Source organism: Lynx canadensis, chromosome C1 (genome assembly GCF_007474595.2).
Source record: "Lynx canadensis isolate LIC74 chromosome C1, mLynCan4.pri.v2, whole genome shotgun sequence".
Classification (NCBI taxonomy): domain Eukaryota; kingdom Metazoa; phylum Chordata; class Mammalia; order Carnivora; family Felidae; genus Lynx; species Lynx canadensis.
This window is the reverse complement of record NC_044310.1, coordinates 43,765,996-43,879,405: the sequence shown is the minus strand read 5'-3', so window position 1 is coordinate 43,879,405 and position 113,410 is coordinate 43,765,996. Positions and strand designations below refer to the sequence as shown.

The 113,410-nt window shown below is 52.5% G+C and overlaps 2 protein-coding genes and 1 long non-coding RNA gene across 4 annotated transcripts; 1 reads left to right on the top strand and 2 right to left on the bottom strand.

The window, feature by feature from the left end:
* Window positions 1–2,056: 2,056 nt before the first annotated feature.
* Window positions 2,057–14,147, top strand: FAM151A (family with sequence similarity 151 member A). Its single transcript, XM_030324437.1, has 8 exons — window positions 2,057–2,320; window positions 3,304–3,450; window positions 8,335–8,487; window positions 9,505–9,664; window positions 11,091–11,315; window positions 12,012–12,151; window positions 12,908–13,051; window positions 13,474–14,147. Exons 1-8 carry the CDS (start codon window positions 2,194–2,196, stop codon window positions 14,145–14,147), a joined length of 1,770 nt encoding a protein of 589 aa, XP_030180297.1. The 5' UTR covers window positions 2,057–2,193.
* Window positions 10,275–11,902, bottom strand: LOC115520245. The gene is made up of 2 exons (XR_003970732.1): window positions 10,727–11,902; window positions 10,275–10,622 (listed from the first exon to the last, which is right to left on the bottom strand). It is a non-coding gene; the product is annotated as an uncharacterized LOC115520245 (long non-coding RNA).
* ACOT11 (acyl-CoA thioesterase 11) lies at window positions 13,743–62,842 on the bottom strand. Of its 2 annotated transcripts, none has more exons than XM_030324434.1 (16): window positions 62,669–62,842; window positions 34,505–34,715; window positions 33,512–33,581; window positions 28,509–28,569; window positions 27,273–27,371; window positions 26,652–26,787; window positions 24,647–24,803; window positions 23,139–23,258; window positions 21,971–22,115; window positions 20,611–20,666; window positions 19,506–19,572; window positions 19,056–19,139; window positions 18,270–18,403; window positions 16,128–16,259; window positions 15,319–15,445; window positions 13,743–14,472 (listed from the first exon to the last, which is right to left on the bottom strand). In XM_030324434.1, exons 1-16 carry the CDS (start codon window positions 62,777–62,779, stop codon window positions 14,317–14,319), a joined length of 1,866 nt encoding a protein of 621 aa, XP_030180294.1. In that variant the 5' UTR covers window positions 62,780–62,842; the 3' UTR covers window positions 13,743–14,316. The 2 variants fall into 2 exon arrangements, with proteins under 2 accessions (XP_030180294.1, XP_030180295.1); XM_030324435.1 differs by lacking the exon at window positions 62,669–62,842 and adding an exon at window positions 56,962–57,156.
* Window positions 62,843–113,410: the final 50,568 nt, after the last annotated feature.

Sequence of the window (113,410 nt, the reverse complement as noted above, 5' to 3'; positions counted from 1 at the left end):
CTCTCAGGGCCAGTGGGTGGAGCCTCCTTCCAAAAGACACCTGCTCCCCATCTGAAATGTTGCTGCTTCCTAACACCCTCTTGTTTCCGGTCTGCAATGTATCAAAGTGACCCAGGTAACAAAGGCTGGGGTTCACACCTTAGTGAGCCTTTTGTCCTTCGGAGTGGTGTAGTGGGGGAAGTCACACCGCTGAGGGAGGCGGTGCTAAAACAGACAGCCCAGGTGTTAGGGATAGTTGGAACTTCCCCCAGCCATTTCTCAATACCAACTTCCAGAATCACCCTCCAAAATGCAAAGCCAAGCAAGTCTCTCCTGCTTTCCCATAGGTGAAGTTTCCCCACCCTGTGCAGGTTGGGGCCAAGCTCTTTATCAGGGTGACCCAGGCCTCTCACCCCCCAGGCCCATCTCCCTGAGCACCCCCACTCCCACCTGGTGATCCAGTCACATTGCACTGCCCGTGTCCCCAAGCAAGGCCTCTCCCACACGACTTTGCGCACTCCCCTTTGTCTGGAACATCCTCCCCTAGTTCCTGTCCCCATGATTCTCCAGGTCAGCTCAGGCCATGCCTCTTCTGAAGGCCACCTGCCCCACCCAAGAGACTGGCTTCCTCCTCTGTGCTCCGAATCCCCCCTGTGCCTCCCTGACCCATCTTGCTCCCCTTGGGGGCCCTGCCATTGGCGCTTGCCGGGTCTGACATCCTTACAGGCTTGAACCCCCCTCCTTCAGCACCAGCCCTAGAATGGCTGCTCTACATACGAGATGCTAGAGCCTCCTGAGACCCCTTGGTTTCTTCTCTCCTACAATATGTCACGGGGGGTTCCCCAGAGCCTGGCACAGTGCTGCACACAGAGCAGGGCTCAGCAACCAATTGGTTATCTGTCTCGTGTGAAGTGTCATAGGGGGGTCCTTTGCAGCCTGGTGTCCATTTCAGAGCTGTTCCGCCTACCAGAAAGCCACAGCTGGATAAGGTCCCTCTTCCTCTGAGATGCAGCCTGCAGAAACCTCAGAGCCAAGAGAGGTAGGGAAGCTCAGAGCTCACTGGCATCTTTCCCAAGAATGACGAGCAACACACAGTGTGCTGGCTGGAAAGACCCTTCTCTCTTTGTGGTTGGGCAGGAAATGATGCTCTCACCTTCATCTTTGGTCCCAAGCCCCAGGCCTCTGTGTCCAGGGTCCTCCTGGGTAGCTCCTCAGAGATGACCCACGACCCCCATGACCCCACGAGATCTGAACCAAACTCCCTCCCGACATGCTCCGCACCACCCGGATTCCCTCCATCGTCCCACCTGGGCATCATTCATCATTCTAGATAGTCTTAACAGGCACACACACACGCGCACACACACACACGCACACGTGCGTGTGCTTCTGAATCAGTCAATCTATCAGTGGCCCTGATAGATTTCTCTGTCAGCCTCTGTAAACCAAAGTCCCTGTGTACCTTACAGGTGATTCTTGGACTCATTTAAATTCCAGGGTCCCTGATGTAGGGACAGTCTCTAACTTACTTCCCACGCCAGGGGCCCCCAGGACACCCTCAGAGCGAGGTGGTGACTCAGCCCCTTCCCTGTGGACTCACTGCCCCAGGAGTGGCTTGTGTAACCTAGGCCAGCACGCCAAGCCTATCAGCTTCAATCTCAGGTAGATAATCTGTCAACCACAATCTGGGATGGAAGGAAAGTTCATATGCCTCAGGCACATCTAATTTGTCCTTGTCATCAACCCTTGCCTGACCTTGGTGACTTCCTGGGGCAGGGCAGAATACGGAAAAGAAGGATCCGGCTGCCACCTTTTGCACAGGGGAAGACTCCTGCTCCGATCTCCAGGAAAGCAAGGTCGAGTGGGCAGTATCCCGACTCCCAGGCAGGAACAGAAAGGCAGGGGACAAGGGGCTTGGTCCAACCTTTTCTGGCCTCTTGAAGGGCTCAAAGTTTGTGGTGGAGGTGTTAGGACTTTCTGCTGGATTCGTTAAGATCCTGAGAGGGTGTGGAAAGAGGAGGAGGGCAGGGAGGGAGGAGGAGCCTCAGGGGCGGTCTCTGCACCTAGATGTTCCTGACCTGCGGGAGCTGGAGTGTCTCCGTGGAGAAGTGGATGCCGCATGGGGCTCCTGCCTCCCCCGGGATCCTAGCTACAGGGAGCCTCTGGGGACTCTGGGCCTGAGGAGCTGGGAGGCATCCCACAGAGAGGATCATCATGGCGTGTAAGAAGTGGTGCTCCAGCCGGCAGACCAAGTGGGCCCTCGTCGGCAGTGCCAGTGTGGTTCTGGTTTTCGCCTTTGGGATGGTCCTGAGCTTCGTGCTACAGCAACGCACCCGGCCAGGTAGGGGCCTCCCTGTCGTGCCACCTGCTTGGCTTCCCCATCGCCCACTCTGACAGCCTCCTCTCCCATCCCACGTCCCCCACTGAGACTCTGTCCCCAGCAGAAGGCCCCATCAACTTTCCCCTCCTCCTCCACCAGGCTCTGGTTGCCCACCCGGCCCAGATCTCCCTCCTGGGCCCCTTAATGGGCCTTCTCATTTGAAGATGATGTGGGCATCCCAGACTCAGAAGACAGAGCTCACTTCGTATTCCCCCCATGCCCATTTCCCCTTCCCTTCCCGCGGAAACTGGGGGGCAGCCTCCACTCCCGCTTCTGCCTCGTGTCTGTAGCCACAGCACCTGGCTTCTACCCTGCGCCCCCTCAACCCTCCCTGCCCACCGGGCACCCCGGCCTCCGGGGTCCTTGACCCCTGCCTCGGCTTGCCTGCAGACGGCCTCTGTCTGCAGCCTGCTCTCTCCAGCCAGCGCTCACTCTGCAGCCCGTGAGATCTTGCTAAATACAACCTCCCTTGCTGCCCTCAGCACACAGCCAACCCCTTTGCTGGCGTTCATGGCCGTTCACAACCTGATCACAATGCCCCTTTCCAATGCTGCCCACACCATGTCCCCTGCAAGCCAGTGGTTATTCCTCTAGGTGACCACCCTCTTTCCTCGGGCCCAGCCTTTGCTTATACTGTTCTCTCTGTCAGGAACAACCAAGTCCCCCTTTCCTATCCCATTTGCACCCATCCTCAAGGCCCCCTTAAAAGTTCCCTCCTCTGTGAACGTCCTGACTGCCTAGGCTGCTTTGGGGTCTCCTTGTGCCCAGGAGCCCACACATTTCTCTCGCGCACAGCGCTGATGGCCCCGAGACCCCCTGTCTCGCTGTCAGATGGAGAGCTGGACACACCCTGGGAGCCCAGGGAGGGTCAGTGGGATGAACGGACAGCAGTCTTGGGCAGAGGCGAGAACCGATGCTAACGGACCCCTTGGGCTTCATGCCAGGCTGTGAGCAGGAAGCTGCCTGCCGCCCGGACGCAGACATGCTGGACTACCTTCAGAGCCTCGGCCAGATCAGCCAACGAGATGGCCTGCTGGTCACCTGGTACCACGCTGCCAACAGCCAGAAGGAGATGGGGGCTGCCCTAAGCAGTAAGTCTGGCTGCCAGGACTGGGGCAGGCCAGGGCGGGGGTGGAGGAGGTGGGGGGAGAGCAGAGGTGGGGATGAGACAGCACCACCTACGAGGCGGCATTATGGTGAGAACCAGATGTGTGATTCCAAAGTCATCATGTCCTGCCCTCCGTCCCAGCTGCCCCCTCCACCACCTGCCAGCTGACAGCTGTCCCTGCCTAGCCTGTGGAAGCCAGAAGATATGTGAGTTTGAGGCCCATTGCTATCAAAAAGAAGCTGTGAAAACCTGAGCGAATTGTGTGATGCCCCTGAGTCTCCAGTTCAGACTGATTATGGCAACGAGTCAGCGGCCCTGGGGTAGCAGACAAGCGATCCGGCCCCACTATAGCAGGACTTTGGCCAAGAAGAAAGTCAATAACTCCAACCAGGCAGTGCCCAATAGCAAGCAGCAGGGAGAGGTACCCCTTAGCATAGCTTCGGGGGTCCGGAGAGAACCCCAGGCCCAGTTTTCTCCCGGAGGGTCCTGCCAGAGCCCCGGAGTAGGCTTCTAGGAGAAGGGTGGTGCCACAGCTGGGGTGGGGACCGAGTGGGACCCAGGGGCAAGGTTAGGCTGGTGAAATCATCTTGGACATGACTTCCATGTGGAGAGGAGGGGCCAGAGCCAAGATCTGGGAGGCAGACGGAACCAGATTCAAGTCTTACCTTGGCCCCCTGCTGGCAGAGTGATTTGGGACAGGTGACGTCACCTGTCCGCAGTTCACTTTTTCCCTCTGCAGAATACGGATTGGTAGAATTTCCGTCTCATTTGTCATCCGAACCAGGGCACTTCCGATAGCGAAAGAAATCATTACCGAAAATTATGCGGAGACAACATGGGGCACCTGGGTGGCACAGCCAGTTAAGCGTCTGACTCTTGATCTCAGCTCAGGTCCCGATTTCACGGTTTGTGAGTCTGAGCCCCACATCAGGCTCTGCACTCATGGCACGGAGTCGCTTGGGGTTCCGTCTCTCCTTCTCTCTGCCTCTCCCCCCACTTGTGCACACACTCTCTCTCTCTCTCTCTCAAAATAAATAATAAAAATAAGCAAAAACCAAAAAGAAAATTGTGCGGGGACAACAGAAATACACCCGACTATCTCAGGCAAAGGGGGAGGTACGGTCATTCTAGTTCCGTGAGCTCCTCCACGTGAATAATGATTAACACTCGGTGAATGCCTAACCAAGGCTATCTCCATTAAATAATAATTCTTGTGAGTGAGGAAAAGGAGGCCCAGAGAAGTCCAGTAACCTGCCAGAGTTAACAGACTGCAAACAGGAGCGCTGGGACCCGTAGGCTGCAATCTGGGTCCAGAGCCTGCCCGCTCGGCCGGGGGGCTGTCCTGCCTGGCTGTGCTGTGTAGAGCCTCCTGGCACGTGGGGTGGAATGAGGGGAGGCCTCGGGAGCTTCCTGTCCCCTCAGGAGACAGCCCTCCCTCCCTCCTCACTTGTCCCTCATACCCCGCCCGAACACGGCGGCCCCCCAGATTCAGCATCTCGAGGGCAAGACAAGACAGAAGGCTTTTTTGAGGAAGAAGCTGGGTCTAGGTGGCAATCCCAAGGAGGCAGGTTAGGTCCAGAATGTACTTTCTGCCGGTCTTCAGTCCAATTCACTGAGTGTGCGGCTGGGCCCTTGCTCTGGGTCGATCTCCAGGGGAAGGTTGAGAAATGAGTAAGATGTGACCTTGTCTCCAACGGGCTCACAGCGCCTTAAGGGAGGCAGCATCAGAAGGTCACCAGGGCTCAGAGATGGCTTTTGATGCACCCTGCCTCCCCGAGACTGGCACCGGCCCCCACTGGATGGGGAAGGAGACAGCTACGCATCCATTCTCATGAGCTACCCTCTTACCTGCACCCCCACCCGGTTCTGGCCTGGCTTCTCTGGGCCTCACCGGGGCCCAAGCCTTTTGGACCCCTCTCTCTGCGTCTTTTTTAAAAAAATTTTTAATGCTTATTTTTGAGAGAGAGACAGAGCGTGAGCAGGGGAGGGGCAGAGAGAGGGGAAGACACAGGATCTGAAGCAGGCTCCAGGCTCTGAGCTGTCAGCACGGAGCCCAACGCGGGGCTCACAAACCACAAGATCATGACCTGAGCTGAAGTAGGACATTTAACCGACTGAGCCACCCAGGCGCCCCCCTGCCCCGCCCCCCTCTCTGCATCTTAACCAAAAGTTAAGATGAGAAAGAAATTTGTGCTCATCAAAATGAAGGCCGCCTTCATAAAGCCCTTTACAGTGTAACAACGTGCTTTAACACCTATGTCCTATTTTCATGGCCTGGGGAGGCTCATCCCCACCTTGCCAACAGGGAGTCCCACACTCTAGAAGTAGGATCTATAACAGGATGAAATGCGATGATGTGAAATGCCCAGCTGGCTGCCAGGGACAGCCTGGCACTCACCTTCCTTCCCCTCCTGGAAATCCAGGCACCTAGATTCTAGAGAAATCTGCAAAAATCCTGACTTTGGCCAAGCTGTTTCTTTAACCTTTCTGGACCTGGGTTTATCGATCTTGACTTTTCTATCATTAATTCACTCCGTTGTTCATCATTCAACAACCATTTGTGAAGCTCTTTGTTGTTGTTTTTTGGTTTTTTTTTTTGTTTTTTTGTTTTTTTTGTTTTGTTTTTGAGGCCTGATACCAACTAGGCACCAGAAATTCAAGTGATGTTCAATTCAGACCTGGACCCTGCTCCCTGGTGCCTACAATCAGGAAAGTTGATGCTAAGTGAGCAATTACATGGGGCCAAACACTCAAAAAAGTAGCACAGAAGCAGGTGACTAAGTCAGACTGGGCATGGGGTTCAGGCACGGCCTCCCTGAGGAAGCGATATTTTAAGCCAACACTAACACATGAGCAGAAGGTGGCCTAGTAAAGCTGCAGAGGAAAGAGTGTTGCCAAGGCAACAACCATGAGCAAGAGCCCAGAGATGGGAGCACACAACAAATTCGAGCCTTAGCACTACTCAAAGTGTGGTCCATGGACCAAGGGCATGGGCATGGCTAGGGAGCTGGTTAGGTATGCAGTATCTCAGTCCCACCCCTGATCCCACTGCTCAGAACTTGAATTTTTTTTTAATATATTTTTTAAATGTTTATTTCTTTAGTCTGAGAGACAGAGAGCACACGCACAGAGGAGGGGCAGAGAGAGAATCTCAAGCAGGCTCCACGCTGTCAGTGAAGAGCCCCATGTGGGGCTCGATCTCACATACTACGGGACCATGATCTGAGCTGAAATCAAGAGTCAGATGCCTAACTGACTGAGCCACCCAGCCTCCCCCAGAACTTGAATTTTAAGCGTGCCTGCGTGATTTGTGTGAACGTTAATGTTGCAGAAGCTGGAGGGGCTGGAACCTAGAGATCAGGGAGAGGGGGACTCAAGGTGAGCTTGGAAATTTTGTCAGGGCCTAAGCCTGGCCATGCAGGACCACAAGGGCTATGGTAAGGAGTTTGGATTTGATCCTAAGGGCAACGGGTGGGGCTGTTGTTTGGTTGTTTTTTATAGGAAGTGACGTGATCAGGTACATACACATTTAGAACACTCACTCTGGTTGCTGTGTGTAGAGAATGCACTTCAAGGGGAGCCAGGCTAGAGGTGAGAGGTCAGGAGGTTGTGAGTGCAAACCAGGAGAAAGGGCTCCTGCTGATGCCAAGTGTCTGTTATGCTGCAGAGCTGAACGTGACCCCTCCCTCCCTCCACTGCACACCTCAAATGCCGAGTGACCCTGGCAGGGTCTTCCCGGTCTGCTTCCGTTGGGAAGGCCTTAACTCTCTCCTAGGTTGAACTCTGGAGGACAGGGTTTTAAAAATTGAAATTGAAAACTGAAAAGAACAATGCTCCGTGCTGTTAAGGGTGCAAGGAGATGGGCAAGCTTACGTATCTCAGGTGGGAATATGAATCAGAACAACTTTTCTAGACAGTGATGTGATAATACGGACTTAGTTTTTTTTAATGTTGACTTATTTACTTTTTAAATTTTTTTTAATGTTTTTATTTTTGAGACAGAGCATGAGCATGAGCAGGGGAGGGGCAGAGGGGGGGGGACACAGAATCCGAAGCAGGCTCCAGGCTCTGAGCTGTCAGCACAGAGCCCGACGCGGGGCTCGAACTCATGGACTGTGAGATCATGACCTGAGCTGAAGTCGGACGCTTAACTGACTGAGCCACCCAGGTGCCCCTACTTATGTACTTTCTGAGAGACAGAGAGAGAGAGAGAGCATGAATAGGGGAGGGGCAGAGAGAGAGGGAGAGAGAAAATCCCAAGCAGGCTCCTCCCCAACAGCATGGAGCCCGATGCGGGGTTCAATGCCACAAACCACGAGATCATGACCTGAGCCAAAATCAAAAGTTGGATGCTTAACCAACTGAGCCACCCAGACACCCCAATAATTTACACTTTAAAAATGACCCTTCATGGCCCTACCTCAAGTTCCACAAGTAGGGATTAGAAATAATTCAAAAGTCAGGATAAAAATAGGCACCATTTGTTAGTAGCAAAGAATTAAAAACTACCAAAATGTCTCAGGAATAAGAGGTGGTTAACTAAATCGTGGTGAGCACCCACAACCAGAGTTTTTGTAGCCATTTTTCTTTTTTAATAAGACATAGAAGGTTGTGAAGATGCCATAATACTGAAAGAAAAAGATCAAGAATTACAAATGTAGTGTGGTCTCAATTGTATAAAGACCATATGTAGGCAAAAATGGAAGAAAATACATCCGAACGTGAACTATGATGGAAATGTGGATGAATTTTTTTCTTCCTGCTTTTCTGTATTTTCCAAATGTTCTTTGATAAACGCATGATGCTTTGGTGATGGGGAAAAAAAAATTTTTTTAAAGGAACTGATCGAGTTGTGCCTCTTGCCCAGGCAACGCCATGGTCCTGGAGGCAGACGTCACCGTAGAAGGACTCAACACGGTCAATGAGACAGGAGTCCCCGTCATGGCGCACCCCCCAGCCGTCTACAGCGACAACACCCTGCAGCAGTGGCTGGAGGCTGTGCTGGCTTCTTCACAGAAGGGTGAGGACTCTCTCAGCCCCTCCCCAGCTCCCCAGCTCTCGGGTCCTCCCCTGGCTCCTTGTCTGAGCTTTCCGGCCCTAGTGGCCCAGAGAATTCCAGGTGAGGTGGGGGGTGGCAAAGTGCCAAACACGTTCAGGTTGTTCCCTCCTGAATCCTCCAAATTAGGTATAGCCTTTCAGAGCCCAACTCTGCCCTTCCCTCCCAGGTCCCTTTGTCAATTGCCATCTGAATCTAGGCATCAAGGCATCCCCCTCACACCTCCCCCCACGTCCTTCACCCCTTCACCACATGCCGTCCCCAAACTCAGCCGCTCTAGTCTTCCCTCCACCGCAGCCACCAGGCACATCTGAGTGAGATTTCCAAAATGCCCATTTTGTCATGCCACTCCCCTCTTTAGCCCTGCATGGCTCCCCACTGTCCTCGGGCAAAGCGTCATCTCCTTGGCCTGGCTTTCCACACCCCTCTCCCAGTTCCCAGCCTCGCCCCTGCAGTTCTCTTCATCGCCAGCCCCTGGCTGCCTGAGTGGACAGGTCTGTGTTCACAGGGGCCCTTCATCTACCTTGATTGCCCTCCTCTACTCAAACACCCCTCCCTGCAGGCTAAGTGACTCCCCGCACAGGCTCAGGTGGCTCAGGACCCTCCAAGCCTGCCCTTTCCAAGAACCATGGTCTCTTTTCATCAGATGCTTGACAACCCCTACACCAGCCCAAGTCCAAGCCTCTGTTTCCTCCCCCTCTCCCCCAGGGGCGGGGGCAGAAGCTCATTCCCCGGAGGCAGGTCCTTCCTCTGGGTTAGCTCTGCCTGTTTGAAAGCCCTCTTTTCACCCAGCTGGAATCTGGTGCCTGGCTTCTCTCCTCCTCCCGCTCCCAGCCCCAAACACACACACACACACACACACACACACACACACACACACACCATACCTGCTCTCGCTGCTCCAGGAAGTCAAGTCTGCCGGTTCCTTCTGCCCTGAGCGCGAGAGGCCATTTCCCCAAGTTCTTGGCTCCCTCCCCACAGGCATCAAACTGGATTTCAAGAGCCTCAAGGCTGTGGGCCCCTCCCTGGCCCTCCTGCGGCGGCTCACAGAGGACGGGAGAGTCCGAAGACCTGTGTGGATCAATGCCGACATCCTGAGGGGCCCCAATGTGCCCATCTCAATCGAGGTCAATGCCACACAGTGAGTGCTCACCTCTCTGCCCCAGCTGCATCCAGCCCGCTTCCTTCAACATCTGGCACAGAAAGTGCTCAGGGCACATTTACTGAGTTTACCTCCAGACACACCCTGTCATCTGACCTCTGAGCCTTTGCACGTGCTGTTCTCTCTGCCTTTTCCCCCATTCCCTGATGAAGCTAGGCCCCGTCATGACCTCCTCCAAAAACGACCCTGACATCCCAGGCTGCTGAGAACCTTCCTCCACACTTCCCTCCTAACACAGCCCTGATTTCATTGGGCTGTCACTACCGATGACAGGGTTACAGCCCCTACTACACTGTGGACTCCTGGAGGGCAGACAGGGCCCAGTCCTCTCTGCATCCCCAGTGACCAAGGCAGGGCTTGGCCTGCTAGAAAAAAGTCTAAAAGTGCTAACTCCTTCCCCAGCCCCCCTGAAATCCCGGCACTGCCACCAGCAGCCGTCACACAGCCCAGATGCCTAGTGCTCCACAGTTTATAGTGAAGGGCCACACAAAAGAAGAGAGTGTGTCCGATTTGACCTTTACATAGCAACACCACGTTAGGAGTATCTCCCTCCATTTTGCAGAAGAGAAAGCTGACCAGTAATCAAGACTCAATTTGTTGAATGTTTATTATGTGCCCAGCCCCTCTTTCAAAAGGCACTTGAGTTATCAAGAGAATGAGGTAGGTGCTATTATTTTCATTTTATTAACAGAAGAACAATCTCGTTGGAGTTACGCGACGGGCCTAACTCTAATGATTGCAAAGCAAAGATTCAAAGCCAGGCCTTTCTGATTCTAACATCCATCTGTCCATCTGTCCAGCCAGCCAACAATCCATCCATCCAGTGTTTATTGTGATTCTCAAACTGAGATGCATTTGGAAAGCAGCAGTTGGGACAATGCAGTCAGTGGCCCCAAGATAAATATGGCTCATCTTCTTGGAGTGTCGATTTCACTCACTAGTTTAGGGAGGAGAGGGTCATGTTATTTCTCTATTAAAATTTCTATCAGGGCAAAGTTTAAATGAAATTTAAAAATACAATCTGAAGCTTCAGAGACTTACAGCTGGCAGAGTCCAAATTCCCACATCAGGGGGCCCTGGCTTGTCTCCCCGGTCCAGATGGGGACGCTTCAGAGGCCCTGCCCTCCCAAAAGGGACGCCATCTTTGAGAATCAAAGAGGTTGAGTGAGCTGCCCAAGGTTACAGAGTCAGGACCTGAACCTGGAACCTAGAACCCCTGACTCCAAAGTCCGTGCCTTATTTATAGGACCTAAATAAGTCACTTATGTTCTTCAGGACTCTGCTTCTGTCCTTATATTCTATATTCACCGGGCCTTGTCACTTCCTAGCACGGTGATGGGATCCCAGGAGATGGGGAAGGGGACAGCAAGGCTCTCAAAGACCAGTGTCTCTGATTTCTCTGCAGGTTTCTGGCCTTGGTCCAGGAGAACTATCCTGAGGCCACCCTGTCTCCGGGTTGGACCACCCTCTATGTGCCCCTGTTCCCGAACAGAACATACACCAGAGCCATGGTGGAAAAGATGCAGGGACTGGTGGGAGCACTGCCACAGAAGGTCACCTTCCCCGTGCGGGCTGTCATGGTGCGGGCTGCCTGGCCCCACTTCAGCTGGCTGCTGGGCCAATCTCAGAGGTGAAAACTCCCAGGCCCCTGCCTTAGCCCCTGACCCACCAAACCCACGCCCAGGCATTGATGCTTCCAGACACTTAAACACATTTGTCTAATACCCGCTGGTGCTCACATCTTCTCCTACGGCCCTGGTTTTGCTTGTATACCTCTGGTGACAGGCTGCTCACTACCATTTGAGGCAGCCAGGCCACTGGTGGATAACATCTACCTAATGAAAAGTCTTCTGCCCATGGGAGCCAGCTGTGCCCTGCACAGCCTGCACCTGCAACTTCTGCCCAAGATGGTCCTGCAGGAATTGAGGGACCCCCATCTGCACTCCTGCAGTCTGCTCCTAGCTGCCCAGCCCCACCTTCCTCAGCCACTTCCCACAGGAGTCTCAAGGCTGTCTCCTTCCCCCTCCACACCTAACTTCTCCCCCACGGCCCTGTATCCACCCCTTTCTGTCCTTGTCCCTTCCCTAAGACAGGACCAGAAATACACATTCCCAGTGAGGAGGCAGGGCGGGCCATCCCCTCCGTCCTTCTCAGTCTCTGCTTTTGCTCTCCATTAGTGAAGCCCTGTGGCTCCTTCTGCCCCTGAGGAGGAGGTAGTTCTCAATGCTCTATTCCTGCCTAGCTAGGGTCCAGTTCTGAGCACAGGAGTGGGGTTGAGGACCTTGCTGGGCCCAGGCAGGTGCTGAGCTGGCTCTCTGGGCCCCAGGTACAGCCTGACGCTGTGGCAGGGCGCCTCGGACCCTGTGTCAGTGGACGATCTCCTCTATGTCCGAGACAACAGTGCCTCTCACCAAGTCTACTATGACCTCTTTGAGCCTGTCCTGTCGCAGTTCAAGCAGCTGGCAGGTAGGGAAGGGTGTGGGCGGGCAGGAAGGGGCGGGGGGGGGGGTGGGCCTGGATTCTGCACAGAGCAGCATTTGGTGGACACTGGAGCAGAGCTGGAGGGGCGAGGCATCGGAAGAGGAAAATTCTGGGTCTAACGGGGTCAAGGAATCCTTTCAAGCACCTATCGTGTGCCAGACCTCGGTATGGTATGCTGGGCAAGCCTCATATCCAGGAAGCTGTGATTCTGTTTTACGGATAGCGAAACTGAGGTTCAGAGCAGTTAAGTAATCTACACAGTCATTTGCTTGTACATAGCACAGCTTAGATTGGAACCCAGCAAATTCCAAACCCCATGTACTTTTCCCTTACAGCATAGTTCCTCAGAGACTGCCCCCCTTCACTGTACCCACTAATCAGTGGCCCAGATGCTACCGGTTCCCTTGTCCAGACCCCTCATTCCCTTGACCCTGAACCTAGGAGAGCCTGCAGTTAAGCCATCCCAAAGGGAACCCATCGGGTTCTCAACATTCCTGCACAGGCGCCATCTAGGGGAGGGGAGGGGGAATTCCAGCTTGGGGCTCCATCAGGTTCCCACCCCAGCAACTCTGCTCGTTGCCTGTGGGACCTTGGGTAAGTCTCTTATAATCTCCAGTGGACTCCACTGGAGCAAGCAAGCCTGGCGGGTTGCTGTGAGGCTTAGAATGCGCGTAGACACAGTGCACAGAAGGCACTCCGTGAATGGTGGCCGCTTCACCTTGGCAATTTGGGGTCCCACAGCGAATGCCACGCGGAAGCGAATTTACTACACGGGAGGCAGCCTGATCCCTCTTCTCCAGCCCCCCGGGGGAGACGGTCTGAGCGTGGAGTGGCTGGTTCCTGACATCCAGGGCAACGGGAGAACAGCAATGGTTAGCCTCCCAGGTAAGGTCTGCCTTTAGCCCTCGTGCTCCCAGATAAACTGTGGGGGGTTCCTGTGCTTGGGGTAGGAACCTAGGGTCTCTTACCGTGGCAACGGGCTGGATGCCGCGGTGGGGGAGTACAGGGCTATCAAGAGCACGGGACTCCTAGCCTTCAGTGCCCTTGAGCCCTGACCTATAGCTGCTGCAGGAGAGGCAGGCACAGGCCCCAGGGCTCAAAGGCCAAGAGCTGAGCTAGCAGCTGATCACGTCATCCTTATGAGCCCCGGGCACATTTGTAAAGCAGCCCTTCCACCCGGAGCCTGGACCAATCAACAGATCTCAGCAGATGGGGCACCAGCTTCTCCTTTATCACCCCTTTCACAAGGGCCTCTGACACCCCACAACCCCAACTCCTGACACCGTTGTCTGCACTGCCTCTTCCAGACAGAGAAGGCATGATCCTGCTGAACGTTAGCCTCCAGGAGCCTGCGGCCAAGGAGCCGGTGCCCATCGTACGTGCCCCGGGAGGCCCCGCCCTGACACTGGAGTCCTGCCTGCTGCAGCTCGCTGGGCGTCCTGGACACTGGGGTGTCCATCTGCACGTAGCAGAGCCCTCAGCCCTCCGGCCAGCCCTGGCCATGCTGGCCCATCTCTCCACACTCGGCCACCTGCCTCGGCCTGTGTGGATCGGGGCCACAGTCTCCCATGGCAGTTTTGCAGTCCCTGGCCACCTGGACGGCCAGGAGTTGCTTACGGCTGTGGCTGAGATCTTCCCCCATGTGACAGTGGCACCGGGTTGGCCCGTGGAGGCGCTGGGCAGCGGCTACAGGGAACAGCTGCTTGAAGATATGCTGGAGCTGTGCCGGGCTCTCTGGCAGCCTGTGTCCTTCCAGCTGCACGCAGGACTGCTGGGCCAGAACACGGCTGGAGTCGTGGCCAGGCTGCTGGCCGCCTCCCCCAGGGCCACTGTCACGGTGGAGCAGAGCCCTCTGGGGGGCAACTACGCATCCGTGCGGGCAGCGCTGCTGGCGGCCAGGGCTATGGACAAGACCCGAATCTACTACAGGCTGCCCCGGAGCTACCGTGAAGACTTGCTGGCGGACGTTGGCAGGAACTGAGCGCCCAGTGGTGCTGGGCAGGTGGACCCCTGGGTGAAGGCTTCCCCCGGGGCGGGGAGGGGGCGGGAAAGAATAAATGCCCCTGCCTTCCTCAATGCATTGCACGTGTGTCCCGTCCCTGGGGACCGGATGGAGTGGGCGTGGGCAGGAGGTGGCCACCGAGGGTTGCCTAGAGGGTCTGGAGGCTGGGGGCCAGATCGCTCCGGTTGTCCAAGAGGAACTGCTCACAAGCCTTGACGGTGGTGTAGAACTCAGAAGAGAGACCAGCCACGTTGGTGGTCACGTAGTTGAGAAAGCCCGGGGTAGCCTGGTTGTAGTAGGACACCTGCAGGACAGGAAGCCACACTCAGGGAGGCTGGGCGGGGGGCCGGGGGGAGCCAGGTGGGCATGAGGCGGGCAGGGAAGGCAGAAAACGCAAGCCAGCATCCCTGGGCCGCAGAAGGTGACACACTGTGACTTCCTCCAGCAGGCTTCCCTGACCTCTGTTGTGGGGACTGACAAACAGGACACTGTCATCATGTGCCTCCTCTGGCAGATGAAGGAGGTTCCGGAGGACAGGGACTGGGTGTCCAGAGCCCAGCGTGGATAAACGGTGATACTCCAGGGTCGTAGAAACAAGTTAGAAATAAGCCCAGGGATCGTGCTGAGATGCTCCTCAGGTTAAGGGTGTTAAGTTAGCGAACACCAGCCTACTCCCTGCCGGGGTGAGTCTTGGGGTCCTAAGGCAGCGGTGCCTCAAGGATGGGGAGCTGCAGTACCCCCTGCCCTCGCTCGCTCTCAGCCTCCTCACCCGCATTTTCAATTAGCACTGGCTGCCCTGCTGAGTTTTATGGGCCCTGAGATCCGTATAAAGCCTTCCCAGACGAGAGAGGTATATAAGTAAATAAATAATGCGCTGAATTTTAGATCAGAACCCAGGCCTCTGCCCTCAGCATCCAGAGCTTTCTCTGAGACCCTGGAGTCTTGTCTCTGCACAGATTAGATCTTAATGAAGGCTTGTTTTCAGCCCCTGACACTCTTAGGCTGCCCCAAGCTGGAAGAAAGCCTTCTGGGGGGGTGGGGGGGCAGGTGGGGCCCAGGTATGGGACTGACTGAGCCTGCAGCACTGAGCTCTGGACACGCATGTGGCTTTGGGGGCACTGTTGGGGGGAGGGGGGACACCGGGCCTCACCTTGGTCAGCTGGTCCCCCTCTCGCCAGAAGCAGAAGCCTGAGCAGAGGGTCTCCCCGCGCCTGTATGCTGGTGTCTCGGGGTGCGTGGGCAGTGTAACGGACCTCAGCGCGATGACATAGGGGTCCCTGGAGCCGACAAAGGGCAGAGAGGGGCACACAAGGAGGTGAGGGCCTGCTCTTCCCAGCTCAGGCTCCAGAGCCCCCTCCACTCAGACATTCTCACCAGAGTCTAAGGCCCATAAACTCTTAAAGGCCCGAGGCCTGGCTCTGGACCAGGCTAGAGAGAGGAGGCACCTGTGGGTCAGCAGCCCTGAATCTGCCAGGAGCCAGCCTGGCTTTACTGTACATCTTCTGGAAACGCCCCTCCACTGCAGCCACTTGAAGGAGTCACATACTTTGGGATTTCATGCTTCATTCTTCTGTGCTTGTCTCTAGCAGAAGTGATGCCGACTATCCTGACGCAGCGGGCAGGCAGCCTTCCCACTTTTCAGCCAACGTGGCGCCCTCAGGGGGTGAGGCCAAGGAGGTGGCCACATGAGCAAGGGCCTGTCCATGACCGGGGCGAGGCAGCCTCACCACCCCAGGGACACAGGCCACCCCGCCTTAGAGCACAAGTGGCCAGAGGGGAGATGTGTCCCCCTCGTCCTCCACTCTACCCACAGCAAGGCCACGGCAGCCCAGAAAAGCCAAGTGGTGCCTGAAGTCCGCAGCGGGCAGAAAGCAGAGCTCTGAGGCTAAGCTGACGCCCCCTCCCGGGCGGGGGTTAACAAGCCCCGCCCGCCTCCTACCTCAGCAGGCGGACACCCACCCGTTGTCGCACGGCTTCCGCCGAGAGGCCAGGATCACAAAGTCCTGGGGCTTGGCGTCACCGCCAAGGGCAGGGCTGATGACATGGTAGATGGCATCATCCTCATCCACCTGCTGCACTAGCTCCACGCTCCTGTAGAGAGGCCCAGAGATCAGGGTTCAAGGGAGTCACACTGGCCCAGGCTTTCCCATGCCGCACCTTCTTGAGCAGATGTCTGGGGGACTTTACCACCTACATTGCTCAGCAGGGACCACAGGAGGGCAGAAAGGCCAGGCCAAGCTGCACATGAACACACACACACACACACACGCACACAGGAGCTCACATAGATGCATCCTCAGCCAAATGCACACGCATACAGACATGGGAACAAAGACATGCACACCTGTGAGCGTACACACATGCACAGACACACAGATACCCACCAATGCACACACACACCACGGTGTCTGTACATGTCTGCAGGTGCACACACCCGCACCGATGTGGGACAGTTTAGTGGTTGTGAGCACCTGCCATGTGTCAGGCATTGCTCTAAGAGCTTTCCATGCACTGTGTCCTTGAATCCACAGCGGCCCATGCAGGAGGTGCTCTCAGTATCCCTACACATGAGGGGCTGACTCAGAAAATAACCTGCCCACAGCCACAAAGCAATTCAGGCTGAGATGTGCTCATACTGGCAGGTGCCAGAGTTCCGCCCCTTGGGCCCGGGCATGCTGCACATATGTGTCCAGGTACACACGCAGAGGCTTACACCAACACACGTGCACACACACAAGGACAACCACACAGAAACACACACGACCATGTCCAAACCCGCCACTCTCTGCCCTGCTCTCTCACTCACCTTCAGAGGCCGTCTCATGAACAGGATGCTATCGGTGGGGTGGGAGGAAGCAGCTAGGGGTTCCCTTTCGCCTTGGGACACTCTCCCCACCAATCCCACCAAGGGTCAAGATCTGACCTGGCCTTCAAGGCCCATGCCAGCCTGCCTCCTCCAAGAAGTCTTCCTATCGTAGGCCCAACACCCCCAACGTCCACCACCAAATCACCTCCCGGCTTTGTAGAATGTCACTGCCAACAGGCCTGGGGTCACCTAGACCAAGGCTTTTTTTTTTTTTTTTTTTTTTTTTTTTTAAACAACAGCCTTTTTTGCACCAAAACCTTAAACAGAAAGCCTGTATAGAAAGAGCCACAAGTAGGCCCACACTGGTGAGTTAGATGGGAGTAGAAAGGGGAAGGCAATTGGTCAAAAATCAATTTGCCAAACCTACAGACCCTCCCTATGGCGATGCTCAGGAATACAGGCTCCTCATAAGCAGCCAATTGGAGAAATGATCAAAGAACTCCCCAAAGTAAGGTGTTGGCACAACAGAAAATGACTTTAAAGGGATTTGAAAAAATACCAGTTTCAACTTTAACATTCTCATATTAAACACTGAAATTTTGGCTATTTTCCTAAGAACAGATTTCTCTTCCTTGGTTAAATTCAGGAAGAAAATATTCGCCTGAAGAATCAGTAAATTCAGGGAACAAATGTATTCACAGGAATAACATTTATATTCAGTAACTCACTACATTCAAAAATAACATATGCATGCACATATCCATAAGAAGAGATGGCAAACTGGGTGAATTCATCAAATCGGCCATTCCTTTAGTTACCCTGAGTCTGGGAAGGGGCCCACCTGCCCCCTCAGCGTTCTACCCCCCACCCCAAGTGGTCCCTGAGCCTTCTTTGGGGACACAGGACCCCACAGAACATGGTTTGAAAATCACTGATCTATCCAGAGTGCAGGTGCATGACCCACACTTCAAGTACCCATTTTAAGAAGAGGGAAACTGAGACCTAGAAAGGAAGTGACTTGCCTGAGGTCACACAGCCAGTTGGGCCAGAAATAGGATTTAAACCCAGGCCTCCAACTCCAATTCCAGGCTCAGTCCCTTCCCTGAGGGCTCAGAACGCCCTTGACTCTGACACCCACCCAACACAAGTCTGTAATTCCCGCCCGCCCGCCCTGACGACGCCCAGGAGGGGCCAAGCATAATGGGGGATGGCTCAACAGAAGGACACCCCTGAAGGCCCACCTTCCCAACAGGCCTGAGAAAAGCACCCTGCCCCACTGGCGCCTTGGCCCTCACCGGTAGTGCTTGTCCCACTCGGGCCTCCGAAGCAGGTCTGAGAGCAGCAGGAAGGCCTGGATTGTTTCCACCTGCACCAGCATCTCCATGTGGAAGGAGAGGAACTTGTCGTCCTCCAGGGTGTACAGGCGGACCTGCATGGGACAGAGGGCGGCCTCGTTCCTGCACCACCTCCCCAGCCTATGCTGGGGGCGGGGGGGGGCGGTGGGGGCTGACTCTGATGCTGGAGGCCAGGGCTAGAAGCTCAAGGCTGCCACTGATTTGCTGTGTGACTGTAAAAAAGTGACTCAACCTCTCTGAACCTCAGTCCCATCCCCATGAAAATGGGCTGTTGATAGAATTCAGGACAGGTAGACAGGAGGGTATCCTACGAAACAATGACTGAGGCAACAATGGAGTAGATCTTTAGAGTCAGGCGCCCACTGAACCCCCTAATGTCACAGGTGGGGAAGTGACTCTCCTGAGCAAAGCTCATGTTTTCCCTCAACCCATGCTTGTCCGCTGTCCCCATCCCTACAGGGAAGAAGGAGCAGAGAGAGGGAGGAAGCAGCAGGGCAGAGAGCAGCAGAGATGAGAGGTTGGGGGCAAGATGGTAGGCAGGCAGCAGAGGAAGATTTGTGGGTTCTCCACTCCAGGTCCTGTGGGAGCAGCGGTGTTTCTATAACTGGGTTGGTTTCACGGTCTCATCCAAATCCTTTTAAGAAATCCCATTATGACATGAGTGCTTTGAGGGAATTTCTATTGCTTGCAATCAGTCGCCTCTGCTGGGTGGATGGGATCGTCTACCTGGTTGATCTCCGAGGACAGCACCCAGTTGTCCTTGGTCACAAGCATCTTCAGGGAGGAGACATTGTTGTAGCTCAGGTATACCTGGACAGAGCACATAGAGAAGCCTCACGCTCTCCCCTTGAGGGGCTCTGTGCTGAGGCGTGCTGGACTGGGGGAAAGCACATCGAACTCTGAAGGCGGGTGGGTGCCAGGCCCTGGGCTTCGGGACAGGAGGCCCAGCCTTGGGCAGACTCACTGTGTGACCGTCTTCTCAGGGCCTCAGCTCCCTCAGCCAAACAGAGGGACAGGGGAAAGCCCTTTGCTAACTGTACCAGTCCTGAGGCACGACATAATATCCTGTCCCCTTCTGGACCACTTCCAAACCCACTCTGACGAGAAGGGAGAGTCAGGGTCCCCCCGCCCCCACCATGGGCCTGAGAACTGTCCAATCAGAGCAGGAAGTCTTACCTGGTTGCTAGGGTCCCAGGGGACAGAGATGGGCATTTCTGTCTGTTTACAGGACACAATGTACTTCCTGGGAGAGGGAAAAAGACAACCATGGTCCCTCGGGAGCCCATGTCTTCCGGAAGACTTCACTCCCTGTGCTCAGCCCAGCAGGCTGGGAGGGACTCCTATCTGGCCAGGCAGACTAGCGAGCGGGGCAACAGAAAAGAGCAGCTGGGACCATCCAGACTTGGTCACAAGTGGAGCTGGACCGGGCAGCGGGGAAGGGTGCCGGGTGCAGGCTCGGTGCCCCCACCCTTACTGAGCAGTCGGCTCTGCCTAAAGCAACTTCACCCTTGCGCCTCTGTGTCCTCCTCTGTACAGGGGACTGGGAGTCACATCTGCCTTACAGGGTCACCATGAGGACACTGGTAGGTGCTCCACAGATGCACCCTTTTCCCATTAACGCAGATGGTGAACCCCAGTACATTTCCAGCACTTTCAGGTCGGTAAAGTGCTCTGACAGCACAGTCATTCACACCTGGCTGTGCATCTTGAGCAACTGTATCTCCTCTCAGGACCTTCCTTTTTAATGTTTATTTATTTATTTTGAGAGAAAGAGAGAGTGAGAGCAAGTGGGGGAGAGGCGGAGAGAGAGGGAGAGAGAGAGATTCCCAAGCTGGGTCCGCACTGTCAGTGCAGAGCACAATGCGGGGCTTGAACTCATGAACCGTGAGATGGTGACCTGAGCTGAAATCAAGAGTCAGACACTTAACTGAGCCACCCAGGTGCCCCAGAACCTTTCTTTCTTCGTCTGCCCGACAGGCATCAGAATCAAAGGAAGGAACACAGGATTCAGAATTGGCCAGACCCGGCCAGGTTCAAGTTCTCACTCTGCCCATCATTCCTATCTGTGTGCCCATGGCCACCTAACCCCTCTGTCCTCAGTGTCCTCGCCTGTACAATGGACCAGGAAGACCGCAGTGCAGTGAGGCTGCGTGGATATAAAGGGCCCAGCCCAGTGCCCAGCACAGGGGCGGCACTGAAGAAATGCGAGTCGCCCGGGGCCTGGGGAACAGGAGGACGGCCCTGAACCCGTGTCCCCTCCCTCCACCCAACCCACACTTGCCTGTCCAGTCGGATCTTCTTCCTGGCACTAGCCTCTCGGTACCGCCGCTCGCCATCCTGGGGAGAGACGCAGGGACGGACTACAATGCGGGCAACACAACCGGCTCGCAACCTCCTCCCCGCTCCCCTTACCCTCTGCCCCCCCACGGGCCCAAGGAGGTCCTTCAGCCCTAAAATGGAGTTCAGGTCTCACGAGGGCAGCCAGAGTCAAGGCAACCTGGACAGCAAAGTGCCAAATCTCTGAGCTCCAGCTCAGTCTGAGCTCAGAGGGTCTCAGGCTCTGAGCGACTTTGGGAACACCACCTGCCCTCGCTGGACCTCGATTTCCTCCTCTGCACCAGGGGATCCCCAAGGGCACTCACAATGCTAGGAAGAAGCCACGTTTACCGAGCACTTGCTGCTACCAGGCCTCTTCTAAAGCACTTCCCAGGCAAAATTTCAAATAAGTCTCACAACAGCTCTCTGAAGTTGGGACTCATGTTATCCCCATTTCACAGAGGAGGAAACTGAGACACAGAAAGGTTGGTGGCTTGCCCAAGGCGGCAGGGGTAAGAAGCGGGGCCAGGAACAGAACCCTGATGGCCTGACCCGGAGCCCACCCTCTCACCCACTGCCTCTAATGTCCCCTCACTCGTGAGCATTAAATGGCACGGTCCCTCATGTGCCGGTTCCTCCCCTCCCCCACCCTACCACTGTCAACTGCCCAGCGCCCAGCTGCGGAGTGGGGGGTTTTTACAGCCAGTGCTCAGCCCTGTGAGGCCGGCGGGCAGGGTGGGGGGCCTTCCCAGCGAGAGGGAGTGCTCCTCCAAGGTCACCCCAGGCCTCCCAGAAGCAAGCCGGGGACTGGCCCACAGGAGGCACAAGATCGCATTTTTTAAGAGACAGCCTTTGAACCCAAGCCCCTGACTCTTGTCCCTGTACTTCTTGCTCTCCTGTCCCCTCCTCATAATGGTCACCATTTACGGAGTGCCTACAGGGCTCAGCCAGGCACAGGGTCAGTGTCCCTCAGCTCCCCCCCAACATCCCTGTGAGGCAGGGGTGTAGATACACCCACTTTACTGGCAGGGACCAGAAACTTGCAGAGGGCACCCAGTAGAACACGGAAGAGGAGAGTTTCAACCCACCTCTGCCCCCAAAGCCCGTGCTTTTCCAACCCTGCAGGCTCACGAATGCCTGTCAACACCTAACCATGAGCTAGGCCAAGGTGCCTGCCTTGCACAAGGGCATCTCCAGGGGCCACAAGGCACTCAGAGCTGGCTGTGCCCCAGCAGAGGGGCAGGGCTGAGCCCATCACTCCCGCACCACCCCCACTCTTGGGCAGAGAGGGAGGGGAGCTGGTGGCGGGGCAGGGTGCCACTCACCCCGGGCTGGGGCCGAATCCAGGGCAGAGTCCGAGGCTGGTCGTCCGCGTCTAGGACCACGAAGGTCATGAAGGCGCTGTTGATGTGCCGCCGTTGGGTCTCAGCACCCTGGCGGTAAGCCTCTACGCACACGCCCACCTCCATGCTGAGAGAGAGGGAGGGCTGCTTCCATGCTGGACAGACTTTCCTGAGCCCACGTCCCCTCCCCAACACACACGTGCGCATACGCACACATGCACCCACACACATGTGCACGCACACCTGTCCACGCCCCCACACCCCCTCACTTAGGAGGCTCTATGATCCCAGAATGTGGTCATTATGCAGAGGGGGAACCGAGGCCCAGAATAGGGCAATCACTGGGCCAAGGTCACACAGCAGTCTGGAAGAGAAGCTGGACTGGAAACGGGGCCTCGCAGCTCCTGGTTCAGGGTTTTTTCCCCTGCACGGCCACAGGATGCGTGCTGGTCAGACTGTGAACAATGACAATGACAGTAGTAATAATCCCTCACTGAACATTCTCTCTGGCACGCCACCAGTAACGCCTCATGGAACCCTCACAGCTAGGATGTAGTTGTGGTGAGCTCCATTTTACAGACAAAAGAACTGAAGCTCAGTGACGGTGAGAAACTTGCCTAAAGTCCAGCCTTTACAGCCAGTAAGGAGCGAGCCAAACTCGAACCCCGGGAGCCTGGCATCCTCACTTTTAACAACTACACGATGATCTTTGAAATCACCAACAAAGACAGATATTTAAAGTAAGCTTTCTTGGAGGTAGCAGGATTCATTCCAAATTAAGGGCTCTGGGACCTAATTGTTGTTTTAGGGAAAAGGTAGGAATGGATTTGACAAATGAGAGAACACTGGCCCTGTGATCTGAGCATGCACAGCATGGCAGGCCCAGAGGCAGGGGCTGGGAAGAGAGACAGAGACAGGGAGCATAGGATGCGATCCCGAGACAGCAGGAGGCACAGGGCTGGGGAATCCAGAGGAGGGAACAGCAGAGCCGAAACGCGGTCATGGTGAAGGGGCCCAGCAGCCGGGCAGGGTTTAGACCTCACAGGCCTCGTCTACAAGGGGAAGCGTCCCTGGCAGCTTTGCAATTGGGCCCCTTCTTGGGTCAGGAAGAACCCTCAGCCCCCGGGGGGGCCCCGGTCCCTCCCCTTACCTATGCTTGAAGGCGTTGTTGACGATGGCCTTGAGCACCAGGCGGTCCCCAACCTGGGAGGGGCCCCGGAAGTGGAACATCTCAATGGTCTTCAGCGTAGGGTGGGCTCGGCACAGCCGGCTGGGTCAGGGAGACAGGACAAAAGCCCCCCCGGTGCTTCAGCCACGGGCTTGGGCCAGACTCTCCCCCTGCCCCCATCCACAGACCCAGCCCAGAATCACATGCACCGCCCTCTGGCCCCCCCACTCCCACCTGGCCCAGGACACTTCTGCCCAGCAGAACTAAAGTCCCCTTTCATAGCTTAGAACAGTCAGGTCTATGTGCACTCAAGCAGCTGAGCTTGAGGGGACAGAAGAAAGAACAGGGCTTGGGGCAAATCCCTTCCCCATTTTCCTTCAACCTCTATGCCCAGCACCTGCTGCTTCTACTACCTAACACCCCCCTCCCGGTTACCCAAAGCTACTTGTCACTCAAGGCCCAGCTGAAGAGCTCTCCTCCAGGAAGCCTGCCGTGACTATCTGCGCTGTGAACTTATTCTGAGATCTTATCACACGTAGCGTAGTCACACGCGTAGATAGGGCTGCCCAAAATGGCATTGCGTATGCGCTGTGTCCCACAGGGTAAACACAGGGGAGGGGCCGTTCGAGCCAGGCTCTTTAGAGGTGAGGGTTAATCCCCCTGGCTGAGGAAGACACTCCCCGCAAATACAAAGTCGTGCAGGTACTAGGGCATCAGTCAGGGAATGTCCATTATAACTATAAAAAAGACCCCAATATTTAGAGAAGAACAAGCCCCAGACAAGTGCAGAGATTATAGAAGAAGGAAGGAATTATTTTCACCCGTAGGGAGAAGGGAACCGTTAAGAGAGGCTTCCTGGATTTGAGCAGACCAAAAGTAGCGAAGTGGCATGGAGGCAGGTTAGAGCAGGAGCAAAGGCAGAGGCTGGGAATTCCGGGAGGGGGTGGGGAAGGGCAAATGGCTTGACGTGCACCTGGGGGCCTAAGATACAAGAAGACAGCAGGCAGGGCCAGGTCAAGGGGAGGCCCTAGCTCCAAGGGGCTTGGCATTTCCAATGTAGGCGGTGGGACTGCGGGGTTGTTTTTTTTTTAATTTTTTCTTTAATGCTTATTTATTTTCGAGAGACAGAGCACGTGCAGGGGAGGGGCAGAGAGAGAGGGAGACGCAGAATCCAAAGCAGGCTCCAGGCTCTCATCTATCAGCACAGAGCTGGATGCGGGGCTCGAACCCACAAACCATGAGATCATGACCTGAGCCGAAGTCAGTGCTTACCCGACTGAGCCACCCGGGTGACCCTGGGTTTTTTTTTTAAGACAAGGAAGGAAAGGCCAGCTCACAGAAAACCACTCCCTAACAGAACAGCCAAGCTCCTGAAGCCTTGAATGCCAATGCCAAGCTGGGGGTTCCCACCCCTCCCGCCCAGAGGGAGCTGGCCAAGGGAAGAAGGGAGAGAAAGGAAGGGAAGCAGAGGCAGCACACTCTCCCCTCACCTGGCTGCGATGGTGGCCACGTTCTCCATCCAGGCCATGATCTGGCCCCCAAAGGTATTGCCTTGGTGATTGGCATGGGGGGGCAGCACCAGCTCCACGCTCTCCACGCGGGTCCTCTCGGCCGGCACCATGCAGCTGCAGTCTCTACTCTCCAGATCTGACCGGGAAGGACAGAGGGAGGGAGGTGGGAAGGGGAGAAGTTCCCAAGGGCAGACCCTCCCACTGGGCAAACGCAGGGGCCCCGCCACCAGCACGATCTCTGTCATCCAGATTCTTTTACTGGCTCAGCACCACGTGCGCTGGCCCTGGGTGAGGAACAGGAGGACATGGGACGGGGGAGAGGAGGCTGTCTCGGGGCAGTGGGCGGGACACCCACTTTGAGAGAAGACACACCTGGGTCTGAACCTCAGGTTCAGGTTGTGTGACCCGGGCCAGCCAAGTAAGCCTCTCTGAACCTGTGTCCTCAGCTGTGAAGGGGCAGATGTCAAACCCAGCCCATCAGGGTCATGCAGATGGAGTATGGTCGTGACCCGAGAGTGCTTGGCACCACAGTCAGGAGACAGACTCTCAAAAGGATAGTTCTTCCCTCCCTCTGCCCCGACAGGCCCTGTCCCTCTGGGGCGATGGCATCAGGAGATCCTCAGCAGGAGAGGCCAGAGAGTGGGCAGGGCCCTGCGGGTCAGAGGAGCAGATACTGATACGATCCCCACCCGCCCAACTCAAAGAGGTGCCAGGGAGAGACTTGTCAGGGAGGGCCCATCAGAGAGGTGGCCTTTTGCTTGGCTTGCAGGCTGCTCCGAGATGCCACAGACAGGGAGGGGAGAGCTTGAGGGGGCCTGAGCCGAGGTCTGGAGACTGGGCAGGTAGGATAGTCCCAGGAAGCAATGAGGCCGTGGCTGGGTTGGAGCTGAGGGCAAGTAGGAGGACAGCACCAGGTGAAGCTGCATGGCCCGCCAAGGGCCCAGATGCCAGGCTAAGGCATCTGGACTAACCTTTGCGTGGAAGGGCTATCAGGACAAGAGGGATTTAGGAGGGCTGCAGTGGATCGGTGGCCCTGGGGAATCTCAATGACAGTAGGAAGAGCTGGGAGCCCCCCGGCCCAAGCCATAGCCCCCAGACCTTGCATACATAAGGCACACAGAACTCAGAGCCCCTCTCACTGCTTGACTGAGGCAGCTGGTTGCACCTGCTCTCTTCCACCCTGGGCGGCTGGACCACTTTGAACTGTCCTATAATTAATTGCCTCCTTTAGGTTTCAAGGAAGACTCCACGTCCTAACGCTCTGGAGACTGGTGAGTGAATCCAAGGTTACCCCTCTGGGCCTTTGCCCAGCCTGTGCTCTCTGTCAGGAAAACCTTTCCCTATCTCTCCATCTGTCAAAATCCTCCTCGTCCACAGGGGATCTTTGTGTGCTGGTATAGAACAATCTCCAACATGTACTTTCAAGGGGAAGGAAGAAAGATACAGAACAGTATGTTCTGTATGTTCCCTTTTGGGTAAAAAGAGAGGGCTAAATAATACACAGCATGCTTAAATATGCAGGGAATCTTCTGGAAAGATCTCCCAAAATGAGTAACTGGAGGGAGCCTGGGTTCTGGGTGGGAGAGAGTCTTGCTTTTTATTCTATATTTATATCTATATGATTTATGTATATATGTGTATATATCTATGTGTGTATATCTATGTGTTCATATATATATGTGCTTTTTAAAAAAAAAAAAAAAAAAACCTACAGTCTTCAAGGCCACGCTCAACAGTACCTTCCCCAACACGTTTTGGATAACAAAGGGTTTTCCTGACGTCCTAATTCTATCTTCACGGCTCCAGGGAGCTGAGCAAGAGGCCCAAAAAGACCCTTCCCTGAAGCAGACTTTGAAGCAAGAGGGCCATCAGGACAGCGAGTGGACGTTCCAAGGAGACTCCCTTCCTCCCTCTGCCCACTGGGGGCCTGGGACAGAGGGGGCATGTAGCATGCCAGCTGCCCTCCCCACCCACGGCCGCTCACCATCCTGAATGACGCAGTTGGCCAGGAGGTCCTTGATGGTGTCCGCGTAGAGCAGCCGCATGCGCCGCCGTTCAGCCGCCACACTGTGCTCGGTCTTCTCCTCCTCCGTCTGCGGCGTGGTCTGCTTCAGCTTCACCTGCGGGCAGGGGTTGGCACGGGGGGTGCTCAGGACGGGTTTCCTGAAACAGCAGGAGTGCCTGTGCCCCAGCATCGTCACACACTTGGGGCGGCTGGATAGCTACAAGTCTTTGTGCCCTCTTTGTCCCCATCTTCCTGTTTCCGTGTTGACTGATATATCACTTTCACCCTCCAAATGCCCCAGTCCCATTTCTTGGGCAAAGGCATCCAGGACTAGGGGCATCTATAGGACGTGTGAGGGAATGATGAGGCCTGAAGAATCCCCGTGTGAGACACACAGGAGTAGGTGGGGAAGAGGAGAGAGGGAAGGTGCCTGGGGTCCGAACACAGGTAGGGGGAGCCGCCTCTGGGGGCTGTGGATTCCCTGAAGCACCCCCACCTGCACCCCTCGGTCAGTCCCCAGCCTCACCACCCTGGTCCTGGCCGGCCTTGACAAGCACCCGGGTGGTCCAGCCGCATTGTGCAGCCGGGGATAGCCCCCACCTTGGAGAGTTCCCGGTGGGCCACAAAGGTGGCGAAGGCCTTGCACACATTCCACTGCTTCTCGGAGCACAGGTCCTCAGAGGCCACCTGGATGCCCACCTGGAGAGGAAGAAAGGGTGGGAGGAGTGAGGAGGAGAGAAACAGAGCTCCCGACCTGAGGTTCCATAGCTCAACGAGACAGGAAGTCCCACCCCAGGCCAGACCTCATATTCTTCTATCACTTACTGAGTCTAGACAGCCAGAAACCTGGGATAGGTTCTGATTCTACCCCTGGATCCCTGGAAAGCCTTGGGCAAGTCACTTCCCTTCTCCGGTCTTTGGCTTCCTCATTTATAAAATGGGAGTGAGCATGGGGACGCCTGGCTGGCTCAGCCGGTAGAGCATGTGACTCTTAATCTCGGGGTCATGAGTTCAAGCCCCACATTGGGCATGGAGCCTGCTTAAAATATGAATGAATGAATGAATTAATGAATGAGGGAGTGAATGAATGCAATGGGAGTGAGCATACCTACCCTGACAGGGTTACAGAGGGAATGAAAATGAGACTGAACCTAGCAAAGGACTTAAAGTAGGTAAAACGTTGGCTACATTGAAAAGACAGACATCTGGGGGGCACCCAGGGCATACCCAGAGGCAGTCAGGACTCTGCTGCCCCAGCCTCAGTGGCCCAGCTGGGGGACATGGCCTGAGCCTGGCGTCCACAGGTGGGAAATACAGTCGCTCCCCCAGAGCTCACAGAGCCCTGTGCATCACTTAAGAACCCTGCAGCATAGGACTCATGTTCCCATTTCACAGATGGGGAGACAGAAGCTACGGGAGGTAAGCTAACGGACTGCAGTTCAGGCTCTCCCTACTCCAGTCCTGCTGCCTCCAGGGTCAGGCATGGCAGCTGCCTTCCCTGCTTTCCCGTGACCACCTGGCTGCTGAAGAGAGTCTTAGGTTAAGGGTGAAGACCAAGGAGACTGGAAGTCAGTCGCACATTGGAATCTACGTGACCTGGTGACCTGGGACAAGCCTCTTCCCCTCCCTGGGCCTCAGTTTCACTTCTGTGCTAGGGGGTGTTGGACAGGAAGACCCTTAGGATCCCCCCAGCCCTGCCAGCTGTTTCAAAACTCTGCTGCCTCGACCAGGGCTCTGTGGGTGTGGGTGTGGCCAGGCTGGGGGCTGAGTAGGGAGAAGAGGTAGAAAACCTACCCACCCACCTACCCACCCCTAGGCAGCACCCACCCCACACACCTCCATGCTAGAGTTGAAGGCCCGGTTCACCTTGGCCTTGATATTCACCACTTGTCCGACACTGGGGAGAGAAGCGCAGGAGGTGAGCCTTCCACTGGGGATAGAGTGAGGGAAGAGGGGCCCCAGATACTTGCAGGGCCTCTGCTGAAGGCAACTGGCAGAGAAATGTCATGGCTTACGGAGCATGGTCACATCGGCAATGTCACCGAGTCCTCAAAGCAAGCTGGCAAGATAGTGTTAGTACCTCGTTGTACAGGTGGGAGAGTGGAGGCTGAGAGAGGGGGCGTGGTTTCACTCATCTCCCCCTTGTCCAGTGAATGCTCAAGCTTCTTTTTGCTTGTGGCTCCACAGTCCCCTCTTCAGGGAACCTGCCCCCACCCAAAGCCCGATATGGTTCATCCTCCCAACACTTCAACAGAGGGGGCCTCTGTCTCCCCCACAATCCTTAAGCTCCACTGGGGCAAGGATCACATCTGCTTTGCTCACCATTGACTTCAAGGCCTAGCACACCTCACAGGGTAGGTCCTCCACAGACAGTGGCCTACTGAATGAACGCATCCCACATCTGCTGAATGCCTACTACGCGCAAGGGACTATAAACAAGGGGTGGGAAGGAAAATGGAAACATTTCAAGAATGCTTATGATGTCCCAAGCATTACCTCATTAGAGTCTCCAAATAAGCTTGACAAGCTTACATTAGAGTGGATTGAACACCCGAGAGGGTAAGCCATTTGCCCAAGGTCACCCAGCTAAAAAGTGACAGAGTCAGGGTTCTAGACTGTTCTGTTGACTACACCGGCCCCACCTTTTCCGGGTGCAGTCTGTCCCTCTGGAATAATTCCCGTGTCCAGATGAACAGTCAGACTCCCTACAGGGGCCACCTCACCTGCTCTGTGTCTAACCGGAGGCACAGAGTGTGCCCAGCTGATAGCCTATGAGGAGGAGGCAGAGGCTGGAGTGACCTTGAGCAAGTCCTTTCACCTCTCTGTGCCTGGGCCACAAACATGGACAGCACAGGGCTTATTTCTTTCCCAAAGGCACAGCCTCTTCCCCAAGGCTAGGAAGGGTCCCTTCCAAGGGGACTGCCTGTCAAGGGGTGGCAGTGGACAAGAGCCACAAAGGCCTGGGCTCCAGCCAAGCTCTACCGTGACTGTCACACTACTGAGTCATGTGACCTGGGATGAGTCACTTTGCCTCTCTGAGCCTATCTCCTTGTCTGTAAAGTACAGAGAAGGTGTGACTACTGAGGGTCAGGCTAGAAGAGGTAAGACAGAGCCGGTGCCGGGAGCTCCGTGAATAACAGGAGCTCACGTGTGCCAAGGACTTGTCCATTTCTGTTCATGTTGTTAGCGGTCCTAACTGGTCCCCGTGGAAGGGACTGTCGTTTTTTGGAGATGCGTGCTGACATATGGAGGGATGAGTGTCATGATGTCTGCAACTTACTTTCAAATAGTTCAGAAAAAAACAGAGAGAAGTCTGTGTATTTACTTATCCATATATAGATAACGCATATGTAGCAAAAAATGTTAATTCTTGAATCTCGCTGGTGGTGATCACTGCACTATGCAACTTTTCTATAACTTTGAAAGTTTTCATTATAAGAAATTGGGAAAAAAATTCCATGATCCTTGAAATAAAAATAACAGTCTATTTTCTGTGGTGCTAAAAAAAAGAGAGAGATTTGTGTCTCTTCTTCATCCCCTTCCTCCTCCTCCCCCTCCTATTCATCCTCCTCCTCTTTCCTCTCTTTCTCCTCCCCCTCCTCCTCATCCCCCAACTACCCCCCTCCTCCCCCCTCCTCCATCTCCAAAGCCAAGCAGACACCCATTTGGACTCCTGAGCTTTTCTTCCTTCCTGACTCTCTTCCATCCCACAGCTCAAGCCAAAACCGGCTCCTTCCCCAGGGTCACTCCTTCCCCAGGGCCACTGCCCAACTTCCTCGGGGGCCACCTTAAGCCTCCAGCCCCCCAACACTCCCTCCAGGTGATCTGCACATCACAGAGGCAGCTCCCACAAACAAGTCTGAGCCCCATTCAAGCCCTTCCCCAGGACCAATTTACTGTCAAGGGACAGAGGAGCATGTTAAATGACACCACAGTGATGCTAACAGCAAAACCCGGATGACGGAGAACTAAGAGGGCAGATGACCAGGAGAGAGATGGTGAGGGGACAGGGTGCTGGGGGGAGGCATAGCACCTATAGATAAAAAAAAAGACTTGAGGGACACAGCAATCAGTTGCAACCTTATTTGTATCTAGGCTTGGACAACAAAAATAACCGTAAAGCAAAACAAAATGAAAACAGGGGCGCCTAGGTGGCTCAGTTGGTTAAGACTTTGACTCTTGATTTCAGCTGAGGTCATGATCTCATGGTTTGTGAGATCAAGCCCCACGTCAGGCTCTGCACGGACAGCACGGAGCCTGCTTGGGATTCTCTGTCTCTGCCCCGGGCTCCCTTGCACTCACTTGCTCTGTCTCTCTCTCTCTCTCAAAATAAATAAAACTTTAAAAAATAGAATAATAGGGGTGCCTGGGTGGCTCAGTTGGTTGAGTGCCTGACTTCAGCTCGGGTCATGATCTGGCAGTTCCTGAGTTCGGGCCCCGCGTCGGGCTCCATGCTGACAGCCGGAGCCTGGGAGCCTGCTTTGGATTCTGTGTCTCCCTCTCTCTCTGCCCCTTCCCTGCTCACACTCTATCTCTCAACAATAAATAAATGTTAAAAGAAAAAAAAATTTTTAACAGAATAATAAATTTTAAAAATGGAAAAAAACAAAAGCAGTTCCTACCACTTAGAGATACATTTTGAAATATTTTTAAATGGCAAAAACAAAAACAAACAAACAAACAAAACAACTTCTCCAGTTTCCTCAGGTGCAGCCAGGCCTCTCCTGACCACCAACCATGCTCCTGACCCCATCCCCAGCTTGCCCTCCTTCCCAGCATCCTCTCTGGCTTGCCCTTCCACCCACATCCTCCTCGGCCCAGACTCACCTTCACTCTCTGAGTCCTGTGGCGGGTCCACCCACCATGCATGCCCACTCCCCACCCCCAGCCCTCTCCTCCCTAGCTCCTCTGGTTGCCAGAACCTGCATTGGCAGCAGAGACCTAGAACTGGCCCAGACACAGAGCTCCCCTTGCCTTCTAAGTGTCCCTACATACAGTATTGATGGTAATGAGCCAGTTCAAACACCTCCTCCAGGAAGCCCCCCTTGACTACCCCCTATGCCATTACACTCGCCCCCAGACATACAGAAAATGCATCCCATTGGTTAAGAATAACAGTTCCAGGGTTCCTGGGTCCTCCACTAGCTACCCGGCCTTAAGCAAGTTATTTTGACTCTCTGTGCCTCAGTTTCCTAACCTGTAAAATGAGGATACTCATAGCCAGAACCGCACAACATTGTTCTGAGGATTAAATAGGTTAATGTATTAAAAAAGCATTACAAATGAAGCATCAATATTAGTTCATTCATAGTGACAAAAGTACAACACCAATTAAAATGTTAATAACAGGGGAACTGGCTGTAGGGTATATAGGAACTTTCTGTATGATCTTCTGAGCTACAACTTTTTTTTGTAAATCAAAAACTACTCTAGGGGCACCTGGGTGGCTCAGTCAGTTGAACAACCAACTCTTGATTTCAGCTCAGGTCATGATCTCATGGTTCATGGGATCAAGCCGCGTGTCAGGGTCTGTGCTGATGGCACGGAGCCTGCTTGGGGTTCTCTCCCTCCCTCCCTCTCACTCTCTGCTCCTCCCCCACTTGTGCACTCGCTCCCACTCTCTCTCAAAATAGATAAATAAGCACTTTTTTTAAAAACTACTCTAAAATAAAAGATATTTAGAGTATGACAAAGCACCCATGTGTCAGAGATCATGATTAGCATGGCACATACCCCTTGAATTCAAATTCTGTTTCTACACCTGCACAAATGGGAGCTCCTGGGGCACAGGGACCATGCTCCAGTTGACTTTGCATACCCGAAACCCAGCGTGGGCCTTGATCTGGAACAGGCGCAGGTAGTGACAAAGGACCGAATAAACGAAGACAGGAATTGGCCAAATTTTCTCCTTAACTCAACGTGCTGGTACCCAGAAAGCCCTGACTCAATCCTTGGCATTTGATGTCCTAGGCACTGATGGTGAGTTTCGGAGCAGGAGTGGAGGCCAAAACACCGTATGCAGCCCCTGCAAGGCTGGGCTGAGGGCTTTGCATCAGTGTAGACAGTTTATTGGGTTTTTTTTAATGTTTATTTATTTTTGAGAGAGAGAAGCAAGTATGAACGGCAGAGGGGCAGAGAGAGACACACACACAGAATCCAAAGCAGGCTCCAGGCTCTGAGCTGTTAGTACAGAGCCTGACGCGGGGCTCAAACCCACGAACTGCAAGATCATGACTTGAGCTAAAGTTGGACACTTAACTGACTGAGCCACCTAGGTGCCCCAGTATAAACATTTTAAAAAGCAACTAGAAAACAAAACAAAACAAACTGCAATGTAGTGAACTCCTCATTCTTGGAGGCATATAAGCGGAAGTTGAATGGCCCAAGTTTCTGACTCAGGCTTTTCCAAGGGACCTTGCCTAGGAAACATTCTACAAGTGACCAATGACCCATAGAGAATGTCCAAGTTCAAAAAGATATGCACCGTTTAAGACTAATGCCTTCCATTCTGCAGATCAGAAAACTGAGGCCCAGAGAAAGAGACTGACCACCCCAAAGTCACACAGCACCCCATGATGCCGCCTCAGCAACGTCCAACTCCAAACCTGGCCGTGGGAACCCACCGCGCAGCACCCAGCAGCAGCCCAGCTCCTAGCCCGTGCCTCTCCCAGAGCCCCTGCAGATGGGCCACTACCTGCTCTGCAAAGGCCCTCGGTCCGTCAAGTCAGGTTCCAGGGCTCTGCATGGCTCACAGGCTGACCAGGTGGGGAGAGGGAGGAGGAGCCCTGCGTTGGTGGTGGGCAGACCAGGGGGACCAAGGAGCAGGAGGGGCCACTTACCTGATGGTGTGCTCAAAATAGATATCGTCCATGGAGGCGGTGACGCAGGGGCAGCCAGCGTGCCTCTCGGCTGGCATCAGAAGAAAGCCGTGGGTTAGCATCATCCCCCTGTCACCAGGCCTCTGATCAAATGTCAGGCGGCCAGAGCTAAGGTTGTGCCTCCTTGCCCACACCCACCCTTCTCTCGTTTTCTTCACCTCGCTTACTGCACCCTGACCCTGCTTATCTATCCAGGTTTTGTCCATCTGGGGTCTCTCCCTTCTGCCAGACTGCAAGTTTCTTGAGGGCAAGGATTTTTGCCTGTCTTGTTCACTGCGGTGCCCCAGCCTGGGAACAGTGCCTGGCTCAGGAGACACTCCATGAGCAGCTGTTGAATGAATGAAAGATCACACTGGGCTATTCTAGTTCTTGGCCTGCTCAGGTGCCGTACCCCGGTCCAGTCACCTTCACCCACCTCTGTTTCCTTGCCCGAGTCATTCTTACTGGCAGGACTGCATTCACTACCTTAGTCCCTCTGGAATCCCTCCCCTGTCCCCAGGGCTGAGTCACGGCTTCTGGTCTGTTCTCCCACAGACCCGATTCTGCCTCTTTCCCAGTGCTGGGGGGCAGGTAGATCACCTATCTGTGCCCCTAATGGACGGTGAGCCCCCTGCGGGTGGGAGAGTACTCAGAGCTCAGTTCAGCTCCACTCAACTCAGCAAGGCGGGCAGCGGTGGCCTTTGCTCAGGGCACTCTCGGGCCAGTCTCGGAGCAGCCACATTTGAAGGTGCAGGGACAGAGCTGTGGAGGTCTGGGGGAGCGAGGGTGGGCCCCAGCTGAGCGTGGAGAAATTGGAGGGGGCATCTCAGGCGGCTGGAACAGTACGAGCAAAGGGCAGGACGAGGAAGGAGCACGGCGCTCAGGAGGGCCAGTGACAGCCTCTGATAATGGAAGCCTCCCCTCTGGGTGGTGGGGCCACCGGTGGGAGGACAGTTGCACCAAGCACGGGCTCACCGGACAGGCAGGCCGTGGTGTCAATCCACTTGAGCAGCTGCCCGACGCTCAGCTCGCCGCGCTGGTTGGTGTGGCAAGGCAGCACGAGCTGGCTCATCTGCACCTCAGTGGGGTTCCGGTACCCCTCGCCGCCCGCCATGGCACCGTCGTCTTTCTCTGCGTGCGAGGCTGACTTCCGGGACAGGCGGCTTGAGAACACGGAGGCGAAGCCCTGGGAAGAGGTGGGGACAGGAGGTCAGCTCACTGCAGGATCTACCGGGTCCACCCGACCTGAGACCCGACTGCCACGGGGAGAGCAGACGGCGCCCCGGGGACACCTCCCGCCAGACCCCAACTCCAAGAGTGGCCACCACTCTCAGACCCCAGGAGGCTCGCTGGATGCCACTTCCACCCAGTTTCCTCTTGGCCAGCACCCCACGTTCACAGGACCTCGGACCTCGGGGAGGGGGAGGGGAATTCAGTCCTTCTCCCTCCAGCTCGTGGGCCAGTTGGTTCAAGGTCTGCCTCAGATTGACCTTCATTCTTGCAAGACTCCCCCTCTCTCTGCAGGGAGGCCTGGTGAGCCCTCTAGTAGTCAAGCCTGGGGATCTGTTGTCAATAAAGTAGTCCAAGAAGCAGCCGCTGTTTCGCCCCCAAAGGGCCCTTCCTCGGGCTCCTTCTTTCTGCAGACGACACCAAAGGCAGCACCCCCGTTGGGTGTCCCCCTGTCCCGAGCACTTGGCTTTATGACTAGGAGCGCTCACGCAGTCCCTGAGCAGCTGTCTGAACCAGGCCAGGGCCGCAGCAGCTTCCAGCTGGAGAAGCAGCCGAGAAAATCCTCAAACTCCTGAACTGAGGTGAAATTTCTGCCCAGGGCCCGGCTTGCCTCATTCCCTGGGCGGAAGGGGTAGACGAGCACCCAGCAGCGGCCTGGATGGGGTGGGCTGGGGAAGGGGGGGCCTCCCGTCTCTCTGGCCCGCTGTCCCTAAGAGGCCGTGAATGAGAGCTGGGGACACCTGCATGTGTGAGAAAAGTGACACAAGTTCCGATTCTCACGGCAATGACAACAGCCGCTGCCAATACTGATGTAGCGCTTACTAAGCGGCAAATACTCTTCTGAGCACTTTGCGTGTCCTGATTCCATTTTATTCATGCAAAAAAAAAAAAAAAAAAAAGCCTGAGGTAGGTTCACTGGTGCCCTCGCCTTACAGGTGATGAAATGGAGGTCCCAGTACGTGGCAAAGTCTGGCTGCGGCACAAGGTCTGGCTGCAAAGCCCGAGGTCCTACCCCCCACACTACACGGTCTGCTCCTGGGGCTGAGAAGAATCCAGGGCCCTGGGCCTGGACTCAGCAGCAACCAGTGCCATGACCCAATGCTGACCCTACCACAGACGCACACAGGGTCAAGGACGGCTCTTGTGCTGGAGTCCGTGCTCCTTGAGTAACCTCCCCCACGAGGCTCCCGTAGCTAATTCAATACGTTCAAAGCACACCAGGGTGACTCGTTCAAGGTCACTGACCCCCAAGGGGCAGAAGTGGGATTCAAACCAGGCCTGTCTGACCCAGAATAGCTTCTGGGTTCCCAGAGAGGCATCTTGTTCCCGAGAGCCCCTGGGTATGACCAACAGTGCCAGACTCTGAGGGGAGAGAGGAGGGCAGCCCCAGCCCCAGCAGCCTGGGAAGAGGCCTGCAGGGTGCCAGGCTGCCAGGTTTGCAGGCTCCTGTCGGCGTCTGGCAGGCCACTGTGGTCCAAGCAGCAGGACCTGTCACCATGGTAACCACTGCCAAGGCATTTCCGGCCTGTTGTGCAGGGGGCGGGGGGGGGGGGCGGCATGATGTGGCTGCCTTTCTGGGTGTGGGAGATGGCAGAGGGAGGAGGCAGACAGATTCCATTTACCCACGCTCTTCCCAAACCCATGCCACAACCAGGGGTTCTGGGCAGAACATTCCAGAAAGAAGTGAAAGAGCAAGTTAGGGAAATGGGGGAGGCAAGACGCAGAGGGTGAGTGGTCAGAAGAAAGGGAGCAGACCATCGGGGGTTTCTGGGCAGTTCCAGGCATACACACGGGGAAGCCCTACACACTATGCCTCTGCTTTACAAACCTGTTTTCACATCTGCCACCTCACTGGATCCTCCCAAGGAAGGCAGAGGGTGAGGACTGCTGACCCCATTTTACAAAAGACGAAAGTGACGGCGGAAAAAGCCCTAGACCAGCGGTCCGGACACCTGAGTTCCAGTCCTCCCTCTGCTTCTCACCTGCTAGGTCTCCACTCCCACCAGCCTCCTATTTCCTACTCTGTGAAAAAGAGTCCCTGCCCTCCCATTGAACTGTACATGCCTGGAGGCAGGATCTTGGCCTTGTTCAATCATTCATTCATTCACCAAGCATTTCTCCTTTACCTTGGACCTAACATTGAGAGAACAAAGATAAACTGGTCCATTCCCTTTGAGAAGCTCCTGCTGAGTGCTTACGCTTAGAAGGTCCCGGCACACAGTAGGCCCTCACCAAAGGTTTGTGGAGGGACGATCAGAGGCAGACTTGAGTTCAAATCCTAGCCCTGTCCCTCTGGTGCTATGTGATTCCGGATTAAGTCCCCTCCCCTTCTGAACCTCATCTGTGACTCACTGGGCAGGCAGAGGCAGGGGAAGATTGCCAATCCCTAAGGTACCCCCAGTTCTGGTTTCAGGATTCTGGACTCTAACCCCGCAGGGTTCTAGCATGTCCAGCTGACATTTCCATTGAAATGGAAGCTGAGAAGTCCTGTCACCCTGTCAGACAGGAAACAGCGTGATCTTCTGAGCAGGGCTGAGCTCCCAGGCAAACTGAGGGCCAAGACCTGCTGTGGCTGTCCCCCTGTCTCTTCAAAGAGAGGGGCCCAGAGCCCCTGGGCTGGAGCACGAGTAGAAGGGACAGAGTAGCACTGGCGGGCCCAGGCACAGCCTCTCAGACTCCAACTCCTTCTTTGGCTCTAAGGCAGTCTGCCCACACCATGGCAGGCCAGGCTGGCCCTCCTCCTATCCCAAGGTGGGCAGGCAGCCAGCCTGGGTGACAGGGGCGTGTGCAGCCCAGACAAGCTCTGGCCAATGGGGCCCCAGAGCCAGGCCACTCCTCCCAGGGCCAGTCACGGGAGAGCAGAGGCCCTGGATGGAGTCAGGGACTGCAGCAGCCAGGCAGGCTGAGCCAAGACAGCTGACAGGGAGGGCAGAGCCTGCTACGAAGGTGGAGAGGGCACCCGGGGGTCAGAGATGTACCCTCTCAGATGGCAGATGTGCCTGCGGCTGGCCCAGACCACAGCAGACCTGGCCAGATTTGGTCATCCCAGACTAGGTCTCAGCTGGCTACACCATGGGCTCTGCGTCCCTCCTCCCGGGCCACAGGAGGCATCCTGTGCCACAGACCTGCTGCGTCAGAGCAGGAGAGGCCACTTTGCCCAATCCCTTCGCAGCTGAGGAGACTGACACACACAGAGGGACAGGCTGGTCCAGGGTCATAGAGCTGAGGAGCCAGGATGAGCCCCCCTGGGCCAGGGCTCCTTCTAGACAATTTGACAACAACCCCACACAAACAGACGACCTCGATGTCCTCTCTCTCCTAAGTACCAAGTCCCAGTGACCTGCCTTCCCTAAACTCTCAGGCTCCCCCTCTGCCCTGACAGCTCAGGCCCTGGCTAGGCACTGCCCGCTCACTAGACTGTCTCCACAGCCTGTCCCCAGGCCTCCAGTCTCTCCACCTCCTTCTAGCTTCCACAAGCACCAGAAGGATCTTCCCAAACAGCAAATCCACCAACATGACAACCATAATTTTCTGTACCCTGTCTTGCAGGACCACTAGGTCTGGCCTTTACAGCCCCACCCACCCATGCACCCACCCCCATCCCCCACATACTGTGGGACTTCATTCTGTCCCTTAGGACCACACAGACCTCTCTGAAGAGCAAGCCAGACCAGACACCTCCCCTGCTCAAGACTCCTCAATGGCTCCCTACTGCTCTCAGGATAAAGCTCCTGCCAGGGCCCCCAGCAGCTGCTCTCCCAAGGTCTAGACCACATGCCATTCCTCAGAGCACCACTCTTACCCAGTTCCTTTCCCCACCATGTGGGTGTTGCTTCTGCCTAGGATCCCTTTATCTGCCCTGTGTGCTGGGTAAGCTCTTCCTCCTCCCTCTTCAAGCCCCCACCACCTCTTCCACAAAGAAAGTTGGGGCCTCCCTGGCCCCACAGCCTCGTCTGTCTCCATCACAGCCCCAACCAAACTGTGTAGTCACTGTTTTGACAGCCACCCCCCTCATCAGATAGGCATTCCCTTGGGACAGGGACAGACTCAGTCCTACCACAGAGCAGGTGCCGAATAAAACCTACAGAAGAGGAAAAGGAAGGAAAATGCTGGTGACAGAGCGGTCCCAGAGCTGAGATGTGAAGACAGGATGGTTTAAGGGGCAGAAAGGACACGAAGCGGGAACAGAACAACAGTGGCACAGGGGATGGGACCAGGAGGGCAAAAAGAAGCAGGTAGGAAAGTACTAGGTACCTGTGTGGGTGGAGTCAGAGGGAGAGGGGCCAAGGAGTCTCTGGAAACCGGGGAAAAACTCCCAGAGAAGGTTGTGACTTACAGTGATGAGGCAGGAAACAAGACCAGTGAGGGAGATCTTAGTGCCTTCAGGAACCATCCGGAACAGGCCTAGAGCAGAGGAGACCCACCTATCCTGGCAGGGAAGAGCAGGCTTGTGTGACCTCTCAACCGACCCACCATGACACGAGACTGTACACAGGCCACCGGGGTCCGTCTGGCCTGAGTTCAAGTCTGATTCCACAACTAACTCATGTGACCTTGGGCAAGCTGCCCAACCTCCGTGGGCCTCAGTTTCCTCGGCTGGAAGAATGGGATTATAACATGCACTTCATTGGTACGTATGTCATTGTGAGGAAATGAAACGAGATTAAGTGTTTAAGGCTGTACGTACCACACCCCCACCCCCGCCCCCGCCCCCGTTATGACCAACATTTATTGAGCACTTACTGTTAGCATTATAAAGCTGAGTTGGGGCTTTCCACAGAAATATAGCTGGGAGAGACCCAAACATAGTTCACACTGACTGTTTACCTAGTACTCTCTCATCTGAGTTCACCAGAACATCAGGGCAACCCTGTGAGGGGTTGTTGGCCCCTTTGAGAGGTTTGGTGAGAATTCAAAAAGCCAGTGACAGCGGAACAGACATTCAGGCCTGTGTAGGAGACTGCAAAGCCCATGTTCCTCCCTCTCCACTTCCTGAGGGGGTGGGGACCAGAAGGCAGGCCCCAGGGGGGCAGGGAGAAGCAGCCTTTGGCCCACCCTAGGGAGCCACCGGCCAGGCCTCATGAAAGGCCTGATTGTCTGAGCCAGGCCACTCCGAGCAGTGTGAGGAAGCCATACAAACTAGACGCCCTGTCTGCACAAAGCGGGAATCCAGCCTCTCAGAGAAACAGGGTGGCCTCCTGGAGGTTTCCCACTAGCAAAGCGGCAACATTTGTCAACATCCTAAATTCCGCCTCAGGCCTATTCCCCCCATCTTCCTCCCAAAAAAGGCTCTGAGGCAGCCTGCACATGCACAGCACACAGACCCCACAGGCACCCAGAGCTGAAATGTAAACAAAGCTACGGAACCAAATAAGGGAAGAGAGGATTATGTTAGGAATCCAGTTGCACAAAGATGCCGCCAGAGAGAATTGCATTTCACCTTGAGATTCCCAGCAGACATAAAAAAGGCGAAAAGGGGTAGCAGTGGGTACCAAACTCATAGAGTTAAAAGCAGAGAGCTCCCATCCACGAAACCAGCTTCAGGGCCGGGAGGAGGACACCAGAGGGCTGTCCCGTCGGCTTCTGATTGTCATATAACGTGAGATCATATCTTCATTCTATAGGATAAAACAATGGTCCCCAGTGCCCTCTACAAACATCCTCATTCTGCCTCTGGCCACAGGCTGTGTTGGCACTTGACATTTTTTCACGATTATGGGGTGGGAAAAGTAGAACATGAGACCAACATTTTGTGTTAAGCGTCTCCTATACCAGCCCCTTGCTTAACATTTACTGAACACCTGCTGTGCATCATGTTCTATGCTGAGAAATTTCATATGTGTTATCTCAGTAATTTTTACATCTGCTCCGTGAGGCATTGTTGTTCTACCCATTTTACTGATGAGCAAACTCAGATACCTTGTTTCTGAGCAAGCCGAAGTCCACTTACATCTCTACAGAATTTCTACAGATTTTTCAAGGGCCTTGGAAACGGGGAAGATGGAAGAGATTCTTCCAGTCTGACACTCAGCGAGAGGAAGCAAATGACTCCAAACATGCAACCAGTCAGTGACCAAAAAGAGTAGAGGCCAGGACCCTGAGTCTCCGTCCAGAGCCCAGAGTCTGGCACAGGCTGATCAGGCACTGGGCTTCCCCCTTCTTCTGACAGCCAGCTCTTATGCTCTCCCAGTATGAAAGAGGGGGACGGGAGGGCCACCAACCTTCTAATCCTGCCCTACACCCCCACTCTGACAAGGAAGGGAGGTGGGGTATGGGGTACAATTGAAACTCTGAGCTAAGGACAAGCTTTCCTCAGGGTAGCCCCATCCTTCCAGAAGTAGAGCTTCATGGGACATGGGACAAAACTGAACATCAATGGAACTTTTATCAGTTCCTCATCCCCAGAAGACCTTGGGCAATTATTTTACCTCTCCACGTGTCAGTTTCCTCATCTGCCTAATGGGGATAATAAAAGAACCTGAAGTTATAGTGAGGATTATAAGACAGTGAGCCCACTAGAATGGCTATAACCAAAATCATGGACAGTAACAAGTGTTGGCAAGGATGTGGAGAAAACAGAACCCCTGCCCATTGCTGGGGGGAATATAAAATGTTTGACCCACCATAGAAAACGGTTTGGCAGGTCCTCAAAAAGCTGAGCATAGAAACACCATATAACTTTGCCATTCCATTCCTAGGTATATACCCAACGGCACTGAAAACAAAGCCTCAAACAAATACACATACACACATGTTCATAGCAGCACTATTCATAACAGCCAAGCAGTGGAAAGCATCCAAATGTCCGTCAATGGATAAATGGATAGACAAATTGTGGTATATCCATATAACACAGCATTAGTCAGTAATGAAAAGGAATGATCGATACATAAAACGTGGATGAATTTCAAAGCCTCATGCTAAGTGAAACGAGCCAGATGCAAAAGGTCACACAGTGAATGGTTCCATTTATATGAACTCCCCAGTACAGATAAGCCCATGGAGACAGAAAGCAGATTGGTGGTCACCAGGGTCCTCCTGTCCCCAGGAGGAAAGGGGAGACACTTCTTAAAAGTTAAGGGGCTTCACTTTGAAGTGATGGAAAGGTTGGAACTAGATAGACGTAGTGGGTATACTAAGTTCCACTGCACTGTACTTGAAAATGGTTGGGGCGCCTAGGTGGCTCAGTCGGTTAAGTGGCCAACTTTGGCTCAGGTCATGATCTCGTGGCCCGTGAGTTCGAGCCCCGCGTCAGGCTCTGTGCTAACAGCTCAAAACCTGGAACCTGTTTCAGATTCTGTGTCTCCCTCTCTCTGACCCTCCCCTGTTCATGCTCTGTCTCTCCCTATCTTAAAAATAAAACGAAAAAAAAAAAAAAGAAAATGGTTAATTACGTTATGTGTATTTCACCTTGATAAATTAATATTATTTTTTAACTCTTAAGAGTAACCATTTTAGACAAACAATAGGGAAGTCTGCTAATTTAACTTAAATTAAATATAAAATGTCAAATGCATTTTTTTAAAAAAGATACTGGAAGCAAGAGTGTTTAGCATGGTAAAAATGTTAGGTTTCATGATTAGCTGTCTAGGTCTCAGTTTGCTCATCTGTCAAGTGGGACATTTAACTAGACAGTCTCCAAGACTCTTTTTAACCATGAAGGGTTTGGCATACAGGAAGAACTCCTTACCAAGGCCCATGAGGCCCCGCAGAGGGGCTTGTCACACCTCCCACCACAGGGCCTTTGCTTATGCTGGTCCCTCTCTCTAGAGTGCTCTTCACCTCTGCAAAACCTATTCACCCCTCGTGTCCATCACCTCTTCCCGACTCTCATGATCCTGACACCACGTACCTCCCCTCTCTAATACTCTCCACTCCAACAACATTCAGTGCACCGTGGGAGTATTTGGGTGGCCTAGACCAGAAGACACAACAGGCAGGAGCCCTGTCTTTCTCCTCCTGGAGTCCACAGGGCCCAGCACAGCACCTGGCTCACTGTGGACCAAGTGAATGAGTTTGTTCAGTGGGTCCCCAACCTCCACTAGTGTCACCCCATGTAGACACTCACCCCAGGGAGAATGCCGGCCATGAGGTCAGGTGAGGTTCCCCACTAGAGACCCCACTCCTACTCCTGCACCCTCACCCCATTCTAGAACAGAGAGCCTAAACACCACCTGCCTCCCTCCACCCCCAAGGGTAAAAATAACCTTGTCTGAAATCTGACACCTACCCTCAGCCAGGTCATCTTGAAAACTCCCCCTGTCCCACTGAGAAGCCTGCCAGGGGCCAGACGGGGTGAGGAGGGCATTTTCTGAATGCTTTCCCATTCACACCTCATATTTGAGGCATTGTCCCTGGGAAGGTACACAGGGGACCCGAGCCTGGAGAAGTCCCAAGTCCTGTCCAAGGTCCCCCAGCTCTGAAGCACAGAGTGCTGGCCTCTAGCCTCCATCTGTACCACAGCCCCTTCGTCCACTGTGAGGGTGAGAAGGGCTTTGGAGATGGATTACAAACTGCTTGCTTGTGTGGACGGGGAAACAGGCATGGGCGGCTCTCTGTCCAAAGGCCTTCAGAGTCAGGCAGACCTTGGGTAAGCTATTGAGAAATTGTTTCCTCCTTGGGGGGAAGAAAAAAACCAAATACCCCCACCCCATCTGCATCCAAGAGTAGCGTGAGAATTAAGGGAGGTCCCCAAACCAAAGGCATCCGGCTAACTGTGAAGTGCTGTGCACATGTGAGGGGGCAGTTGGCTGTCAGCGGCCTTGGTTTCTCACTTTGGGGAAATGGAACCATGGGGAGCGGAGACAGCGTGGGACAGTGGGTTCCGGAGGTGGGCAGAATACACGTGAATCCCAGACCTGCCCTCAGAAGCGCAGGGGCCCCAGGCAACTTGCTTCCCCTCCTCCCGGTTCAAGGGCAAGGCACCCCCACGCACCCCTCCCTCTCTGTAAAGGAGTACTTTGCAGCCTGTCCTGAGGTGGAAAGGAGGGAGCAGATGGCAGGTGCTTGGTAAATGGTAGTGGTTCGCTTCTTGTGAGTCGGAGGGGGGCCTGCCGGAGTGGGCCTCGTCCTCCCGGAGCCAAGGTCTAGATGGCAAGTCGCACGGAACAAGGGGATACACTGAGGGAGCTTGTGTGGAAGCTGGAGGACGAGGGACTGGCTGCGTGTGGCCCCCCTGCAAGGACCCTCACGCCCACCCCTCTGTACTGTCTGGGCCCTGCCCTGGCAGTGTGCCCCCCGACGAAGGACCCATGGCCTGGGAGCACAGTTTTTCATTTCTCTGGCCCCACCTTCCTCATTTATAAAATTGCAGAGGAGACTGAGAGCAGTCACCCTCCCACTTTCAATGTTTATTTATTTTTGAGAGACAGAGAGACAGAGCACAAGCAGGGAGGGGCAGAGAGAGAGGGAGACACAGAATCCAAAGCAGACTCCAGGCTCTGAGCTGTCAGCACGGAGCCCGACGCGGGGCTCGAACCCACAAACCAGGAGATCACGACCTGAGCCGAAGACCGACACTCAACTGACTGAGCCACCCAGGAGCCCCTCCCACCTTCCTTAAATATTTACCATATGCCAGGTACTGTGCTGTATGCACCATCTCATTTCATCTTCACACACAGCTCTGTTATCCACTGTTGTTCTCTCCATCTTGCAGATGGGAAAATAGAGGCTCGGTAAGGGCAGAGTTGGGGCTGGAACTCAAGTCTGTTTGACTCAAAGGCCGAGGCTGCTCGGCCACTCTTGTCTTACTGCTGCATCCCGCACGTTTGTGCCACAGTCGAGGGCCCTTCCAGGACAGACACACACACACACACACACACACACACACACACACACACACACACGCGTGCTCTCCTCCCCTCACTGCAGGCAACAGCGATGGTAATCACTACCAGTTCCCCTGCCCTGTCTGGGATCAAAGCACTTGTCCCACAGATGCTCAAGGCCCAGCAGCCTGTGAGGGAGGGAGGTGGCCACCACCGGTGAGGAACCCGCAAGCTCTCAGAGCTGAACACTGTACTCTGTGAATCCTCAGATCTCAGGACACTTGGTGTTGGCTCGACTACCTCTCTCGGGTCCAAGAGTCTCAGCTACCGCACGTCTCGGCGGGGGTCCAGCATGAGCTTGCTCACTCCCAGAGACGGGGGGCTCACTCCTTTCTGACATACACCCTTCCACTGAGGAGTGGGCCTGCCTGTCGGAGCTCTTCTGTGCCCCCCACACCACTCACTGCTGCTTCCCTGACGCTCCCCGCCTTGGGGCTGTTTGCTACCCCCTTCCGCCTACCTCCAGTAAACCCCGGAAAGAGGTAGGAGGGATCTGAACACAGGCAATCTGACCCCCAGCGCGATCGGCCCCCACTGTGTGGCCCTTCAGGGGAGACAAGTCTGATAGTAGCCAGCCAGAAACCCACATTCACGGGCAACACCCCCATGCTGGAGCCGGTGGCAGTGAGGTGGGCTCTGTGGGGACTATGAGAGAAAGCCCAGACTCTCCCCTCATCACAGCCCTGCCTGTGCTCCCTGACAGAGAGCCAAAACTGCCACCAGACCTGCCTCTGGTCACCATGGCAACAGGCACCCAAGATCCTGCGAGCAAGCCCTTTCACCTGACCCCAAGCCCCTCCAGGATGGCAAAGGGGAGAGGGAGAAAGAGCCAGAAGGGAGAAGTGGGGAGAAGAGAGATTACAGAGAGAGAAGGAGGAAAAGGTGGTGAGAGAGAGAGAGAATAGGAAACCACGGGGTCACAGCACAGAGGCTGGGAGGGAAGAGAGCAGCAAGGAGAAGCAAGGAGACAGATAGAGGCACTCAGCAGAGGGAGAAGTAAAGAGGCAGGAAGGCGCCCCCTCCCAACTCCCCTGCTGCACACATTCCTCACTCAGGCCTCAGCTGCTCTCAGCCCTGCTGGAGGGATTCTGGCCCCGGGCTGGGACTTCCCAGCCCAGGAAGCTGGCAGCCCAAGGCCCCTCTGAGGCCCCAGCTCCTTCTCCAGCCCCTGCGGGCCCCTCGTGCAAGGGATAGGGTCCTGTCCCTCCAGCAGGTGGGGCCCCTTCTCCCACCCTCAGCAGGAGGCCCCCCGGTGCTCCCCAGTTCTCCTGCCTGCCCCGGGCCCACCTTTCACACAGCACACCAACGTTTTCTTCCCTGAAGTGTTCAAGAAACCATCCCTAAGCAGAGTGAGTGGTCTGAGTGAGAGCTCTGACGTTATCTATGGACGCGTTCCTTACACCGGCAAGGCATGAACCAGGCCTCAGAACAGGCCTAGCAAAGGAACACCAACCTCAAGGGGCTGCTTCTAAGGCCCCGAGTCGCCAGGCCGAAGGGGTAGAGACCCAGAGCTGGGCCTGGACTCTGGCAGAGGCTGCTGTGCTGAACAGGTGCACCAATGGTTCTCTCCAGGCACTCACCACACTCCAGAACCTTCCCTCAGCCCCAAGTTCTCCAGCTGCAAGATGGCCTTCTCATACCTGTCCCCACATGCCCTACACTGTCTCAGAGGAATTCGGGAAAGGTTTGTTGAGGAAACAATGAGCAGGACAGAGAGAAGGAAACAAACAAGGGGTTAGCGGGAGGGCCGGAGCAAGGTCCAGTGGACAGAAGCTGTTAGAACCCTGGCCCCTCCTCAGTCTCCCTGGATAACCTTAAGCCATTTACTTCGAGCCACAGGAATAGACACATTCTGTGCATTTTGCGTTTGCACAGACCCAGAACATTGTAAATGCTCAATAAAAATGTGGAAATGTGTTAAATTAAACCTGGAGGTATCTCCAATGGAGTGTCACATTTGTCTGGTCCGTTCAACATTTGACCAAATGGCTGTAACGAAGACAAACCCAGTCACAGATGGCCACCTAAAAGGCTGTAACATATAAACATAAAACCAAGCAGATGAAATGAACGAGATTCGTGGTATCTGCCTGCATTTAAGTTTTTCTGTCGCTCTTTAAGTTATGTGGCTGCTGGGGTGGCTCTAGCTTGATGGCCGTGTCCTCACGATTTCATCCGTCTACAACAGTGACAATTGCTGCTGAAGGCCTCTGCTGTGGTGACGGTGGAAGGTGGGGATGTGTTTAGGGCAGGGGATTCTGTGACAGGAAGGAGGCAGCCTCCAGCAGGGTGAGACCGAGCCCTGGGAGGGGGAGTCCAGGGGAGGGGTGGCATGGGAGGACAACCAGGCAGGAGGGGGACAGCAAGGAGGCTGTATTACATGTGGCCTGGTGACGGGCTTCAGGCTACAAATCTGAGAGCTGGCCAGGTCAGAAGACAGGAGGGTCTCAGTAAAATACAAAACTAAGACCAGGGACACCCAGCTGGCTCAGCTGGTAGAGCATGTGACTCTTGATCTTGGAGTCATGAGTTTGAGCCCCACATTGGGTATAGAGATTACTTAAAAAATAAAATCTAAACACACACACACACACACACACACACACACACACAAGACCAAACAGGGGTGCACAAGGTTAGAAAGAGGCCAATTCTGGCTGCGGATCAACATCAATCTTTTTTAAAACTCCCATTCATCCCTTCAAGATGCTGGGAATACAACATTAAACATGTTCTCTAACGGACAGATGATAAACAAGCAAAGGAACATGATCATTTTAGAGAGTAAAAAGTGCTAAAAGAAACAATGGATGAGATGAAGACAGAAAGGGGTGGACGAGGAGATCTAATTTGAGCTAGGTACTCAGGGAGGCTTCGTGGCCCAGATCCGAATGAATGACGAGCGGGAGTGATCATGCAAGGCTCTGGAGGCACAGCGTTCCAAGCAGGGGAACAGAGGGTGCAAAGATCCGAAGGAAGAACAGGGACAAGCTTGGTTGCCAGAGGAACAGCAGGGCGGCCAGTCTCAGCGAGGCCCAGTCCTCTGGCCATTCCTACCCCGGGACCAGATACCAGTGCTGCCATCTTGGATTCCCAAGGCCAGCCCATCCACCAGCTGAATACCACCAAGTAACCTCCACCAACACCCAGCCAAGCCCTGCCCAAATTCCTGACCCACAAAATCTCAAGATGCAATAAAACGGGTCTCTTTTGAAGCCACTAGGTGTGGAGGTAGTTTGCCACACAGCCACAGTAAGTAGGACAGACATCATCCAAGGAGAGAGCAAGGACAGAGCTATTTAGAAGTCGGTGGGAGGGAGCAGCGTGCAGAGGGGACCACAGGGACCCTGGGTGAGCTGCAAAGACACCAGGAGAGGGTGGGTCTCCAGGGGGGGTGCCTCTTGGAGCGGGGTGCTGAGCTGTCCCAGCAGGTGAGCAGAGAAGCTATAAGGGGGCAGAGGGAGGGCAAGGACAGGAGTCACAGACTAGGGACAGGATGAGAGGTAGAGAAGTGGAAGCAGGGACCACAGAAAACTCTTGCAGAGGTTTTTCTAGGACAGGGGAGCAAAGAAACCAGAAAGTAGTTGGAAGGGGAGGGACATGGGTAGAGGGGAGGGATCTTGTTTGGCTTAGAGGCTAGGAGGTACTGGGGTCTCATCTGGATGCTGATGGGACACAGCCAGGAGGAGAGGGATTTCTCTGAGCCAATGAGCTGCTAACAGACAGGCTGTCCAAGAATTGCCCTCTCAGGAGCTTGAAGATCCCATTTTAGAAATCTATGGCTGCCATCTATTGTGTCCCTACTGTGTGCCAGGCCTAGTCCTTGTGGGTCCTTGAATCTCCACTCCTTTCTGAAGCAGGAGTCCTCATTCATAGTTGAGGAAAAGGAAACTCGGGGAATATGGAAAGATCCACCCAAGGACACATGGCCAGTAAAAGGCAGAGGGGAGAGGAACCTGGCTGGCTCTGTGGGTAGAACATGCAAGTCTCTATCTGCCCCTCCCTGCTCGCTCTCTCTCTCTCTCTCTCTCTCACTCTCTCTCAAATAAGTAAACATTAAAAAAAAATTTTTTTTAAGGCAGAGGTGAGGGGCACCTGGGTGGCTTGGTCGGTTGAGCATCCAACTCTTTTTTTTAAGTTTATTTATTTATTTTGAGAGAGAGAGAGAGAACAAGCAGGGGAAGGGCAGAGAGAGAGAGAGAGAGAGGGATAATCCTGAGTAGGCTCACGCTGCCAGCTCAGAGCCCAACTCAGGGCTCAAACTCATGAACCCTAAGATCACGACCTGAGCCGAAACCAAGAGTCAGATGCTTAACCGACCGAGCAACTCTTGATTTCAGCTCAGGTCATAATCCCAATGTCTTGAGATGGAGCCCCGAATCAGACTCTGTCTGCACTGAGTGTGGAGCCTGCTTAAGATGCTCTCTCTCTCTCTCTCTCTCTGCCCCTCCCTCCCACTGGCGGGCTGTCAATAAAATAAAAAAATAGGGGCACCTGGGTGGCTCAGCCGGTTGAGCATCTGACTCTTGGTTTCAGCTTAGGTCATGATCTCACTGTTTGTGGGTTCGAGCCCCACACTGGCATTGACAGTACAGAGCCTGCTTGGGATTCTCTCTTTCGCTCTCTGCCCCTCCCCCGCTCGCTCGCGCTCTCTCTCTCTCTCTCAAAAAAAATAAATAAACATTTAAGATACCAAACGTTAATATCTTAAATAAACGTAATTTCATTTCATTTAAAAAAATTTTTTTTTTTTTTAAATTTTTTTTTCAACGTTTATTTATTTTTGGGACAGAGGGAGACAGAGCATGAACGGGGGAGGGGCAGAGAGAGAGGGAAACACAGAATCGGAAACAGGCTCCAGGCTCTGAGCCATCAGCCCAGAGCCTGACACGGGGCTCGAACTCACGGACCGCGAGATCGTGACCTGGCTGAAGTCGGACGCTTAACCGACTGCGCCACCCAGGCGCCCCTCATTTAAAAAATTTTTAAAGGCAGAGGGGAGAGTGGCTTGGGTTCTTGTGACTCTAGAGCCCAGCAGGGGTGCCGCAGGGGGCGTGGCCAGCCCTGGAGGCAGATTACATCACACAGCCCGTGGGACTTCCGAGACAAAGCCTGGCACTTTGGAGAAATTCCACGGATTGCCTTTTGGGTGATACGGAGAAAGAGCTGAAGGTGGGGTGGTCTCTGACCAGTCCGTCTCCCTGAGCTGTAGGGACCTCAGCACCCCAACCACCATCATCACCTTCACAGTGGCCCATCCAGAGGGCGTAGCGGGCTCAGAAGTCCCTCTCAGCCTCCTGTTTGCCTTGCTGAGAATCAGTTTGCACAATGAAACACACCTTCTCTTAGTCTTAAGCAAGATGGGTGGGGATCAGGTAAACTCAGAGTCCCAGGAGGCCCTGGGGTGCGGAGTGGGGGTGCTGGGAGCAATGCTGGGCTTGCCCCTTTCCTTGCCCCAAACTCACTTAGTCTTTGGGCCCCTTCCTCTCTCCAGCCCCCCTCCCCCACGTCCCCCACCGCCCCCAAAGCCTCAATCTTAAAACTCGGCTCCTCTGTGTCAAGGCCAGCATGGTGCTAACCTGCTTGGCACAAAGCAGCCTCAAGTGACCGGGACCACGACTACCCCATAGTCCCAAGTTACAGACGTGGAAATGAACGCTAAGAAAGAAGTAGCCGCTAGCCTCTAGCCCAGAACCAGCCAGAGTCTTGGGACTCCAGACCACTTATCTGTCCCCGCCCCCACCCACCCACAGTTCACAGCGGGTAGTATCCCCAGAGAAGGACAGGAGCTGGGTCTCTCCATACCCTCCCTAAGGGACCAAACGGAAATGGAGACCCACCTGGTTCAGCGCAGCCCTGGAGAGTGCTGGAAGCCTGAGGCTGCTTTAGGAAGGCCTAAGGGCCGCTCCCTTCCTGACCTCTGACTACTTCCTGGGCTTGGGAATGGGCCACACCTGGCAGGGCCACACCCCGGGGGCAGATCGCAGCCTGTTCTAGAGGTCACCAAAAGGAGTGGAGAGGCCCGGGGTTCAGCGTCACCACCTCTCCCCCCACCCCCACCCCGGGCAGCACGAGGCCCATCCCTCAGGAGGGATGGGCCTCTCGGGGCCACAGCAGAGAAGCTGCTGCGGCCAGCGGCCGACCCGCTGGGCTTCTGAACAGCCAGACAGGACAAGGCATGCACGGCGCTTCCCAGTCTATGAAGTGGGTGCACCCAGGAGAAGATAAGAGACTCCTTGAACTCGGGGCCAGGTCCCATGACTCCCTGGTGTCCCAGTGATGGACAAATACAAATTGTATATATTTAGATCCCACAACGTGATGCTGTGATACACGTATACACCGTGAAACGAGGACCACAATCAAGCTAACACATGTCACCTCACAGTCACCCTTGCGGATAAGGACGCTTGAGATTTACTCTCTCAGCAGATTTCAAGTCTGTGATACATGGTTAACGGTAGTCCCCGTGCCGCTGCACGAGGTCTCCAGAACTTACTCTTCCTATAACTAAAAGTGTGGACCTTTTGACCAACATCTCCCCTTCTCCCCCACCCTCCCCAACGATAATTTTTTGAGTACCTGCCATGTTCTAGGCCTTCATATACATTATATAATGGCTTTGTATCCATACTACCGTGTAACCCTCGCCAAAACTCTGTGAGGGACGATTATCCCTCTTGTATAAGAAAGGAAACCGAGACCCGGGCTGTCTGAAGGACTTGCCTAAGGGCACTCTGCCCTCGGTGCTGGAGCTGGGCTTTTGCTTTTTTTTTTTACCACCAAAGCCACCTCCCCAAAAGAGATGCTTCATGCTTCATGTCTACTGACATTAATTAATTAATGTCTGATGTGCTGAGGGCAAATTATTATTACTGAAGGAGCCCCCAGGCAGGATATACGTATCACATGGGCAAGGGGGCCAGAGAGGGACTCCTCAAGGGCTCACTGCCAAATTCTCTCACCAATGCTAATGGAACAAGTTCTTTCCCACATCTCACGCACGGATGCCTCTGCCTGGACCGGGCTTCCTGACCTGAAAAGGCCCCCAAGGCCATGCTAACCCATCACTTCCCCCAGGGAGCCTGCCCTGCCCCCCTCGGCTGGTAAAGGGCCACCTCTGGGCTTCCCTCTGTCACAGCCTGGCCACGCTCTGCTGTCATCAGTGGTGTGTCCCTCCCTCTGTCTCCCCATCGGCCTGCGGGCACCTAAGGACAGGTCCAGTCTGACTCATCCCAGTGTCCCCAAAGTGCCAGGCTCTGGTCCTTTCCATCACTGCCCTGATGCCACCTCCCGCACACAAGGAGCCTGCTCCTGGAGAATGGCAGGAGCTCGCAGGTCTGCGGCCAGGGGAGCTGGCAGAGCACCGAGCCGACAGCACCATCTGTCCCTGGAGACACAGGACAGGGCAGGCACGAGGCAGAGGTGTCAGTTTCTCCACTCGGCCAGGTCGGCCCAGGACAAGGAGAACAGCCATGGCACCCGGGCCCCTGCCCAGCTGTAACTTGGGCTCAGACAAGACTTTGAATTCTCTAACTAGCTCCGAGTGGCTCAGGGCTAGAGCCTTGGTCTTCTTATATGTCACACCAGACGAATACCACTAGCCCAGCAGAGCTACTGAGACGTTTAACTGTGTCTGACATGTGTCAGGTACCCAACAACGAGTTAGTTTTTACCACCTCATCCAGCCAACTGACCCTGGCTTTGAAACACTAAGGGAACTGAAGTCCAGTAGAGATGAAAAGAGAAGGACCAACGTTTACCACGGCCAGTTGTGTGCCAAGCTCCGCACTCCTCCCAACTCTTTAATCTTGCCAACGATCTAGCAAGATCGACAGGAACAGACCTGGTTCACGGATGAGGAAGTGAAGGCCTACAGGGTGAAGACAGTCAGTGTCCCTAAAGTGAGCTCTCCAGACTCGTGAGCAGCTGTCCAGACATGCTGGCGATACTTGGCCCGGCCTGGACCAGACACAGGTCCCCAGACCCTGGTGTGTGTGAGGTGGGGGCAGGTGATCAGCCCCAAATCTGCATTTGCCAGTGCATGAAGCTCGGATGTTATGGGGTGGGTCTGAGTGTGACAGTGAGGCCACTTTCTGGACGCACAGAGTTTCCAGATGTCGCCCTGGCCAGGAGAGGGGCTGGAAGAGGGGTGTCTCAGCCTGGCAGGTAGGGATGCCAAGTCTCGCGCCAGCCGTACGAGCCCAGGTACAGCATCTCCCTTCTCCGCGCCTTGTCTGTACCAGCGTGCCGGGCCTATCGCCACCTTCCTATTGTGGGCGGTCAGGGTGTGGATGGGAAGGTGGCTAGGACCTTCATGGCGCTGGCCAGACAGAGAGGAGCCATGATGATGTGTTTCCCTAGGTCTCTGAGCTTCTCTGAGCACAGTGTGCAGGGACTATGTACCTTGGCACTAAGTCTGGGACCAGCACGTCCCCAAGGACCACACAGGCTAGCAGGCAGGACGATACGACTGCCAGCACTCCAAACCCCAAACCCTGCCTATAAGGGCCGGACCCCCAGCCTGCAGCACATCACACCCTTACCTCAGTCCCTTCCACACTCACTCCTGTCCAAGCCACACCGGCCTCCACTCGGTAGCTCAGATGCGCTGAGCCCCCTCACACCACGGAGCCTGCAACTAACTGAATGCTGTTCCCTCTGCCCGGAATGCTCTTCCAGCTCTTCCCCTGGCCACCATCTCAACTGCTAGGTTTCTGCCTCGTTGTCGCCAGCTCAGAGAGCCCTCCCCTGAACCTCTCTCGTTATTCTTGCCCAGCTCCCAGTTCTCCAACAATCTGGGCTTAATCTCAGCAGTGCCACTTAAGAGCCGTGTAACCCCAGGCAGACGACTCGACACTTTCTCACTGTGTCTCCACACAGCAGCCTGGGTTCATCACAGAGTACTCAGTACCTGCCACGTGCTAATCCCTGTGGAGGCAACAACTGCAATCAGCACAGTATCCTGAGGAGACGCCGTTAATTCTGGGAGCAGGCAGGATGCAGATTGGAAGGGGAAACGATGGCTGAGCTGGGTGTTGAAGGATGAAGAAGAGCCCTCCAGACTACAACCACTAAGGGTGTCTGTCCGTGGCTGAGACCAGGGTTCGCGTGGGGCTCCTGAACAGGCTCAGACTAAGTGTCTGAGTCTTGCCTCTTCTTCCAGGAAGCCTTCCGGGCGCAACAGCGCCCTTCTGAGCTTTCATAGTCACTCATCCGTTCGGTAGCTTCTGCCCTCATACCATACGATAGGCATGTCATTTTATTCCTGCGGGTCTCCCCTCTTCACCACACAGCGGGGTCCTCCAGGCAGACAGGCCCCTGCCTTTCACTATCAGGACCAACCTCAAGATGGTACACAAGCCCTTCACCAAAGTCCTGAACCCCAGGATGTCAAGGCTGGGAACCTCAGAGAACAACCAGAGATGGGGAGCCATGGGGTGAAGAAAGGATTCTAATCCAGGGGTGGCCAAGCATTGTGCCTAAAACCTCCTCATACCCTGAACTAGACCCTCAGTGAGGCTGGGGGGCTGGCTGGGCCGGGGAAGAGAACCTCCAGCTGTCCTCAGGTTCAAGGTGAAGCAGTGGGATCACTGCCAGGGCTTGGGAGCAGCGTGTAGGTTGGTGGACACACGAGTATGTGCGCAGATACCCGTGGCTCTTTCTGATCTGCCACCACCCTGTTGGCAACACTACCAGGGTGCAGGGCTCCTCAGGGGAGCTGGGATAAACAGCCCCATCACCTTCCCCAGAGTAAATAAAGTTCCCGGGAGGTGACCTTGACCGGGCTAGAACGCAGGCTGAGCAGAGGTTCCCAGTTTCCCACTAGGGCTCCAGCGGATCCCTGCCAGACCAGGAGCGCGGGACTCAGTCCCCAGTACAGTCTGACACCTCGGATGGGGAAGGAGAGGGTCTCCACTCAGAGAGGCAAGGACTGAGCAGCGTTCCTCCCTCACACCCTGCTCCCCAAGCTGGGCAGCAGACTCACCGCCTCATTCATTCATTCATCCACGCGTTTCGAGAGCTCGCTGGGTACCCAGGGGCAGGTAAGAGCCAGAACCACCTAACTCCAAAACGCCCGTGTCTGTAGTGTCACAGGATACTGACAAGGGCCCCCAAAGCCTGTAAGGCAAAGCTTACGGGTTATCTGAGGCCTCCCTTCTGTTCCCAGTCAACCTGGCTTTCTACGTCCCCAGTGGGTTTTTTGATTTGCTTGCTTTTCATTAAAAACAGCTTTGGTAACAACCCAGAAAATCATCCCAAACCGTCCTATATTTCCCAGGGAACTAAGAGAATTCAGGAAAAACCAGATCTGCGTGCAGGAGATGGTCCACAGGTGGCAATCAAGGCTTGAGTGTTCTCAGCCGGCACGAGGTCCCCCATGCCACCTCATGAGCCCAATTCCACCCCCATACTTACCTCCACTCCCCAGCTCAGGAGAGCAGGCAGGAGAGTATTGGGGAAGCAAAAGGCTGCCTGGGCTCAGACTCGGAATGTGTGGGCTGGAATCTCACTCTGGGCTCTTGCTGGGCTGAGCCTCGGGCTCCCTAAGAGCTCAGATTCTGGAGCCAGATTGCCTGAGTTCAAATCCCAGCTCTGCCACCTCCTGCCAGTGTGATCCTGAGCCTGGGCAAGTCCTCAACCTCTCTGAGCCTCAGTTTCCTCATCTGGGATATGGGGATGATACCTGTACCTACCTCGCAGGAAACAGAATGAATTAATATATACAAAGCATTTGGTATCGTGCCCAGTGTGGCCAGCACTATGTACAGATTTGCTACTATGATACTGTTATCTCTGTAAAACGGTGATGATGATACATCCCTTCTCCACTGCCTTCTCCCCAGTTATTGATGGGGATCAATGGGGAAAAAGTCATGAAGCGCCCAAGACATAGCCTCGCCTGGAAAACGCTCTCTGCCCTGTGCTCAGGAGATGGGACCTTGCTTCTTAGACCCCACCCTTGGCCTCACTGAGAAGCTGCCTGTGCCCATTCATTCGTTAGGCACTGTCCGGGACCCTGACCGTGCTCAGCCCTCCGCCGGGCACACCAAGAGCAGCCTCATGGAACTCACTGGCTGGTGGGAGAGATGGGCACTAACACAAAGGCTCCCTGTGCCCTGAGTAATCTAGGAAGGCTTTCTAAGAGGAGGCAGCATCTAAGCTGAGATCTGAGGGCCCAGAAGGAATTTTCCAGGGGGCAGAAAGAAGCTGGGGGCCACCCGAGCAAAAAGCACAGTACGGACCACAGCACAGAGAGGAGAACAAACGCGGTCAACTGAGGCAGTGGCAAGCAGTTCAGTATGGCCACCACGCTGAATGCACAGGGGTGGGGAAGGAAGGATGAGGGGGGAGAGGCAGCCAGAAGCAGAGTACCAAGATCCTTTGGTAGCAGGTAAGGAATGTGAACGTTGTACTGAAGGCAGCCGGCTGAGCAGGTGGGGAATAATCACGTGTCCCTGTTAGAAGCATCCCTCCAGTGGAGGGCAATTGGAGGGGCCGGCTGTGGAATCGGGGAAGCAGGGAGAAGGCGTCCTGGGTGGTGAGGGTGCCGAGGTCTGAGGTGAGCGGCCGTCATGCAGACGGAGGGAAGGGATAAGTAAGAGATGTATTCACCCCTGCCCCTTTCACAAAAGGCATTCCTGAAAACATCCTCAGAGGATACCCACTCTATGCTCAGCACAACCCCTGCCAGTCATTTCACCAGATCAAAGGATCCCGCCAGGCGGTGATGAACACTTGGGTCTGTCCCATGCCTCAGTATCTAATCTCAGCTCCAAAGTCCTCATTAAGACATTCCAGGGAAACGTGGTCTTGCCAGGACACCTTGCAGAACGCCTTTTCAACAGCCCACGCCTGGTCCTAAGCTTGCTCTCTGAAAGAGGTTATCGTCCCTGAGAATCCCGGGCTTGGTCCTGCCACACCCTCGCCCACTCACACACCCCCTCCCCAGCCCTGTAACATCTCTCAGCGTCAGGGCCTTCGAGCCCTGAACTCCAGCGCGACACACAGCCACGGAGCTCAGATGTGCAGCAGACACACGCACAGGACTCCGCTGGGAGAAACCCACACCGCCAGAATAGAATTCCAGACGCAGACAGCGTCCAGCGCAGACACAGCCAGCCCTCGGGGGAGCTAACGGCCCCTGGGGCTGGTTTGGGGATTGTTGCTTCTAATAAACCAGCCCAGGAGTTCTGCCATTCCTCCTTCAAAGAGAGCTGGAAAGTGGTCCATGGAAAATGAGAGAGAAGCCATAGAACTTCTGACTTAAACTGGAAACTTCGATCTTCTCTCGAGACCACCCCCACCCCCGCAACCTCCAGCCCCCTCTCCTTTGCCTCCGATCAGCCCCCAGCCCACCGCCCTCCATACCCTTCGCAGGTGATTTCCGACATTCTGGATCATTGCGGCGAGACCCCACCAGCTGGTCACACCGTTGGTCGAACCCTCTGAGAGAGACACTGGTAACCTGAGCAACAGCCAGGCTCTGGCTCCAAATGAAGCCTGTCGGCCTCTCCTCCTGCTCCTCCTCCGGAGCTCCCGCCCCTCCTGAGCCCAGCTGTTATCACTGAGTCCTGCCCGTCCTCACACTGCCCTCTGCCCCCCTCCTCCCAGAGCACCCCCTCCCAAGGCTCCTGTGCCCGCCTGGTGGAGAGGAAGGAGACAGGCTGCCAACTGGGCCCCAGCCATGTCAGGGGGCCCTGTGCCCGCCCACTGGGCACCTAGCCGGACTTGCACTTCGCTTCCAGCCACAGCCAGACTTGGTCGCTTCCAGCCCACTTCCAGCCCCTGACATCCTTCTCAGGGGGTCTCTCGGCTCCAGGGTCCTTCCTAGGGGGCCGGAGTTCCCACCTTCCCGTCCCCAGCCAGTTAGCCTGGCCAAATGGTCACCAGGTTTCCATCTGTCCACAAGGGGTCAGGCTGGAAGGTGGCAGGAGGCCAGGGAACTGCCAGCAGCCTCCCGGAGAGACACCAGCCCCACCTGCTAGGACTCTTCACCCTTGGGAGTGCTGCCCCCAAGTGCAGCCCAGTGCAGCTACTGGCCAGGGACAGGGCACACCCCCTCGTTTCCTTACAATGAGCAATGCGACTTTTCTTAAAGTGGCATCTGCTAAATCTCACCTCATTAGCTTCACAGGCTTCAGCCCCCCTGGGCACCCGCCCCGGTGCCCTCCGTAGCCACTACCAACTTAGAGACCACCCAGATTTTCCCTTCTCCCTCTCACTTCTGCAAGAGGCTTAACGAGGAGGCCTTGACGCTGACATTGGACTTTTCACGACGGGGCCATAAAATAAAGTCCTCGGTGGCTAAGAGAAGAAGGTACGCAAGAGCCAGGCAGAGGAGCTGGGGTGGACGGATGGATCGGGAGTAATAATGAGCACCTCACAATAACCAAGCACCAACTGTGCGCCATGCCTGGTGCCGGTCCTCACTCCAACCCCACCGGAAGGTCCCTTGGGGAGGGTAGGTGACACGCCCCAGGTGGCACGGCTATTGAGTACAAAGCCACGTTGGAAGGCAGGTCAGCCGGATCTGAGGCCTCTGCCCTTCACTGCCTCTAGCTCATTCCCCACACACCTGATGATATCTCCACCGCCCCCCCTGCCCCCGCCCCCGGGCCTAAGACACCTGGGTTCTGGGCCTGGTTCTCTCACTAATGTGCCGTGTGACTGTCAACAAGTTCCCTCCTGTCTCTGGGCCTCCCTGCTCTAGGAGTCAAGGGCTTTAATGTCCACCCCTGTGAGCTCAAGGCTTCCCCTGAAATAACAGACCCAGCAGTCCAGTGTCACCAAGTGAGAAATTAAAGTCACACCTTAAAAGACAGCAAGATGGTCCAAGGAGGGCACGGAGGGCTGGGGCAATCTAGGAGGCTTCCTGGAGGAGGTGGTGGTCTCTGGCCTGAAGACTGAATGAGTTTGGATAGGCTGAGAAGAGGAATGAGACAGAAGGCCTAACAGGAACAGAACAGGACGCAGTAATAGGCAGTAAGGATTCTCATCTTGCAGGAAAAACAAAAAAAAGCTGGGAATCTGTCGAGAAGGACCTTGAATGCCAGGCAACAGGGCTGGGGCTTCAAGAAGCTCTGAGAATGAAGAACATGTTCCACATGCTAAAAGCCACGTGAAGTGAACAGGATAGGAATCATGAGACCTCCCTCGACTGGTAAGAAAAACAGCCCAGAGAAGGGAAAGCTCATCTCACTGGATCCGGGCAGACGGCCAGGGCAATTCAGGGCCCCGCTGTGCAGATGAGGGAATGGAAACCCGGAGAGGTTCTGATCCCCAGCCTGCCCCCTCCCCAGCAGTCCATAATGTCCCAGACTCACTGGACTCAGTCTGGTCCCCCCACCTTACAGAGGGATACACTGAAGCCAGGGATGAAAAGTGAGCTACCCAAAGTCTGCGAGAAGTTGTCTAGAATCACCACCCCTGACCCCTGACCACCCCACCCCACAGCAAGGCACAAAATACAAGAGACTTCAGTAAGACTTATGAGAGGCACTCCAGCAAGGTTGAATCAGTATACTGTCAGGAACAAGCAACAGAGAACCAGAGCTCTCTGCAGAGAAAGAGAAAGGTCTCTCTGCTCTCTGCTCTTTATTATGGAACTGACTCGTGTCTCTCTGGCAGTTCTGTCGGGTCCGTTACTTCAACGAATATTTCCACAGGGATCTGCCTCCCCTTCCCAACTCACTCGGGAGCCCCCTCAGGGCTGACACCATATCTTACTCATCTCTGTGCCCTCTCCCATCAGCCCCCAGACCAGGGCCCTAAACATAGGAAACATGCCACGTGCCTAGATGAATCACAGTCCTGGAAAAGTGGATACAGAAGAGGTCTTAAGTGATAGTGAGGTCGGTGGTCCCCAAACTTCAGCCTGCAGCAGAATCATGTGAAGGGCTTTTTAAAATTCCGACTGCGGAGCGCCCGGGTGGCTCAGTTGGTTAAGCGTCCAACTTGGGCTCAGGTCGTGATCTCATGGTCAGTGAGTTCGAGCCCCACGTCGGGCTCTGTGCTGACAGCTCAGACCCTGGAGCCTGCTTCGGATTCTGGGTCTCCCTCTCTCTCTGCCCCTCCCCTGCTCATTCACTAGTGCGCACTCTCTCTCTCTAAAATAAATAAACATTAAAACAATTTTTTTAAATAAAATTCAGATTGCTGGGCCACATCTCCTGTAAAGCTCCAGGAGAGCCCAAGAATTTGCATTTCTTTATTTTATTATTGTGCTTAATGTTTATTTTTGAGAGAGAGAGAGAGAGAAAGAACAAGCAGGGGAGGGGCAGAGAGAGGGAGACACAGAACTGGAAGAGGGTCCAGGCTCCACGCTGTCAGCTCAGAGCCTGACACAGGGCTCGAACTCACGAACGGGGAGATCATGACCTGAGCCGAAGTCAGATGCTTGACCAACTGAGCCACCCAGACGCCCCGAATTTGCATTTCTAATAAGATCCCAAGTGATACTGATGCTACTGGTCCAGGGACCATACTTTGAGAGCCAGTGAGCTGGGCCAGCCCTCCCATTTTCCAGCTGGGGTGGATGAGACCCAGAGATTGTGGGATAGCTCTTGACTGTACATCACTCTTATCATCACTGCCATCGTCATGGCTCTCCTCACACACCCTGGGCAAGCACGTCATAGAGGTTACCACCTTCAGGCCTCATCCTAGAAGGAAGGTACTATGATTATCATTCTCCTACAGAGGAAAACCGGAGGCAAAGCGTCATTTGTCCCAAGGCATGCACTTGATAAGAGTAGCCTAAGGATCTGAACTCTGATCTAAGTCTAGAGCCCACAAGTGTAACCACCACTCCACACAACCGCCTACAGCTTATGCTGACCAAGGACTTCTCTAGAGGTTCTCAAATCTTGCAGGCTCATTTCTGGTGTGGAATGAGCTTGCGGTGCCCATGGCCCAAAGGCATGGTCCTGAAGTGTGCCTCTGGGGACTCCCATGTCTAGGGAAAGCCTGCTTTTCAAGCCCCAGGAACCCTGAGTATTTTCCGCCACAAACACTTCTTTTCCCACGTGACATCCTTCATCTGGCCCCACAGATGGGGCCTTCCTGGCTAGAAGACAAATGTCTGCATTAATTCCTCAGCTGTACCATCCCACTCGGTGACAAAACACAGTGGAGTCACCTCCATTTATATGCCACAGTGTTACTGGGTTGTCACTTTCTGGCATGGGTCTGTCTCTCCCATGAGACTGGGAACTCACACGGACAGGGAGTTGATCTGAGTCACCTGAGTCCTCAGCACAGGGTCTGTCCAGAACAAGAGTTTAGTACTGATAGGAAGGAAGGAAGGAAGGGAGGAAGGAAGGAAGGAAGGAAGGAAGGAAGGAAGGAAGGAAGGAAGGAAGGGGGGAAGGGAGGAAGTCAGTCAGGAAGTGGTATAGGGTCAAAGGAGGGAATGAATGAATGAATACATAACCAAACTCCCAGGAATTCCCTCTTCTGCCTTTCCAGATAGGACCACAGACTCTCTGGGGACCTCTGACATCATCCACTCCAACTCCCACTTTCAGAACTGCCCTAGCTGAACCCCTCCATGGGCTAGAACCTAGAGCTCTCTCCTGCTCCAAACACACATCTACTACCCCAGGCTCCACTTATCTACATCCAAGATTGAAGGGCTCACTCCGTCTAAGACTGCTGAACAATCAAAGATCTAATAGCCACAAGGATCTTGCTAGTACCCCATGATCATGGCTCTGGGTCACCCAGAATGCGGCTGCTCTCCTGGCCTGACAGAGGGCAGAGAGATGGGAGCACATGTCCTGTCCTCTACCGGGCCCTGGCCTCCCCATCCAGACTTATTTCTTCTAATAGCCTCAAGCCATGAAAAGAGCTCCCAACTGTCCCCTCACACACCTGGGATTTCCTTTGTTCCTGCTGTTCCCTGATGCCCTCTGATAGCTCTACATCCCAACCCTGGCCCCCATCAAGCCTGGCTCAGATGGCACCACCTCCAGGAAGTCTTCTGAGCTCCTCCTAAGTGAAAATTCCATCCTCCTTTGGGGGGGTGGAGGCCCCCCACCAAACACTCAGGGCCTCGAACATAGTAGATGCTCAGTATAAGTGTCCCAAGAATGGAGGAATAATTGAATGTGAAGGAACAAGGGAATGTGTGAGTGAGTGAATGGGAATAAACACACGTGTACATGAATGATCAAATGAATGAATGAATAAATGGATGAAAGAATGGATGAGTGCAGGAATGTCATTCTCTCCTATTCTCCAGTCTAAAGACTCTAGTTCCTTCTGGGGGCCCCTTCGGCTTGGCATGGCAGAATAAAGGAAGTTTTGAGATAAACAGAAGGGGGACAGGAGGAAGGAACAAAGCAAGGAGGCGGTGATACAGGAAGTAGAGGTGACATCAACATTCCTCCAAGGCCAGGGCCCCTCAGAACTACAGCCCTCTGTGAAGAAACTGGGCAAAGAAAGCAGTGGGAAGCCAGTCAATAGTGCAGAGGGGAGAAGACACAGGTGGTAGAGATGGGTGGGAGGGGGGCGGGGAGGGGGGTTGCCAACAAGCCATGGAGGCCAGATTAGGGATGCACGAACAGAGTCCCGAACCTGTCCAGCCAATCCTAAACTCCATCCTGACCAGTGGGCTCAAACATGCCCTTCCTGCCCCACTCTCAGCACCTCCATCTGCTGGGGCCAGAACGAACTCCTGGGCCCAGCCAGCCTCACACTGGACCCTTGTGCCGGAGTTTACTCACAACAAGGGCTAGGGCTCCCCCACCCACCCCAGATCTAAGTGAGTCAGCATCGGCTGCACCCTCTGGAGTGTGAGTCCACAGGCCCTTCCCAGGGCCAGCCTCCCCCATCCTGGTGAGAGGCCCGCCCAGCTCAGCTCAAATCCCAGGACGCTTCTTCATGCCTCAGCCTGCCCAAGCAAGAGTGTATCAGGCACCAAAAGGCTTGTCTGGAGCCCAGTCCTGGGGTAGAGGCAGATCTGCCTAGAGAGAGTGCTGGGGCTGAGGAGAAGCCAGCAGCAGGGAGATCCTAGGGAGTGCAGTCTTTCCCAGGCAGGAGGCAGGGGAGGGGCGCGGGGGGGGGGGGGTCTTACCCAAGTGGTGGGACCCTCTAGACCCAACTGCTTGCAGGGCGGAGGCGGGGGGAGCCTGCTGGGAACTTCGGGGGGAAGCAGCTCCGCGGGGAGAGGCTCAGAACCGGGCATGCGAGGTCCCAAAGCGGAGCCTGATGGGGGAGGCTAGGAGAGGCTGCGGGAGGCACAGAAAGCAGCGGGTAAAAGACGGGCGGACGGGGGCGCCTGGGCGAGTTCCCGACGACTCTGGTCCCCTCCCCTCCCCGGTACGGGTGGGGCGGCCCCGGGCTGCAGCGGCAGCAGAGATCGCAGAGGGCCAGGGCACCGAGCCGGCGCCAGACACCCCGCCCCGCCAGGCGTCAGTCCCGGGGCGCCGGGCAGAAGCGGAAACGTGGGCGCCGGACCTGGCAGTGTCCACGTGGAGCAGGACAGGCGCCAGGGCGCAAAAGCCGCTGCCTGTTCTTGCTAAGTCAGCCCCTCAGAGTCCAGAAACGTAATACCTGCTGTTCGGTCACACCTTTACTGAGCACCTACTATGTGCCAAACACTGAGCTGGGTGCTGGGACCCAGCTTCTCTGAGCCAGACACACTGTTTTGCCCTAATGAGTATTGATAGAAAAAAATCTAAATGGACAGTTCAGAAAAGAACAAAGAAAATGAATGCCATCCATGATCGCTCTGCTCAGAGAGAATCATAGTATTTCAAGGCATGTGCTTCCAACCAGACTAGAGCTGAAAAATGTGGACCTGCCAACCGGGGAGGTGGAGACCCCCCTCCCCCCTCTCCGAGTGCATCTGCATATGTTATGTTATAGAGTGTAATATGATGTGACATGAAATATATGATATGGTCATGGGCATAAGTTGCTGCCTGGAAAAGTCTCCATCGGTTTTCACGTTTGCGATACATGCTCATCAGGACCTGACAGAGGATGGTGGTGCTTCCCGAAAGACACCAGATCTTGGGAGGAGGAGTCTGGCAATGGAAGTGGCTTCCACACCAGGATGGGAGGGGTGGAGAGTCAATCATGGCAGACACCTCACAGAGGCTGGTACTTGAACTCCTCCCGTCCCTGCCCCTCCCTGGAGAAAAGAACAGTGTGCAACAAAGAGAGCTATCATCCTGCCACCCCTGGGGCCCACGCAACTCTCATGTGGGGACCTCTGACCATGACACAAGATGGGGCATTTTCTCAATTACTTTGCTTTGGCCATGTTCTCAGAGCCTCCTAAGGGTGCAAGAGTCGCATGGCTGGATTGCTGGGCAACCCACGCATGGGGCTTGGCACGTGCGACATGGTCACACGGACAAGTGACATGGGCCTATCTCTGGCTCCGCTAGCAACATTAATGCAGGAGACTCAGCTTGGCTGGTGTCAGCAACAGCAAATAACATATGAGATCGCTTTTTGAGTGCACTGAGACACATGTGGGGACACCCAGAAACATAAAGGACAGGGGACTTTACAGGGAAGGAGAATTCCCACACTGGCAGGATGGATCTGGGCTGGCATAAACCATGGTTTGATTTTAATGTGACACTCTTTATAATCAAATGGTGAATGCCATAGATATTCAGGTTATCTAAAAAAAAAAAAAAAAAGTGACCAGGGGCACCTGGGTGGCTCAGTCGGTTGAGCGTCCGACTTCAGCTCAGGTCATGATCTCATGGTTCGTGGGTTCAAGCCCTGCATCAGGCTCTGTGCTGACAGCTCAGAGCCTGGATCCTGCTTCAGATTCTGTCTCTGTCTCTCTCTGCCCCTCCCCTGCTTAAGCACTGTCTCTCTCTCTCTCTCTCAAATATAAACAAACATTTTTAAAATTTTTTAAATAAATAAAAATAATAAAAATTTAAAAGTGACCATATTGGACATATTGTTTTGTAATCTGCTTTTTTTCTCTCTCAACAATTATCATAAATATCTGTCCATAATTTTCATTGCTACATACTATTTCTCTTTATGGGTCTACTTGAATTTATTTCTTTTTGCCTTATAGCTTGATTGAGATATCATTACATACAATAAACTGCACATATTTAAAGGGTATAATTTGACAAGTTTTGACATACATATTATGTACATATATATATATATATATATATACACACATATATATCCATGAAAGCATCACAACAGAGGTAATGAACATATTGTCACCACCGAAACTTCCTATAGCCCTTTGTAATCCCTCCCTTCTGCCCCACACTGCCCCTCCCCCACATCCCAGGCAAACAATAATCTGCCTCTGTCACTCTTAATTAGGCTGCATTTCTAGAAGGCTATATAAATGGAATCATACAGTATGCATTCTTTTTTTGTCTGGCCTCATTCACTCAGCATAATTATTTTGCAATTCATATGTATGTTGCATACACCAATAATTTGTCCCTTTTTATTGCTGAGTAGAATGCCATTTTATGGTTATAGCGCAATTTGGTTATTCATTCACTTATTGACAGACTTTGGATTGTTTCTATTTGCTGGCTGTTATACAAATAAAGCTAGTATGAGCATTCATATTCAAATCCATGTGTGGACATATGCTGTCATTTCTCTTAGGTAAATACCTAGGAGTGGAACACCTAGGAGTGGTCAAGTCATATGATGGGTGTACGTTTAACATTTTTTAAGCTGCCAACATTTTTCCACAATGGTGGTATCATTCCACATTCCCACGAGTGGCATGCGAGAGTCCCAACTCCTCCTCATGCTCACAGCACTTGGTCAGCGAGTTTAACCTTAATCATTTCCGTGGATTCACAGTGCTTCATCATGGTGGGCTCCATTTATATTTTCCTGTCCGTTAATGTTGTTAAGCATCTTTTTGTATACTGACTTACTGATCTGGGTCTCTTCCTTGGTAAAATGTCTATTCAAACCTTTCCCCATTAAAAAAAAATTGGGTTGATTGTCTTATTATTGAATTGTAATAGTTCTTTAATACCCAAAAGAATTCAAAACAGGCTCTCCAAGATATATTTGTACAACCTATGTTCACGGGAGCACTGTTCACAATAGGCAAAAGGTAGAAACAACCCAAATGTCCATCGACCGATGAATGAATAAGCAAAATGTGGTACACACATACAATGGAATACATTCAGCCTTAAAAAGGAAGGTAATTCTGACACATGCTAGAACATAGATGAACCTTGAGGCATTATGCTAAGTTTAATAAATAAGTCAATCACGAAAAGGCAAATACTGTATGAGTCCACTATGTGAGATAACTAGAGTAATCAATAGAAACAAAGCAGAATGGCAGTTGCCAGGGACACCTGGGTGGTTCAGTCGGCTAAGCATCCAACTTCAGCTCAGGTCATGATCTCACGGTTCATGGGTTCGAGCCCCACGTTGGACTCTGTGCTGACAGAGCCCAGAGCCTGCTTCAGGTTCTGTGTCTCCCTCTCTCTCTGCCTTCCCCCCCCCATTCTCTCTCTCTCTCTCTCTCTCTCTCTCTCTCTCTCTCTCAAAAATAAATAAACATTAAAAAAATTTAAGAAAAAAAAAGAATGGCAGTTGCTAGGGCCTGGGGCAGAAGGAAATGAGCAGTTGTTTAATGGATGTAGTCTCAGTTTGGCAAGAAAAAAAAAGTTCTGGAGATTGGTTGAACAGCAATATGGATATACTTAACACTACTTAACTGTACATCTAAAATCAGTTAAGATGGTAAATTTTATGTTATGTATATTTTACCACAATTAAATTTTTTTCTCTTTTTATTTTTTTTATTTAGTGAACTCTACCCGCAACATGGGGCTCAAACTCACGACATTCTGAGATCAAGAGTCACATGCTCCATCGACTGAGCCAGCCAGGTGCCCTACAATTTAAAATTTTTTTAAATGTAAGTTTATACATAGGTAGACACGAGTCCTCCGTTGCATATATGTTTTGCAGATATTTTCTCCAAATCTGGGACTCATCTTTTCATTTTCGTAAGGTCTCTTGAAGAACAAAGATTTTTAATTATGATGAAGTCTAATTCATCAATATTTTTACTTGATACCATAGACTTTTTGTGTTCTACTTAAGAAATCTTTGCCAAGAGTTGCCTGGGTGGCTCAGTCGGTTAAGCATCCACTCTTTTTTTTAATTTTTTTTTCAACGTTTATTTATTTTTGGACAGAGAGAGACAGAGCATGAACGGGGGAGGGGCAGAGAGAGAGGGAGACACAGAATCGGAAACAGGCTCCAGGCTCTGAACCATCAGCCCAGGGCGCGGGGCTCGAACTCACGGACCGCGAGATCGTGACCTGGCTGAAGTCGGACGCTTAACTGACTGCGCCACCCAGGCGCCCCATGCATCCACTCTTGATTCTGGCTCAGGTCATGATCTCACAGTCATGAGGTCAACTCCTGCGTCAGCCTGCTTAAGATTCTCTCCCTCTCTGCCCCTTCCCCCTGCCTCTCTCTCCCTTTAAAAAAAAAAAAAAAAAAAATTGCCAACTCCAAAGTCACTAGCATTTTCTTTTATGCTTTCTCCTAGATGTTTTATGGTTTTAGCTTTTACATTAAAAAAAATTTTTTTTGTAGTTTATTTATTTTGAGACACAGAAAGAACGAGCAGTGGAGGGGCAGAGAGAGAGGGAGAGAAAGAGAATCACAAGCAGTCTCTGTACTATCAGCATGGAGTCTGACTCCGGGCTTGAACCCAAGAACCAACAATGAAATCATGACCTGAGCTAAAATCAAGAATTGGACAATTGACAGACTGAGCCACTCAGGTGCCCCAAGCTTTTACATTTCGACTATGATCTATTCCAAGTTAATTTTCATATTTGGTCTCAGGTAAAGATAGAGGTTCTTTTTTTTTTTTCCCGACATGTGTCTATCCAGTTGTTCCAGCACCATTTTTTTTAAGTTTATTTATTTTTGACAGAAAGAGAGAGAAAGAAAGAGAATGAGTGGGGGAGGGGCAGAGAGAGATAGACACAGAATCTGAAGCAGGCTCCAGGCTCCGAGCTGTCAGCACAGAGCCCGATGTGGGGCTCAAACTCACGGAGTGCGAGATCACGACCTGAGCAGAAGTCAGACGCTCAACTGACTGAGCCACCCAGGCGCTCCCCAGCACCATTTGTTAAAAAGATTATAATTCTATCCACTGAATTGCCTTAGCACCTTTGTCAAGTCAGTTGACTATATGTGTGGAGGCCTATCTTTGGACTCTCTACTTTGTTCTGTTGATCTGCATGTCTGTCTTTAGATCAATACCACATTTTCCCAACTACTCTCACATAGAAGTCTTGTAACCAAATCACATAAGTCCTACTGATTTGTTCGTTTTCAAAATAGTTTGGCTATTCTGAGTCCTTTGCATTTGCATTTAAATTTTGAAATCTGCTTGTCCATTTCTAAAAATAAAGTAAAGTAAAGCTGGCCCAGATTTTGATAGGGATGGTGTCATATCCATCAATTTGGAAAGAATTGACATTAATAATATTGAGTCTTTTGATCCATGAACATGGTATATGTCTCCATCTATTTAGGTTTTCATTAATTTCTCTCTGCAATATTTTGTAGTTTTCAGCTACAAGTCTTACACATCTTCTGTCAAATTTATTACTAAGTATTTCATATATTCATACTAATATAAATGTACTTTAAAATTTCAGGGCCTGCTGGCTGACTCAGTTGGTTGGAGCATGCGATTCTTGATCTCAGGGGGTCATGAGTTTGAGCCTCACACTGAAGGTAGAGATTAGTTAAAAGTAAATAAAAAGGTGGGGCACCTGTGTGGCTCAGTCAGTTGAGCGTCCAACTCTTGATTTCGGATCAGGACACGATCTCAGGGTTTGTGAGTTTGAGCCCCAAGTCAGGTCCTGCACTGACAGTGCAGAGCCTGCTTGGGATCTTCTCTCTTCCTCTCTCTCTGCCCCTCCCCTGTTCACAACCTCTATCTCTCTCTCTTTCAAAAATAAATAAATTAACTTAAAAATAAATAAATAAAATTTTCTATTTCAATAAGAATGTTGCCGGTATGTAGAAATCAATTACTTTTTAAATATTAAGCATCTGATCTGAAACTCAGTAAACTCACTTTCAGTGGCATTTTGTAGGTTCTTTAAAATTTTCTGGGGCACCTGCCTGGCTCAGTTGGTAAAGCATGTGACTCTTGATCTCAGGGTTGTGAATTCGAGCCCCACACCGGTGTGAAGATTGCTTAAAAATAAAATTAAAAAAAAATTTTTTTCTTGACAGACGATTATGTTGTCTGCAAGTAAAGACCGTTTTTCTTTTTATTTTCAACCTCTATGCCTTTTATTTCTTTGTCTTGCCTAATTGCCCTTACTAGAAACTCCCAGCACAATTTTAAATACAAATGGTAAGATCCTGACATCCTCTCCTTGCTCTTGATCTTAGGGAGAAGGCACCCAATTTTCACCATTAAGTATAACTTTAGGACATTAGTTTTTTTTTTTATAAAAGCCCTTTATCAGGTTGAAGAAGTTCTCTTCTGTTTCTAGTTTGCTACAAGTTTTTCTCAGGAATGGATGTTGGTTCTTGTCAAATGTTTTTTCTGCATCTATTGAGATGATAAAATGGTTTATCTTTTTAAACTTATTAATATGGTGAATTACACTGATTACTTTTCAAATGTTAAGCAAACTCTTCATCCCTAGGATAACATGTATTGCATAATGATGTACTTTACTTTTTATATATTGTGGGTTTTGATTTGTTAAAATTTTGTTAAGCAGGTCATGTAGCCAGCTCAGTTGGTGGCGTGTATGACTCTTGATTTCGGGGTTGTGAGTTCAAACTCCATATTTGATGTGGAGATTACTTTAAAAAGTAAATCTTTTTTTTTAATGTTTATTTATTTTTGAGAGAGAGGGAGGGAGGGGAAGGGCAGAGAGAAGGGAATGGAAGATTCAAAGCAGGCTCTGTGCTGACAGCAGAAAGCCTGATGTGGGGCTCGAACTCACAAACCGTGAGATCATGACCTGAGCTAAAGTCGGACACTCAACCAACTAAGCCACCCAGGAGCCCCAAGAAATTAAATCTTTAGAAAACAAATACATACATACATACATAAATTTTTGTTAAGAATTTTTGCACCTCAGGGCGTCTGGGTGGCTCAGTCAGTTGAGCGTCCAACTTCAGGTGATGATCTCGGAGTTCGTGGGTTCGAGCCCCACATCAGGCTCTGTGCTGACAACTCAGAGCCTGAAGCCTGCTTCAGATTCTGTGTCTCTTTCTCTCTCTCTCTCTGCCCCTTCTTCGCTTGTGCTGTCTCTGTCTCTCAAAAATAAATAACTGTTAAAAAATTTTTTTAAGGATTTTTGCATCTCTATTCATTATATTGTTCTACAGATAATATATGTTCAGGGTAATGCTGGGTTTGAAGAATGAGTTGGGAAGTGTTCTCTTTTCTTTAATTTCTGGAAGAGTTTATAAATTAATATTACCTCTTCCTTAAATGTTTGGTAGAATTTGACAACAAAGTCATCAATATGTTACCTTTGTGGGAGGCTTTTTTTTTAATGTTTATTTATTTTTGAGAGAGACAGAGACAGAGCATGAGAGAGGGAGGGGCACAGAGAGAGGGAGACACAGAATCCGAAGCAGGCTCCAGGCTGTGAGCTGTCAGCACAGGGCCTGACACAGGGCTCAAACCCATGAACCGTGATGGTGACCTGAGCCAAAGTAGGAGGCTTAAGTGGATTGAGTCCCACGTGCCCTGAGAGGCTTTTTAACTACACATAAAATTTATTTAATAGATATAGAGTTATTCAACTTAACTATTCCTTCTCAACTGAACTTGATACTTTTATCTTTCTCCATTTCATCAAAAAATTTAATTTATTGGATGAAGTTATTCATAATATTCCCTTATTATCTAGTTAATATCTGTTAGATCTGTAGTGATCCCTCTATCATTTCTGAGGTTGGTAATTTATATCTTCTTTTTCTTGATCAGGCTGTCTAGAGGTTCATCAATTCATTAATCTTCTCAAAGAACCCTATTTTTGTTTCATTTGTTTTTCCTACTGTTTTTCTGTTTTCAATTTATTTTTCTTTAATGTTTACTTATTTATTTTGAGAGAGAGAGAGAGAGTGAACAGTTGAGGGGCTCAAAGAGAAGACAGAGAATCCCAAGCAGGCTCCTTGCTGTCAGCACAGAGTCTGATGAGGGGCTCAAACTCACTGTGAGATCATGACCTGAGCTGAAACCAAAAGTCAGATGCTTAACCAACTGAGTCACCCAAGTGTCCCCTTTTTCTTTTCTTTTTCTTCTCTTTTCTTTTCTCTTCTTTTCTTTTTTAATTTGGCTGTGCCAACATTCCCCTCTTTTTTTTTTACAAAGTTTATTTATTAATTTTGAGAAAGAGAAAGAGAGAGGGAGTGAGTGAGAGAGAGAATGAGGAGGGGAGGGGAAGAGGGAGAGGGAGAGAGAGAATCCCAAGAAGGCTTTGCACTCTCAGTGTAGAGCCTGATGTGGGACTCCATCTCACAACCATGAGATCATGACCTGAGCCAAAATCAAGAGTCCAACATTTAAACAATTAAGCCGCCCAAGCGCCCCCTCTCTGTTTTCTATTTATTAATTTCTCCCCTTCTCATTATTATATCCTATCTTCTGCCTACTTGGATTCAGTTTGCTTTCACTTTCTGGTTTCATGACAGTGGAAGTTCAGGTAATTTATTTCCTTTTTTCTAATATAAGTGTTTAATGCTATAAATTTCCCTCAAGTACTGCTTTAGCTGCATCCCCCAAACTTCCATATTGTGTTTTCATTTCATTAAGATCAAAATCATTTCTAATCTCTCTTGTGGTTTCTTTTAGACCTATATTTTATTTAGAAGTGCATATTTTTATCCTAAAATGTGTGGAAATTTTCCAGATATCTTTCTGTTGTCAATTTATGATTTAACTCTATGTGATCAGAACACTTTTAAATATATTGATATTTATTTTATTGCACTAGATATAGTCTTCTGTAGTATTTCATTTGCACTTGGAAAGAATACATATTCTGCTGTTGTTGGGTAGAGTATTCTATAAACGTCAGATTAAGTTGGTTGAGTGTTGCTCAAATCTTCTATATTCTTACTGACTTTTTGTCTAGGTGTTTTATCAAATATGTTGAATGTGTTGAAATATTTTACTATAATTATATATTTGTACATTTCTTTTTGTGGTTCTACTAGGTTTTGCTTCATGTATTTTGATACTGTTTCTAAATGCATAACCACTTAGAACAGTTATGACTAATTCATCAGTTATGACTGATTAGTGAATTGACCCTTTATCATTATGTAATGACCCCCTTTATTCCTGGTAATATTCTTACTCTTATATCTATTTTCTTTTTAATTTTTTATAATTTTATTTGAGAGAGAGAGAGAGTGAGTGGGGTAGAGTGACAGGGGAGAGAGAGAGAGAGAGAGAGAGAGAGAGAGAGAGAGAGAGAGAGATTCTTAAGCAGGCTCCACATTCAGCACAGAGCCCAATGTGGGGCTCAATCCCACAACTCTGGGATTGTGACCTGAGCCAAAATCAAGAGTCAGATGCTCAACCGACAGACCCACCCAGGCACCCTGTGATCTACTTTCTTCTGAGTACTGTTAGCATATCTTTTTATATCCTTTTACTTTTAACATATTTGTGTTTTCATATCTAAAGTATATGCTTTATAATCTTATAAATAGTATATATTTGGCTCTTGTTTTTTTAAATCCAATCTTACAATTTCTTCCCTTTAATTGGAGTATTTAGGCTACTTACACATAATGTGATTATTGGTATGCTTAGGTTAAGTCTACCATGTTGCTGGGCTTTTTTGTCTCACCTACTCTTTGTTCCCCTTTTCCTCTTTTTCTGCCTTCTTTTGAATTATTTGAGCATTTGTTATTTTTTATGTTTATTTAAAAAAAATTTTTTTGTGTTTATTTATTTTTGAGAGAGAGACACAGTGTGAGCAGGGGAAGAGCAAAGAGAGAGGGAGACAGAGAATCTGAAACAGGCTCCACACTGTCAGCGCAAAGCCTGCATGGGGCCTGAACCCACAAACAGTGAGATCATGACCTGAGCTGAAGTCAGACACTCAACCAACTGAGCCACCCAGGTGCCCCTTGAGCATTTATTATTATTTCATTCATACAGTAGCATGGCTAGCATTAAAATAACCATACATAGAAATGACTGAGAACCACATAAATCTATCCCACTAAACCCACACTCAACGGATTTCCAACACAACTTTCCTTCAGTTACCTCACAGAAGCCCGCAGCCATTCCAACATCACCCAACACAAGCAAAAGTATTACCATGAGGAATTCAAAGTGGAAAGAGGCAGCAGCCTCAACGGATTGTAGTTAAAATAACTTGTGTTTTCAAATTTTGCACACATGATCATGTAAGCACATTGCATTGGAAGGATTAGTTGAAGCATCTGCCCTCCTGCAGTAGACTGTGTACAACCTATGAACAGTATAAGACTGATGTGCCTTGGCCCTTGCACACGACATCATATCCAATAAACGTTTGTTAAATGGCTGTGTAAGCAAGTGAAATGAGCCCTAGACTGAAAGTCACAGAACCTGTGTTTGAATCCAACTCTGCCACTAAGCCCCAGGACCTTGAGCGTGTTACTTACTTTCCTTGATCTTCAGTTTCATTTGTTTGTAAAAGCCCTTTTTAAAACAACATTGTATTTTAATGATTTTTTTTAACCTAAGGAATCTATCCATCCATATGGTTTGAAAATTAAACAGTACTGAAAGGTTTATAATGAAAGGCAATTGTACTCTACCCCTCTCCTCCTAACCACCAGTCCGGCTCCCAAGAGGCAACCTCTTTTTCTTTTACCTATTTCTCCTAGTTACCTATGATTTTATAAATAATGTGCTTATACAGCAATTTCTCACTTTATCAGTTTTAAACATTATCCAGTGGTGTCTTTCCATGACAAGTGATGGATTAACATATACCACTGCCAGAATTCTTCTCTCTCCCTATCCCAAGAGAATTCTATCTGTGGTGACCTTTGTAAAGTCAAGTAATACACATAGCACTTTTTCTGTTGTTCCATAATCTATAGACAGTACGGCTTGATATCCCACTGTGTAAAATGAGGACATTAGGGCCTTTCCTTTCCCGTTCAGCTCTCTTCTCCTTCTTCTACCTCTCAGCTTCCCTGTATGAATTTTTTAATTGTCAAGGTTGTTCACATTAAATTCTGTCCTGTGACCATAATTAAATCTTCAAAGCTTTGACTACAGGTTGATTCTAATATATAGTGTCTACATTATTATCAGCTAGGGGAATATCAGTTTTTCAGAGCCAATTGGGTACTATTACATTTCCTTTCTTAGAGAGCTGTTTGTTTTTCCTAGAGTTTGTAATTATTTTTGTTTTCTAATTACTTCTGATAATATTTTCCTTAATTTATTGTCACTCAGCTCTGGACAGGTTCACCTCTCTGTGCTCTTCATACACTTGTGGTTATCTCTATCACTGCTCCATCATATCATATGGTTTATTGATTTCACTTTTTTTCTTCATAGAGCCCTCTGTTCTCCGATTCCAATTTGCTCTAGTTGTTCTTTGGGTTACTGGTACTAGTGCTGTTCTCCATCCAGATGTTATAGTAGAATTGCAAATGCCTGACCCCTTTGAAGTTAGGTCATGTGACTTGCTTTGGCCAAGTTACATCTTTTCTTTTAGTTGGAAGCTCTAAGAGTCAGTGCATGGTTTACCTCTTTCCTTTATCTCCTCCATGGTGATGTGCAGCATTCAATACTGGAATTCAATACTGCAGCATTCAGTTGTGGAATGAGAACATGGAGTAGAGTCCCTAGCTGGCCTATGATGGACACATTGGCGTGAGTGAGAAATAAAGCTTTGTTGGGTTAAACCACTGAGACTATGGGAATATTTGTTACCTCTTCATAATCTAGCCTTTCCCAATTGACATGGAGATTACCAGAAGTGGAATGCTATTGTAACACAACCCAAAATATGTGGCATTGACTTAGCATTGGAACAGGGAGGGGCAAATAAATTATTATCAGAGTCTGTGATGAAACACTTAGTGAAACTACGTCCTCCAGTAAGTAGGAGGGCAGCTCATGGGTCTAATAAACTTGTAGCTCAATGAAAGAGGTTGGAAATAGAACATTAGCAGTGTGTATTGATTGCTGTTAGCTATATTTGGCAAGGTACTCCAAGAAAGATATGCTTTAAGAAAATAATTAGCTGGTTTACAAGTAAGAATGAAATGGAACAGAAAGAGTCGAGACAGGGACTTTCAAGATTGCTTCTCAGTCCCAATCTATAAAAGATGAAACTGAGAAGAATTTTGAGTGGAAAGGCTAAGTGAAAACAGAAAAATTGCCATCACCCCCTTATTAAAACCCCTAAGTACATTGGGGCGCCTGGGTGGCTCAGTCAATTAAGCGTCCGACTCTGGCTCAGGTCGTGATCTCACGGTTTGTGAGTCTGAGCCCCGCGTCGGGCTCTGTGCTGACAGCTCGGAGCCTGGAGCCTGCTTCGGATTCTGTGTCCCCCTCTCTCTCTGCCCTACCCCTGCTTGTGCTCTGTCTCTCTCTGTCTCTCAAAAATAAATAAATGTAAAAACAAAACAAAACCCTAAGTACATTATGGTGTCAGTATCACAGTAAAGGTCCAGTTAAAGGCATGGCACCCAGTAAATCTTTCAATTGGACAAAATAGCTCAGAAAAGGTAACTAGAGATGGGGCTCTCCCACTGTATCTGGTCTAGTTAGAAAAACAGAAGCCACCCCAAGAGTCTCAAGATTTAATTTGGGGTATTAGTGTTATATAGTGTTGGAAGTCTGAAATAACAAAATGATAGTAGTAATTGCCAAAGCAGCTACTATCTTCAGGGCTGGAGAATAACAGGAAGAGGTATGGTTACCAGAACTAAGGTTTGAGAAACCCCACCTGGCTGCTACTCAGACTGCCAGCGGGGGACCACGGGCTGGTGTGCGGACATCTGAGAGGGACACCAAGCCTCTGGTGATGGGGCCAGTCTTCACTAAGAGGCATGGCTGGTTGGTACTGAAACTTTTGAGGGGTCGTGCATGATGTGCCTGGAGCTGGGAGAGCCAAAAGAAGCTGAAAGCCGAAGCTACCGCTGTTCTTTGCTCTTGGAAAGATGCTAGTCAGTGCTGAAATTAGAAAGAAAGTCCTGTTTTCCCTTCTGCTACCTTTTCATCTCCTGCCAATTCTCCCACTGGAAAAACCTAACAGGAAGCCATCAGGCAAGGACACCTGGAAAGTTATGTTTGCTGAGTTCCAGTCAACACAAACCAAAATATACAAGGGTACAACTTGGAGCTGAGAGACAACAGAAAAACAACCAGCACATGCAACAAAGCACGCTGGCCCCAGATACCCACATTTCAAAAGACGAGGTATGGGAGTGAGAAAACAAAGAAGCATAGCAAATCTAAGAATATCTAGAAAAGAACTCTGGGTGTGGCTTAATGGCTATGGAACTGACCAGAAACAAACAGATAAGAAGCCAGCTAAGCTTGCGAGAGAGTTCTAGTCTCAGAAGAACTGCCAGCTTGGGCCAAGAGACTGTAACAATTAAGTAATAAAATCGCCCTTGGGTCTCTAGCCGTCTGTGGGCAGAAAGTTGACTGAGAAAATGACCCAATCCCCAATCCAGGTATATTTCCCAACAGTATCTTCAGATGTGGCCAAGGAAGATCATGGGAAAGGAACATCCTCAGAGACAGCCCTGCAGAGGAGTCTCAGAGAACAATGCATAAGGGAGATGTCCCCAGGAAGTAGAACCTGGGCCTCCCCAAAGATTATTTTCCACCTCTGTGGAAGGGGGCCCTAAAAATGTCTGCCTGCTGGAATTTCAGAACTGCTAACAGTCACTGTCCACTGTTGTATATCTCTCATCATTTCCCTTTCTGAATAAGAGCGTTAATTACAACTACTATGTATGGGTTCCACAATTTATATTGGGAGTAGGGGATTAGCAGGTATCATACGTTCATTTCTCTGGTTTCATTTCCCTAGGTTAAGACAAGCCACATCTGGACCTGACTTAGAGACCTCTGTGCACCATCCAGAAACCCTGGGCTTTAACTCGATGCTGCAGTTGAAAGGCATTTATGGGTTAGCTGCCTCAGGGAGGAGAGGCTGTGGCTCCACACTCTTGTCAGTGCTTGGTATTGTCAGGGTTTGGGATTTGGGCCATTCTAAAAGATGTGTAATGACATCTCATTGTTTTCATTTCATTTCCCTTATGACGCATGTGGTAGAATATCTTTTCATATGCTTCTTTGCTCAGAGAGGTTAAGTACTTTGCCTGAAGTCACACAGCTAAGAAATTAACAGCTGGCATTCAAACCCAGGACGTCTGACTCAAAGCTATGGAGGAAATCTCTATAATTTATAACCTCCAAAGAGGTAACTCCTCTTTGGGTCCTCAAAGACTCCTGGGCAAGGCACTTGGCCTTGGTCCTCCTGCTCCAGGGCAAGGCGCTTGGCCCCTCGGGGTTCCTGTTTGTTCATTGGCAAAATGGATAGAACAAGGATTACTGCCCCACCTACCTGTCGGGACTGTTGGGAGGGTCAGCTGAAGCCATGGATGGGAAGGAGGCTCTAAGCTGCAAAGTGAGGCCGCAGGGGTAGCAGAGGAGGCCGGGGAGCTGGGCCACCTCTCCCACCTCCACTGCCAGCTTCCTGGAGCAGCCTCTTCCCAGGAGTTGGGGGACACCCAGGCTAAGCTTGGGAGAGCTGTCCTTCCTGAGCCCTGTGTCCAGGTGTGGCCACAGAATCAGACGTGGCCCAGTGGGGAAAGGTCCACATCTGGTGGGTTCCCCTAGAACAAACAAGGAATGACCAGAGGTGAAAGTGCTGTGACAGAGCTGGGCGTGTGGGGTGGAATAATCACAGACAGGCGCCTAGTCCAGCTTGGGGAGCCAGGGAAAGCTTCCTGGTGGAGGCGCCCACGGGCTCTCCTTGCTTACACCGCCCCGGCCTGGGCCCCTCCCCTAAGCCACCATCTCTGGGTTCCCTCAAAGCCTCCTCCACTTCCCCTTCGGAGCAGCCACGCCAGCTTCTGAAGGGGCGCGTTCACGCGGCCCGGAGCCCTCACCGCCTTGCCTGGCTCTCGGCGCGGAGTCCTCCCCGGGGCCGTGGCGTCAGGCCCCGCCCCTCACTTCCTGGCCCCGCCCCCGCACTCCTTCCGCCCCCAACCTCGCAGGCAGGCGGCCTCGAGCTCACCCTTTTCTCCTCCCCACCTCAGGATCCGTTGCACCCTCCCCTTCCTCCTGGGAGGGCTCCTTGGCATCTCTTGCGCCCTGCCTTAAAGGATACCTAGTCAGAGACACATTTTCTGAGGACCCCCTCTAAAGAAGGTCTCCCCTGGACTCTTCTCTCAGTCCCTAGTTGATTTCTTTCATAGCTCTTATTATAACTTCCAATTGTTTTATTTGTCTATTTGTTTTTTTCTCTCCTCTCCCTCCTATCTCCTCCCACTATAAATGCGTCGTGACGGCAGGGATGGTGCAGGCCTATTCTCAGCAGCCTCCATACTGCCTAGCCACAGCAGGCACTCAATAAATATGTTTTGGATGAATGAATGAATTCATAAAAGAATAAGTGGATGAACTGGATCTTAAAGGATCTAGAGCTGTGCCGTCCGATATAATAGTCACTAGCCACATGTGGCTATTGAAACAAATAAATTAAAAGTAAATAAATTTGGGGCGCCTAGGTGGCTCAGTCGGTGAAGCATCCGACTTCGGCTCAGGTCATGATCACACGGTTCTGGAGTTCAAGTCCCGTGTGGGGCTGGTGCTGACAATTCAGAGCCTGGAGACTGCTCCAGATTCCGTGTCTCCCTCTCTCTCTCCCATTCCCCCACCTGTGTGCCCAATCTCTCTCTCTCTCTCTCTCTCTCTCTCTCAAAAATAAACTTTTAAAAAACATTAAAAAACAATTAAAACGAAGTAAATAAATTTAAAATCCAGTTCCTCCGCTGCACTAGTCACATTTCAAGCGTTCACTATCTACATGTGGCTAGTGGCTACCCTATGGGACAGCACAGGACATTTCCATCATTTCAGAAAGTTCTATTGGACCGTGCTGCTCTCGATGACCTTAAAGGCAGAGAAGGTGGACAAAGGCATTTGGAACAGAGTGCAAGGATGTATTACATACATACACTACAGTTGTGAGACAGCACGGTGATGTTGTGCTCTGGAATAAAAAAGGGGGGGCACATCACCCCCTCTTTACACAGCCCTGTTTGTTGTTAGAAAGTTTGGTGTAAGGTAAGGAAGAATGTCAGAGATGGCAGAGTCCTAAGAGACCAGCTGCTCCCAACCATCTCCCTTAGAAGCAGAGACTGCTGCCCTGAGGGGAAAAGAGACGTACCCAAGGTCACAGAGAAGGTCGCACGAATGGGATCAGAACCCAGACCCCCTGATTCCCAGTGCGTTAGGCCGTTAGGTGGTTTCCCCCTATCAGGTTCATGGGCACCTCTTCCCTCCTTCCCAGGCCCTCTTCCCCCACAGCCTGGCTGTGGGGCATGTGGAACCCCCCCAGGCAGGTCCTCAGCACTCACACTGGCCATTTTATTTACTCCCTAAAGCACCCTCCCCCCCCACAACGTCTGACCCCTAGAAATTTTAGACATCCCAAGGAGAATAGCTGCTTATAACCATTTGCTAATTACACGTATGGATGTCAATTAATTCATTTAGCTAATTAGCCACTCGATGAGCACCACGCACCAAAGAACTGTAAAAGACAGGCATATGGTGAGAGGGGGGTGGCCGGGTGCTCATGCAGCATGCAGAGCTGGGGAAGGGAGGGCACAGTGGGTGCAGCTCCTCCCTGCCCCCACATGAGTGGAGGGAGGCAGCTTAATGGCTGGGGGGACGGATCTGCTGCTGGTGCCATAAAGCACAATTATGCTTCCCACTAATGGTGCTGGGAAGCCACATGTGCACACACACGCTCTCATGTGCACAGACAAGCACATGTACTTATACATACATTTCTGTTTACACACACACACATTCACATGCTCGCAAATATGGCATGCACATAACCATAAGCACAGTGTACGTGCACATTTACACACATGGACACACTCACGTGTGGACATGTGGGGTCAGATGGAATCAATCCACAGAAACTTTCTTCATCAAGCCCTACCTTTGGCCAAGGCTGGAAAAGGGGTATTAATTCTCTTTTACTGCAACCAACTTTATGCCAAGCAGTGTGCTCAGTTTTTCCATGGACGTCATTTAATTTTCACATAACCCCACAAAGAATGGGTTATCTTCACTTTACAAATGAGGAAACTGAGGCTCAGAGAAACCAAAACAGTTGCCCAAGGCCACATGGCTGGCAAACGGCAGAGGTGGGCTAATCCCCACATCTCCACGGCCATCTGCTTCAGGGGGCAGGAGAAGGGAAAGTGGGGTTTTTATCTGCTTGCAGTTGGTGGGAAACTGAGAAAAATAACCTCCTTTTGGGGGGACCAACTGCTTATGGAATGAAAATGAACTGCTCACAGGCTTTGTGCCATAGAGAAGAGAAGAAAATTGAACACTGATGAGAAAGAAGATGGATGGGAGGAGGGACACACACTTGGGATTCTATCACAAATGCCATTCTCACTGGTCTTCATCCCATGAGTCCACCCTGGTGCCACCTCTGTGCCAGGCAGGCGCTCGGGACACAGGGTGAATTAGATGTCCGCTCACAGCCAGGGGAGGCAGGCAGAGTGACACAGGCTGTCACCAGAACAGCAAGCATTTGAATGGGCTGTCTGGATGAAGAGTCCAAGCTTTCCCTGAGTTCCATGTCCCTCTTTCCTCCTGTACTCAGCGGTGGGGCATATCACTCTGAATCTCAGGGTTGTGAGTTTGAGCCCCATGTTGGGCATGGAGCTTACTTAAAAAAAAAAAAAAAAAAATCTGTTGCAAGTGACAGAAAGTCCAACACAAACAAGTTTCAGCAGCGGGAGTGTATTGGCTCATATTACTGACAAGTCAAGAGGTACTGGGCAGCTTCAGGCACAGCTTGATTCAGCGGCTCAAGCAAAGTCATTAAGACCTGACTTTCTCTATCTCTTGTTCTTACTCTCTCCCATGTGTTGGCTTCATTCTAAGGCTCCACTTGGTGATGAGCTTCTCTTCCTCTCAGCTCCCAGTCCACTGGACTTTTTTTTTTTAATAAAATTTGTTTAGTGTTTATTTTTTGAGAGAGAAACAGCACAAGTGGGAGACAGGCAGAGAGAGCAGGAGACACAGAATCCAAAGCAGGCTCCAGGCTCCAAGCTGTCAGCACAGAGCCCAACGCGGGGCTCGAACCCACGAATTGCAAGATCATGACCTGAGTCGAAATCAGTGGTTGATGGACTGAGCCACCCAGACACCCTAAGATAGGCTTTTTTTTTTTTAACATTTATTCTTTTTTTTTTTTTTTTTTTTTTGAGAGACAGAGAGAGACAGAGCATGAGTGGGGGAGGGGAAGAGAGAGAGGGAGACACAGAATTGGAAGCAGGCTGCAGGCTCTGGTCAGCACAGAGCCTGATGCGGGGCTCGAACTCACAGACTGCGGGATCATGACCTGAGCTGAAGTTGGATGCTTAACCAACTGAGCCACCCAGGTGCCCCCTAAGATATGCTTTTCTAAGAGCTCCTACAGAAGCATGGGATTTGCTCTGATTGGATGGGCTCAGGGCACATGCCCACCTCTGAACTAATCAATCACCATGGCTAGGGGATAGCATGCTCAGACAGACTGGACCCATGGGTGTCCCACCCAAGGTACACCCAAACCATTTGGACTGAGAGCAGGGGCAGATGGGATCCCCAAATGTTGTCAGAAGAAGGGGGAACGGATGGAGGGCTTGGAGGCAAGCTATCAATACCCACTACAATGTTCTAAGCATTCAAGGTAGGCAGGGTGGGGAATACCCATTCTGCAGCTAAGGAATCTAAGGATGAGAAAGGAGACAAGCCTGATAAGGATTACACAGACAGTAAGGGGTTGAGTCAAGATTTGAACCAATTCCTCTTCACTTTCCACCTGAGCCCCTTCCCCAACAACCATCCAACAACACTCTCCAGGCCTCCCCTCCGGAGCTCACCATCTTCTTCAGAGTCTGTTGTCTGCCAATCAGGAGGCTGGGCCGGCAGAGCCTCCTAACTGCACAGGAGAGACCTCCAAGGCCGGGCACTCCGTGAGAGCCCCCTGCTCTATCTACACAGGCACCAGGGCCCCAGCCACATCCCTTTGTGTTCACTCCAGGACAAGCTGAAAGCCTGCGCCCAACTCTCCCTGGGCTTCTTTCTGTGCAGGGGCAGGGGGCACAGGCCAGGAGGGCCCAGGAGCGGCCCCAGCCACCGACCCATGGGAGGTGAGCATCAATGCCAGCTTCCTGGCCCCATGGGTGGCATGACAGGGTGGGGCCTGTTCTGGCCGGTTGCTCACAGTAGTGACTGGCCTGATAACACACCCTATACCGGCTGCCTTCCTTGCCCCGTCACTGTCCCCTTCGTTTCTCTGCTTCCTGGGATCACCCCCTCAAACAGGCTTGCATTCAAATCCTTTCCTCAGGACCTCCTTGTGGGAAAATACAACTTAAGGAACCCCCCCCCCATTCTTCTAAACATGAGGGTACAGGAGGCCTAAGGGAGTTCAACTAGATGGATGCTTTTCAAATATTTTTCTAGTAGAATGACTTTTTTCAAATGCTTTTTTTTTCTCTGTCTGGCCTCTAAACCCCACCCCCACCCCTCCTGAAATCCAGTCCTCTGCCCTCCCTTCCCCTCATCCCATTGAGTCCCAGGTGCCCCACAACCCCTTCTGAGCCTTGTGAACTCCTCAGCCCCTGGCATCCTCTGAGTCAAAGGCATTTTTCTTCCCTGCCAGGTTGTGTGCTAAGGGGAGGCAGGAAGTGCGGATCCCTTAGTGAGGGAGGCTGGTCATGGAAATGGTAACAGTTTGCTCCCTCCCCACGCACCTAAAAAAATCAGACACATTCCACACCTCAAAAACGAGTTTCCTGTTGAAAACCCTTGTCGAGTCTACATATTCTTTGTTATAATGTAACTTTGGCCTAATCATGCTGTAAGAATTCCCGCCCCCTCTCACCGTGGAAAACCTTACAAAACTCCCTCTTGCATTAACACAACATTGGAGAATGCCATGTTGAGGGGCTGATCAGGTCCTGGGTTTCTCCCCAGCTTCAGGAGGGGTTATGAGAGATCTGTCTTTCTATCTCCTTTTACCTGCCTCTCCACCATCTTCGTGAAGGACCACCTTCCCATCTTTCTTGGAGTATTTGGAGATGGGGGTATCCGTTATCAAACGCTATGTAACAAATTAGACCAAAACTTAGCGACCCAACACAATATTTCGTTATGCTCACAAATTCTGTGGGTCAAGATTTCAGGAAGCTGGGCAGTTCTCTTTTCGGGTCTCCCACGTGGTTGCAGTGAGATATCGGCTGGGGCCACAGTCCCCTGAAGGCTTGCCTGGGCCCAAGGATCTGCTTCCAAGGTGACCCACTCATGTGGCTGGCAGGTGGTGCTAGCTGTTGGCCAAAGGCCCTGACTTCTCCCCATGTGGGCTTCTCCACAGGGCTGCCCCAGCCTTCTCACGGCATGGCAGCTGGCTTCCCCTAGAGCGAGAGTGCCAAGGATCCAGAGCAGAAGCTGCAAGGCCTTTTGTGATCCAGTCTTGGGAGCCACCTTATCACTTTTGTCTAATTTCATTGTCTATACAGGGCCAGCCCTGATTCAGACACTCCTGCAGGCCATGTGGGTCACCGGGGCCATCTTGAAGGCCGGCTACCACAGGATGTTTAATGGGAGCCCTCTCCACTCCAGGTAGCCCATACTGTCTGATCCTCAGGCCTGATCCTGACACACCCCTCTTCCTTCACCACCACCGCCACCCCCCAAGTCCCCCTAACATGAGATTATAATGCAGTAGCATGTACCAAGAATTCAGGGCCCAGGGCAGGAAATGTCTGCAAAGCCCTTGTCAGCCATCCCCGTCGGTGCCACGCTCCTCTTACAAACTTACAGGACTCCTGGGATCAGGGAGGGAAGCCCCATCATCACCCCTGCACTGTGGGGACAGAAGCCCTAGGAGGGTCAGCTTTATTGCTGGAGGGGTGAGATGGGGGAATCAGGGTGGGGGGGGCCACCCGGTTGCTGACATACACCCCAACCACAATCACCAAGGAAGAGAGAATCCATTCCAGAGGCTGCCTGCACTCCACCTGAGGAGACCCCAAACAAGAAATGCCCAGCCCTGGGGCGCCTGCGTGGCTCAGTTGGTTAGGCGTCCAACTTCAGCTCAGGTCATGATCTCACGGTTCATGAGTTCGAGCCCCGCATCGGGCTCCGTGCCGACAGCTCAGAGCCCTGGAGCCTGCTTCGGATTCTGTGTCTCCCTCTCCCTGACCCTCCCCAGCTTGCGTGTAGGCTCTCTCTCTCTCTCTCTCTCTGAAGAATAAATAAACATTAAAAAAAAATTTTTTTTTTAAAGAAACGCCTGGCCTGAAGTTCCCAGAAATCTGTGATCCACAGAGTCTGTGAGCAGACTGTGGGATGGTTTTATACCACTTCATTGTGGGATAATTTGATATGAGGCATTAAAAAACAAACACCCTCAGGTCCAAATTCACCACATGTTAAAGCAGTGATTCTGCCCCAAGCTAAGCTAACCTGGCCCAGGGGTGTCAGGCTCCCTGCAATTTTATCAATCAAACGGGTCACTCCTCTTCCTCTGTGTGGAACAGGCAGGAGGGGTGGAGAGAGAGGCCCAGAGTGTTCATTGCAACAATCTGCGACTACAGCAGGCGGACAAGGGGAAATACAGACAGGACACCCCCATGCAGCCCACATCCACATACTGTGCCTTGATTTCCCCACCCTTCTGCCCAGATCCCTCAGTTCCTGTCAGGTTTTCAGGCAGTTTGGGAATTTCTCCTCTCCCTTCCACCCCAGCCCCATCCCAGGCCTCCAAGCCATCATACATAAATGCTTAAGGCCCAACTAAACACAGTCCAGCCTCTGCTTTTAGCAACATACACACACACACACACACACACACACACACACACACAGCAGAACTGGGACACTGGTTTGTCCCTAAGCTGAATGAAAGTGGCCAGCTACCCTAGGACCCAGCCCCAGGAGGGTAGGCTACGGGTGGGCAGGCTGGGAGGCAGGTAGGAACTTCATATTCCCTGAGTTTGACCACACCTGGAAGGAAAAGCATCAATCTATATTTAAGCAAGATGGATGGTTTCTTGGGAGGCCCAGTGGGATAGCCCACAGAATGGCAGGGATCTTGGCAGGAACCTGGGTGGCTCCAGGGGACTTGGGAACTGGAACATAAACCACACTTGAACAATGATTGTGTGTAGGGAATAGGACCGTGGAAGACTGTGTTTCCTCCATATCATTTGGATTTCTTTCTCAATACCCATGTATAATCAACCATGGCGGGGCCTGCATGGCCCATTCAGTTGAGCGTCCAACTCTTCGATTTTAGCTCAGGTCATGATCTCAGGGTCGTGGGATAGAGCTATGCATCGGGCTCCATGCTGAGTGTGGAGCCTGCTTGGGATTCTCTCTCTCTCTCTCTCTCTCTCTCTCTCTCTCCCTCTGCACCTCTCCCCTGCTCTCTCTCTCTCCAATTAAAAAAAAGAGTTTAAAAAAATACTCATGAAAAAATTAAATTAAAATTTAAAAATACTAACGGAGGGGCGCCTGGGTGGCTCAGTAGGTTAAGCTTACTGTTAAGCTTCCGACTTTGGCTCAGGTCATGATCTCACAGTTGGTGAGTTCAAACCCCACATCAGGCTCTGTGCTGACAGCTCAGAGCCTGGAGCCTGCTTTGGAGTCTGTGTTTCCCTCTCTCTCTGCCCCTCCCCCACTCTCACTCTGTCTCTCTGTCTCTCTCTCAAAAATAAATACACATATAAAAAATATTAGTGTATAATCAACAATAAGAAAATATCCATTTAGGGGCACCTGGGTGGCTCAGTTGGTTAAGCGTCAGACTTCAGCTCAGGTCATGATCTCATGGTTTGTGAGTTCGAGCCCCGCGTCGGGCTGTGTGCTCTCAGTGCAGAGCCTACTTTGCATCTTCTGTCCCCCTCTCCCTCTGTCCATCCCTTGCTGGCATGCTCTCTCTCTTCCTCTCAAAAATAAGTAAGACAGTAAAAAAAAAAAAAAGAAAGAAAGAAAGAAAGAAAGAAAAGTTCCATTTAGAGAAAAGAAGTTTGGAGCAAGGAGGGGACGCCTGGAGCCCTACAACCTATGCCCCAATAAGCACCCCCTACCCAGGGCTCCTGAGCACATCCACTAGATGATTTCTCAAGATCTTCCAGCTCAGACCCATCATCAAACACTGCAGAATCTGGAGCCTTTTAGGGTCCAAGCCCAGCCTCACCTGCCCTGACCTGGCCCGGGATGGCAGCCAGCACCCCACAGACTCGGGTCCCCACTGCTGATCTGCTGCCTGCTGACAAATGATCCTGCCTTCCCCATGAGCTGTGACTCCCAGGCCCACCCGTCAGCTGCCCAGCCCGAGCGATTGGAGTTTAATGATGTCATGATAGGAGTGATTACAATTGTTAATTATGTCCCAGCTGTCAGGAGCTTCTGCAAGCCCTCAGCCAGGTGGCAGCTGTCACAGACACCCCACACCTGCAAACGTACCTCTCCTGACCTCATGGACCACCCCATTGTGCTCCCAAAGGCCCTGAGATATGGAGGTAGGCATTTCAGTGGGGCATTTCAAGGCACCAATATGTCCCCCCAGGCCCCAGCACTCTGAAGACCTAAGTACTTTGCCCTCTGGCTTAATTTATAGGACCCATGCTGTCAGAACCCTGAAGGGAAACACTGACCACACCACTATCTGCTCACAGTCAATGGCTCCCTACTGCCACAGCATAAATTTAAACACCTCGGCTTGGCATATTAAATGTTCCATGAAAGGATGCCCGGAGAGCAAGTTTCCCGCCTTCCTTTAGCTGGTATCTCTGCCCACCCTGCTGATGGAGCTGCCCCACGGCCCAGCCATGCCCACATACTTTCCCCAGCTCAGCTATACCTGCCTGATCTAAGCTCAGCCGATTAGATGCTCTCTCTTCCATGGGAACAGGGCTTCCCAGATGAGCAACTGAGGTGTACATTAAGTGCTCAGGAGCCATGGGGAGGTTATAGTCCACTTGGGGACCAGAGAGGACACATGAAGAGGGAGCATGAAGAAGGGAAAGAAGAGGGCCACAGAGAGACAAAAGATTCCAGATCCAGTTCCAATGGGTTCCAGGAGAGGCTGTCTCCTTCAAACACTGTCCTTTCTCTCTTACTCTGGTTTCTGTTAAACGTATATAAGATGGAAGCTATTTTGCTCATCCAAACATATGTAGTTGGGAACAAACATTATATGTATTTCAAAGAAATTCTCTGAAAAACCATTTGGGGTTCAAAAGGGACTTGGGGGGGTGCAAGTTCCAAGGGCTTGTCCACATTTTCCACAGGCATGAGGAGGCTGCATTCTGAGAGGCAGGTGAGGACATCATGCTGCTTCTAGAAGCAGTCTGGAGTAGGGCTTCCAGAGAACCATCGTCTGGGTTTCCACCCCGGCTCTGCCACTTACTACATAAAACGGGACCCGTTGCCTCTGGCTTTAGTTTCCTCATCTGTAAAATGGGCATGCTGATGATAATGGTAGCTACCTCGAGGGGTTATCGTGAGGACTCAGTAAGTTAATATTCAGAAAGCACTTCCTAGTACCTGTTAACAGCAAACACCAACAAGTGTTAGCAATAGTGAGGAAAGTGGCTGCTATTGACAGAAAGTCCCTGGAGTCCTGAGATAAAGTTAGTGTGCAAGAAGCTGGGGCACAGGTGAATTTGAGAAGAACGAAGAACGGAATTTAAAGTGGATTATTTGTCACTGCGTTCCCAGGGGGTATTCTGGGCCCAAGGCAGCCGGAGTCCCTGCCTTCACAGAGCTTCAATTCTAGAGGGGAACAGGCAACTAACAAGGTCCTTTCAGATAAGGACCCAAAGGGGAGCCTGGGTGGCTCGGTCGGTTAAGCGGCCGACTTCGGCTCGGGTCATGATTTTGCGGTCTGCGAGTTCGAGCCCCGCGTCGGGCTCTGTGCTGACAGCTCGGAGCCTGGAGCCTGTTTCAGATTCTGTGTCTCCCTCTCTCTGACCCTCCCCCATTCGTGCTCTGTCTCTCTCTGTCTCAAAAATAAATAAACGTTAAAAAAAAAAAAAAAAAGATAAGGACCCAAAGACAACAGAACCCAGGAAGACGATGGGGGTGGCTGGAAGGCTTCTCTGGAGTGGGCAGTCAGGGAAGGCCTCCCTGAGGAGGTGATGGAGAGAACTAAATTCCCAAAGACCCCAGCCCTGAGGAGGGAAGCCATCAAGGAGGGGACAGCATTTACAAAGGCTGGCACGGTGAAGGGTGGGGGGAGAGAGATGCCACCAAGGAGGGGAGCAGTGTGTGGGGAGGGCAGGGCCGGGGGAGCCCCCAGGACAGGCAGCCGAGCAGGGGCGTGGGAGAGCAGAACAGCTAACACAGGTTCTGTTCCGTTCTTTGCTATAAAGCATGAACAGAAATGGCCATGTCCATCTCTGCTTTAACTCAATCCATCCCACTTGTTGTTCGTGTGTCTGGGTGGCTCCCTTCTCTTGGGGGGATTCAGGGAGGTTCTGAATTCAGGAGGAAACAAGAACCAAGGCAACAGGCCCCTCCAAGCCTCTCTTCCTCCAAACTTAGCCCTTCCTAAAAGGGTCCACAAAATTCCCTGTTTACTCAGAGCCCAAGGCTGGTTAACCTGCTGTAAGAAGGAAGCTGAGAGAACTCACCTTCATCCTGAGAACTTGCTGAAGACCAGAAGGCTCCCTCAGCAACCTTTAGTGAGAAAGGAGCACTGGTTTGGGAGTCCAGAACACTGGGTTTCGGTCCCTGCTCTGACACTTAGGTACTAGGCCTAACCAGTCTGCTCTGTAAAACATGGTAACAGTTCTTGGGGAAGGTCAGTGGGCCTTGTACACCATGACAGGGAGTATCGATCTCAAGAGACCCAAGCTAGTCATCCCATTTCCCACCCTTCCAGGTGCCAGGCACGTGCTAAAGAAAAAATGCCATTAGAGACAACAAACACGAGGAACGAGTGCTGGATGGGACAGCTTTGCTACTGAGCTGGTCACCCAATCCGACACAGAGTCCAGGCTCTGGGGAGATGCGAGTTTGATGAGGAAAAACTGAATCAGGTCTCTTAAAACCAAACACCAAGAACTGTCTGCCCCAAGTGAGGAAAGCCAGGCCTCTGAACAGGACAGAGACACCAGGTCTTGTCAGTAGACAAGTGCCAGGCCAGCTGGAGGTACTAGCTGCATGTATCTCAGGGTCACGGCGTTTAGCACCTCTGCTGTGCACATGAAGGGCATGCCGAGGTCAGAGTTATGTGGCCCAGCAGGCCTGTCCCAATGTCAGTAGGCCAGGTGGTCAAGGCTGGGGTTATCACCCTGCACAAAGCTGAAGCTGCATTCTCACTGATCCTCACAATAACCCCACGAGATACGTCTTCTTATCCCAATTCTACAATGGGAAACTGAGGCCCAGAAAGGTCAGGGATTCCCCCTGCCCTCTGCCCCCCAGGTCACGGAGTTAGACGGTGGCTGGGCTGGGATTTAAACCTAGATCTGTCTGACTGCAAAGGACATAACTGGCACATCAGGCCACAGAAATGCCTGCTTTGGGTGGATAGCAAGCAGGCAGTAAGCAGGCTGAGCTCAGAATGCACAGAAGTTTGTGGAGGAGGGAGGCAAGGAGGAACCCGGCCAGAATGCTGGGGCCAGTGGTCCCTCCCAGGCCCCTGGGGTTGGTGGGAAGCTGGGCCAGGACGCCACAGGGAGAAATGTGGGACCTCTCCCAAGCTGCATGGGCAGGACCAGCCTCCAGCTTCCCCCCAACAGCAACCCCCCCACACCAGGGGGTGATTTTTCAAGCCAGACTTCCCAACCTCACCCCTCCCCTCCCTGGGCGGCCAGACACCCCGACCCCCCTCCCCGACCGCCTGCCAGCCAGCCCTGCCTCCCTCCTGGAGCGGCCGGAAGCCCGCAGTCGCTGTGCAGACACCCCCTGGTGGAAACAGCTCATTACGGGGACGGGGAAAATGTGCTAGAACATTAGCTTAATAAATCAAGCGCTCCCGGAGCCCGCAGCCGCCACCGCTTCGTGAGGCAGGGCCGTGAGGCGCCCACCCCCGCTGAGTCTGGGGGGCGGGGGAGCCCCGAACGCCCTGCCCCTGCCGGTCCACCTACCTCCTCCTGCCCTGCGGAGCCAGGCTCGCACCACCCCCCCCATCCCAGGGGGCCAGGCTCGCGCTGCCCGCCCCCCCTCCGCAGCCACCTCTCCCACGGAGCCTAGAAGCCTGTGTGTAGAGAGGGCTTGCAAGTCCAGGCCACCCAGGGTGTGAATCCTCCTGCTGCCACTTGCCATGTGGGCCTACGGGAGCCTCGGTGACTTGGTCTCTACAACCGAGGCAATAAAAGACACTATTGATGAAGGGCCAGCTAAGAGCCAGTACTCTCCATAACTCTCACAGCTCTGTGAGATCCCAGAGACCTCCCATTTTTTCAGCCCGTAGCTGGGTTATTTTCAGTCCTGCCAACCCTCTGCCCAGAGTCAGTACCAACCCAGTAGCCCACCTTCACCCCTAGAGGGTGCTCTCTGTGAAGACAGTCCTGCAGGGTGACCAGGTCCTGCAGGGCGGCTGGCCCTACCAGCTGGCCACCCTACCAGCTGCACAGTTTCGCAGCTGAGGAAATCCCGACCAGTGGGAAAGGGGCTGCCTCCTGCTGGGTACCGGGAACCCCAGGCTTCCCGCAGCTGGCTGCCCCTGGTGTGTGCAGGGCCCTTTCCAGTCCCTGTGCCCCGCCTTCCTGGGGCAGGGCAAGCGAGGACTGCCTCCGGGTGGCCTTTCCCTTCTAGTCCCAGCTCAGGCGCCAGCCCACTTAGTGCCCACAGAGAATCCCACCCCTCTCAGGGCCTCAGTTTCCTCCTCTGTGCTACGCTTTGCCCCAGAGGACCCTAAGAAGGCTCCAGCTTGCCCCCTCCCTCCCTTCCTCGCTGCTCTGGGCTGGGAAGGGGAGGCAACACCAGAGCTCCTTAGTAGGGAAAACCACTGTCTAGAGAGCTAATTCCTCCTGCTCTCTGGGGGGTGGAGAGAGGGCTAGAGGAGAAAAAAAAATTCAATTACCAGCCCGACTATTTGTCAACTCCTCCCTCCCCATTGACTTAATTTTCTCCAGCCAGGCCCAGAGTCAGAGGAGGCAAGAGTGAGTCCGTAGACCCAGAGAGGGAGAGAGAAAAGAGAGCAGGAGTAGGGATAGGGAAGGAGGAACCCCCCAACCTGGACACAGGGATGGGCCCGTTGGACACACACCAAGCCAAGAAGCCTCACTTGAGCCAAAAACAAACAAGCAGCGCCCAGAGAAGAGGAACAGATATTCTTGAGTGCCTAGCCCTGCCCAGAAACTCAGAGCAGCATCACTTCCTCCGGGAAGCCTTCTCGGATCCCCCAGCCTGGGTTAGGAGGCTCCCCTGGCCTCCCACAGCCCGTCTGGACTGTGCTCATGGACTGCTAACTTTCATTCGTTTATACAACAAATATCTGTAGAGCATAGTACATTCCAGGCTAAGTGCTGGGAATAGAACCGAAAACAAAAACTATAGTCCGCCAGAGAAGACTGACAATAAAATAAGTATAAATCTGTTTGGATTATCTACTGCCGTGTAACAAATCATATCAAACCTTCGCGGCTTAAAATAACAATCACGTTCTTTCCTCTCAGGATTTCTGTGGGTGGGCAATGTAGGAGGGGCACAGCCCGGCCGTTCTGGCTCAGGGGACCCACGCACGTGCTACTGGAGACGGCCGACAGAGGGCCAGAGCTGGGGGGGCGGCTGAGCACCCCTCTCTTCATTGACTCCCAGGACCCCTCTGCACGAGCTCTCCGACCTCTCCGTGTGAATGAGTTTGGGCCTCCTGACAGCATGGCAGGTTTTAGGGCAGTCATGGTAGGTGGCTTCCATCATCACGAACTTCCCAAGAAAACAAAGCAGACATGCATGGCACTTTTATGACCTGGCCTTAGTTATAAAAATAGGGTCCTTCCACCGCACTTTGTTGGTCATAAAGGTCTACCTGGGTTCAAAGAGAGGGCATATTGACCCTTGATTTGAGGCAGGGAATGTCAAAGTCACATTGAAGAGGAGCATATGGGATAGAAGATATTATTGAGGCCGTTTTTGGAAAACACAATCTGCTACAAAACCCACTTGGATTTAAATAGGATCCCTCCATTCACCCTTGGAAGCTAACTCCTCCACATTTCACATTTCTGCAAATTCCCCAGGGGCTGGCTTACATTTCCCCGATCACTTCGGATTCCAAAATCCTGCTTCTGCCATATTTGATTAATCCTTGGGGTTCTCACCGGCCTGTGGGGGCTGACTCTGTCCACAAGCCGTGATCTTGGCCAGAAACTCCACCCCTCCCTCAGTTCCACAAAACGCTCCCGAGGCAAACGAGACACAGTGGGCTTGCTGAGGGTTTTAGGGAGACAGAGGAGCAACTCTGGAGACTTGAAACTGAGTGTCAGGCACTCTGCTCCGAGGTTTATGCCTGGTCTCTGTACAGCACACCCCTCACCTCACCTCACGTCCTGTCCCCTTTCACCCTCCTCCCCCTCCACTCTCTGCCTCTCCCCTTCCTCACCACCCCAACCCCCACGGCCATTTTTGTCAGCCAAGTTAAGCACTTCTCCGCACCCCTGCCCTAGTCTCAGCCCCCAGGCATCCTTCAGGAGGCTGAAACAAAGGGCTTCCCAAGTTCACAACTGCCTTCCCTGAAGTTCCCAGTGGATCTGTGGATTCAGTAATGGATGTTTTCCTCCATTACCCAAACCAGGACCATCAGGTGGGACCGAGGTTCTAATGGGGAAGTGCTTCATATGGACCACTTCACTTAGTCTTTGGAGAAACCTTATTCTATCCAGTCTGCCTCTCTCACTGTGAGTTCTCAGAAGACCAGCCTGAGTCGTTGAGTCCTTGGACCCCACCCAGGGCCTGACCCCAGAAGAGCACTCCAAAAAGGTTCACAAAATGACAGAAATTCAAATGACGGTGACAACCAATGACTGAGAGGTCAGACCTTCAAGCCAACCCTGATCACCCCATCCCCAGAGGAGAGCTATGCTCTGAGGCAGTTGTTGTAGGCTGTCCTCCATGCTGACCGTGGAGCACCCAACAGGAAGACAGCTCAGGAACCCCAGCAGAAAAAATGTGTGAAGCACACAACAAGTGATTCACAGAAGGAGAAGCCCGGATGGCTAACAAGTGCATAAAGACCTACTTACACTCACAAATTACATCCATCATATTGGCAAAAATTAGAATGGCGGGTAATACCAAGTGCTGCCAGGCAGGCAGGGAGGTGGGAATGCTCCTGTACCGCTGGTGGGGCACCAAGTGGTTCAGTCATTCTAGAAACCTGACGATATTTAGTAAAATTAAGTAGATGTGTGTCCCATAACATAGCAGTTGCAACCCTGGATATCCCAGGGAAATTCTCACACAGGTCCACAAGGGGACACCATCTGTGTCTGGGGACACATTTACAAGGGTGTTTTTTTTCAAGGAATTATTTGTGAGAGAAGGAAAGTGGAGAAAACATAGATGTCTTCACCAGGAGAATAGATACTAAACATGGTTTTCTTGTCCATGTTTTCTTGGGTGTGCACTCAAGAAACTATACAGCAATTGGAGGCAACATAGAGAGATTTTCAAACACATAGTGTTGAGTCGGGGTGGGGTGGGTGGTGAAAGATTAAGAATAACACCTCCTAGCACCCCAAACAACACTTCATATTTCACAAAGAGATATGCATATTTAGGGTTACATATGGAATTCTCTGGAACAGAAGAGCCCCAGTGAGGGGCAGTTAAGAAGAAGGAGAAAAACCCAACATACATTGTGTATTTACTTTGAGCTAGGCACAGTGTTCAGAGCTTTGTATGTATCATCTCAGTTAATCTTTAGAATCTCCTGTGAAGTAGGTACTACTAACATCCCCATTTTTTCAGATGAGAAAACTGAGGCTAAGAAAGGCTGTTATACTATCCAAGGTCACATGGCTGTGAAAGTGAGGGTAAGTGCCAGGTTTGACCCCCGGGCCTGGCCATGGTGCCCACCTTCCCCTGCCCTGCCTGAGTTCACCTCAATCCCAGCTATGCTGAACGAGAAGGGGAGGGGCAGAGAGAGAGGGAGAGAGAAGATTCCAAGCATGCTCCAACACAGGGTTCAATCCCAGAAACTGTGCGATCATGATGCCAAATCCAGAGTCAGACACCTAACCAACTGAGCCACCCAGGCACCCTGCTATAGTGGTTTTCTTGTCTTTTTTTTTTTTTAATTGAGGTATAATTGACATGTAAATTCTATGAGTTTTGACAAAATACCCTCACTGTTTGGATAATTGTCTTCTCTCCCAGTCTTAGTTTCCTCACCTACAAAATGGCGTGATGTCAACAGCATTATAGGGCTGCTGTAAAAGAGAAAAGTGACAAGAGGCTAACACAGAGCCTGCCACACAGCAGGCAGGCAGTAAAGGTCTATTACTATTATTCTCAACAACAAAGACTAAACTGAGCATCCACTCTGTGCCCAGGTATGTATGACCTGGAGACCTCCCGAGCAAATCAGAGATGGAGCCTGCCAGTCTCCTATGGATTATTCAACTATGCTGGGGTAGGTACTGGGATAAAGAAGGCGTAAGGGAGGGGCGCCTGGGTGGCTCAGTCGGTTAAGCATCTAACTTTGGCTCAGGTCACGATCTCACAGTTCGTGGGTTCAAGCCCTGCGTCGGGCTCTGTGCTGACAGCTCAGAGCCTGGAGCCTGCTTCAGGTTCTGTGTGTGTGTCTCTCTCTCTGTCCCTCCCCTGCTCGTGCTCTGTCACTCTCTCTGTCTCTCTCTCTCAAAAAAGAAATAAACATTAAAAAAAAAAAAAGAGGCATAAGGGACAAGGGGAATTGAGGGGGAGGAGTCCAGCCCAGCTTTGGGGATCATAGAGGGATTCCTAGAGTGAGGGATGGCTGAGTGGCACATTGAAAAGCCACCGTTGAATAAGAAGGGGCGAGAGGCCTGGGTGCTGGGAAATGGGATTCCAGGCAAAGCAAACAGGATGCGCCCAGATCTGATGGCTGAAGGGAATGTGGTCCATTGGGGGAACTGCAAACAACAGCTGCTGGAGGAAAGGAGTGTGAAGGGCGCGGCCAAGATGAGCTGGAGAGGCCAGCAGGGCAGACCACGAGGGCCTTAAGCGCCACACAAAGGAGGGCCCTCCCTGAGGGCGCCAGGGAGCCAGTAAAGAGGTTTAACACGGGGGTGAACAGGGCCACTAGGTGTGTATTTTAGAAAGTTCTTCCTGTGCTTTCTTCATTTTGCTTGACCCAGTTTATTCTTAATCTATCCCAGCCTGTGAGCTCCTTGAAGGCAAGAACCGTATCTGATTTTTCCTTAGATCCTCTCAGATCCTCGAGGGAAAGAGGCAGGGAATAAGGTGGGCTGGGCTGGGTTTAAGAAAAAAAAAAAAAAAAGTCATTTTTGCATTCCTAGGGCCTCACTGCAAGAGGGAGGATTTGATTCCCTCTCCAGCTACATCTCCCCCCCACTACCCTGTCCTCTTACACTTTAGCTACGCTGTTTTCTAGACTCCTTAAGGGTCATGCTCCCTCATGGCCTGTGCCTGCCCACACTGATGCCTATCCTTGTCATTCCTCTCCCCGGGTTGTCTTTCCCCTTCACCTCCATGTATCTGACCAGTTCTTCCCCCTCCCCTGGGACTCAGCACAAGCTGCACCTTCTTCGGGGAGCTTTCCCTGATCTCCCTCCAGGATGGGTGAGGGTCCTCTTCAGACTGCACTCCACCAACAATTCTTATATGACCATGCTGGTTGTGTCTGCCATGGTCTGTGAGCTCTCTGCAAGGAAGAGTGGTTTTGTTGTTCACCTCGGTATCCCCAAGGCCTGGCAGGACCTAGTGTGACAACCTGTGTGAGCCCAGGGAGCAGGACAGGCTCCTGAAGCGACATGCAGTGTCACTAAGACACATAAGATGTCCCAGAACACAAAGGCCAAAAATGAGGTTGGAGAGATGGGCAGGCCCAGGTCACAGAGGATCTACCAGCCTGGGGTGGAAGGCAGGGCAGGGATTGAAGCAGAGGAGGACGCACTTTGTGGCACAGAAAGCTAGCGGCAGGGGCCAGTGTGGAGGAAGGCTCAGAGGGGCCAGTTCAGAGCCCCCTGGAGACCAGCAGTCTGGCAGATTAGGGTGGCAGCTGAGGGAAGAGAAGGACTGGAGAGATATTCAAGGGGAGAAAGGACCAGACTTGGTGCCTGATTGTTCGTGGGCAGTAGGGGAGAGGGAGGAGTAGGAATGACTCCCAGTGCACCTTCCCGCATCTCCAGGGAGAGAGGAAGGAGGCTAGCAGCCAACTCGGACACCAGTTACCTTGGACACAAATAACCCTCAGGGACCCTGCTCCGCCATCGCCTAGCTGCAGCCTCTGACAGCAGCCCCCCACGCCCCCCCCCCACACACACACCCTGTTTTCCCAAAGGGCTGACTTGACGCTCTACTGGCTCCTCGCCCACCGCTCCCTCCTGCAGTCAGCTCCGCGCCAGCCAGGAGGGGAGGGGAGGGGAGGGGAGGGGCGGGGCGGCCGCAGAAGCCCTGCAAGGAGGGGAGGAAGGGCTGGCGGAAGAAGCCAGCCCAGCGGACCCGAACCAAAGAGCAAAGGGAGAGTAGGAGAAGCGGGGCCGTGAGGAACAAAAGAGGAGGAACAGCATATGTTGTACCAAACACTGGAGGTGCAAGATGCCTTCCAGGTCCTCTTGCCCCACCCCACCCCCCATTTTAGAGATGGGGAAACTGAGGCCCAGACATAAGGCCGAGTTTAAGAGCCTAGAACCCGGGTTGCAACAGACTCACACGCCCTCAACTGGAGCAAGCACCTCTGCCCTGGTCTGGCAGGGATGGGTAAAAAGCGCCACAAGGGCCCCCAAGTAGAAGACTGGCCCGCTAACTGAGCCTATGGTTCAAGTCCCCCAAAGTCCTCATAGTATAGACAGCTAGATTGAAAGTCAGGGGAGTTGAGTTCTCACTCAGCTGTGTGACTGAGCAAGTCAAAATATCTCTAATCTCTCATTTGTAAAATTCCTAATCATGCTCTTCTTCGGAAGAAGGCACTGAAGTCAGGGATGAAAGAGGACTTTATGAGTCCAAAGAAGCCATAGGACCTCAGGATGATTGGGTGCTAACCTCATGTCCCTAAGTGAGTCAGTCCTCTCTCCGGGCCTCAGTTTCCCCAAACACACAATCAGAGGACTACATCCATTGATCTTAAAGGTCCAGTCCCTCACTGAAAGCCTGCAGGATGTAGCCAACTCTCTTCCAAAGTTTAAAATTCTAGAGTAAACAAACCGCACCACCTCATTCTGCAGCCCCCAAAACTGGCTCTTGGAAGCCCTCTTCTGACCTGTCACCGGTCACCGGAGGGTCACTGCCGCCGCGGCCCAGGTACGACTATCTGAGTCCAGAACTAAACCCAAAACGTCAAGGTCCCTCGCCGCCCCGGCTGCAAACCTCCGGCGGTGGCCCCTAGGGGGCAGTGTTGCCCCGAACTTGGGCAGGCGCCGCCGCTGCCCCCGCCCCAACGGGCGCCGGGAGAATACTTGAGTTCTGGGAATGTTTGACGCCCCCAGCACACACACCGCCCCCCCGCTGCCGGCCCCAGCCCCGGGGGCTCCCGCGCCGCGCGCTGCCGGCCCGGTGCGGACTTGCTGCTGGCTCCCCCACCGCTCCCAGCAGAATGCACTTCGCAGGGATAGGGCTTTTGTTTTTATTTTTATTTTTTGCAGGAGTGGGGGCCAGGTACCGGGCTCTTGCCGCTTCTTGCGGACTACGATGTCTGTGCTCCGAGATCCGAAGGAAAAATTTGAGGGGCGGGATGGGGGGCTTGTTGTACCAAAAACCTGTCAGCTGCTTCCCTCGTCATCCCTTTATCCCTTTTAGCACCCCCTACATTTGGCGGTCATCCACCCCGTACGTCCTCCCGCATATCCATCTCCAAGGATCCCCCAAACCCCAGGAAGAGCCCCGGGACTGGGGAGGTGCAGGGAGCTATAGGATCCGATGTCCCCAACCCCACCACCAGCCTCGCTTTCCCCAGCTCAAGCCCAGGCCCAGGGGCCGAAACACAGCCCAGATTTGAGGGGTTGGGCTTGGGGGGGGGGGCGGTGACCCCTGCTGCGAAACCCCCAACCCCAGCTGAGCAGCAAAGTCGGGGTTTGGAGTGCAAGCGGTAAAGGGGAAGGGAAAGCCCCATTCAAGTTTGGTCCAAAGGTTTAACGGGAGGGAGGGGAGTAGGAAGAATTTAAAGCCCCGAACCCACAAAGCAGACTTTTTAAAAAATTATAATTGAAAACATCTCGAAGTAAGGGCCGCCAGAAGTGGGCCAGCTCACCCCCCCTGCCCCATCCCCCTCCCCTGCTCCCCGGAGTCCGATGAAGTCATGATAAGTAGGCTGCAAAAAAAAAAAAAAAAACTGGGGGAATGGGGGGGGGTTGGGGGCACAGGGGTCCCAGGCTGGGGCCCCGCGTGGACACAGTTTGGATACTATGGTTACGCGATCCGACCCAAACAGCGAAGGCGGACAACAATAGCGGCCGCCAGAGGAGGAAATTCCTTCCGGGGTGGACGGCGCGGGGGGAGGGGCGCCTGGCTGGAACGCCGAGGCGGCGGCTCGGCCAATCAGCGCGCGGCCGCCGGCGGTTTCAAGGTGCCCCGCGCCGCGCGCCCCCCCCCCCCCCCCCCGCGCGCTCCGCTCGGGCGCTGGAATTGCTGAGACGTTTCCCTGCACGCGCCCGGGTAACCCTGCGGGCTGCTGCCCAGGCCGACCCCCCCCCAGCCCTTCTCCCCGCCCCCTTCGGAAACCCACCGCCCCAGGAAGGCTGAGCGTTCCGGCGCTTGAGTTGCTTGCACTTGAGGGGTGGGGGGGAATCCCTCCAAACCACCCCTTTCTATGGGGTCGGTTCCTGCACAAGCCTGTTTTCTATTTTAAAGCAAGTCTCAAGAAAAAATGAGAGAGAGGAAGCGAAGGTCCACCCCAACTCAGAGCTGGGGGCTCTGACCCCTGCCTGCCTGGCCGCAGGGGCTGTTATATAATAAGCTAGGTTATTGATATTGGCGGTCCTGGCTGGGCATCTGGCATGCAGAGGTCCAAGGGCAGAGCTGGCATTTAGAACCCCCTAGTGCCATTCCCCACCCACCCCGTTAATGTTACTTGCCTTGTAATGGACCAGAGAAACCAGGGGCTCCCCTCAGCCGGTGTCCGGGTTATTTATGTGGTGCCCGCCAGGTGATTGCCTGTTTCTCCCCCTCCTACCAGGGGTTCTGTGCCCAAGTCCCCTCCTTTAGAAGCCCCAGACTGGTTCCCAAGCTTCCTTCCCCCGCGGCCAGGCCCTCCACCGTTCCTCTTGCTCTCCTGCCAACTACCCAAAACCAAAGCTGCTTGCTGGGCACTGCCAGCACCGAGTTGGTCCTGTTCCTTTTTTAAGCTCCCTGAACCAGGTTTCTGCTTTCCGATGCCTCCTGGGCACAGAGCACCACTTCTGCAAGGAGTAGATGCCTTTTTATTCATTGCATATTAAGAGATTCACTCTCTGGAAGGATCTAGCGTTCAAAAAGTATTTGCCTCTCTCTCCTACTCTTTTTCTCCCTCTTCATATATAATGGGGATAGCCCTAATTCTCCAGTTCCTCGTGTGTCTCTTTATAAATAAATAATGAGATTTTATTAATTATGCACGTACAGTATCTGCAAGCAGATTGCTATGTCTCTTGATGCTTAATAAAAAAATTTTAAAAAAAGGAAAAACCCTCCACACGGAAGCTGAATTTTTTTTCCCTGCAAGCAAACAAAAACTTCAAGGAGCCATATGTCCTCCAAGGAGGGAGAGCAAGATAGAAGTTGGGGAGTGCGTGGGGTAGGAAGGGAGGGATTAAAGGGGGTTCCTTTGCAGATTTTCAAGGCAGCTGAAGACAAGAATTTTGAGTTGCCTGCTTCACGTTTGTGACTGAGCTGCCTGTCTGAAAACATACCAAGGTTTGTTGGGGCGTTTGTGTGCTAGGCGGGATGGGCAGCTGTTAATAGTAAACAGGAAACCCGTGAGAAGAGAGCTGGCCACAGCCCAGTCCCTCTTTCAATTCCTCGCCCCTCCTCAGAGCCCCAAACCCCCAGCTCTCAAACACACTTTCTGGGCATTTGTGCATCACCTGTTTCCTGAGCACCCAGCCAATTCCTGGCACATGTTAAGGGCTCAACAAATATTTGCATGTTGAAGGAATGGGCACCTACAGGGGTGGGAGAGTGGTTACAAAAAAATGGCCAGGGGCTTGTGGTCTTGGGGCTCCAGGCCTTGAAGGTGTGAGAGTTAGGGCTTTAGCCCTCAGACAATGGGGCAGGGGGTCCTCACCTCTCCAGTTTTCTGGTTCAGGAAATGACAGGGCAGACCTGAGCATTCAAAAAACTAATCTGGATGGACACCAAAGAGGGGTGCAGCAATGCAGGTGACATTAGGCAGAGTCAGTGTGGCCAGAGAGGAAAGGACATGGGGGACATGCCCTGGTACCTTTAGCACATGGAGATGAGGGAGTAGGGGGGTCAGGGTGAGCTGTGGTTCAAAACCGTCTGGTTCCGGTTCTGAATAGCAGGTGTGTATAGAGGTCTGAAGGGGGCCCAGATGAGATGCAGGGACTCCTCTAGAAATAGGCACCTTAGTTTGAAATTTGAAAAGCAGGAAAAAAAAGACCCCAGAAGAGGGATGTACGATTGCCCATAGAGCTGTTTGTCCAGGGAGTTGTTGGGGACCCAGGGGTCCCAAGAGAGTCAAGGACGAGCCGGGGTCCCGTGGCAAGACAGTGGCCAGGCTGGCACAACACCTCCACCACATGTTCTGCCTCCTTCTCAGGTACTTTAGCCTTGCAGGAGAGGTTGTTCTCACCCAGCCCAGAACAGACCAAGCGTCCTGACCAAAAGGTTGATTAAATTGGGCGTGTGTTGCACAAGTTCAAAGATAAGTTTTTTCCAAGGGAGAAGCCCTGGATGCCATTTCTCCTGCCTGTGAGAGGTCTGTATATCAACAAGGAGTTAAAACATCAAAATAAAATTGTGCTGGCTGAGGTTACCACAAAGCTATCAAGCTGGGTCTTGCCGGGGCCCTGGCATCTGCTGTGTAATTTGGGGAGCACTTAATCTTCCAACCGTGGGTGGGGGTAGCCGCCTGACTTCTCTCTTTGTATCCTCCTCATTAAAAAGGACCAGGATCCCTTTCCACACGTGTTGAAGAACATTTTTTGTGTGTGCCCAGGAAGGGCAAGGAGATGCAGATACTATAGGCACTTGGGATTTGGGGAAGTGGTGGCAGGATACAACATGGATCCCCTCTCGGAGAAGGCGTGACCTGCTGTATGACTTTGGGCAAAGCCCTCAGTTTTCCCACAGGTCAAATTGTGGGGAGGAAGGGGTTGCTGGTTGAAGATCAAGGATCCTTCTCACTCTCTGGTTCTAAGACATCGGTCCAGGGGCGCCTGGGTGGCTCAGTTGGTTGAGCGTCCGCCTTCAGCTCAAGTCATGATCTCACGGTCCATGAGTTTGAGCCCTGCGTCCAGCTCTGTGCTGACAGCTTGGAGCCTGGAGCCTGCTTCCGATTCTGTGTCTCCCTCTCTCTCTGCCCCTCACCTGCTCATTCTCCCTCTCCCTCTCTCTCCTCTCCTCCCTTTCCCTCTCCCTCTCTCAAAATAAATAAACATTAAAAAAAGTTTACGATATAGGTCCATATGGACCTCAGGGCTATTTTCCCCCATGGTCTTTGGGGATGGAACTTCTGCCCCCATTGCCATCATGCCTATATCCCGCCCCCAGTTCCAGTTGTGGGCCAAAGTCCAAAAAGACAAACTACCTTTAGACCACAAAGGTCCCCAAATCACCGACATGCCCAAGCTGCAACAGACGGTGTCTCATGCACATACCCGCGGCAAAATCCTAGGGTCAGATACCATCCAGGCTGGGAGGTCACCAGGTCACCAGGTCACCAGGCCCAGCTCACATCGGATGCACATAAGCCCTCTGCCCCACATTCCAGTCTAGTGTTTGTCCAGCTCCTGCTTGAATGCCATGTGTGACAGGGAGGGGGCACCACGTCTGAACTCCGGCTCAGAAAATGCTCCACGAGCTAAAAACCCGGAACTTACTCTCGAGTTCCCACTCCCCCTCCATCCAGACAGTCTCTGAGTCCCGACCTTCAACCTATGTCTCCAGTCCTCGTCATCACTCACCTATGTGATGATGTCAGCTTCCTAACTTGGCCTCCCTGCCTCCTGACTAGTCCCAACCAAATTTTCATCGGTGCTACCCAGCAGAGGGCTCTTTCTAAAGCCTTAGGCTGAATACAACACTCCTCCGCTTATAAATAAGGGTGGCCCTGAGTTGCCCACATAACCCAAATCCAAATTCCCTAGTGCACTCTTCAGGGCCTTTCCTGATCTGGCTGCGGACACACATGCAGTCCCATGGCCCATGTGCCTTCCGTGCAGCCATACCGAATGGCGTGCTGTTCCCTGAACATACTTTCTCCTTCCACACCCGTGTCCTCCTCCATGCTCTGCCCTCTACTGAGAACACCCCTCTCGACATTGAAGAGATTAAAAGTAAAGATTTCCTGCCCTATAGGAACCCGCGTTCTAAAGCAGCCCTGTCCACTATGGTAACCACTCACCACACGGACTGATGGAGTGCATGCCATGCGGCTGATCCAAACTGGGATGTGCCGGGAAGTGCAAAATACACACCAGATTTCAAAGAAGAAGATACATTAGCTTGTTAACACTTTGTCTATATGGATTACATGCTTACAATATTTTCGATCTATTGGGTTTAATACAGTGTGTTATGTTAGAGTTTTTTTTTTTTTTTAAATTTTTTTTAACGTTTATTTATTTTTGAGACAGAGAGAGACAGAGCATGAACGGGGGGGGTCAGAGAGAGAGGGAGACAGAATCTGAAACAGGCTCCAGGCTCTGAGCAGTCAGCCCAGAGCCCGACGCGGGGCTTGAACTCACAGACCACGAGATCATGACCTGAGCCGAAGTCGGCCGCTTAACCGACTGAGCCACCCAGGCGCCCCTATGTTAGAGTTTTTAAATGTTTATTTATTTTTGAGAGAGAGAGAGAGAGAGAGAGAGAGAGAGAGGGTGGGGGAGGGCCCGCCGCGGGGCTTGAACTCATGAACCAGAAACACGAGATCATGACCTGAGCTGAAGTCGGACACTTAACCAACTGAGCCACTGAGGTGCCGAAGTACAGTATAAGTAACTCCCCCTGGGTTTGTTTGTTTGTTTTTATAAGCTCTAAGCCCAACTTGGAGGTTGAACTCACAACGCAAAGATCTAGAGTCACATGCCCTACCAACTGAGTCAACCACGCGCCCCTATTTATTTCCTAAAACATTTGTGACTTGCATGATTGCATCTTTGGGACAGGACCTCACAGCGCACAAACACGAAAGCGAGTGGTTATAAGGGTAACATGGTGGGGAACATAGGGTGCTGGAGGCACAGGGCAGGCGGTCACTCAGGCTTCCCAGAAGATCCACTGCCTAGGGCGGCACCTGCATCCAGCTGGCCCACAGTGACAAGTGCTGCTTGAAGTAAGTGCAGAAAGGAAGAGGAGGAAAAAATCCAAATCCAAATCTCAGCTCTCCATAGCTTTCTCTGGGAAGCCGTCCCCGACCACCCTGTCCCCTGCCCCCACCTGGGTTATGTCCTCCTAGGGGCTCCCACAGCCCCCTCTGCTCCCCTGTCATAGCACGGATCAGCCTGCATTGTCATGGCCTTTAACTGGCCTGACCATCTGCCCACCCCTCCCCCAAATATGCGCCTGAGGGCAGTGCCTTGCTTCCCTCACAGTGTGTCCCAGGGCTTGGTGCAGGGGGGACGCCTCCAGCGAATGTTTGTTGAAAGTTGAATGAATTCCTTCGTTCAACAAACAGTCACTGACCCCCAGTGACCTTTCCAACTACATCCTCCTCCAACCCCACACATCCTCAAACAAGCCTACCACCAGCCATATGTGCCCATGCCACCGCCCATGACAGTAACAGTGGCTGGGTCTCACTGAGCACCGACCATACGCCACATGGTACTTATGTAGGTTAATCTTGTTGCCTGTTCCCCATAATCCTGGGAGATGGGCTCCATATATGCCCATTTGTACAGATGAGGAACCTGAAGCTTGGAGAGATGAAGTACTTGTCCAGGGCCCAAGGTCACACAGTAGGTCTGGATGGAGCCGACTTTCACAAATCTGCCCTCTAATTCCCAGGCCTTTGGCCTAAGACAGGGGTTTTCCTGGGGCTGTCCCCGTTGACCACTCTCCATTCTCTCCTCTTCCCTTACCTCCTTGTCCCTCTCCTTCTATGTCTCCAGGCTGTGAGAGAGCCGAGTTTATCTCAGACCCCAGCAGCAGGGAGGACCCCCACCCCACACTGTGCAGAGGAAGGGCCTCCCCCCAAATGCTGCCTAGGGCTGAGCACCCCACCCCCAGCTGGGGAAGGGAGGAGGCCAGGAAAGAGAAACCCACCAGGGCCTCTGGGGCACAGCCCTCGAGGAGCCCCGGTGTTTGGTTTCAATTAGGAGGACAAATTCCAGGAAGCCAGGCCAGTGCTGAGGGGGATGGGGGTGTGCAGAGCAGGGCTCAGAACGAGGAGGCTCCTGGAATCTGGCCTCAGGAAGAGGCTCCTGGAGGGCTGAGGGGCCCACTGGGGAAGAAGCCTGGCCCACAGGGCCCAGCTTGAGTCCCAGTTCACAGTTACTGACTTACAGTGCGCTCTCAGAGTGGTGAAGACCGTGGGTCAGGCACCTGGCACAGAGCAGGCTCTCCAGGGCTCAGTAAATGGTGGCCAGCATTGCTTCCGTTGATGCTTACATTGTTCTATAAATTCCAGCTTGGGGGGGGGGGGGGAGCAGTGCCTGGTGGTTGATAATGCAACCCACTGCATACCAAGCCGAGGGCTGGGCCCCGGGGCCCCAAGATGACCTAAGCTGAGAGCTCGCATGCAGTCCAGGAGCGACAGGTACAAATAACTGTTATGTGGTGTGGTCAGTGTGAGAGCAGCAGCAGGAGCCGGGTCCTGGGAGGCTCACAAGAGCGCGGAAGATCAGGAGGGAAGAGCCCTCCTCTGTCCTGTTCATGCTGGCCTCCCCAGCCCCCAGCCCCATGCCTGGCACATAGGAAGCACTCAATAGTTACTTGTTGAATTAATGGGTAAGGAACCCTTCTGGAAAATTTCAGGGAAAGCTTCTTAGAAGGTGGGGGGTTGCATCTAAGCAGGGTTTCAGAAAATGAATCAAAGCTGAGAGACTAAGAAAAGAAGGGCATTCCAAGCAAAGGGAACAGATGATGCAGAGAGGAGGCAGCACAGAGCACATGGCAAAGTATTCACTGATTCACTCATTCAACAAGTATCCATGGCGTGTGCCTGTGATGGTCCAGGCCCTGTGCTCAGCTGATAGCTGTGGCTGGGCTGGAAGGGACTGAGCTGGAGCAGGGGTCAGACCATGGGGGCAGGGACGGGGGTGAGCGTTCGTATTCTGCAAGGGAGTCATAAACTGTGGGGAGGTCCCGAGGGGTTTCTGTCTTCTGGGAAGTCACAGTGGCAATATAGAACTAGCATGTGGGGAGAGAGGAGTTCCTCCCACAGAGATGAAGAATCTGAGGCTCAGAGCCATGTTGGCACGTGCTCGGGGACATCTAGCTGGGCAATAGCGGAGGGCAGGCTTTTGTGTCACAGCCCAGGGCTCTCTCTCCTGAGCCAGCGCTGGGCCCAGCAACTCTTCAACCAGCCCTACCCTGGGTCAAAATCCTGGGTCCTTGGCTCTTGTTGGTTACTTCCTTACTGAATGACTTTGGAGATGTCTCCTCCTCTCTCTGAATCACAGGCCTTCAACTGAGGCCGAGTCTCTCTCAAAGCGTGGGTCAGGTACACTGAGCGGGATGGCCCACAAGCCGGGCCACACAGAAACAGGGACCCTCAAACTCATCTCGGGAAGTTATTGCTTCTGATTATGTCAAGGAGAAAGCCCAGTTTGAACCTGGTACGTCTTTAACACCTAACACTTGCTAATCTCCCTTTAGAGCAAAGAGAGGCCTCTAGCAAGCAAGAGTATCTAAGCTAGAATTGCTTCGTTTTCCTTGAATTTTTTTTTTATATTTATCTTCTGTTTTTGGAAAGCTAAACATTTAGAGTACAGATACAGCTTCTTTTGCTAAAGTTTTGTACAGTGAGTTAATTTAAAGAAAAACACTAAGCAGATACAGAAAAATCTTACAGGAGGGGTGCCAATGACTGGACATTAGGGGAATCGTGGATGGGGCACCTCTGACTCTTGGGTCTAACATGAGCCATTTTTCTAGGAAATTGACCTAGGGTCTTGGTGCTGATATTAACTTTTTTTTTTTTAAGTTTTTTCTTTATTTTTAAAATTTTTTAAACATTTATTTATTTTTGAGAGACAGAGGAAGACAGAGCGTGAGAGGGGGAGGGGCGGAGAGGAGGAAACACAGAATCAAAGCAGGCTCCAGGCTCTGAGCTGTCAATACAAAACCTGACGGGGGCTCGAACTCACGAACCGTGAGATCATGACCTGAACCAAGTTGGATCCTTAACCGACTGAGCCATCTAGGTGCCCTAAGTTTTTTTTTCCCACTGTTTATTTATTTATTTTGAGAGAGAGAGAGAGAGAGAGAGAGAGAATGAGTGGGGAGGGGACAGAGGGTCTGAAGTGGTCTCTGCACTGACAGCAGCAAGCTCCATGCTGGGCTCGAACTCATGAACTGTGGGATCATGAACTGACCTTAAGTCAGACGCTGAACTGACCGAGCCACTCAGGTGCCCCTACTTTTTTTTCACCAGGCATTTCATGTTGGAATCAGCTACTTACCAAGGAATTTCCCTCAGCAAATTTCGTTTTTTTTTTTTTTTTTTTTATTAAAAAAATTTTTTTTTTCAACGTTTATTTATTTTTGGGACAGAGAGACAGAGCATGAACGGGGGAGGGGCAGAGAGAGAGGGAGACACAGAATCGGAAACAGGCTCCAGGCTCTGAGCCATCAGCCCAGAGCCCGACGCGGGGCTCGAACTCACGGACCGCGAGATCGTGACCTGGCTGAAGTCGGACGCTTAACCGACTGCGCCACCCAGGCGCCCCTCCCTCAGCAAATTTCAATACCAGCTACAGCACCTTGGCCACACCCCCCACAAAAATGGGATATGGAAGGAACCCCAAGCTGGGGTGGCCAATCTTAAGCCATCGTTAACCTCCTTCTCCTGATTCTAGGGGAGCTCTTGGAGGGAACTCTGGGAATCCCAACCCTCCTAGAGTCAAGAAAAGCTGTCAGGAGGGCCCTTCCCAGAAAGTCTTACTTTGCAGCCATGCGGGGTGTTGGGCCAGTGAAGCCAAGGCCTCTGAGGACCCCCTTCACCTCTGGGATAAAGGCGAAGCTCCTCGTGTGGCACTCAGGATTCTTCAGTGACATCCCCAATCTGTCTCTGCACACGCCCCACTACCTGGCTGGTTCCTACCCTGGCTTCAAGCTCCCTTGTCACCATTTCTGGGGAGCCCTTTCTCAATCTCTCCAGTCTCTGCCCCCAGTCTGAGCCAAGGCCTCCTGTGGGATTCCAACTTCCTTAGCATCCCCCCTAAGCACCCTAAGTCATCATTGCCTCTTTGTGCCTATTGTCCCCAAGGATGGGAAGACAGTGTGTGTTTTGTCTCTATATCCTAGCACCCAACACAGGGGGACGCTTGATAAAGCTCTGCTGAACTGAAGAGGGTACATTTTAGTGCCCACGTGGTGACATCGGTTCCTTTTACAGGCCTCCTCTTCTTCTGTTGAGTCTCCTGCAGGGAAAGGTGCCTGTGGAGAACAGCGAGAGGCAGGGTTCAGGGAAGGCCAACACCTAACACCAGGCAGATGTGGATTCAAATCCTATTTAGCTGTTCAACTGATTTATCTGAGCCAGAGTATTCCCATGTGTGAAAGGGGGATCCTAATCCCCACCACAGAGGCAGACAGAGTATGATGAATAAATGAGAAAATGTGAGAAAAACTACATCCACAGATCAGGTGTACACTTGCCTACTAAATCATGGAAGTGTTAGAACTGTAGAAAGTGTGGAAACCCTAGATGTCCAGGGTAAATGGGAATGAACTCATTCTGCCCAATGGACTGTCGCAGGGAAGGCCCTCTACTTGAAGGGACTTTTGAGTTGGGCTTTGAAGGGTGACTAGGAGCTCCCCACAAATAGAGAACATGGAGCTGAGAAGGTTGAGAGTCACTTAGGGAGAGTACTCTCGGCCTCAACAGGGAGTAACAGCAAGAAAAATTTTAAGATTAAGCAAAAAGGACTTCTCATCCCAAGCTTAGGGCAGAATTTTAATCCAGGATTTGACTGAAAGTGCAAAATGGCCTAAGAAGGGTCAAGGGCCCCTTCATTATAAGTCAAAGGTCAACTGGTTCAACCTTCTAAGGACTTTTGTCCCTAAACCTGCTTCCTTTGTGCTAGAAGTGAGTTCTCCTTGAGTGAGTAGGGGAAGGAGACTCCCCCTGTTTCCTGGGTTCTTAGCCAATGGGCTGGGCCTCTGGCCAAGCAGCCCCTTCCCTCCCTCTCCAAGAGCCTGACCCCGCACCCTGTGTAGGTTCTTCATTTCTCTCTGCAGCCTTGACCCAGGGCAGTGATACCAGCCAGGGAAAGCCCCCTTTCCTGGGCTGGGGAGGGATGGAAGGAGGCAGGGTCCATTTTCTAGGTCAGAACTCCTCGCCCTTGCCCTTCCTCCCCTAGCCCATGTCTTTTAAAACTAGACCTTGGGGAGAGAGGGAGAGCGGTTGGGGAGAGGCAGAGAGTGTGGATGCTTCTGTGTGTGACTGATGTGTATGCCTGTGAGGAGAGGGAGAGGGAGGGAGAGAGAACAGAGCCTTGGAGTGTGCATATGGAGAGAGAGGGGGGGAGAGAGAGAGAGAGAGAGAGAGAGAGAGAGAGAGAACAGAGCTGTGTGTGTGTGTGTGTGTGTGTGACTGCGTGACTGTGTGCTAGGGAGACTGTGGGGTGTGTGTGTGTGTGTGTGTGTGTGTGTGTGTGGCACTCCAGCAGCAAGCTGTACCTTAAAGGTACAGACTGCCTCTGACTGCTCCCCTCCTCCTCTACCCCTAGCCAGACCACCTTCCACCACCATCAGCTAGGAACCTGAGCAGGACCAGTCCCCAGCGACTCCTGACTCCTGCGAGGGGAGAGAAGCAAACCCAGCGCTCTCAAACAGCCCCCCTCCCAGGTTGAGGCTGGGAGCGCTCTGAAGGGGGTCCTACAGGAGGGAGGAGGAAGGGGCTTTATTCCTGAGGAAGCAGGGCCTTGCAGAGGGAGGACTGGGGGCTGGGGAGGAGTGGAGCCCCAGCTCTGGGGCCACAACTGCTGGCTGGGGTCCCAGCTCATCATTCACTAGGGTGGGGTGGGTGGAGGGAGGCCACAACCTCCACACCTCTTTTGCAGGGCCTCCGGGACAAGGGCACAGAGTTGTACAGCTATGGGGGATGCAGACCGTGAGGATGTGAGGGTGGCAGGACCACCATGGGGGGTCTCTGGTGCAGTTGGGGAGCCCCTACCTCAAGTCTGCGCTCTCAGGCAGCCTTTGTGCCATCCAGGCAGCTGGGGCTGGCAGAGCAGAGCAAGGGCATTTGTTTTCTCCCCACAGCAACCTGCCCCTCCCCCACCCTGACACCAAGGGAGGCTCCAAGGGAGGAGGAGATGGGTGGAGCACTGAGTAGCTAAAACCTGGTTTCTCCTCCGACCTCCACCTGAGACTCCCGAGACTCGAGCCTCGCTGTGTGACCCTGACCAGGTTCCTCACTCTCTCTGGGCTTCCTTTGCCGGCTCTATGTGATGAAGGAGTTCCGAAGCTCCACCAGACATTCCCCTCTTCTGAGTCCTACGACAGGCGTCATTTGATGAGAGCATGCCTCCATCCAAGAAGAGGATGAGAAATTACCCAACCCTGAATCCTCCCGGCCCTATCCCAGAGCCATAAAAAGTATGTGCGCTGAAGCGTGCGGGAAAATCTCCTGGTCCAACGCCTCCGTTCCAAAGTCGGGGAAACTGAGGCTGGGAGGGAGAGACAGAAGCAGTGATAAGCCCCAGATGCACGGGGAGTGGGAGCCCAGGTCTGGACTGGAGCCCCAGATCGAAGCGGCGAGGCACAGGCCGAGTCGCCCAGGGAGCCCGGGAGCCGGGCAGCAGGGAGCAGCAGGAGGAGGAGGAGGAGCCCAGGGCGCGCCCCTCCAGCCTTGGCCCCCGCGGGCCCCTTCCGGCCCCTCCCCCAGCCTGCGCACCGTCCCGCCACCTGCTCCCCCGCCCACCGGGCGGGGCGGCCGCCCCCTCGTTCCCATGGCAACGCGCGGTCCCGGCCGGCCGCCCTGGCCTCCCAGCAGCAGTGCAGCCCATCTGGCCCCAAGCCCGTCCCAGCTGGGCCGCCTGAGGCCCCGGTCGCCGGGGGCCCTCACAGCCCAGCAGCGGTCTGAGACTAGGGCAGGAGCGCCAGGCGTCGGGCACCTACCTATGCTACCACCTCGGCTAGCTGCTGGGCTCATCCTGATGGGTCAGAAGTCATACTAGAAGCCCTCCAGGACCCCACTCCCTACCCTACCCCTGCCCCCTACCACCCCAAATGTCCACCCAGTGCAGCAGGAGGCAGCATCTCAGGATGAGAGGTCGGCTGTTTGGAGCCAGCCACTCTGGTTGCAAATCGCCAGGTAGTGCGATCTGGGCAATTTACCTAACCTTTTACCCTTCTGAAACTGGAGATGATCATAGAACCTGTCTCATAGGGTGCTTGTGAAGGTTAAATGGGTCAATAAAGAAAAATACGAGGAGTCAGCACTCAGTAATACCAGCTATTATTATGAGTGCAGGTGGCAAGTGCTCAAGATAGCCGTGGCAGTGGCAGCCGAGGAGGGGTCCCAACCCAGCCTGGGAGCCCCAGGGGTGGCTTCCTACCGGAGGCCATGCTGATGGAATCTTAGGAAGTAGCAGTTAGCCAAGGGAAGAGGGAACAGCAGCAGCAAAGGCACAGAGGTGAAAAATAGCAGGGGTGGGGGTGAGGAGGGGTGTCCGGGAGACTTACAAAGCCCCTCAGTGTTCCTGGAGAGTGTAGAAAAGCTTGGCTTTTGGTCAGAGGGCACGGAGACAGGAGCCACTGAAGGGTTTTGAACAGAGGCATGACCTGTCCCTTGTTTTCTAGAGACCACTGCAGCTGCCATATATGCAGTGGCTTGGAGGGGCCCGTGGTCCTTTTAGGAGACGGTGAGGCTTCAACAAGGGGAGATACAAGGTCAGGGAAGATGGAGACAGATTCATGGCTATTAAGGAAGTAGACATGGCAGGATGGTGACCTGTGGACTGGAAGTGGCTGGAAAGGTCAGAGTCAAGGATGGACATGGGCACTTGGGTGGCTGGCTTGAGCACTGAGAGTGTGGCAGGGCCAGAAGAGGGGCAGTCTGGGGGTGGGAGGTGCTACCCAGCTTGAGAACACTTGAGTTTGGAGCTGAGAGACAGAGACCTGGGCTGAAGAGACCATCATGGGACATCAGTGCCTGGAGGGTAACAAATCCTGCCAGGGTCTGAGAGCTGCCCCAGCGTCAGCAGAGGGTGGGGGCCCCTCACCAGGCCGAGAAGAGGATTTATGCTTTGCGATTGGATTCTAAGCTTCATTTTCCTGGAACCAAGTAGAATTTGTCCGGACTTCTGACCCAAATTGTATGTGTGCTGTTATCACTTTCTGAGGTTTTGGGGTTTGGGAGGGTTGTTTGGGGTAAGGGAGGGGCAGGAGAGTACAAGGAGATATCATATTGTACTGACTCATCCCAGCTCTGTCCATTGCCAGGCAGGAGGTCTTAGGCAAGTCTTCTTATAATGCCTCAGTTTCCTGCCAGCTATCTATCTTGAAGGGTTATTGTAAGAAGGGCACAAAGCTCCTGCATGGTCTCTGGCCATCTTTATTAAACATGCAAATTCTAGAATCTTCTCCAAAATTCAAGAATATGAATTGCCATGGGTGGGTCTGGAAATCTGTAGGTAAAACTGACCTGTCATTGGGTCAAAGCCTCCAACCACCACCCTGGGACTCCTCTGGCACTGGCCCCTCCACAGCGTGGCCCGCCCCTCACATTTGCAGCCTGAGGCAAGAGTTCAAATGGCAGTCCCCTTGGGTGCCTGAATGGCTCAGTCAGTAAGCGACTGACTTTGGCTCAGGTGGTCTCACGATTTGTGAGTTAGAGCCCCACATCAGGCTCTCTGCTGGCAACACAGAGCCGGCTTTGGATCTTCTGTCTGCCCTCCCTGGCGTGCGCTCTCTCTTTCTCTTTCTCTCTCTCTCTCAAAAATAAATAAATTAAAAAAAAAAAAAAGAAAGAAAGACCAATGGCAGTCCTCTTGCCAGTTTGTCCTTCTCTTCCCCACCCTGCTTCCCATCTATTGTTAAAGTCTTTGTGTGCAGACATGTGGACTCAGGCCCCCTGTCCAAGCTCCCAGGCACAGTTGCCCCCCAAACAGCTTCCTTGTCCAGCCCTCAGGCCTAAGGTTGCAGCACAGTCTGGTGGGAGGATAGACGCAGGTCCTGGGCTTAGAGCCCTTTGGGCAGGGAACTCCAGACGCCAGGCACCTGGAGCATGATCTAGAATGATAAACTTGGGCTCCAGGTGGCATGTCCTCTTGGCCCCATTTACACCACACGTTGGAGCAGGGGTGGGACTGGAGGAAGGCAGAGGAGAACCCTAGATAACAGAGTCGGAGCCGAGGACCAGCTGCCCAGATTTGTGGACTCCCTTGCCTCTGTTTCTATCGGCCTTTCCCACCAGGCCCTCTGGTTCCCAGCAGCCGTATCAAGGAGACTGTAACCATTCATTCATCTGCCTGCGCCCTGCCTGGCTAAGGTCATCTCAGCCTCTGCTGGCCCTGGGAAGTATAGCGTTCTGAGGCCTCCCGCACAGCTACCTCGGGGGCCATCACAGCCCACACATGCCCAGTCCCTGGCTTGTCATGGAAGATTATATTATTCTTTCAAAATGAAGAAACTGAGGCTCAGAGGAGACGAAGGGGGAACTGCCATTACAGAGCACCTACTGAATGCCAAGTGCTGAGGCAGGTGCTTTTAAAGACATAACCACGCAACACTCCTGTCTGAATGATCCCCAATTTGCAGGTGAGGACAGTGTGGCTCAGGAGGGGGAGGTAACTGGCCCAGAGATCACCCAGCTGGTGGGAGGCAGAGTCAGAATACAGATTGGTCAGACTCCCGGGTCCAGACCCCAGGGATGCACAGTAGGCCTTCGGTAAGGCCTGCCAAGAGGAGCAGAGGATGGTTGGAAACCTGGACCCACCACCTCCGGTGAGGGCCACGGAATGTGAGGAATGTCCATCCCCAGGGTAGGGCTGTGGGCAAGGTGACCTTTGGGAAGATAAAGTCAAATTCCAGTCCTTGGAGACTAGCAGAGGTAGACCTGGGGTGGTACTACCAGGGACC

Coding starts and splice junctions, on each gene's coding strand:
- FAM151A (XM_030324437.1), top strand. CDS start 2,194: ATGGCGTGTAAGAAGTGGTGCTCCAGCCGGCAGACCAAGTGGGCCCTC. Junction 8,488..9,504: donor GCTGGCTTCTTCACAGAAGG/GTGAGGACTCTC, acceptor CCCTCCCCACAG/GCATCAAACTGGATTTCAAG. Junction 9,665..11,090: donor ATCGAGGTCAATGCCACACA/GTGAGTGCTCAC, acceptor ATTTCTCTGCAG/GTTTCTGGCCTTGGTCCAGG.
- ACOT11 (XM_030324434.1), bottom strand. CDS start 62,779: ATGCCCGGTTCTGAGCCTCTCCCCGCGGAGCTGCTTCCCCCCGAAGTT. Junction 33,582..34,504: donor CACCACGGCCTGCCTGTCCG/GTGAGCCCGTGC, acceptor TTCTGATGCCAG/CCGAGAGGCACGCTGGCTGC. Junction 26,788..27,272: donor CCCACCGGGAACTCTCCAAG/GTGGGGGCTATC, acceptor CCCTGCCCGCAG/GTGAAGCTGAAGCAGACCAC.